Below are 143840 nucleotides of genomic sequence, written 5' to 3'. Positions count from 1 at the left end.
GAAGTGGGAAAAGGGCAGATCTGTTCCCCATCACGGACTAGAAAGAAAGACACCATTTTCTGTTCATTTGTGTTGAGGCAGATTCCCGCAATGCGGTTATCTGAAGGCTTGACCAGCGCATAGAAAATGCTTTAACTTTCACGTGTAATCGTTGCGTTGTGGCCACAAGGTGGCGCAGAAATATCACAAGTTCTTAACAGAAATGGGTTGAGCTTCTTGGGCCCATCTTTGCCGGCATTTTTGCAATCCTGTTTGTTGTTAAAATGCATATTAAATTAGTTCATTTTTACCAGTCGTGATAATGAAGGGGACAAATGAGGTAAACAGAGTCTTAGTGGGTCTTTGTGTATTTTTGTACTATTGATTTTAAGCTGAGAATAAAACTAATCCCTATGCAAACGTTCATGTTTGAACCCATCAGGCAGCTGTCAGTTGCACAAAGATATGTTCAGTTGTTCAGATAATTAAACTGGGATGATGGACTAGAGATTTCCTATTTCTGCTTAAGGAGATTTCAAAAACAGTGGAGATTTGAGATTTAAGTGGTCTTTGTAGAATCCTTTACATGAATTCCAAATTCTGATCCTAGTGTTAATTTATCACACTTTAGTTGACAAGATCCTAAGTTATTTTGACCAGATTTTAAGTTTCTTCAGGACTCAATAAACATTAACTTTTTTTATGCTGGTAGGTTATGTGCAAGGTCCCTGGGTGGCGCAAACAGTTTATGCTGGACTACTAACCTAAAAGTTGGTGGTTTGAACCTACCCAATGGTGCCATGGAGGAAAGGTCTGGTGGTCTGCTGCTGTAAAGATCAACCAAAAGCCAAACCAAGCTCATTGCAGTGGAGTGAATTCGGGCTAATCGCGACCCTGTAGGACAGGGCAGAACTGCCCCGTAGGGTTTCCAAGGATCGCCTGGTGTGGATTCCAACTGTGACGTTTTGGTTAGCAGCCGAACTCTTAACCACTACATCAGAGCCAAGAAAAAAACATGGAGCGGTTCTACTCTGCAACACATGGATTGTCATGAGTCAGAATCAACTAAACAGCAACATGTTTTTACAGGCTTAGGTTATATACCCTGTGGAGCACAGTTCTACTCTGGTATACATGGGGTTGCCATGAGTCGGAATCAATGACAGTCTTAAGGAGCAGTGTGGCTATAACCCAGGCTCCAAGGCAAAGCAATATTTTTTCACCAATTCCCTTTTAAAGTGCATTCAACCCAAACCAAAACCTACTGCCATTGAGTCCATTCTGACTCATAGCGACCCTATAGGACAGAGTAGAACTGCCGCATAGAGTTTCCAAGGAGCACCTGGTAGATTCGAACTGCCAACCTTTTGGTTAGCAGCCGTAGCTCTTAACCACTATGCCACCAGGGTTTCAATGCAACCCAAAGAGGCACATATTATTTTCATGAAAACTGTTACTCTGTTTCCAACATTCATACTGTTGTTGTTAGGTGCTGTCCAGTGGCTTTTCTACTGATGGCAGGTGACCACACGTAACAGTAGAACTGCCCCATAGGATTTTTGTAGCTGTAATCTTTACGGAAGTCTGTCTTCTGCAAGTGGGTTCCTACTGCCAACCTTTTGGTTAGCAGTTGAGCGCTTAACCAATGTATCACCAGGGCTCCTTCCAACATTCACAGTCAAGCTAAAGTTTGTGGTGGTAGACAACCAGTAATAGCTGCTGGTCTGATTTTCAAAACGTGGATTAATCTGCACTCACTATGCAGCAGAAAATTACAACAGTTCAAGGTGCTCATCAAAGTGTATAATCTTGAATTGCACGATTTTGGTTCCAGTGAAAAGTTCATCTGGAAAAAAAGATCTGTAGATGTTGGCTTAAGGAGCTCACTTCTCTGAGTTCTTTAAACTCTAAACTCAATTACAATGACTTCCTTTGGACTGCCATATGATACTTTGTTTTTCTTTAAAAAATAGCCCAGCCATTCAGATATCTGATGGCCCAGAATTTATGACATCAGTCAGTTTACTTTCTGCACACCTGAACTATCAGATGTAATAATGTTTTTACTCAAATAACGTGACGAGACGCACCAAGAGAGTTATTTTTCTTGGTTTTCTTGGCTAGATCTTGACATTTCATTTATGCAAAAGTAGGAAGGGGACACAGAAAAATGCACTTATAAAGAGTCTAGTATTTTGAAACAGAAAGAATGAATTATTTAAATGTTTGTTGTTGTTATTAGGTGCCATCGAGTTGGTTCCAACTCACAGTGACCCTACATACAACAGAACAAAATAGTGCCCAGTCCTGCACCATCCTCCCAATCATTGTTATGCTTGAGCCCATTGTTGCAGCCACTGTGTCAATGCATCTTGTTGAGGGTCTTCCTCTTTTTTGCTGACCATCTACCAAGTGTGACATCCTTCTCCAGGGACTGGTCCCTCCTGATAACATGTCCAAAGTATGTGAGATGAAGTCTTGCCGTCCTTACTTCTAAGGACCATTCTGGCTGTAGTTCTTCCAAGACAGATTTGTTCATTCTTCTGGCAGTCCATGGTGTATTCAATATTCTATGCCAACACCAAATTCAAAGGCTTCAATTCTTCTTCTGTCTTCCTTATTCGTTTTCCAGCTTTCACATGCACATGAAGCAAATGAAAACACCATGGTTTGGGTCAGGCACACCTTAGTCTTCAAGGTGACATCTTTGTTTTTCAACACTTTAAAGGAGTCTTTTGCAGCAGGTTTGGCCATTGCAATGTGTTATTTGATTTCTCGACTGCTGCTTCCATGGGCGTTGATTGTGGATCCAAGTAAAATGAAATACTTGACAACTTCAGTCTTTTCTCCATGTATCATGATGTTGCTTATTGGTCCAATTGTGAGGATTGTTTTTTCTTTTCCTTGAGGCGTAATCTATACTAAAGGCTGTAGTCTTTGATCTTCATCAGGAAGTATTTCAAGTCCTCTTCACTTTCAGCAAACAAGGTTGTGTGATCTGCATATTGCAGGTTGTTAACGAGTCTTCCTCCAATCCTGATGCTGCGTTCTTCTTCGTATAGTCCAGCTTCTCAGATTATTTGCTCAGCAAACAGATTGAATAAGTATGGTGAAAGGATACAACCCTGACACATCTTTCTTGACTTTAAACCGTGCAGTATTCCCTTTTTCTGTTCAAACGACTGCCTCTTGATCTGCCTCATGAGAGCAATTAAGTGTTCTGGGATTCCCAGTCTTCACAATGTTATCCATAATGTGTTATGTTAAAAAAAAAAAAAAAATTTTTTTTTTTTTAACACATGATCAAATGCTTTGGCATAGTTAATAAAACACAGGTAAACATCTTTCTGGTATTCTCTGCTTTCAGCCAAGATTCTTCTGACTTCAGCAATGATATCCCTTGTTCCATGTCATCTTCTGAATCTGGCTTGAATTTTTGGGAGTTCCCTGCCGATGTAATGCTGCAATCGCTTTTGAACGATCTTCAGCAAAATTTTACTTGGGTGTGATATTAATGATATTGTTCGATAATTTTTGCATTCTGTTGGATCCCCTTTCTTTGGAATGAATACAAATATGGATTCATTGATTGGCTAGGTAGCTGTCTTCCAAATTTCTTGGCTTAGATGAGTGAGCACCTCAGGTCTCGCATCCGTTTGTTGAAACATCTCAGTTGGTATTCTGTCAATTTCTGGAGCCTTGTTTTTCGCCAATGCTTCAGTGTAGCTGAGACTTCTCCCTTCAGTACTGTCTTAGTCATCTAGTGCTGCTGTAACAGAAATACCACAAGTGGATGGCTTTAACAAAGAGAAATTTATTCTCTCACATTCTAGTAGGCTACAAGTCCAAATTTAGGGCATCAGCTCCAGGGGAAGGCTTTCTCTCTCTGTCGGCTCTGGAGGAAGATCCTTGTCATCAATCTTCCCTTGGTCTGGGAGCATCTCAGCGCAGGAACCTCAGGTACAAAGGCTGCGCTCTGCTCCAGGTGTTGCTTTCTTGGGGTATGAGGCCTCAACTCTCTGCTTGCTTTTGTTTCCTTTCATCTCTCGGGAGATAAAAGGTGGCAGGCCAGACCCTAGGGAAGCTCCCTTTATATTGGATCAGGGATGTGACCTTAGTAAGGGTGTTACAATTCCACCCTAATCCTCTTTAACATAAAATTACAATCACAAAATGGAGGACAATCACCCAATATTGAGAATCATGGCACAGCCAAATTGATACACACATTTTTGGGGGGATATAATTCAATCCATGACAAGTACCATTTGTTCTTGATCATATGCTACCTCCGGAAATGGTTGGACATCTACCGGTTCTTTTTGGTATAGTGTCTCTATATGTGTTTTCATCTTCTTTTGATGCTTCCTATGTCATTTAATATTTTCGCAGTAGAATCCTTCAATATCGCAACTCAAGGCTTGAATTGTTTTCTTCAGCTTGAGAAATGCCAAGCATGTGCTTGCCTTTTGGTTTTCTAACTCCAAATATGTGCACATTTCATTATATTTTGTCTTTTTGAGCCACCCTTTGAAATCTTCTGTTCAGCTCTTTTATTTCATCATTTCTTCCATTCGCTTTAGCTACTCTACATTCAGGAGCAAGTTTCAGTGTCTCTTCTGACAATCTTTTTGGTCTTTTCTTTCTTGTCTTTTTAATGACTTTTTGCTTTCTTCGTGTATAATGTTCTTGATGTCATTCTACAACTCGTCTGGTCTTTGGTCATTAGTGTCCAATGTGTCAAATCCGTTCTTGAGATGGCCTCTAAACTCAGGTGGGATATACTCAAGGTCGTACTTTGGCTGTTGTGGACCCGTTATAATTTTCTTCAGCTTCAACATATGAGCAATTGATGGTCTGTTCCGCAGTCAGCCTCTGGCCTTGTTCTGACCAATGATATTGAGCTTTTCCATCATCTTTTTGCACAGATGTACTCGATTTGATTCATGTGTTTTCATCCAGTGAGGTCCAAGTGTATAGTCATCATTTACATTGCTGAAAAAAACTATTTGTGATAAATAAGTCATTGGTCTTGCAAAATTCTATCATTCGATCTCCAGCATCGTTACTGTCATTAAGGCCGTATTTTCCAACTACCAATCCTTCTTCTTTGTTTCCATCTTTCGAATTCCATTCACCAGTAGTTATCAATGAATCCTGATTGCATGTATGATCAATTTCAGACTGCAGAAGCTGATAAAAATCTTCAATTTCCTCATCTTTGGCATTAGTGGTTGGTGCATAAATTTGAATAATAGTCATATTAAGTGGTCTTCTTATAAACTTCTTATAGGTATATGGATATTATCTTATCACTGATAGTGCTGTACTTCAGATTAGATCTTGAAATGTTCTTTTTGACGATGAATACAATGACATTCCTCTTTAATTTGTCTTTCCCGGCATAGTAGACCATATAATTGTCTGATTCAAAATGGCGAATGCCAGTCCATTTCAGCTCACTAATGCCTAGGATATCGATGTTTATGTGTTCCATTTCATTTTTGACAATTTCCAATTTTCCTAGATTCATACTTCGTACATTCCAGGTTCCGATTATTAATGGATGTTTATTATTAATGGATGTTTGTAGCTGTTTCTTCTCATTTTGAGTTGTGCCACATCAGCAAATGAAGGTCTTGAAAGCTTGACTCCATCCATGTCATTATGATTGAGTCTACTTGGAGGAGACAGCTCTTCCCCAGCTGTATTTTGAGCGCCTTCTAACCTGAGGGGCTCATCTTCCAGGCATTATATCAGACAATGTTCTGCTGCTATTCATAAGGCTTTCACTGGCCAATTTTTTCACAAGTAGACCTCCAGCTCCTTTTTCCTAGTCTTAATGTGGAAGCTCTGCTGAAATTTGTCTACTAAGGGTGATCCTGCTGATATTTGAAATACTGGTGTCATAGCTTCCAGCATCACAGCATCACGCAAGCCACCAGAGTTAGATAAACTGGCAGACATGTGATAAATGTTTACAGCTCTGATAACACAGAATATTTTTACATAAGATGTTATCTGTTTTTCCTTTCATTTCTTTAAATAATCCACTGGTGGTTTATAAGAATAAGAAGACTAGTATTAAATCCTTCTCTGCCTGGTGTGACATTAAAATAGTACATTATTTTTTATTTTACTCAATAGATGCAAGTTCACATCTGAAAAAACATTACCCAATGTCAAACTGACATTACACATCTTCCTAGACACTGTATTATTTCTGGATGTGAAGTAACTGAAACTCCATTCAAATTTTCATGTTAAGGTTGAGAAAACTTAGGCCTTAGTTTTCTAGGATCTGATTCTTGGTAACTTTGTTTATCGCAGTGCTTCAAGTAGTCGCTAAGGTTTCTCAGAGGCAATACACTCCAATGTAAAAAGGTGAGTCTGCAAAAATAAATAACTCTCATGCCGCCAGTTTGCCTTTTTCCTTTATAAGGAATTAGGCCAGAAATTCCACACAGTACAAACTCACACTGATGCAAGCAGCACTCCCTTCACCCTAGTGATGGCATCAAGGCTCTATATCACTTCAGGAAGAGAACCTTCCCATTGAGGGGTTGTTGTGCTGTTGGGTGCCATCGAGTCAATTATGACTCATAGTGACCCCATATGACAGAGAAGAACTGCCCCATAAAGTTTTCTAGGATGTGATCTTAACGGAGCAGATCTCCAGGTCTTTCTCCCACAGAGCCAATGAGTGGGTTAGAACTGCTGACCTCTTCATTAGGAGTCAAGCACTTAGCCATTGTGCCACCAGGGCTCTTTATTCAGAGGTTAGGTTTCCCCTAACAGCTGAGGGGATTTTGTTTCTCATCCAAAAGCTTTCTCTCTTCACATACAACTCCTGGTTTCACATGTGCTAGGGTCCCTGGGTGGTGGGAAAGTTTAGCATACTGGGCTGTTAACCCTAAGATTAGAGGTTTGGTGTCTTGGAAGAAAGGCTGGGAGATCTACTTCCAAAAAAGCCAGCAGAAACTCTATGGAGCACAGTCCCACTGTGATACTCTTGGGATTGCCATGAGTAGGAACCAACTCAACAACAGCTGGTTAACTGGTAGGACCCCTCTCACCAGCTCTACCACTTGTCCAAATGAGAACAGCTCAGGCTCATACCCTGGAACTCCTGGATTTATAACTGGATGTTAATTTGTGGCAGTATATGTTTTCTCCCCACAGTATTATTTTTTAACATTTTCAAACATACAGAATAATTGAAGAAGTGTGCAATGAATACCCCTACACTTGAAACCATAGGACTTACTAAAGATAGTATTTTGTATTGCTCTCTTTACTTCTCATTTTTCTTGCTTTGAGTACATAGCTAGGTTTCATGGATTGAATTATGCCCACCCTCCCCCCCAATGTGTTTATCAATTGAGCTGGGCCCTGATTCCTGGTATTGTGTGATTTTCCTGTATGTTGTAAATCCTGCCTCTATGATGTTAATAAGGGAGGATGGGGGGCAGTTGTGTTAGTGAGGCAGGACTCAACCTATAGGATTAGGCTGTGTCTTGAGGCAATCTCTTGAGATATAAAAGATAGAAGGAAGCAGAGAGACAGGGGGACCTCATTCCACCAAGAAAGCAGTGCTGGGAGTAGAGCGTGTCCTTTGAACCTGGGGTCCCTGTGCCTGAGAAGCTGCTCAACCAGGGAAAGATTGAGGACAAGGACCCTTCTTCCAGAGCATACAGAGAGAGAAAGCTGTCCCCTCCAGCCGACAGACACCCTGAATTTGGACTTGTAACCTACCAGACTGTGAGAGAATAAAATTCTCTTTGTTGAAGCCATCCACTTGTGGTATTTCTGCTATAGCAGCACTGGATGACTAAGACACTAGGCTATTGTTATTTTTGTAGCTGGATAGAAACACAATACTTTAGAACTGCTTTATCTAACAAGGTAGACACTATCCTCATGAGGCTATTTAAATTTACACTTAAATTAATTAAAATTAAATGAAGTTAAAAATCAAATTCATCAGTTGTACTAGCCATATTTTGAATGTTCAGTAGCCATGTGTGGCCAGCGGCTACAGAATGGAACATCACAGATATAGATGTCCATCATCTCGGAAAATTTTATTAGATAGCATTTCCGAAACATTTAGGATCTTTTTTAAAAACCTGTTTATTAAGGAGCCCTGGTGGCACGATGGTTAAGAGCTTGGCTGCTAACCAAAAGGTCAGCAGTTCGAATCCACCAGCCACTCCTTGGAAACCCTATGGGACAGTTCTACTCTTCCTATATGGTCGCTATGAGTTGCAATTGACTAGGTGGCAGCGGGTTGGGTTTTTTGAAGTTTATTAAATAAATAAGTGTGGGTACCTTGTTGGGCAGGATGAGCCAGAGAAGTGCCTGTGAGGCAAAGAGAGGAAGTAGTAGTTTTCAGAAGCTGGGATAGGGACAAAAGCCAAAAGATTCCTCTAATTGTGAGAGATCTACCCCCTGACCTGTGGCTGTGCACCCAGAAGGAGCGGCAGCCTCAAAGATACGGCTTCATGGTGTGCCCGGGGGAACAGAGTGTAGGGTACAGACCTCAAGGATCCATTTTCGTATGGACGATAAGGACATCATTTGGTCAAAAAACTTCTCCCACTTTCTGATCACCGTAAAATCCTCCCAGTTTCTGCTTGAGTCCAGGGAGAGAAGAGTGCCATGATATTAAGAATTAATTTCCTACCAATCCAGTGGGACTAACACTCAGCTTTGGATTTATTTATTTTAAAAAACAAGAAATACAAAATTTCTTACACACCTGAATTTGGAAACTGAGTTTCATGTCCACTAAAAAAAAAGTGAAAATCATCTTTGGGAATCATTTTTAAATATAATGTACAAATATTGGAGCCCTGGTGGTGGTGACCAAAAGGTAGGCAGTTCAAATCCATCACCTTCTTGGAAACCTATGGGACAGTTCTACTCTCTCCTATAAGGTCGCTATGAGTCGGAATAGACTCTACCCCAATGGGTTTTGGTTTGGGTACATTTATTTTTTAAAAACTAGTGTACATGTTTTTGGCCACTGGGGGACATTATTGTCCTATGCATAAGACAAGGAATAGTTTTGAGTCTTGGTTTTCAAACCTAGTCATAAACCAGAATCACCTGGAGGGCTTGTTAAAACACAGATTTCTCACTCCACCTGTAGTCAGTCTAAGGTAGGGCCCCAGGATATAAATTTCTAACAAGTTCCCAAGTGGTGCTGATGATGCTAGTCTGGGGACCATAATTTGAGAACCACTGCTCTAGTAAAAAAATTTAAATGTAGTATTAAGGCTATTAATTGAATAAACTTGCTTCATCGTAAGTGTGTTACATGGCTACACAGATTAATCTGGATGCTGTACTAATGGCTTGCCTTTGTCTAACACAAGAAGCTTAGGTATAGTCATAGAACTACCCCCCTTTCTGGGTGTGTATCAAGAGAGTTAGTAGGAGCATTGTGAAAAGTCATAGTTTCTATGTGGTTGAACAGAAGGTGTACAATGGATGGGACACAGCTTAAGACCAAAATTTTAACACTTTCCTGCACTAATTGGCTTAGGTCTAGACAGGACTTAGTCCCCAAGCTCTATTGGTATAAGAAAAGCTCTCAAGATGTATACCTGAATTTGACTGGTCCTAAAATTCAATAATTCATTTTCCAATTTTTAATTCAGATTATATAAAGGAAACTAGATTTGTCAGAGGTAATTTAGAGTTGGATTAGTGCCTGAGAAGTGAGCCCCCAGGTGAAATCAAACCTCCCAGAACAGAAGAAAGGGAAGAAGCAAAGCAGAAAGAAAACCAGGTTCCTCAGTTACTAAGAACTGGGCAACCTTCTGTAACGTTGCTATCTTTTCTCTCCAGAGAGTTGCTATACCAGAATCAGTGTGTAGTTAGCAACCACCACTACCCAGAAGAAATCCTTTGTATATTGTCTCAAAGGTCTGTAAAGCTATTATAATGTTTACTTGATTTACCATTTTAATTATGGTAGCTTATGCCACAAGACATTGGGCTTATTCTCAGAAAAAAAAAAAAGGGTTTTGAAACTAGAACGAGCCTTGAAAACTCTTTCTGTATTTCTAGCCTTCTGGAAGAGTATGAAACAGTAGCTAGAAGTTTTGAACTATTGAGTGAATGTTTTTGATCAAGTTGTTTACCTGTACTAACAAACCTGAAAAAATATGAAACAACCTTAAACAGTGTTTCTTTGGGGGCCACAGGATTCAATTCTCATTTTCTACTTTTTAAATTTTGTATTCCTAATTTTGTTGCAACAATCATGTTTTAATATTGTAATGAAAAGTAGACCATTTCTATTCTAGAAATATCTGTCGTAATCCTTTAAAAAAAAAAAATCCTTTACAGTGGTTTAAAATAAAAACTGTATCACTGAATGAGATTCACCTATTTTAAGTATAATATTTGTAGGTAAAGAAAAAAAAAGATCCACCTATTTTAAGTATAATATTTATAGGTACTTAATTTAAATTAAGCTCCTTATTTATCAGCTCATAACATATGTGAATATTGAGTAGGACCAAATATGCTAGTATTTGCTGTAACTCTTCAGCTTAATGTATGTTTTCATTTTCATTCTTAAGCCAGTTAATTTTTAGAGTGATAATGCATTCGTGCTGCTTCCCCCCATCTGAAAGATGGCACTGTTTTTAGGTGTTGCTTTATGTTGGGTTCACTGATATAAAATGCGGTATTGACGTTATGTTTTTGGTTTACTAAATTCAGGATATTGTGAAGGATGCTTTCAGTGCAGTTTGCAATTTCTATTCAAGCTGCTAAGTTGTTTACTCATTTAACTTTTTAAAAAGGACAAGACTAGGCACTGTTCTACATCATGGGAATATAATGATATAAAGGTGGACGCAGTGCCTGCCCTCAGAGATCTTTTAGTTATAGAATTATTTAAGAAGAAATGTTGGAAGATAAGAAAGTAAAGAGTATTCTATGACCCCTGCTTTCAGGGAGAAACACCTAAGCCCACTCTTTAAATTGACTTGGACATTTTAGACGTTATGGTCCAGAGAGAATGCAGCGAAAGCATTTAGATTTCGGCATAGGAAAAAGGGAGTGTCATAAAATTGTAAGAAATACTTGGTTAGAGTCATGCTAAACTTCATGTAACTGCCTAAAAACTTATTTTAGCAAATCATGACATATCACAAACATGACAACCTTTGCTGATTTTGAATCAAATCATTCCTCACTGTCCTCTCCTCTGGGAGAAATATTTCTAGATACTTTAACCATTACTTATGAATTCTATTATTCATCTCTTCATAGATTTATAGATTCACAAACTTATAGTTACCATATTTTGCTGGAGCATTTCACCTGTTGCAGGGTACCAGTCAGTATAACTCAGTAGACATTGTCCCTAAGGTAGGGCAAATGGCTGCACCTACAGCTGAGGGTGATCAAAGCCTCCATCTGTTTGCCTTTAGAGGAAATTTGTGTTTTTTATGACTGCAAGAAATACTGCTGAACAAGACATTTCTTCACCATCTTTGTTGAAAGATGGACATTAATAATGCAGATAAGAATCAAGCTAAGTAATGTTGAAGAGAAAGCAAGGCTCAGAAGCCCTATAAAACGGCAAGTTCAATAGTTCCACCGTAGTAGAGAATAAAGTATTACATAACCCCTAAGATCTAAAGAGTTAAAAAGTCCATTTATGGACTCTTATACCTTAGAAATATTAATCTGTAGTATATCTATACCTACAGCTGCATTTATATCTATGTCTCTTGATAGGGAATAGAGGTAGTATATGTGCTCTTACTCATGTAAAATATGTCCATTTAAATACTTACTATGTATATTTAATATTGCTATAAAGGACCAAGGTGAATTTTCTTTGTAGGGTTTTATTACTTTATGTATCATGTATATTATGACTGCCTTCTTATATGGTAATTGTCTTAGTTATCTAGTGCTGCTATAACTAATATCACAAGTGGATGGCTTTAACAAAGAGAAATTTATTCTCCCACAGTCTATTAGGCTACAAGTCTGATTTCAGGGCACCAGCTCCAGGGGAAGCCTTTCTCTTTCTGTTGGCTCTGGAGGAAGGTCCTTGTCATCAATCTTCCCCTGGTCTAGGAACTTCACAGAGCAGGAACCCCGGGTCCAAAGGACGCACTCTGCTCCTGGCACTACTTTCTTGGTGTTATGAGGTCCCCGTGTTTCTCTGTTCACTTCTCTCTTTTATATCTCAAAAGAGATTGGTCTAGTAGATTGATTCCTGCCTCATTAACATAACTGCCGCTAATCCCACCTCAATAACATCTTAGAGATAGAATTTACAACACACAGGAAAACCACATTAGATGACAAAATGGTGGACAATCACACAACACTGGGAATTATGGATCAGCCAAGTTGACATACTTAATTTTAGGGGGACACAATTCAATCTACGCCAGTAATATAAGTAAAGGGAAAAGGTTTTATGAGGGAAAATAACTAAAAAGGTTTTTTTTTTTAAAAGCCTATTGAAAGCAATGCTAAAAAATAATCTCGTTTACTAAATACCTGTTGTTATTGTTAAGTACGGTTGACTCTAATTTGACTCACAGTGACCCGATGTGACAGAGTAAACCGCCCCATAGGGTTTTTTTTGGCTGTAATCTTTATGGGAACAGATCGCCAGGTCTTTCTCCCACGAAGTCACGGGGGAGTCAAACAGCTAACCTTTCGTTAGCAGCCAAGTGCTTAACCGTTGGCTCCACCAGGGCTCTTTACTAAATACCTGCCAAGTACAAATACTGTGTGTGTATAAAGCACTCTAAAAAAGAAACAAACAAAAGAAGTTTTTGTTTTGTTTTGACACACCGCATGTGAGTCAGAGTAAACCTGTGCCCGCATGGAGTTTTCAATGGCTGGTTTTTCAAAAGTAAATCACCACGGCTTTCTTCCAACATGCCCCTGGGTGGACTCAAACCTCCAACCTTTCAGCATGCAGCCAAGTGAGCACTCTAGAGAATACAAAAATATTTATGTCCCAGTCTCTCCCTATCAGGCACTATGTGGCGTGTGTGTTCTTGTGGCAGCAGAGAAGTTACCCTGTTATAACTTTTCCTGTATTTATCTTCTACAGTTAATCATCTATATACTCTATAATTTATATTTACTTCTTTGGCTGGCCTAGAAAGATGACCCTAACAATAACAGACATTGAGAGGTAGGTTGACTTCTAGTTAGTTTTGTTGGTAGCTGAGAGGGATAGAATCTGAAGAGATCAGTTTTACATATATCAAGTTGAAGATGATAGCTGAGAATACAAGTATAAAAGACTAGCTCTTGTTAGTTGCTGTCAAGTCAGCTCCAACTAGGCCATCCCATATACAACAGAACAGAATGTTGCCCAGTCCTTCCTGCTCCACCTTTACAATAGTTGGTATGCTCAAGTCCATTGTTGTGGCCACTGTGTATTTTGAGAGCCTTCCAACCTACAGGGCTCATCTTCCAGCACTATATCACACAATATTCTGTTGTGATTCATAGGGTATTTTTATATATAACTCATTTTATTATTTTTTGTTGTTGAGAATATACACAGCAAAACATACACCAATTCAATAGTTTCTGTACGTTCAATTCAATGACATTTTTAACATTCTTCGAATTGTGTAACCGTTCTCATCCTCTTTTTCTGAGTTGTTTCTTCCCCATTAACATAAACTCACTGCCCCCTAAGTTTCCTATGTAATCTTTCAAGTTGCTGTTGTCAGTTTGATCCCATATAGATATATCTTAAATGAGCATAATGCTCAAGGCAGACATTCTTTTCTAGTTAAACTAAATTATTGTTTGGTTTTAAGAAGACTTCAGGGTATATTTTTGGTTTATGCTTTAAAGGTTATCTCAGGGCAATAGTTTTGGGGATTAATCCAGCCTCTACAGCTCCAGAATGTCTGGATTCCATGTGAATTTTAAATTCTGTTCTGTATTTTCACCCTTTTGATCAGGATTCTTCTATAAAATCTTTGATCAAAATGTTCAGTAATGGTGACCAGACACTATCCAGTTCTGGTCCTGTGGCAAAGGAAGCAGCTGTTCCTGGATGCAATCAGCCACACATTCCATGTCCTCCTCCTATTCCTGACTCTCCTTTTTCCTCTGTTTCTCCAGGTGACTAGAGACCATTTATTGTGCCTTGAATGTCCGCTTGCAAGCTTTTAGGACCCCAGGTACTATGCACTGAGCTAGAAGGTAGAACAGAAGCACTAAACATGTTGTTAGGCCAATTAATAGCTGGGATGTCCCAAAAACTATGAACCTAAACCTCCAAGCCAAGGAACCAAATCCCATGAGATGTTTGGTTGTACATAAGCAGCCTCAGCAGCTATGCTTTTATTATTATTATTATTGTTCTAAATGTATCTATCACACAATTCTTGCCAATTCAACTTTTTACAGTTGTATAACTTACAATTAATAGTGTTTTCATTGGCTAATTTTTGGAAGTAGATGAGCAGACCTCTTTTCCTAGTCTGTCTTAGTCTAGAAGCTCCACTGAGTGTCCCTGCTGCTGGCATTTGAAATACTGGTAGCAGAGTATCCAGCATCATAGCAACACTCAAGTCACCACAGAATAAAAATCTGAGAGACTACAAGGCTAGCAGACAGTTAGCACTGTAGCTCTAGTTCAGCAAAAGGGCTGATGATGCAGTATAAATCTGAAAAGAGGAAAATTAATGAAAGAGAAAGACAAGGAATCAAAGATGTAGAAAAGACTCAGAGAAGCCTAGTTTTATAGAAGCCAAAGGAAAATGCAGTTTAAAGTAGATGTTGTTGTTGTTGTATGCCGTCAAGTCAATTCTGACTCATAGTCACCCTATAGGACAGAGAACTGCCCAACAGGGTTTTCAAGCAGTGCCTGGTGGATTCCAACTGCCAACCTTTTGAATAACAGCCTGAGCTCTTAACCACTGCACCACCAGGGCTCCAAAGTAGGAGATAGTGGAGATCAACACTGTCAAATTCTAAAAATCTAATAGGTATTACCAACACTGGAAAATACCATAAGATTTGGTTAACTACCGTCTGGCGGGAGTAAGAGCCAGATTTGACAGCATTAAAGAGAGAGGAAAAGTTCTTTTGGAAGAGTAAGATTCAGCATTGGTTTGGTATTTTAATTTGTTAGAGTCACAACTTATTTCAAATAGTCTAAAAGATAAAGATAAAAGCTATATCTTGATGCTTTCTAACAGAACACAACACACACACACACAAAGTGTTATTCATTGAATTTTCCCCTGAAAAGATATGCTGAAGTCTTAACCCCTGTACTTGTGCTTATAACTTTGTTTGGAAATAGGGTTTTTCTTTCATTATCAGTTAAGTCAAAGGAGGTCATATGGAGTAGGGTGGATCCTGATCCTAATCTTTCTGGCTGGTGTCTTATACGAGAGGAGAAAAGACACAGAAACACCCAGGGCTACTAGGAACTGAAAGTGACAAGGAAGGATTTTCCCCTAGAGCCAACAGAGAAAGAGAGAGCATCAAAAACCAAAACCATTGCCACTGAATTGAGCTGCCCCATAGGGTTTCCAAGGCTGTATTCTTTACAGAAGCAGACTGCCAAACTTATCTGCCACATCTTTCTCTCATGGAGCAGTTGTTGGGTTCAAACTGGCAACCTTTCAGTTAATAGCCAAGTGCTATAACCACAGTGCCACCAGAGCTCCTGAGAGAGAGCAGAGCCCTGCTGAATCCCTGAATTCGGACGTTTAGCCTCAAGAACTGTTAGAAAATAAATTTCTGTTCTTTAAAGCCAACAACTTTGTATATTTCGTTGTGGCAGCCCTAGCCAACTAAGACACACATGCACACTCACATGCGCACTCACACACACTCACACTCAACATGACAAGTTTAATTAACGCAAGTTGGCGAATTAATAGCTTAGTGAGCAAATTCAATTTTCTATAACGATATAATTTTTTATTGTGGTGAAAATATACACAACAAAATATTTCCAATTTCACAATTTCTGCACGTATAATTCATTGACATTGATTATATTCTTCATGTTGTACCGCCATTATCGCTATCTTTTTTCCAAATTATTTTAGCACCATTAACATAAACTTAATGCTCCTTGAGCAATAGCTTCACCTTTCCTCTTCCCTTCAAGCCAGGTAACCACTAATAAGCTCTCATTTCTAAAAAAAAAAAACATATATTGCTTATTTCATGTAAGTGAGATTCTACAGTATTTGTCCTTTTGGACCTTATTTCACTCAACATACTGTTTTCGAGGTTCATCCATGTTGTGACATACATCAGAACTTCATTTCTCTTTATGGTTGAGTAATATTCCATTGTATGCCTATCCATTCATCTGTTGATGAATATTTTGGTTGTTGCCACCTTTTGGCTATTGTGAAAAATGCTGCAATGAACTTTACTATAAAGGTTTCTGTTTGCATTCTTACTTGCACTTCCCTTGGGTACACACCTAGGATTGGGATTACTGGGTCATATGGTAGTTCCATGTTTAAATTGTTGAGGAACCACCAAACTGTTTTCAACAGTGACGGAAGCATTTCATATTTCCGTCAGCAGTGGAAGAGATGTTAGTTTCTCCACAACTTCGCCAACACCTGTTGTTTTCCTTTTTTTTTTTTTAGGTCATTGCCCTTCTAATGGAAGCGAGGGGGTATCACATTATGGTTTTCATTTGCATCTCCCTAATGACTAACGATGCTGAACATCTTTTCATATGCTTGACGGCAATTTGAACATCCTCTTTGGTGATATGTCATTTCAAGTCCTTTGCCTATATAAAAAAAAAATTTCTTTTTTGAAATTTTGGTGAAAGTATATACAGGCAAAGATACACCATTTCACCATTCTAACAATTTCTACATGTACAATTCAGTGCCACTGGTTATCTTCTTCAAGTTGTACCCCCTTTCTTGCTATCCTTTCCCACATTATTCCACCACCATTATCTTAAACTGACTGCCCCCTAAGCTTCTCATCCAACCTTTCAAGATGCCATTGTCAATTTGATTTCAGGCAGATAATTCTTTAAAAGAGCACAATGCTCAAAGCAGGCATACTTTACTAATTAAAATAAGCTATTTTTTGGTTCAAAAAAGACTTGGAATAGTTTTGGTTTAAGGTTTAAAGATTAAATATTATCTCAGGGCAATTTTTTTTTCTTTTTTTAATTTTTTTTGTGCTTTAAGTGAAAGTTTACAAATCAAGTCAGCCTCCATATAAAATTTATACACACCTTGCTATATACTCCTAATTGCTCTCCCTCTAATGAGAAAGCACACTCCTTCTCTCCACTCTCTATTTTTGTGTCCATTCAGCCAGCTTCTGACCCCCTCTGCCCTTGCATCTCCCCTCCAGATAGGAGATGCCAACATAGTCTCGTGTGTTTACTTGATCCAAGAAGCTCACTCTTCACCAGTATCATTTTCTATCCCATTGTCCATTCCAATCCCTGTCTGAAGAGTTGGCTTTGGGAATGGTTCCTGTTTTGGGGTAACAGAAGGTCTGGGGACCATGGCCTCCAAGGTCCTTCTACTCTCAGTCAGACCATTAAGTCTGGTCTTTTTACAAGAATTTGAGGTCTGCATCCCACTGCTCTCCTGCTCCATCAGGGATTCTCTGTTGTGTTCCTTCTCAGGGCAGTCATCAGTTGTAGCTGGGTACCAACTAGCTCTTCTGGTCTCAGGCTCATGTAGTCTCTGGTTTTTGTGGCCCTTTCTGTTTTTTGGGTTCATGATTACCTTGTGTCTTTGATGTTCTTCATTCTCCTTTGCTCCAGGTGGGTTGAGACCAATTGACGCATCTTAGATGGCTGTTTGCTAGCGTTTAAGACCCCAGACACCACGCTCCAAAGTAGGATGCAGAATGTTTTCTTAAAAGATTTTATTATTCCAATTGACCTAGATGTCACCTGAAACCATGGTCTCCAAACCCCTGGCGCTGCTGCACTGGCCTTCGAAGCATTCAGTTTATTCAGGAAACTGCTTTGCTTTTGGTTTAGTCCAGTTGTGCTGACCTCTCCTGTATTGTGTGTTGTCTTTCCCGTCTCCTAAAATAGTTCTTGTCTACTATTTAATTACTGAATACCCCTCTCCCTCCCTCCCTCCCCACTCTTGTAACCATCAAAGAATATTTTCTTCTCTGTTTAAACTATTTTTCGAGTTCTTATAATAGTGGTCTTACACAATATTTGTCCTTTTGCAACTGACTGATTTCACTCAGCATGATGCCTTCCAGATTCCTGCATGTTATGAAACGTTTCACAGATTCATCATTGTTCTTTATTGATGTGTAGTATTCCATCGTGTGAATATGCCATAATTTATTTATCCTTTCATCCGTTGATGGGCACCTTGGTTGCTTCCATCTTTTTACTATTGTAAATAGTGCTGCAGCGAACACGGGTGTGCATATATCTGTTTGTGTAAAGGCTCTTATTTCTCTAGGATATATTCCAAGGAGTGGGATTGCTGGATCGTATGGTAGTTCTATTTCTAGCTTTTTAAGGAAGTGCCAAATTGATTTCCAAAGCAGTTGTATCATTTTACATTCCCATCAGCAGTGTATAAGTGTTCCAGTCTCTCCACAACCTCTCCAACATTTATTAATTTGTGTTTTTGGGATTAACGCCAGCCTTGTTGGAGTGAGATAGAATCTCTTTGTAGTTTTGATTTGCATTTCTGTAATGGCTAATTGTCATGAGCATTTCCTCATGTATCTGTTAGCTACCTGAGTGCCTTCTTTAGTGAAGTGCCCATTACTATCCTTTGCCCATTTTTTAATTGGGTTATTTGTCTTTTTGTAGTTGAGTCAGGGCAATATTTTTAGAGGCTTATTCAACCTCAACAGCTCCAGAAAATCTGAATTCCATTGAGAATTTGAAATTCTATTCAGAAGTGGTAGCTGGGTACCATCCATTTCTTTTGGTCTCATGGCAGAGGAGGCAGTTGTTCATGGAGGCAACCAGAAATGTATTCTATTTCCCCCTCTGATTCCTGACTCTCCTTCCTCTCTGGCTTCAGGTGAATGGTTACTCCTTGAATGGCCGATTGTTGGCTTTTAAGGCCCCAGTCACTATGCAACGAACTAGGAGGTAGAACAGAAGTGCTGAGAAACAATATCTAAATCATGACTCTAAACCACTGAACCAAGAAAACAAATCCTGAGAGGGGTCTGGTAGTGCAAAATGGCCTCAACAGCTGTCCTTTTCTTTTTATAATCATGCATATAACACAATATTTGTTAATTCAACATTTTTCAGCTGTGCAGCTTAGTGATATCAATTACATTAATCGGTTGTGCAACCATTACCCTTAAATGATGCCGAATTTCCCATCACCATAAACAGAAACTCACTGCTTCCCAGTGACTCCCCAGCCCCCATAACTGCTAATAAGTTTTGGTCTCTATTTATCTATTCTTGTAATTTTATATAACTGGAATCATACAATATTTGTAATTGACTTATTTCACTCCGCATAATGTCTTCAAGGTCCGTCCATGTTGTAGCAGGTATCAGGACTTCTTTTTCCTTTCTGGCTGAGTAGAACAATATAATTTTAACCAATAAAATTTTCCACCGTTAATTTATTCTTAAAAATATAATTTAAGAACTTACTGGTCGCCATATTCTTCATACATAAAGGTTACATTCCTGAGAGAGTAATTAAAAAATGCTGCAATCAACAATTAAACGGCTCTGTGAACGTCCTGCTCATCTAAGAAAATATGGAATACAGGAGATGCAATTCACAGAAACAGAGCATGTACCACTTTGCTCCACATGAGTAATTTTTTCCCTAGCTCACCTATTGTAAGTATTTTCCAGCCCTTTCCCCATGTTTTTGAGAAAAATAATAGCTAACATAGCATTTGGAAAACTCAAAGTAGTTACATTAACAACAGTATTAACTGCCAAGTTTTCTCATAAATATCACTGGGACCTATGATTCATTTAATTCTAACCAAGAGTCTAGATGGTCAGTGTAGCACCCAGATTTCAGAAAGTAGTCTCCAAAAGGAATGAAATAAAGGGGCACTGGGCGCGATTGTTAATTTTATGCATCACCTTGGCTAGGTTCTGGTGCCCAGTTATTTGGCCAAACACTAGATGTTGCTAAGGAGGCATTTAGATGTTATTAGCATTTACAATTAATTGACATTAAGTAAAGAAGACTACTGTCCATAATTGTGCAAATTTGACTGAATACCCAAAGGTAGTGTTTTTTTTTTTTTCCAGTGTATCCTATCAGGAAGCATACAGTATCAGTTGGTCCCATAATTGGTGATGTTATCTTTAAAGGCAATGTCTGGTAGGTTTCTTCACTGTAACTTTTTAAAAATTTTTTATTGTGTTTTAGGTGAAAGTTTACAGTGTAAATTAGTTTCCCATTCAAAAATGTATGCAAAATGTTTTGTGACATTTGTTGCAATCCCTGAAATTTTTCAGCACTCTCCTCCTTTCCTTTTATATCCTGGGTTCCCTGTGTTCATTTCATCTAGGTTTCCTGTCCCTTTCTGTCTCCTCATCTTTGCTTTTGGGTGAGTGTTGCCCATTTGGTCTCTTATGCTTGATTGAACAAGGAAGCACATTCCTAACATGTGTTATTGTTTATTTCACAGATCTGTCTCATCTTTGGCTTTGAAAAGATTCCACCGCAGTGAGTTTGGTTTTCGTTTAATTTTTGGCTGAAGGTGGACTTTGGGAGTGACTTCAGTTAGCAGGTATCAGGGGGCCATAGTCTTGGGGTTTCCTCCAGTCTCTGTCAAACCAGTAAGTATAGTCTTTTTTCTGTGAATTTGAATTTTGTTCTTCATTTTTCTCCTGCTCTGTCCGGAACCCTCCATTGTGAGCTCTGTTAAAGGGGTCAGTGGCAGAAGCTGGGCACCATCTAGCTCTTTTGGGCTCAGGCTGCTAGAGGATGTGATTCACGTGGTCCGCTAGTTCTTTGGTCTCATATTTTCTTTGTATCTTTGGTTTTCTTCATTCTCCTGTGCTCCAAATATGATGGAACTGGTAGATGTATTTTAGATGGCCACTAGCAAGCTTTTAAGACCCCAGATGCTACTCACCAAAGTAGGATACAGAACATTTTCTTTACGAACTATGTTATGCCAATTGACCTAGATGTCCCCTGACACCATAGTTCCCAGCCCTCAGCCCCAGTAAGTTGGTCCTTCAAGGTCTTTGGATGTGTCTAGGAAGCTTCTATCTCTTTACCTTGATCAAGTTGTGCTAATTTCCCCTATATTGTGTGTTGATTTTCCTTTCTCCAGCGTTAGCACTTTTATATTATCTAGTTAGTGATTTCTCCTTCCAACCACTCTCCTCCCTCTTAACCATCAAAGATTTTTTTTTTCTGTGTGTAAACCTTTCCTTGGGTTTTTATAATAGTAGTCTCATACAATATTTGTCCTTTTGTGATTGACTTATTTCACTCAGTATAATACTCTCCAGGTTCATCCATATTGTGAGTTGTTTCATGGATTCATCGTTGTTTATTGTCATATAGTATTCCATAGTGTGCATGTACAATAATTTGTTTATCCATTCATCTGTTGATGGGCACTTAGGTTGTTCCCGTCTTTTTGCTACTGTGAATAATGTTGCAATGAACATGGGTGTGCATATGTCCATTCATGTGATGGCTTTTATTTCTCTAGAATATATTTCTAGGTGTGGGATTGCTGAATCGTATAATATTTGTATTTCTACCTTTTTAAGGAAGTGCCATATTGTTTTCCAAAGTGGCTGTACCATTTTCTATTCCCACCAGCAGTACATAAGAGCTCTAATCTCCCTGCAACCTCTCCAACATTTGTTATTTTCTGTTTTTTTGATTAGTGCCAGTAACTTCGCTTGAGATGGTATCTCATTGTAGTTTTGATTTGCATTTCTTTAATGGCCAATGACTGTATTTCTTCATGTGTCTGTTAGCTGCCTGAATGTCTTTGGTGAGGTGTCTGCTCATATCCTTTGCCCATTTTTTTGATTAGATTATTTGTATTTTTGTTATTGAGGTGTTGAAGCATTCTGTAGATTTTAGAGATTAGACCCTTGTTGGATATGTTATAGCCCAATTTTTTTCCCAATCTGCAGTTCTCTTTTGGTGAAGTCTTTTGATGAGTATAAGTGTTTAATTTTTGAAAGCTTTTAGTTATCTAGTTTCTCTTCTAGTGTTTGTTCATTGTTATGGTTTACATAGAATTTATGCCACATATTAGGGTCCCTAGCATTGCCCATATTTTTTCTTCCACGATCTTTATTGTTTTAGATCTTATATTTAGGTCTTTGGCCCATTTTGAGTTAGTTTTTGTGTATAGTGTGAGGCATGGGTCCTTCTTCATTTTTTTTTACAAATGGACATCTATTTTTGCCAGCACTAATTGTTGAAAAACCTGTCTTTTCCCTATTTAATGGACTTTGGTTCTTCATCAAAGATCAGTTGACCATAGGTGGATGTATTTACGTCTGGGTTCTCGATTCTGTTCCATTGGTCTCTCAATGTATCAAGCAGTTCTGACTACTCAGGCTATATGATAGACTCTGAAATCAGATAGTATGATGCCTCCTACTCTGTTCTTTTTCTTCAATAATACTTTGCTTATCCGGGGCCTCTTTCCTTTTCATACAAAGTTGGTGATTAGTTTTTCCATCTCATTAAAGAATGCTGTTGGTACTTGTGTTGGGATTGCATTATATCTGTAGATCGCTTTGGGTAGGATTGACATTTTCACAATGTTGAGTCTACCTATCCATGAGCATGGTGTATTTTTCCATTTATGTAGGTCTCTTTTGGTTTCTTGCAATAACGTTTTGTAGTTTTCTTTGTATAGGTCTTTTACATCCTGGCTGGATTTATTCCTAAGTATTTTATCTTTTTAGGGGTTATTATAAATCATATTATATTCCTGATTACCTTTTCAAGTTCTCATTTTGGTGTATGGGAATCCAACTGATTTTTTGTATGTTGATCTTGTATCCTACTACTCTACTGAATTACTCTATTAGTTCCAGTAATTTACTTGTGGAATCTTTTCTCCACTATGTATTTTCTTTTTCTACGTTTAGTTAATACGAAAGAGATACTTTGAGACAACGTAGATATTGTGTTCCTTATCAAATTGTCATCCATTAGCTTTAGCATTCATTGATGAGTTTTACATGAATCAGTTGTCACTATGATAATGGCCAAATGGTGATATTCTACCTTGATTATTTCTTATTTCTCTTTTAGTTGACATTCTACTGCAAAGAAGAGATTTTTCCTTTTCACTATTTATTTTTATCAGTATGTACTCATAGATTCTTGTTCTATTACCCTCATTACTTATTTTGATGCTCAAATTGTCCCAGATTTGGTCAATTGACTCCTGTGCCTTGTTGACAAGACCCCAACGTTCCTTAAGCATTCTTCACTTTTGTGCACAACAAATATTATGCAAAATGACATAAAATGTATATATAGTAATTTATCTGATTATATTTTACCAGTTTTTCTCTTAACGTTTGAATATGTACCTGTCAGTACTGTTGTGGATGTTGTTGTTGGTTACCATGGAGGCAACTCTGACTCATAGCAACCTAATGTATAATAGAATGAAACTTTGCCTGATCGTGTGCCATCTTCATGATCATTGGCATGTTTGAGTCAATTGTTGTCACTATTGTATCAATCCACCTAATTAAGGGTTACCCTCATTTTTACCAACCAAACATGATGTTCTTTTCTAGCAATTGGCCTTTCCTGATGATGTGCCCAAAATAAATGAGCTGAAGTTTTGCCATTCTCCCTTCATAGAAGCAGTTTGGTTGTATTTCTTCTAGGACAGATTTTTTCTTTCTCCTGGAAGTCAATGATATATTCATTATTCTTTGCCAATACCACAATCCAAATGCATCAGTTCTTTTTTGTCTTCTTTTTTCATTGTCCAGCTTTTGCATGCATATGAAGCAATTGAAAAGGCCACGGCTAGTATATAAAACCTGTAGGGTTTCTCTTCCTTGGCTGCAACAATGGACTCAAATATAACAATGATTCTCAGGATGGTGCAGGTCCAGGCAATGTTTTGTTCTGTTGTACATAAGGTTGCCATGAGTCAGAACAGATTCCATGGCAACTAACAAGGTTTTTTCCTATATTTACTCTGATATACTAATATACATTGGAAATAACCATTGTGTTGCTTTAGGGCCATGACGTTATGAAGAGATGAGGTCTGTAAGTTGAACAAGGGTGAAAGCAGCACTGCTCATGGCTGCTCCTTTCCTCTCTATACAGTCTGCCAAGCATTCAGTGTTCCTGACTGAAACTGTGCAACCCTGACTGCAAATGAGGGCTTCTCTTTCCTCAGAAATTTAGATAAATTTATTCAGACTGTCAATTTTACCATCTGGGTTACTCCAGTAACCTTTTCACAGTCTTTGTGAATTCTGCACTAGAACTCTTTGTGGCTCCCTCGGTTACTGCTTATTTATCTGCCAAAGCCAGTTAGATTAGGCCTCCAAGCTAACCCAAGGCAAATCTTTGCCTTTTGCCAACTTTCATAGACTATTTAATCACTTTGTATCAGCCAGACGGGAAACAAATGGCACAACGAAATGACGCAATAGGGAAGATTTTCTTGAAGGGGCCATTTACAAAGGTGTGAACAGGGTTAGAGGAAAACTAAAAGGAATAGGGAAATACCTCAAGCCCAGCAGCAGACCTAAAAAAACAAGAGGAGGAGCGATTACCGGACTCCTGAGAAAGTAGCTCTTGTTGTAGGAAGGGGCTGGCTAACTTGCAGTGTGACTTTCAGTTGAGGAAGGCAGCCATTGCCATCCCATGGCAGCCAAGAAAGGAAGGAACTGGGGAATAAATACCTTAATTTCACTCTTCTCTTACTGATGCTTTCCTACTGGTGCTTCCCACTGGCCACAACAAGGAGGAGCTAGAGAGCAAAGGAGGCCACTGATGCAAAGACGAAAGGTCACCCTATTGAGGCATAGAGCAGGATAGAGAACTATGAAGAGTGCTTCTGGGGGAGCAAACAAAATCTCTCACTCACATACCAAAAACCAAACCTGTTGCCATTCAGTTGATTCCAACTCATAGCAACTCTATAGGACCGAGTCGAACTGCCTCATAGTCTTTCCAAGGAGCGGCTGGTGGATCCGAACTGCCAACTTTTTGGGTTAGCAGCCGATCTCTTAACCACTGCACCAGTTTTAATATTTTTGAATGAAGATTTATGGGTTCAAGTGGCCAACCACCATTGCACTAGCTCCTATGCTTTTTTTCTGTTTGGAGCCACCGGTATATGTTCTGATACCCTCTAAAAGTTCTTCTCCTTACAGAGATTACATCTGCTTGCACCTCTGGCAGGTCCTTTCCCCCAGTCTCATTCCTACCCTAGGTTTCCTTGTTGTCAGCCTAGTTAGGCCCATGTATGTGTGCGTGTCTTTAGCTTCCTTTCTCCAACAATTTATAGAGTAAAAATATCTTCATCTTGTTGTAAAATATTGTCAAAAAAAGGTAACTGGACAAACAATAAAATAAAAAATGTGATCTTTATTAGTTTTGCACATTTTTAATGTTGGTTAGCATCGTTTAGGGTAATAGTAGCATTTTTCAGCATGCAGTTCACGAATACAATTTATCTAAATAATTTTCAGAAAAAGAGGAACCTACAGTTTGCTTCTGTAAGAAACACAAAATGTCATGATGTAGTTGATTATATAAGCTCGCTACTCTCTGTTCTTGTAGGAAAAAAAAATGTGAAACCCACTTATATTTAAAACAATCTAGATCAGCATGAGTCAAAAACAAAACAAAACATAAAGAGGTTAGAAAAAATAAGGGAAAAGAAAGAAAGAAAGGAAAATAAGCAGCACTACCTTAACTCAGTTAGTGCAGGCACTACCAGAAATGTAAATAATATGTTATACCCTTCCCCAATTGCAAAGCATAATTTGGATGTGAGTCGTGAACCTATTTTGCCCCTTAAAACTATGAAATAATCTAAAATCAGCAGATGTAATAAAACAGCAGAAATCTATAACTACCCAGTCTTGTTTTTCATTTCTTATTTAGCAAATTTCTTCCATGAAAAAGTGTTATGGACAGAAAGTAAGAAAAGTGATTGTGGTATCAACCTGAAGATAATTTTCCTTTTCTTATTTATGTACATAATGCTGAAAAATAAAACAAAATGACTTTGTACAGTATTTATATTTGATTATAAAATTCTAAACACATTTTTAACAGGTTAAGCAGTGTTGTTTTGTTTTTTTAAACATGTCTGTACAATCTGGCTGTACACCATACGTTATCTATTTAAAATTTAAAAATAACCAAAAAAGTTGTTAAAGTGCTGCAAACTATTGCTTAATGACTTAAAGGAATGAGATCTGTTGAGCAATTTCCTTGATGCTACCCACTGGCATATGGTTTCTCATGAATGAGATTCTGTGCAGTGGGAGAAACCAGACACAGCATGGTAATATAAACATGCACTGATAGCAACCAAACAAACTAGCTACAGTGGTACAGAATACGTTATATTACCTGTATAAAGCTTGCACTCTACATTTTGTGTGGTACATATTTGATACAATAAATACTGTGCTTGGGTCATTATTTGCTCAAACGTGCACCACCAGGTAAAATGACTATTTACATAATAAATAGCATTTCATTAACATATACAGTGTCAACCTTGCTGAGAGCTGAAGATGGCTGAACAAAGTGCAGGATTAAACAGAAATAGATCAAGGGTTCTTTTGGTTCAGTTCAGTCTTTCGGGGGTGGGTGATATTCGCTATTCAGTTTTTCTTAGAATAATAACAGAAATCGAACATTTATGACTCCAGACATTTGAAGGAAGTTTGTACCTGCTAAGATTTAATGACCTACCTAAACATGATCTACTTGTTCTAGGGGCTGAATTTGAGAAAAGAAGATCAGCAAAGCACCTCCAAAGATTACCCAATTCCTCCTCCCAGTAACACGGATGAAATTTAAGAACTGGTTGTTTTCCTAGTGACTTTTTCTCATGCATGATCTTTGAGTGCAGCATGCCCTCATGCAAACCATGTCTTTGTGTAGATGGGAGGGAGGGTTTTATGGTTGCCAAAACCTCTGGGGGGCGTACCTGTTAAAGAGGTCCTTTAGTCTAGTTCCCAACAGAAACCCCGTTTAGAAAAATAGTCACATATAATGGATTAAAAAAAAGATGACTCCACTAACAGATTTTGTAAAAATGTGACAAACGTGGCAGTCAAAATGCAAAGTGTGGATACAATTACTACACTACAGTGTTTCGTGTGAAACAACTCCCAGATTATAGGTTTGCACCCTTTTTTTTTTTTTTTTTTTTTGATGGTCCCTACAGTCTGAGTAGCCATTTTGTCTCTTGTCTTCAGCAGTGTCAGCTGGTAGTGAGAACAGTAACCTCCTGTCAAGGTTGTCTCCCCTTTACCCAGAGTCACAGTTTGCCAACAAGGGGTCACTGTCTTAGTGTAGGCACTGACCTTAAGTAGATTTGTGTAAAAACAGTCAGTTTGGCATTGACCTCCTAAAGAAGTCCTATTGACAAAAATACATCAACCTTCAGAGGCTGTAAACAATTTGTCACTCAATTATTTTTATTTCCCTTTGGCTTTTTCATCTTTGCCTTCTTGCTCATGTTTTTCTATGATTGGCTTTGTTACCCGGTCATAAGAGGGTGGACAAGCAGCTGTGGACATGGTCAGATCAGTTTTCTCTGTAATAGAGTTTTCATTTATTCTGTCAATTATCATGTCTTCTTTTACAAGAAGATTAGCCCCACCTTTGATTTTATTTTTATTGTAAGTAAATGAAGCTTGTTTTACAGTTCGCTTCAAAAGGTGGCGCCTGTAAGCACGCTGAATAATAACAGCAGATACCTCCTCTTGTTTTCGTTTTAAAGTGGTGGTAATTGGCTGATAGGAGACCTTGGAAGGATTAGAAGCCATGAATCGTTCTTCCATCTGTATTCGGAGAGCATCCATCTCTCCACTCTCCCCTAGAACCCGCTTTGTAAAAGCAAATAAGATGTCAAGACAGTGGATTCGATCACCACTGACCATGGGTAAGTCCATGGCAATGAGCTGGAGTTTGTTTGGCTGTGGCAAATTGAGAGGGGGGTCAAGAGCAGCTGCAAACTGAGACAGTTTTTCAAATTCCATGAACTGGGTCGCATCAGGATCAAACTTCTCCCAAACCTCATAGAACATCTCAAAGTCATCCTCACTCAGGGGCTCTGCACTTTCTTCGGTAGCAACACTGAAGTTCTCCAGGATGACAGCGATGTACATGTTCACCACAACCAGGAATGATATGATGATGTAGCTGACAAAGAAGAAAATCCCCACAGATGGGTTACCACAGTCTCCCCTAACTGAGCTTCCAGGATTAACTTTATTAGGGTCACAGTCAGGTGGTCCACTATTAAGAATAGGTGCCAACAATCCATCCCAGCCAGCAGAGGTGGTAATTTGGAACAGGCAGATCATGCTATTGCCGAATGTTTCAAAGTTGAACATGTCATCAATTCCAACTTCTTTCTTAACATAAGCAAAGTTGGACATTCCAAAGATGGCATAGATGAACATGACCAGGAAGAGCAGGAGGCCGATGTTAAACAACGCAGGGAGGGACATCATCAAAGCAAAGAGCAGAGTGCGGATCCCCTTTGCTCCTTTGATCAGACGCAGGATTCGGCCAATCCTGGCAAGACGGATCACTCGGAACAGGGTAGGGGACACAAAGTATTTTTCTATCAGCTCAGCCAGAAACATACCTATGGATAAACAATGAGAATGCCAACCATTAGAATAGCAACCAAGTTATCCATTAAAATAATTCTTTAATTTCTGTTACAGCTCCAAGGTAAGGTTTAGAGTGCTGAAATTGAGTTACATAATCTAAAAGGTTATACACATATAAATATGCACATATTATAAATAAATACTCACTATGACACTCCACACAAAAAATTCACCATCTGAAACAATCACAGTACTTTTTGTTTTTGAGGGTTGTTTGTAGGCTATTTTTAGCTTATATAAAATTCCAAATCAAAACCTAAAAAATAAGCTTAAAATGGACAAGTCTGGCTGAACAGCAGTGGCCAACAGTGTAAGTACAAATTATTATTTTGAAATTGCCAAATCTCATTTCCTCTTCTCAGTCCCCATCCATCTAAAAGCATCTGCAGTTTTTGATGCTATTTTCATTTCTCCCTGAACTTGATGCTTCCCTATAATAGTCTTACGTATCTATTTATATAAGCTCTGATGCATTTCTAAAAGGATCCAAGGCTGATGATCTTTGTTTGCTTCCTGTGCCTCTAACATTGGTCTCTCGATCCTCTTTGAAGCTTCTTTTTCGATTTGCCTCTTAAATAAAGACTATACTCAAGAGTGGCCCAAGAAACTTAAGTGCCAATGAGTTATACTGCCTCATTCTGCAATGAGTAACCCTAAGAAGGGGTCTGTGTGTGTGTGTGTGTGTGTGTGTGAGACAGAGAGAGATTGAGACAGAGAAAATACAACTTTGGTACCCTATTCAGGACTGAGGTGGGCCTGACCCAAGCCGTGGTATGTCCTATTGTCTCACGTGCATGCGAAAGCTGGACAATGAAAAAGGAAGACTGAAGAAGAACTGATGCATTTGAATTACAGTGTTGGTGAAAAATACTGAATATACCATGGACTGCTAGAAGAACAAGCAAATCTGCCTTGGAAGAAATACAGCCAGAATGTTCCTTAGAAGCATCATCTCATGTACTTTGGACATGTTATCAGGAGGAACCAGTCCCTGGAGAAAGACATGATGCTTGGTAAAGTAAGAGGTCAGTGAAAAAAAGGAAGATCCTCAACAAGATTGACTGATACAGTGCCTGCAACAATGGGCTCGAGCATAGCAACAAGTGTGAGGATGGTTCAGGACCAGGCAGCATTTTGTTCTGTTGTACATAGGGTCAGTGTATAGGAACCGACTTGATAGCACCTAACAACAACCAACACCCTATCCATAATTGATTATACTATAGATTAATGCAAGAATCAAACGAGTTGGGTATAAGACCAACTTCTTCAGAAAGGATATGGCGTGAAAATCTGCCTGATACACGTACCCGATATTGGATGGTAAAAAATTGACCCTATTAGGTCCTCTTGTTTAGGAAGGATGAATACTTCAGGCCCACAGAGACTGCTTCACTTCACTGGAGCTTGACCATGTCTTTAGCAGGATGAGCCAGTGCTCACCAGGTCTATTGTACATTCAAGGCTTTGAGTGCATGGCTGAGAAATGAGATCCCAGGTCACCTTACTTCCTGCACACATTGCTGTAAACCTATCTCGAAGGTAATCCAGAAAATCTCTGACAGCCTTAAAGAGCCTACCATGTGCATTTGCTAAGGTTCTGTCCTTATCTTTGTTTTCTTTTCAATATATGCTTTTCCTCATGTTGTTCAACTTCCACTAACGTCTACATGCTGATGACTCCATATCTGTATCTCTAATAGAACTGTCACTCATGAGTACCAGGCTAAATTTCCAGTTCTGTTCTCAACCAAGTCATCTAGATTTTTTAATAGATCTTCAATCTCAACATGTTCAAACAATCTTTAACTTAGCTGATAGCACATATCTAGTTCAAATGAATGAGGTTTCACTGTATTGGCAAATATTATATTTAATGTTTAAAATGGACAGAATAGGATGTAAAACTGTACATATAGCAGGAGCCTCATATTGTAAAAACAACAAAAAAACTCACCTAGGTGAAACACATTAAAATATTCATAGTGGTTATCTCTGAGAGGTGGGATGACCTGTAATCTCAATTTGATTTCTCCAAGCTTTATTTGTACTAGGTTAAACCTAAGAGACCTTAAATGTTTCTTACCTACAATGGAGAGAATTACAACCACAAAATCAAAAATATTCCAGCCTATGGTAAAGTAATAATGGCGGAGGGAGATGAGCTTCAGCACACACTCTCCAGTGAACAGGATGATGAATACCAGGTTGATGCGTGACAAAATATTAGTCATTTCTTCACTCTGGTCATCTGTTTCTACCATCATAGTGACCATGTTGAGACAGATTAGAATCATGATGCTTATGTCAAAAACTTGTCTGGTTACAAAGTCAAAGACCATTCCTTGAAATTTGTTCTACAAAGGAAGAAAAAATGGTTTTAACAACAGAAAGTTTTCTTGTGCATATTAGTATCTACATAACTACTCTATGCATTTATTGACTTTCTACTATTACATATAGTAGCCATTTTCCCTGATTTTGCAAAAGATAGTTCATAATGTATTAATTAAAATTTTTAAAAATCTACATTGATACTTCTCAATGTGTATCCCTCAGAAAAACAATCTCTGGTCCAAAGAGGATGCCCAATCAGAAACACTCCATACTATACACTTCTGTCAGGTACACAGCAAATATCAGCATATGAAGAGTATGAGAAGTGAAGAAACCTGTTTAATCAGAATGTTCCATAACCATTTGAATCATGAAGCTCTTTCAAAATATATCTATTAACATCCCATGTGTCTTCCTCTCCTGGGAACTATTAAAGGGAACTTTGGATTTGCAGGGCACACCTATAACATTATGTGTTTACAATCCCACATATGGCACTATGGATGTGCTTCTACCAAAGAGCCTTTTCTGATATTGTCAGACACAGAATGCTCAGTCTCACACAGGGATCATCAGACCAGAATAGCATTCCTCATGTTTTGATTTTAAGCTATTCATGTCCCTTGTCCCTAGTTTTGCTGTTGTCAGTCTCTATAAGTCATTGCCTGGCTTATTTATCTGGGCAACTGAGCAACTCTGAGGTTATCTTCTCTGTTACATTTTTCTACACATCTTGTACTTATGTAAAACAGTTAATTCATTTCTACTTCCAATGGGAAGGCAGTAGTCTTAACTGAGGAGATTATATATGCTTTTTATTTTCAAGAAAGCCAACTGCTGGCTAGCACAATTTGAATGATTTCTAAAAGTTCATTAGCATTTTTTCCTGATGCACTCCAGGGATTATTTTTATCTCACAGACCCTCATCATGAAAATCATTCCCTTTAGGGATAATGTCTTTCCACTTTCCCAGAAGTTTTTTTGTTCCTCTCTTCTAACTGACTAGTCCACTACTATTAGTCAGTGATCAGCTTCTTCTTGTGCACATCACATTGCGTATGTGTTCTTTTGTCATTTAATTTGGGCTCTAGTTGTGTAGTTATAAATCCCTTTAAGACAAGGATGCATTTTCTGCTTCTTTTACTTTTTGGTATTTTATTCTTTTTAACATTTTACCATTATCAAAAACGGTATGAGTTAATGATGCTCTAAAAGTGAGAAGAATCTTTGCTGCTGCAAATGTTAGCTGCTATCTCCTCTGTGAAAACACAAGTGTAAGTTTGTGTTTTTGTTTTTTTCCCCCAAATCCTTTAGTATTTCTTACTCCTGGTCGAGGTATCGGCTTTTGTGGCTTTTTTGATCCCAATTTTTTCATTGCATTATAGTATTTCTTCTGTTCTTCTGTCATAAAGATGTCTTGACCTCCAAAGTATAGAAGAAAAAAATAAAAACTGGTTAAAACTGTGCCCTTTTACACATTTTTTTTCCAATATTAAACTTCAAGTAGAAAACCACATAAAAAAACCCTTGCCATCGAGTTGATTCCGACTGATAGCAACCCTACAGGATGGAGTAGAACCACCCCATAGGATTTTCAAGGAGCGGCTGGTGGATTTGAACTGTCGATCTTTTGGTTAGCAGCCGAGCTCTTAACCACTGAACCACCAGGGCTCCTAAAATAGGAAATGGACATTTAAAAAAAGAAACACAAAATCCAATTAAATAGCATGATAGGGCTTGACATTTTGAATTTGAAAAATTAAAGAGAAAACTCAAAATTTAATTAAAATTAAAGAGTTAAAAAATTTTTAATTAAAAAGTTAATAGTACATATACTATAAAGTGGATGAAGGTTTGTAATAAAAAGCCACTTTTACTTTGCCAGGAATTGGAGTAAAAGAGATGGAAAGAAAATTGGACTAACTGATAGAAGAGTTTGGAGATTAATCAGAGGTTGTAAAAATGTGGCAGGTATACGGTAGGCCAGCAGGCAGAGAGGATTGGGACTCAGACTAATAAGTTAACCATTTAGAACTACACAATAATAAGTTACTGAACACAGAATAATATGAGTAATAAGAAAAGGGGAGAGGGCAGAAATGTTTTATAGCATTTCATACAACAAAAACATTCATTGTATTGACAAGAAAACGTAGTAGGCAAATGAGATGAAGGGCCAGTGCACAAAGGAAGAAACACAAATGATTAATAAGCACTTGAAAACATGTTCAAAGCTACTAGTAATAACATATATAAATATTAAATTAAATATAATTTTAATCAATTAAACATGAAATATTAAAAAACAAAGAGAATGTCTGATGCCAGTGAGAGGAGGGTGCCAGAGATACACTCATACACACTTACTGGAAGTAGGAACTGGCATATGACTTTGGGGAAGCAAATTATTTCACTTGGGAAATTTATTCTAAGGTCTCAATTTTTTTAATGCAAAGATTTTAGTTAAGGAGTTATTTAAATTAATACAGATGAGAAACAACCTAAATTAAATAAATTATAATTATATATGTGTGTGTATATATATATATACACACACACACATACTCTCTCTCTCTGTATATATATATATAAACCTGGGAAAACTGGAACCTGTGTAAGGCAGAAACCTATCAGAGAAGAAAAACTCAAATATTTTTGCTAAAATGAGCAACAGAAAAGTGGTAAGACTGTACCCTATCAAAGGTGGAACTTGTGAGGTCTGGCGAAACAAGGAGAGTTTCAGCTCTCACAGGTTTCACTGCATATATATATATAAAGACTTCTAACAAAATGGGAAAATATGATGCCAAAAGGAGAATTTGTAATTATATATAAAACAATTTCAGCAATAAGAATATGCATAGAAAAAATTTTGGACAGAAATAAATGCAACGTGAATAATGGCTACTCCCAAGTGATATTGCTTTCCATATTTTCTATAATGCACATATATATGTGGATAATAAACTTTATAAATTATAATAACTAATAAAATGAAGAGCTGTCAAATTCTAGAATGGAGAGGATAGCTTATAATTAAATATTAAGGAGGAAGAAATGAGAATATATATAAAAGAAACCAATGAAGTAAAAGTGTGAAAAGAAATACTAGAAGAAGTTTACATCGGGTGCCTTATTTTTTACCAAGATCATAAAGGTTTTAGGCGCAAGGCACATTTTAAGGGGGGGAGGAATTATAGAGATAAAAAACAAGCAAACATGCCTTTGAGAAGAGTATATTCCTGGTCTCTTTTCTAAGTAATTCTCTTCCAAAAGAGAATATGTCATCCTTGATTTAAAAAGAAAAGTGGGGGAACGATTTCGTGAGCTTGTGCACAGGAGTGCAGAAGCAAAAACACGTGTAATATATACCCCATTTGACTTCTAAGTTAAAGTGCTCATTTGTGGAGAAAAGACTTCCGATCATTTTTCTGTCTAAAAAAAAAAAAAAAATTTTTTTTTTTCCATCTTAGTGGGAGATAAAACATTAGAAATACTTATCTTCTTTTTTTGCTGGTTGAAATTATCTATGATGACACCAATAAACAGGTTCAAGGTGAAGAAGGATCCAAAGATGATGAAAATAACAAAGTAAAGGTACATGTACAGACTTTCCTCATACTTAGGCTGGAGTTCCACCTACCAAAGGAGAATATTTTGCAAAATATTACAATACATTATGATGTTGGAAACGTAATCGGTACATTTTCATATAAGAATAGAAAAGTATTTCTCGAACACTTCAGCAGTTGTTTTTTTCCTGGATTCAACTATCTCTAAAAAGTCTCTGAGATTAGCTTGAGCGATGTTTCATGTGAAAAATATGGTTATTATGACATTCTAACATCTATTTTTTTTAACTATACAAAAAAAAAAAACCAATCCCATTGCCATCGAGGTGATTTCAACTCATAGTGGCCCTATAGGACAGAGCAGAACTGCCACATGGGGTGTACAAGACTCTAATCCTCAGGGGAGCAGTTTGCCATATCTTTCTCCTGCAGAGGGGCTGGTAGGTTCGAATCACCAACTTTTCAGTGAGCAGCCAAGCACTTTAACCATTGCGCCGCCAGGGCTCCTTCTTTGTTACTATAAATACAATTAATATTTTGCTATTTGGACAGCAATGTACCAAACTTGGCAAATTTTCAAGGCACTGAATTTTTATAATTTAAAATTTATTAACGAAAAAAAATTTACCCCAGTAAATATGTATAAGCTATGTTTAGAAATAGCTGTTCATGTACATATGAATTTGCTTAACAAACAAGCACTGAGTTATTCATTTAGGCATCTGGCATCATAACCTTAATATTACAACATTAATTGGAATTTTCAGATTAAGTAGACGTAACTGTATACTCCATATTTTAAATCTTCAAATGAGAATTACTGTGCAATCCCTATATTGTATTTGTAATAGACGTTGACCTATTGAAAATGAATTAGGAAAACTATACATAGTTCCCTAATATAGTGATGTCGTTCTAAAGGCAGAGTTAAAACCAACCAAACACAAAACAAAACGAAACAAAAAACAGTAAGATGAAGTAAGAAAATTCTAGAAGTTATCAAGAAGGTACTAAACATAATACTAAAGCCACTTATTGTAGGAGTTGCATTTCAAGATAAAGCTGAGATCTATGGGGACAGTTTACAGGGAGAGAAGTCATTCTTTATGATGACAGATTAAACAGATAGGACTTCAGCATGGAAAAATGAAGGCTGATAGAAAACACTAAATTTTTCAGAGTTTTGAAGGGCAGAGTTGGAACGAGCATGGATTTTAGCTTTTTAAAACCTGAAAGTGACTGTTGTGGGAAGAATCAAATAAAGAACGTCATTACTTGGATGGTATAAACTTAAAGAAACTTGTCGGCTGTAGGAGTGATAACAACATTGGTAAAAGCCTTCAGTAAATTTATGGATGCTAAAAATCATATGAAAGTATAGATCTGAAAGAGAATATTACAGAACTTGAAGGCTGCCTGGACAGCATCCATGGCCTTCATGCCGTCTAGTATGCAGAGTAATGAAACATTTCAAGTAATGATGGTAATCATGTATTTCTTCGCATTTGCTCCTCCACCCCAAAATTACTGCTGATTATATACTTTGTAGATAAAAATAGAACAAAGTAGAAAAATATTTAACAGATAATTTCTTAGTTATTAAATATATAAATGTATTTCTTTAGTTTGAGTCTCACAATCATGATTTGACGGGTTTTACTAAGATCTTCGTGATAAATATCGCTTTACTTGAATATTAATTTGAGTCATATTTTTTAACCAGCGTAGAATCATTTCATTGGTCTGCTTGAGCTTTGGGTTAATTTAGCCCCCTAACTGAGGCTGTAAAAGGACTCAGAATATAAGAAATACTTACATCTCTGGAATCAACAGCTGCGTACATTATATCCATCCATCCCTTAAATGTGGCCTATTAGAAAGAACACGCGTGTTTTACTCTGAAGTAAAAATAATTCAGACCTGGTGTTTTGTAAATACTCTTACTAATACATATTTTTTAAAACAGACCCTTTTTAAAGAATTTCAAAACAAATCTTACATGGATTTTGGACCAAAACAATATTTAGTATTTCCAGAACACATAATGAGCAAAATATTCATTGATACATCCTCCTGCTTGATAACCAACTCACAAATACTTGTCAATTCTTCATCATTAATAGAATTATGTAGTTTAAAGGCTGCTAAAATTTGGTGGAATATTTTTAGAAAGCTTTATAAATGCCAACACATTTGGTAATATCTGCAGCAGCAGTATGATTGTTTCTTAGATCTGATGATCATGCCCTGAAATCTATCTGCAAAGTGAACAAAGTGACTGAAAATGTAAGATATCTCTTGATTGTAACAATCTAAGAATCATACAGATATACATAGTCAGAGCTGCAACTATCCTTTTAAGAATTTTGCAGTATATCGTCAGATATAATCCTGTATTCTACTTTTTTCATTATAATTCTTGATGACAGTGAGTTAACACAGGTAAGAAAAAGTGGAAAATTGTACCGTACCACTTGAAATTCACAGACTCCAGAAGGATCCCAAGTCTAATAACTGAGAGTAATTTGTTATTTGTCTAAGGACATGAATTTTGAGCCCTGTGGGCCCAAGAGGCTTGTTCCTTAGCTGATGAGTGAGCCTAGGAAAGCTTCTGTATCTGTATCACGACATGTCTTTGTTTTTACGACACTAATATCTGTATAGTGGTGGATATAATGAGAAGAAAACCTACTACGTGCGTGTGATGGCAGTGAAGAGAAAGTAATGATTCTTAACTAGGAAATAGAAGTTCTTTTGTACATCAAACAGGGAACTGATGAATGTGTCAGTGGCTTGAGGCAATGATGATAGAACGTGTCCATTTATACACTTGGTACAGGAACAGGAAAGGTGATTCAAAGAATCATTTAAATGAGTTGCTAATCAACAGAAAGGTGATTCTGAAAGGTGTATAAAGCCAAAGAATACAGTACTGAAGTTTATTCTAGTAAGAGCATTTCTTTAATGTCCTCACACAGGACTTCTGTCCTGTATTTTCAGAATCGTTTAAGATTTGAATGGACTGCTTAAAGTTTTTAGTTTTTTTCTTCTCGGTTTTACGGAGGAAGTAACATGCTTTAATGATATTTACAAATGTGATCATTAATGAAATATTAGGATAAATGCCCAAGGAAATATAATGTGTCTACAATAATATTTAAAGAGATCATGCTTGCCAGATTTTTTAAATCCCTATTTTAATTACAAAAACATTCTGAGTAAGTTAGAAACATCCAGAAGAGAAGTAAGAATTTCCAGTAAGAAGGTGGCAAGGACTTATAAAAGAATCATAGTCCAGACACCTCTGAAAGAGCAGCAAGACAGTTTGACCAGCTTAGTTTTGTTTGCTTGTTTAGTCTCCTGGGTAAATAATTGAAAATACAAGGCTGATGAACAGAAAGAGAGTTCTGCCCGAAAGAACCTGCAGAACAATAGGAAAGAAATTAAGCACCTTTTACTTATTAATTTATTTTTAAGCCGAGTTTCAGCGGCCAAAATAGGGCAGTATTTTTTACTACAATTTTCAAACAATCTGGATTCTGTTTTATCCACTGCTTTGCTGCACAGCAGCTGCACCTGAAAGCAGCATCAAATAAAAATGTTCAAAGGGCTTCTATCCGCCACAATTCTATAACTTGTAGACTCTTCTTCTGTGTAAATCAGTCTTGGATTCCGGGTAGTGAAAACATTAATATTTAGGATTAAGTAGACGTAAGTAGCAAGCCCTGGTGGCATAGTGGTTAAGTGCTGTGGCTGCTAACCAAAAGGCTGGCAGTTCGAATCCACCAGCCGCTCCTTGGAAACCCTATAGAGCAGTTCTACTCTGTCCTATAGGGTTGCTATGAGTCGGAATTGGCTCGAAAGCAATGGGTAGATATAAGCATAAGCAACATTGGCGAAATGCCATTTGAGATGAGACAACAGTTGTCTGTATTTCATTTCTGTGTTCAGGTGCTTCCAGGTATTATTTCCATTTCACTATCAGGATCTAATCATAAAATCAAAATGTTATTTCCCAATCTAAGTATCAAACCCCACCACACATCTGTCAACTTGTCATACTGTGGTGGCTTGCGTGATGCTGTGATGCTGGAAGCTACACCACTGGTATTTCAAATACCGGCAGGCTCACCTATGGTGGGCAAGTTTCAGTGGTGCTTCCAGACTAAGACAGACTTGGAAGAAGGACCTGGTGGTTTACCTCTGAAAAAATTGGCCAGTGAAAACCATTCGAATAGCAGCAGAACATTGTCTGATATAGTGCTGGAAGATGAACCCCTGAGGTTGGAAGGCACTCAAAATATAACTGAGGAAGAGCTGCTGCCTCAAAGTGGAATTGACCTTAATGAGGTGGATGGAGTAAAGCTTTTGGGACCTTCATTTGCTGACATGGCGCGACTCAAAATGAGAAGAAACGACTACAAACATCCATTAACAATAGGAACGTGGAATGTATGAAGTATGAATCTAGGAAAATTGGAAATCATCAAAAATGAAATGGAACACATAAAGATCAATATCCTAGGCATCAGTGAGCTGAAATGGACTGGTATTGGCCATTTTGAATTGGACGATCATATGGTCTACTATGCTGGGGATGACAAATAGAAGAGAAATGGTGTTGCATTCATCAACCAAAAGAATATTTCAAGATCCATCCTGAAGTACAATGCCGTCAGTGATAGGATAATATTCATACACCTACAAGGAAGACCAGGTAATACGACTACTATTCAAATTTACACACCAAGCATTAAGGCCAAAGATGAGAAAACAGAAGACTTTTACCAACTTCTGCAGCCTGAGATTGATCAAACCTGCAATCAAGATGCACTGATAATTACTGGTCATTGGAATGTGAAAGCTGGAAACAAAGAAGAAGGATCTGTAGCTGGAAAATATGGCTTTGGTGAGAGAAATGATGCTGGAGATCGAATGATAGAATTTTGCTAGGCCAGTGACTTCTTTATTGCAAATAGCTTTTTTCAACAACATAAACGGTGACTATACACGTGGACCTCACTGGACGGAAAACACAAGAATCAAATAGACTAAATTTGTGGAAAGAGACAATGGAAAAGCTCAATATCATCAGTCGGAAAAAGGACAGAGACTGACTGTGGAACAGATCATCAATTGCTCATATGCAAGTTTAAGTCGAAGCTGAAGAAAATTAAAACAAGTTCACAAGAACCAAAATACAGCCTTGAGTATATTCCACCTGAATTTGAAGACCATCTCAGGAACAATCGGACACACTGAACACTGATAACCAAAAATCAGACAAGTTGTGGAATGACATCAAGGACATCGTACATGAGAAAGCAAAAGGCCATTAAAAAGACAGGAAAGAAAGAAAAGACCAAAATGGATGTCGGAATAGACTCTGAAACTTGCTCTTGGACGTAGAGCAGCTAAAGTAAAATGAAGAAATGATGAAGTAAAAGAAAGGAACAGAAGATTTCAAAGGGCGACTAGAGAAGACAAAGTATTACAAAGAAATGGGCAAAGACCTGGAGATAGAAAACCAAAAGGGAAGAATACACTCGGCATTTCTCTAGCTGAATGAACTGAAGAAAAAATTCAGACCTCAAGTAGCAATTTTGAAGGTTTCTATGGGCAAAATATTGAACACGAGAAGCACTGAAAGAAGATGGAAGGAATACGCACAGTCACTGCACTAAAAAGAATTTGGTCTATGTTCAATCATTTCAGGAGGTAGCATATGATCAAGAACCGATGGTATTGAAGGAAGAAGTCCAAGCTGCACTGAAGGCATTGGCAAAAAACAAGGCTCCAGGAATTGAGAGAATACCGATTGAGATGTTTCAACAAAGAAATGCAGTGCTGGAGGTGCTCGCTCGTCTCTGCCAAGAAATTTGGAAGACAGCTACCTAGCCAACCGAATGTAAGAGATCTATATTTGTGCCCATTCCAAAGAAAGGGGATCCGATAGAATGCAGAAATTATCGGACAATATCATTAATAATAAATTTCTCAGCAGCAGTTAATTCCTACCAATTATTACAATCAAATGAGGCATGTTAAGTGTGTGTATTTTAGAGGTGGACCCCAATAAAACAAGGTTTCAAATTTCAATATAAAGAATAACAGGGAAGTTGTTGATTTATTAATCAATGTGTTCATATGCAAAGAGAAAGTAAGATGGGAAGAAAGAGAAAAAGATCTTTGAATAAAACTGAAATACCTGGCCAATATTGACTGTCTGCACTGCTTAAATGTAATGAGGTTTCCATTGATCTATGCTTATAAATTTGTGCTAATTAATCAAAGTTAGCAAAAAAATCTTAAAAAGACTTATAAACTTTCTTCTTAGGCACTAAATGATAGATGTATGATTATTACTTTTTTACTATTCCAAACAATTAAAAAAAAAATTCAGAGAAAAAACTGTTCACTTACAACTTGGAGCAAAGAGAGATACCCAAATCCTACATTATCAAAGTTTACTTTCACGTTTTTCCATCGGGCAGTTTCATTTCTCTCTATGAGTTTTAGGCAATCAGAATGATTATTCACTTCGGAGATGTCAAACATTTCACCAGTTGTGGTGTTAACACAGTTGTAGAATTTGCCAGCAAACAAATTTACGCCCATGATGCTGAAAATTAGCCAGAATATGAGACAAACCAGAAGCACATTCATGATGGATGGAATTGCTCCTAAAAGGGCATTCACAACCACCTAACACACAAACGGAAAAAAACAAAAGTCAGAATTCTCACTGGTTAAAAAAAAAGAAAAAAAGACATTCCCCTAGTAATTCTTAGTCTTTCTAAATCTTTTTTTTTTTTTTCTATCAAGACTATTTATTTTAGGATATTAAAAGCAAAGTAAAGAAAATCTTAAAATGACCTTTTACTTAAGCAGTGCATTTAGGGAAACAATTATAGGCAATATAACAAAGAAAGAACAACAAAAAAGGGAGGTGAGAGTACTGAAAGGTTAAAGGAAAAGCAAAAGCAGAAAAACTTGCTGCCCAATAAAGTCAGAATGTGTGTTGTTTATTAGAAAAAAGTAGGAAATCCTAATGCAGATGATTAACTCATTAAAAAAAAAAAGGCAACATATTAAAAAACAAAAGCTGGAACATGTGGACATCAGTTGATCTGACCAATATACTTCTAAAATAAATAAAATATTCAGGTGTATAAATAGAAAGATCTTAATAAATACCTAATATAATTTCGCCCTTAATTATTCATGCATTGCTATGACTAATAATTTTTGCATAAGAAGCAAGACAATTTAGCATTATGTATTTCATTAGATCATCACATCGTTTATTTCAAGCTCCAGTCATGTCGGTTGTTTCACTTTCTGAGTTTAATTCAATAAAGTTATTTTAAATGAAACATAATAGAAGTCAGTTTCTCAGAAAAAGGAGGGATGCCATACATAATTCCCAAATCTGATATGATTACATCAATTTCTGTGCTAAATTATTATTATTGTCCTACAGAAGCATATTCCTCCTATTATTATTTTCTGGGCCCCAAATTTAAAATTTGAGTTTTCATATTTGTCGTATTTGTAGGGATGGCTGTCCTTGCTTCCTCCCCCCACAGTTCTCATTGGAGCTCTATATCGAGTAGCTAAGAGTGAAGATAAAGGAACAGACCCTAGAATGTTTATAAGGGGTAGCTGATGCCTCAGACTTGACATTAGTAGCTAAGTTTTACCCTCACTGATACACTTCTATTCTTTCATAAGATCTGAACAGCAGGCATCAAAAGATCTATATTATGCCTGCCATTTGATGTCTGTGTATTTCAGACTAAAGTTTTTTTGATGGCTTATCTGAAACAACATATATACAAAAGTCAAGTCCTTATGTTTCTGAGCCCTGTTTAAAAATCTGTAAAGAACTCTAGGATTTCTGAAGTTACAAAACAGTGTGAGAAATAGGCCAAGGGAAATAATAAAACCACTAATGACAAAAATGGGGAAATGAGCATGAAAAAAGGAAACTAGGTTGAATTACCCAGGCAGAACCAGATGATGTGGTCTATATAGTCTACCAAGGTGGCACATGGCGCCTTATCATATCTCATTTGGCTGTCTGCATTAATAAAATTGACCCAATAAGCTCTTTTTTGATAGTTCATTTTTAATGTAGGCATACAATTATATTTCTTTTGGATTCAAGATGTGAAAACTGAAGTTATTATTTATTTCAATTCTTTTCAGAACATTTTGGCTACCATTCAGGTTAAAAAGCTATGTCTACTATTTATAAACGCACATCCATGTTAAAATGCATGCTTTACTACAAAACTCAATTTAGAGTGTGAGCAGAACATTGGTAACCTAAACCTGCTTCTTGAATTTCCTTTCACAACCATCTTTAGGCCTCACACTTCTTTCTTCAAAATGTTTTTCACCTCTATCCCTTCTTTTCCATTCCCGCCATCACTATCCTTGTTACTTTATGCCTGCGCCATGGTCAGAGGCTCTCATTTTCTCCCTTCAATCCATTTAAAATGAATTAATATTCCACAAATACCACTTGGAGACTATCATATTCCTGCTTTACAATTATTTAGTGGATCCCCACTGATTATAAAATATTTTTCTTAACTTTATATCCAAATCACTCCACAATCAAGATTTCTACTTTTAATTTCCTTGGCAACCTATCCATCATGCCAGTCCACCTAATATAATTGTGAAGTGCTAAACATTCTGTTCGATAGAACTGAACAGCCATTACCTTTGAAATTCCTTGCCCAATATCTCCCCTTCTGAAATACTCTCTCTTATGAAATGTTCTAGTTCAAACAGCACTTCTTACATGGAGCCTACCTCACCCCTCAATTTAGTCTCTGAGATAAAGATGAGCCTTTCCTCCTTGGAATTCAAGAATCAGAATTCTAGGGCTGGACAAGACCATGCGATTAGTATTGTGTTCTCATTTGGCAAATGAGAAAAGTTAGTCTAAAACAGGTTAAGTTGAGAAAGTAAGCTAGAAGTAGCATCTAGTGCTCTTAACCATTCTACCTCTTTGCTTCTCCCTAGAGTTGCTCCCAGGTGTATGGATGGTATCTATATTGGTCTATATTTGAGTTAACTGTATTCCTGTAATCCCGATATAATCTTTTTTAAAAAATTTAAGATAAAAAATATATTTCTGAATTTTCCAAGGCCTTGCATGCTCTGAATATAGGAATATAACAGAGTGCTTTGAATACCCAACCCAGTGATGTAAAAATGACTAGATGAATGAATGAATGAGATTAATGTAACTAGCTTATTAGTATTTATTAGTCAAAACATTTAAAGGGTGTTATATCTGGATATGGAGCCCTGGAGATGCAGTGGTTAAGAGCTTGGCTGCTAACCAGAAGTAACCAGAAGGTTGGCAGTTCAAATCTACCAGCCGATCCTTGGAAATTCTATGGGACAGTTCTATTCTGTCCTATAGGGTCTCTGTGAGTTGGAATCAACTTGATGGCAATGGGTTTGGGATTTTTTTTTTTTTTTCTAATTTCTGGATATAGGAAGAAAATAATCAAAAGAGCTGAATATAAGGAAAAGTTTGGGATTAAGTAAATCTGAGATGTTTACTTTGGAATTGGGGGTTGTTTTGCCTTAAAATCAGCTCTGACTATGAAATTCATGATTCAAGCAAGCCCTTTGCATCAGTGCATTTTTTGATAGGATTTGCAACATTGGCACTCATTTGGTCCAGAGAGAAGTTTTATTTTTACTAAGATAAAGGAACTTTATCTTGGAAAACATCTAGTATATTATTGGAGAATTTACTATACAAAAGTACATTCATATTTAAGATTTCATTACAGCAGACAACAAAAAATCATAGAAAGAATTGTCTTTTCCCAAGAGCTCCAAGCCATTCATTCCTTCAGCAGAGAGGGAGGTTTATTAACTCTTTTCAGTCCCTAGGGAACTGAAGTAATTTGTTCCCATGGGGCGAGGTCACTAGGCAGAATTGGCCTGAATAAACTGAAAAGAATAGATTAAGGTTTCAGGCTGCATAAAAGGAGAAGTCCAAGAAAGGAACTATCTTAGTGACTTAATACCAGACACTGCTTCTTCTCACAAACTTTTTTCAAAATGCCATCCAATAGAATTTCCCAAATTTAGCACTTATTCAGATCTCACAGTTCTTGTAGAAACTCTCTGTCTGGTTCATGGTCTTTTTAGAAAAAATCTATTCAATGCTTAAATGAGGGACTGATAATTAAATATTCAAATTAAGGTTAGGAATGTTAATATAAGCATACATGTCTTCTGTCTGAATAAACTATTTTTGAAATATTTTGAAATTAATACTACTCCTGGATTCTAATGCTTTTCTAGCAGAAATACAGAAAAAATGTGTGAATAAAAATCAAAAGAAAGCAAACTAGGGACCTTTTTGAGCAGGGAGTAGAGTAATAATACCTTTTTCATATTTCAAGATTACATTTGTATTGAAGGGTTTAATTAAGGTAATTATTTTGGAAAGATATATCAATTATCCAAATAAAAATTTGAATATCTTCTCCCCCTCAAAAATAAAAACTCTCCTTCTTGAACAACAGTTCTATTTTTTTCTATGTTTTCACTACGATATCTTTTTAAGATCTTAAGAAGTTAGTTGTGTGTGCCATCAAGTTGATCCTGATTCATAGCGACCCTATATGACACAGAAGAACTGTCCCATAGGATTTCCTAGGCTGTAATCTTTATGGGTTGAATCTTTATGAGAGCGGATCACCAGTCTTTTCTCCCACGGAGCCAAGTGGGTGATTCTGAACCACTGAACTTCCATTAGCAAGTGAGCGAGCACTTTAACCATTGTGCCACCAGGGCTCCTTTAAGAAGTTAGTTAGGCATCACTTATTCTAAGAAGTGAGTTTATGCATTAGGTCCTATCTCACTACTCATAATAAGATACTCATGATAAGATGTTTTTATTTCTACAGGGGTGTTCTATTCTGTATAATTCAAAGAAGTGGGTACTTTTATATTATTTTTTCCCATTTTAAAAAACAAATTGCTTGTGCTCATTCAACTCTTCTTAATATATATGTTTTTGCGTTATTACATTTCCAAAATAACCACTATAAACTTACACTTAATAAAAAATTAGAATGGTCACACAATCAATACCAGTCTTACAAAGCCTGGAGTATTGCCCCTTAGCATCTGTTCACACACATCGACAAGGCAAGGAATCAACTGCTGGTACCAGGAGGGCAATTTTCAGGACCCAGACCAACGTGCTAAAAAGGTAAATGTCATATGCCCCAAACGGTATCATCAGATTGACAAGTTAGAATTTTTACAGTCATTCTAAACAAGGGGGTTTCCCACCCTCGCCAATAACATCAAACAATCTCCCATAAATGGATAACTCAATCTATACATAACTGAATCAATTCCAGTAAAACTTAATAAGGAAATGAACCATAGGAACTAAAGTCCACAGAGAGTAAATTCACAAAGGTATGTTTTCAAAGAAAATTTAAGACCTTTAAAAAATGGGATTAGAATGTCAACACTGTATTATCCCTACTATGGTATAATAATCTCTCTCCCACTCCCTCCCTCACCCCACTACACATAAGTCACAGTGAAAGGATTAAAGGTAGCAAAAGGGGTAATACAGTACCCATAATAAAGGGCTGAGGGGAGGAAACAGCGCTCCACCCCATCCAAGTTGGAGCAAGATTATCCTATATGAAATAGAAATATATAGTTTGTTATTAGTTAGAAATCTGGTATGACAACATTTGGTGTTACTTTTTGTATATGATGCTCTCTGTCTATTTCCCTATCAATGAAGACTTGAGTTCTTTTGAAATAGACGATATTTAAGATTTCCTAGATTAGGAAATTAAAAATACACATTTAAATACATAGTGTATTTTATTCTACGTAGTCACGACATCAGTTCACTCAGTTCAGGTTTTACAAGTTGAAAAATTTGGACTGGAAATTTGAAATACAATAAATGTTTCAAAGCTGTCAGCCAAAAATGTGCATAAAACATGCAAAAACACAAAGTGCAACTTAACGGTAATCTATTTATTACTTTCTAACTTCCTATCAAGCACTGTACAACATGCTTTTTTTGGTTAAGGTGCATAAAAGCACATGCTTTGAAAAAGTGACATAATAACAAAAATAAAATGAGTGCCTGATTTTTGCTTTAACACAGCTATTGCAATTTAATGCTGCTAGGGAAAAGAAATGAGAGTTTCTGAATATGTTCAAATCGCAATTGCCAATTATAGTCAACATTATCATATCCATCCTCACCATCATAAAACTACAATAATATCTTTACAAAGTTAAAAAATCCAAACCTAGGGAAAAAAAAATAGAACCAATCATAAGGTTATTTTGTCTCTACCATGCCAAACAGATTTAGAAGTGACCAGTGCTCTGTCTATGCTGCCATTATGAGGCAAGGAGGCATATTCATAAATGTGATGCTTAAAATAATTAGTTTCAGCATCAACCAGCATCTGTAAGGAGTTTATGTTTTTAAAACTCCAGGTTTCAAAAACTCACCTCTCCTCGTAATATAAAAAGCATCATTGATTAATAATTAGGGATAAGGTTATTTCTGTAAAAATTACAATTAGACCCACAAGGTCAACTTTTTTATGGAAACGAACTGTTATATAGGGGGATATCGGGCTATTTAACTCATGATTTAATAAACTTCCAAAAGGCCAAATTTATATTGTTTGTAAGAGCTTCAAGCAGTCCTGGGGGGGAAGTGGTTAAGCACTAAGCTGCTAACCTAAAGACTGGTGGTTTGAATCCCCCTGACGCTCCCTGGCTTCAAATATTTAGCCTTGTTCAGATTTCAGAAGCCTTTTAAAATGCACTGTCTTCATTCAGGCAACATGATTTCAAATAGAATATATGAAAATAATATCTATCTTCAGAACTGAAACTGCCAGTCTCAAAAAACAAACGAACAACAAAAAAAACCCCAAAGGTAACGTTTTAATTGGAAACGTAAGTTTCCAATTAACTTAAGTTTCAGATACCTCTGGAAAGAATTTCCAATAAAATTATAGTGAAAATGTGAGGATTTCTTTGAGAAATAAAATCAGACTGTTTATATTTCTTGTCTTAAATTGTTTCTCATAAGGGAAATATTTTCATATATGTTAAGGAAACTGAAGACAAGTCTTATGTTCTTCAATAGTGGCATTTATGATGAATTTTATTTTAGAAGAAAATATCAGATTAATGTTATGAGTGACCTAGAAATTGCAAAGGAAAATCTACAATATAGCTTAATTTCCATAAACATAACTACACCTTAATTAGCAAAAGACCAATGTTGTCTACTGGAATCATACTTCACTGAGCAACTTTGTTTAGGTGAAAGTTTGATTTTCTTAAAACAGAATGAATTTTTTATACTGTATATCTTATATAAGTTATTGTTTCATACTTTTAAAAAAGTTTTAGAAAATAACAAGGAAATAATGGAAATATTTATAGTCTGTTATGAATCACAGGCAATGATTTAATGTGTCCTTAAAAGGAAGAATATAAAATTCTGATTTGTATATAATCTCGTTAGTGTTATTACTGTATATATGTTAAGGAGACTAATGCAGTCACAAATTGAGGCTATATAAAATAAAACTTTTTAAAAAGTTTAAAATTCAGTCAACATTTTATATCTCCTTTGAATATATTCAAATAACACAAACTTCAGCATTATAAAGAATCCTTGAATATATTCAAATAAATCAAAATTTGGCATTGTACAGACAAAAATTTTGACAACTCCTTTTATTTTTTTTTTTTCTTTTACACTTAGGCAGACATGTAATTCATATTATTTTCAATAAAACTCATTAAGTACAGTTAGGTCATCACATATAAGTACATAACTTAGAATTCACTTTCACTGATTATTATTTTATCATTACACACAGTACTTTACTAGTGCACCTGCTTTTTGTATACAGATTTGTAAGGAAACTCCCAAGAAGGATTAGGAAATCAAGTCATTTTAATAAGCACAGCAGGGATAAATGATATAATATCATTTCAAGGGAGGAGGGGGCCTATGTTCTCTTGCATATCTCCTAGAAGTAAATATGCAACAGATAAAAGAATAAAGTAGCAATTTTGCAAGGATCTGCCATTCCTTTTGCATGCATGGATTTTATATTTTAAAAATTTAATTTAATTTTGGCTATATGCAATATTACAAGTTCTTTCATTTTTTCTTACCCTCATCCCTTCAAACCGTGATAAGGCTCTTAGAGGCCTCAGAGCTCTTAGTGTCCTGAGAGATTTGATGGCACCAAGTTCTGAGTAGCCCAAGGCATTTGCTGTTAAACTGACCAATGAAACCTGCACAAAACAATAAAGAGGAATTTTTGTCATTCAATTTGTAGTCATTATGTAATATACCGTGGAGTCCTTGGGTGGAGAAAACTGTTAAACACTGGGCTACTAACTAAAAGGTTGGCCACTGGAACCCACCCAGAGGTGCCTCAGAATAAAGATTTGGCGATCTGCTTCCGAAAGGTCACAGCCATGAAAACGCTATGGAGGGCAGCTCTACTCCGAAATACACGGGATCACCATCAGCTGGAACTGACTCAATGGCAGCTGGTATGTAATATAACAAATAAAATCTTTGCTTGTGATAACTCAGAAGATGAATGGTTAGACATTTTCAGGAAACCATTTATAAATCTAAGAAAACATTTTCAGTTTGAAATAAACCAAGTAGTTTTTAAGACATTAATTAAAAGGTAGATGGATAAAAAATTTGAAATATCATGTAATATACCACTTATCCACTAATACATTAGTGGGAAACCCTGGTGGCACAGTGGTTAAGAGCTTCAACGGCTAACCAAAAGGTCAGCAGTTCAAAACCACCAGGTGCTCCTTGGAAACCCCATGGTGCAGTTTTACTTTGTCCTACAGGGTTGTCGTGAGTTGGAATAGACTCGACGCCAAGGGGTTTGGACTTTTTCTTTTTTAAAAATATACTAGTGGAGCAATTAGTTAGAAAGATGAAACCAAAAAATTAATAACAGGAAGGAAGAAATCCAGGTGGAAGAAAACGCCATTGGTTATCTTTTTTTTTACTTTATATTAAGTTGCTGTTGAATTTAAGGCTTTGCCATATGGCTAGTTTATGAAATGCAAAAAACTTCCAGTAAACCTGAAAAAGCAAAAAATCTTTATCCTGAATCTGTATATTCAGCATTATAAATGATAGTCTCAGAAATTGATGTGCTGAATTAATTTGAAAGCTAATATATTATCTTTCAAGTTGTTTAAAGTTTATTTCTATATAAATAACTTAAAATGTAATTCTATCATAAAACTTCCTCAAATTTTTGTATACTAATTTATAGCTTCTGCCCCAGAATCCAGCCCAAAATGGCATGTCAACAAATATTTACCAAATAAATTAATGACCGGATTTTTTTAATTTGTATGAAATACATATGACTGAGGAAAAAATATATTAGGTATCTCATTCTCTAAATGCAGAATTTGTCAAAACTCTATATCCAAGCAGGGTTACAATTTCTTTGGTTTGAAAGTGACTAGTATTGGGTAGGAAATCCTGGTGGCAGTGGTTGAGAGCTTGGCTGCTAAGCAAAAGGTCGGCAGTTCAAATCCACCAGTCGCTCCTTGGAAACCCTGTGGGAAAGTTCTGCTGTGTCCTGTAAGGTCATTATGAGTTGGAATTGACTTGATAGCAATGATTTTTTTTTTTTTTTGTAGTATCGGACATTTTCACATACACTATACATCTTGTAATCTTGTAAAATTTTCTATTTTGAAGTGCATTTAAGTTACTTTAAATTTTACATATTTTTTACATTATTTGTGGTGTGTTATAATTGCTTTTTTCTCTTTTAGACCACTGTATTAACCCTCATAAAATAATTAAAACAAAACATTGAAAAATAAAAGTATTATTGGAAAACTATAAAATTATCTACAGAATTATTTTCATTAAAAGTTTTAGAAATGGCTATTAAAAAACCGCATTTGAAAATAAATTCCTTTTTCCAATAAAAAGCTCAGATGTGTAATAAGCATAACTGCTGTTGTTAGTTACTGTTGAATTGATTCCAACTCATGGTGACTCCATGTGTGTAGAGTAGAACTGTTTCACAGGGTTTTCAAGGCTCTAATCTTTTGCACTGGGTTTTCTGGGTTTAACCTTTGGGAGGCAGATCACCAGGCCTATCTTCTGAGTTGCCTCTGGGTGAGTTCGAATTGCTAATCTTTCAGTTAAAGTTGAGCGCTAACTCTGCACCACTCAGGGACGTCAATATGCGCAAAGCTCAAAAGTTTTAAAAGGGTTAAGTTATATTTAGATTTAAAATCTACTGTAAAAAATCACGAGGAATTGAAATATTATATAAGTTCCGATACATGAAACCTCATACTTTTTTATGATAATGATGAAGAAATTATTCTTTCAAAGTTTTCTCATCCATTCATTTCATGGTAACAATATTAAGCCTCTCAAATAGCTTCAGCTTTGCCTTTGTTCAGAATCACAGAGTTATAAAATATGTGTCACTGTTAGCGCTAGGAATATTTTCCATAAGAAACTGCATAGTCCTGCTGTATTATTAAACTTTTAGAATAGAACTGTTATCTATACATTTCTGATATTCTGGACATATTTTTTCCAAAGTTGAAGGCATGCCAGATTGATAACATGAAACACGATGTTTAACTTTAATAAGCCTTAAGGACCCACTTTAGGGCAAATGAAGTGTTAGCCACTGGGTTACAAATTCTATGGATGGCTATTTGGTATGCAGGCCGTCCCTGGGTTAGGAATGAGAAATCCATTCCTGAGTATGTCTTTACGTCGGAACAGGTGCATATGGTTCTTATTTTGCCTTACTATAGTACAAGAGGAAACCCTGGTGGCATAGTGGTTAAGTGCTACCGCTGCTAACCAAAGGGTCGGCAGGTTGAATCTGCCAGGCGCTCCTTGGAAACTCTATGGGGCAGTTCTACTCTGGCCTATAGGGTTGCTATGAGTCAGAATTGGCTCGAAGGCACTGGGTTTCATTTTTTTTTTGGTTAGTGCAAGAAGGAGCCCTGGTGGCGCAGTGGTTAAGAGCTCAGGCTGCTAACTAAAAGGTCAGCAGTTTGAAACTACCAACTGCTCCTTGGAAATCCTATGGGCAGTTCTACTCTGTCCTATAGGGTCGCTATGAGTCAATCGACTGGACAGCAACAGGTTTGGTTGGGTTCGTGTTTATTCCAAGAAAAACTCGAAGCTTTTTCAATGATTAGAAAATTGCACGTGCAGCAGCTAAAGGTGATTGTGATGAAGAACTTGTTGAAAGTAGGGGCTGGTTGAATCATTTCAAGGTGAGGGAAAATGTTTTTAAAGGGCAAGTTCGAGTTGTCTGTAAGCTGGAAATCGTAACTCAGGGTCTTACTGTATTATGGGCTTGCTATATCGATGGCACTAATTTTTATTTTTTTTTTTTATAATCCTAGTCTATAGTCTAGGTAAACCCCACACTACTGCAAGACATAGAGATGTCTTTCTTTTTACTCTGATACACCTTGCTTCCTATAATGGAGTTAAAACCAGTCCTAGTTGCTGAATAGTCAATTTTGACTCACGGCAACCCTATGTATGTTAGAGTAGAACTGTGCTCCATAGAGTTTTCAATGGCTGATTTTTGAAAAGTAGATCACCAGGGCTTTCTTTCAAGTTGTCTCTGGGTGGACTCGAACCTCCAACTTTTGATTAGCTGCCAAACCCATTAACTGTTTTCACTATCCGGGGATTCCATAATGGAGTTATTTATCCTTTAAAATGTTTTAGTAGATCAAATAGAATTTTTTTAAATGACAATAGACCACCCCCCTTCCCTAGTATCACTGCTTATTGAGAGCCTTCAGTAGTGTATTATTATCACCATTTTCACAGGGTGAGGGCCAAATAACTTACTCAGTGGCATACAACCAATAAATGGTAGGGTTGGGATTCAAATATGGATCTGATTGCCAAACCCAGCTGTTATACTGGTTATCTAATTTAAGCAACATACCCTTCAAGTTCCCTGTTTTATCATTTCTCTTAGAAGTTGCGGCTGTTTGTTTTTAAACTTTTTATTCTAGATAACCTGCCATAAATCCCTTCCCCCCAACCTTATTTTAAATCAGTACTAATGTAGCCCATTTCTTCCAAAACCTACACTATGACTCAGTGAGTGAATTTAGTGTCTATCAAGTGGTATGCCCGTGAAAACAACCTAGTGGTTAGAGATTCACTATTTTAGAATTGGCATAGAAACAAGACGAACTACATTGAATGGAATACAAAGATATGGAGGATACCTACATCAACAATTAAGAAGTCGAGCCAACACCAAGCATTGGTGAAATACGTTTGATAGCCATATGCTACCCATTTTAGAAGCATTTCCAGAATGAAAATATAAGTGAAAACCTTGTCAGCATATTCCAACATAGTCTTAATTGTCTTTCGCTGATCAATATATATGTCTTCAAATGCCTATAAAGAAAAAATTACACGTTTCAGTTTTCAAATGCTATTACAGTCTACAAGCTATATTTTCTTACGTATCCATCTACAGTGAAACCTATGAGAGCAGGAACTTGGCAATGCTGCCTTGTTTTTCTGCGTCTCACAAGTTTTCCTCTTTGATAGGGTGTCTTCCACTTTTCCTATCTCTCTCTGTTAAGACTCTTACTTCATAAATACCCAGTGTGTTTTCCTTCTCTAACAGGTTTCCTCTTTTCACAGGTTCTGGCTTTTGCAGGTTTTACTGCAGCTACCTATCTAATTTCATTGGAATTAGATCCTCTTAAAGATCTTTTAATTATTAATGACTAAACTGCAAGAAGAAAGGAGCATAATTCCAATGAATTAATTTTGACTCGCTCAAGAAATAGTTCTTGATGTCAAATCTTATGTTGCCACCCTAATTTGAAGTTATTTGTTCCTTTGTTTCATTTCTTTTGCTTTCTTCTGTTGGTTTTTTTGGCTACAGAAGAGAGCATAAAGAAATAAAAAGTGAATGCCCGTATTTCATAAAGCAAAAACTGCAACTGATCATCGCATTGCCCAATTTTGCTAAATATTTAGGTTCATCTGCCTCTTTCTTGTTTCTTTACTTGGTTCATAGCTTACATTTCTCCTTCTTTACTTGGTTCATAGCTTACATTTCTCCACAGAGATATGGCGTGATAGCAATGGTTAAATAAAATTACTTCTCATCTAGTCCATAATATGCATTCTTCTAATATTAAGCTCTCTCTGATATTTTACATCTAAGTATACATTCCTTTCAATAGTGAAAATGCATTTCTTGTCTCAAGTGACTTGTAGAGAAAATTTATTTCATCAGAGAAATACCTAGGAAGACATCAGCCTGTGTTAGAATTATAAACTTAAGTGAAAGAAACTTGTGGGTAATTGTGTTTCAAAGTAAGCAAATTCTTCCTCCTTCCCTTCCTTCCATCCTTCTGTCTGTCTGTCTATCTACCTATCTACCTACCTATCATCCATCTATCTATCTAATCATCTATCTATGTACCTATCTATCATCTATCTAATTGCTAAAGTATTCTATTTCTTAGTATTTTTAGAAATGCTGTCTATGTCTTATACTTTATATTTTTATAAATGATTTTTCCTATAAATATAAATTGATTCTGCTGAAATGAACACCTTCTTATAAAGAGAAACCAGTCCTTAAATGAATCACGTAGGCATTGTTGCCCAATATTTATAGTTACCAACATTCATTGTTTCCTGAGCCAGCAAGAGAATAATGAACACAATAAGAAAGAGACAGAAAAATGATCCCCCAGGACTAAGTGACTGTCTCAATGAGATAATAATTCAGAAACAAAATTTAGCAAAACTCAGAACATACATATTCCCAATCACAGAACTTCCATTAACTACCATGTGGTTGCCATGCTTATTTTCTTATTACATATGAGTAACTGAACATTCATATTCTTTGGGTTATAATGAATAAGGTGAAAGGCCAAATTTTACAGGCTACTTAATAATAAAAAAAGAAACCAAACCTATTGCTGTCAAGTCGATTCCAACTGATAGTGACCCTATAGGACAGAGTAGAACTGCCCCATTGAGTTTCCAAGGAGTGCCTGGTAGATTTGAACTGCCGACCCTTTGGTTAGCAGATGCAGCTCTTAACCACTACGCCACCAGGGTTTCCACTAATAAGCAAGCATTAATGAACAGCTTTTTAGAAATATACATATGTATAATAAAAGTAAATCCAGAAATGTATACTTACACATTTTATATATTAAGTCTATAGTATGGAAGATATGAGGTAGAATAATTAAAAACTCATTGGATACTAGGACAGTGCAGTAGAAATGATTAATAGGTCACCAGTATTATAAGATTTTAAAAATCGATATTGTAGCATTTTTGCTTAATATTCACTCACCAGAGCTCCACTACTAAGGAGAATCATGAAAACAATGAAGGTCTCAAACCAGTTATGTTCAACAATTCGGAAACATGTTCTTCTCAGGTTCCACCATTGTTTTCCTCTCCCTTCTTCCACACTGATTTGACAACATTTGAATCTTTGCACACAGCCTGCAAGAATGATATTTTTATAGGAGTAGATAAAATTACTTCTACTGCTTCAGTAATATCCTTTGGCATGTCCCTGATTTGTCTTTTTATTACTACGGGTGTCTCTACCTTGCTAGGATAGGGGATATAAGCCTGGAATAGTAAGGACACAATTCATTAACTGTATGAAGTTTTGAAAATTATTCAACTTCTTTAAATGGTTCCCTGATACTAATACCTACTTTTTCTACTTCACAGTGTTGTTGTCCAAGAAAGAACTTTGTAAAGAGTAAAGCACAAATAAATGTAAAGTATTTTTGTCCTGTATTATATCATCCTATTGCACTCAGCTGAATTCACTCCTGTTAAGGTCTTTGAAATCCGAATTAATACTAATAAACAGAAAACTTTCTTTTAAAAGAGGATATAGAATCTCCCACCCATGTTGGATTTGTTACTGTTCAGGTTTTCTTGGGGTGTTCCTAAAAGAGACTAAGTCATTTCCAAAATTAATTCAGCGCACTAAAATGGGATTTTCCTGGCCCTGTTCTTGTTTGTCATTGACTTCCTCATACTGCTTTCATGCACTCTGACATCATAATTACACCAACAAGTATTTGTGAGTACCATTGTAAGCACCATAGAGGATAAAAAGTATTAATAATGATAATGTAGAGAACATGTACATTACAACTAGGGACTTTACATTCTGGTTTTCAAAATATATATATAAGAACAGGAAAGTGGGTCCTCCACACCCTCAACCTATCCTCAAAAGGGAAAAAAAAAAAAAAAAAAGCAGGCATGCTGGAAGAAAAGAGGAGGAAGAAAAAGGGAAGGAAGGGAAAGAGGGAAGAAGAAAGGCAAGGAAGGAGGAAAAGGAAGAGGAAACAAGGAAGACAGTAAATATACATATAACAATTCAAAGGTGAAAGAGTTTTCATAAATTTGCCATGCCATCGGCAACTAACGACAACAATGTATGACTAATTATTAAATGAATTATATGAATGTATTTGTTACAGGTGTTCAGAGGAATAAGCTCTTTTACGCTATCGTCAGTTGAAGGTAGTTTTGAGAAGGACTTTGAATGTGTATGATTTAAGCCTATGAGGAAAAGACCACAAAACAGATAATTTGCAAATACATTCGTATCTACAAAACTCAAATCCCCAAGAAAATCAAATCATGAGAAATTCCAGTCATGGGAAAACCTATCTCTTCCATCTGTTGCCCATGTTGCGTCAGTCTTGACTAGACACTGTTAAGGCATCAGGCGTCAAGGTCAGTGCTTATTTCCTGTTCCATCCAACAAGTACTGGAAAAAGATATTTTTACTTTAAAAAAAAGGGTTTAGCATTTGTAATTCATTTAGTTTTAGTAGTTATTTTTAAGGCAAATTCTGTGCATGAGAGACTATTCTGAGTAGCTTATCATATGCCAACTTATTGTGAAATCACTAATTTTTCAAAATTCTAAGTTTATATATTAAAAATTATTTTTAAAAATTATGTCAGTTTTGATTACCTTAAAACAATTTTCTCCTCATTGTTCATGATCCCTTCCATGTGACAGGCAAAGATAATGAAAAAATAACCTAGATTTGAAATTCTTTTTGTCTGTTAACATCTTAGGGGTAATGGAAATAGATCTACTACAAAGTTCTGCTCTGTTCTGGGGTGATCCATGCTGAGTGATCAGTGGTTTAAAAATATGCACAAATGGAAAATTAACCTAAGGTCATTTTCTTTACCTTCAGTGAAACAGGCTTCAGGCTCAAGGGTTTCTTCAGGTTCCACTACAGGCTGTTCTTCTGCAGGCGCACCGATGTCTACGGTGCTGCCTTCCGACGAGCTACTGCTTTCATTAAGTTTCTGTACAGGAGATGGACATAAAAAGGAAATCACTGCTATTTCGGTAGCTAAGAAGTGGCCTAATAAGAAAGAATTCGTACCATGAACTTATTTTGAATTCTTCTTGAAGTAAAGAGATTTTTAAGTGTGAAACAAAAGAAGAATTGAAGAGGAAATGAGGAAATCATTGTCTATGTTAACTTCTTCACCATAATTGACCAAAAAATCAGATGGTTGTGTTATGAAGTTAAAAATGTCTATCAGCAACATATACTAAGCGAACCATTGTCCTGTGAATTACGGAAGCATGAGAGAGAGGGAGAGAGCAAGGCAGAGAAAAAGAAAGAGGGGATCCCTAGAATCCTACCTTAGAAGAAAATAATGTCCTTAGTTTATTCTGCATTTTAATGTTTGGTTTTATATATTTATTTAACAATCTCTTACTTCTAAGCAAACACTACTTGTTATTTTCACTCACATGACTGATTTTCATGGTTAGGGTGTTCAGAAGTATTTATTATAAATGTGTTGGTGTACGTATATCCCTTGCGTACCTTGGGGAGAAATTGTTACAAAAACGCAATAGGTGAAAATACATCAATAAACAAAGGACCTCAGATACATTAAATTAACTCTTTCAATTTCCGGCTAATACTTTAGATCCTAAAGTATTATTAAAAAAAAAAAAAAAAAAGTATTATAAGCTGAGATAAATAATGTGTAGGAAAATTCAGTTTCCCTGACAAACAGTGGTTATATTAATGTGCTATATGAAGAACGAAAGAAGAAATCTAGTTAAAATGATACTTTCTTTTGTATTTTTACAGTATTATTGAGACACATATTTCTTTTCCTAGAGTTTAAAACATATGTGGCAGACGTAATAGAATTATTGATATGCCCACTGAATGTTCTCCCTGAAAATCAGCATACCCAGTGCCATCGAGTCGATTCTGACTCATAACGACCCTATAGGACAGAGTAGAACTGCCCCGTAGAGTTTCCAAGGAGCGCCTGGCAGATTCGAACTACTGACCCTTTGGAAATCAGCATAGGTTTTTAAATTTTTGGCAATTCATTCATTCATTAATTTTAAAGTAATATTTATTGAATACCACCTATGTACTAAATTTTGAGTATTGGTGAATAAAACATCTGTGGTCCTTGCCTTCATGGGGCTTTCAAATCTAGTACAGTGTTTCTCAAACTTTAGGCTTATGTAGATCATCCAACAGGTATTTAAAAACACACACTAACCAAAAATTAAGCCTGTTATTACAATATTTTAAATAATAAAAAAAAACATTAAAATTACTAATGAGAATTTCATATTTATAAGAAAGCTGATTTGGGAGGGAAAATTTTACCAAATTATTTGTTCAAAGAAGGATAGCTCATAGGTCTGGGTGCATATTCAGTTGCTTTCTTCTTTTATTTTTCATTTCTTGTAAAATAGAAATATTTTAACTCACAGTTTCAAGTCATCGGGACCTTTAACGATACAGCAGCTCTGTCATATTTCTGAATACATTAGAGATGATTACAGAAATTACATAAGTGATTTCTCACTGAAGACTAATTTCAACAGTCCAACGAATATTTCACTGGCCTGCATAACACACTTTTACAGAGTGGCTGCACCAATGAGCTCAAACACAGCACCAACTGTGAGGATAGTGCAGGACCAGGCAGTGTTTCCTCCAGTTCTACACAGGGTCGCTATGAGTCAGAACCAACTCAACGGTACCTAACGACAGCAACAACCACACTCAAAAGCTGGAAGGTTCAATGTTCAACATGGGATAGAGGAGCAAATAGAATTTTAATCTACTTTTTGGTTGCATTCAGCTCTGAAAATCTTTATGTTCTACTCCAGCATTTGTACTGAATTAAAAACATGTCCAGTAAGAAGTCACTGGCTTCTTCCTCCGACAAATAAAGACAACCACCAAATGTTGAGCTTGAGTCACATCTCAACCACACCATTCATAAAACAATCTGTTCTTCTGAAGAAATTCTGATATCTTACCTCAATATTAAAAATAGAGATTTAGCATTTGGCCCTACCGTGATAGATTTAAAGTAAGACGTATCACTTCAACAAAGAACTTAAAATTATAGAAATGACCTTTATTGGCATTGTAAGTGTCATGAAAACAATTCATCCACTATTTTATAAAAGCCATGTTTGCCGTATTTTGTCGTCAGTCACCCAGTGTTCTTCAGAAGAAAAGCAATCTCGTACATCACAATCAGTGAATGGAACTGGAGAAGTTTAACCATTCTCACCACTAAACAAGAACTGGAAGGCATGCTGTTTTCTTTGAATAAACGTATGTGTGGAGTGGCATTCAGATGAAACAAGTTAATTTCAACGGCAAATCTTTGCTATACACATAGCTGTTATCTGTTAGATCTGATCCCCACATATGCTTTCTAGTCTACATTAACAACAACAACAACAACAACAAGCCATTGCCGTCGAGTCAAATCCAACTCATATCGACCCTATAGGTCAGAGTAGAACTGCCCCATAGGGTTTCCAAGGAGCAGCTGGTAGATTTGAACTCCTAACCTTTTGGTTAGGGGCCAAGCTCTTAACCACTGTGGCACAGTGGTTAAGACTCACAAAATAACAGTTTTTTGGAAACAAAAGAAACAGTGGGATTACAAACTTGTAACTCCTTTACCAACTTAAAAGTTTCCATGGAGCAAATATGATGGACCTAACAAAGTACAGCATCTACAATTCACCCTTGAAGTGAGAAAACAACAAATCACACATTGATACGATAAACTGGTAATCAAGTTTTTTTTTTTTTTTTAATAATAACTTTTATTAAGCTTCAAGTGAACGTTTACAAATCCAATCAGTCTGTCACATATAAGTTTACATACATCTCACTCCCTACTCCCACTTACTCTCCCCGTCTTGAGTCAGCCCTTTCAGTCTCTCCTTTCTTGACAATTTTGCCGGCTTCCCTCTCTCTCTATCTTCCCATCCCCCCTCCAGGCAAGAGTTGCCAACACAATCTCAAGTGTCCACCTGATATAATTAGCTCACTCTTCATCAGCATCTCTCTCCCACCCGCTGACCAGTCCCTTTCATTTCTGATGAGTTGTCTTCGGGGATGGTTCCTGTCCTGTGTCAACAGAGGGTCTGGGGAGCATGGCCGCCGGGATTCCTCCAGTCTCAGTCAGACAATTAAGTTTGGTCTTCTTATGAGAATTTGGGGTCTGCATCCCACTGATCTCCTGCTCCCTCAGGGGTCCTCTGCTGAGCTCCCTGTCAGGGCAGTCATCGATTGTGGCCGGGCACCAACTAGTTCTTCTGGTCTCAGGATGATGTAGGTCTCTGGTTCATGTGGCCCTTTCTGTCTCTTGGGCTCTTAGTTGTCATGTGGGCTTGGTGTTCTTCATTTTCCTTTGCTCCAGGTGGGTTGAGACCAATTGCTGCATCTTAGATGGCCGCTTGTTAGCATTTAAGACCCCAGACGCCACATTTCAAAGTGGGATGCAGAATGATTTCATAATAGAATTATTTTGCCAATTGACTTAGAAGTCCCCGCAAACCATGTTCCCCAGACCCCCGCGCTTGCTCCGCTGACCTTTGAAGCATTCATTTTATCCCGGAAACTTCTTTGCTTTTGGTCCAGTCCAATTGAGCTGACCTTCCATGTATTGAGTGTTGTCTTTCCCTTCACCTAAAGCAGTTCTTATCTACTGATTAATCAATAAAAAACCCTCTCCCACCCTCCCTCCCTCCCCCCCTCGTAACCACAAAAGTATGTGTTCTTCTCAGGTTTACTATTTCTCAAGATCTTATAATAGTGGTCTTATACAATATTTGTCCTTTTGCCTCTGACTAATTTCGCTCAGCATAATGCCTTCCAGGTTCCTCCATGTTATGAAATGTTTCAGAGATTCGTCACTGTTCTTTATCGATGCGTAGTATTCCATTGTGTGAATATACCACAATTTATTTACCCATTCATCCGTTGATGGACACCTTGGTTGCTTCCAACTTTTTGCTATTGTAAACAGAGCTGCAATAAACATGGGTGTGCATATATCTGTTTGTATGAAGGCTCTTGTATCTCTAGGGTATATTCCTAGGAGTGGGATTTCTGGGTTGTATGGTAGTTCTATTTCTAACTGTTTAAGATAACGCCAGATAGATTTCCAAAGTGGTTGTACCATTTTACATTCCCACCAGCAGTGTATGAGAGTTCCAATCTCTCCGCAGCCTCTCCAACATTTATTATTTTGTGTTTTTTGGATTAATGCCAGCCTTGCTGGTGTGAGATGGAATCTCATCGTAGTTTTAATTTGCATTTCTCTAATGGCTAATGATCGAGAGCATTTTCTCATGTATCTGTTGGCTGCCTGAATATCTTCTTTAGAGAAATGTGTGTTCATATCCTTTGCCCACTTCTTGATTGGGTTGTTTGTCTTTTTGTGGTTGAGTTTTGACAGAATCATGTAGATTTTAGAGATCAGGCGCTGGTCGGAGATGTCATAGCTGAAAATTCTTTCCCAATCTGTAGGTGGTCTTTTTACTCTTTTGGTGAAGTCTTTAGATGAGCATAGGTGTTTGATTTTTAGGAGCTCCCAGTTATCGGGTTTCTCTTCATCATTTTTGGTAATGTTTTGTATTCTGTTTATACCTTGTATTAGGGCTCCTAGGGTTGTCCCAATTTTTTCTTCCATGATCTTTATCGTTTTAGTCTTTATGTTTAGGTCTTTGATCCACTTGGAGTTAGTTTTTGTGCATGGTGTGAGGTATGGGTCCTGTTTCATTTTTTTGCAAATGGATATCCAGTTATGCCAGCACCATTTGTTAAAAAGGCTATCTTTTCCCCAGTTAATTGACACTGGGCCTTTGTCAAATATCAGCTGCTCATAAACGGATGGATCTATGTCTGGGTTCTCAATTCTGTTCCATTGGTCTATGTGTCTGTTGTTGTACCAATACCAGGCTGTTTTGACTACTGTGGCTGTATAATAGGTTCTGAAGTCAGGTAAGGTGAGGCCTCCCACTTTCTTCTTCTTTTTCAGTAGTGCTTTGCTTATCCGGGGCTTCTTTCCGTTCCATATGAAATTGGTGATTTGTTTCTCTATCCCCTTAAAATATGACATTGGAATTTGGATCGGAAGTGCGTTAAATGTATAGATGGCTTTTGGTAGAATAGACATTTTTACTATGTTAAGTCTTCCTATCCATGAGCAAGGTATGTTTTTCCACTTAAGTATGTCCTTTTGAATTCCTTGTAGTAGAGCTTTGTAGTTTTCTTTGTATAGGTCTTTTACATCCTTGGTAAGATTTATTCCTAAGTATCTTATCTTCTTGGGGGCTATTGTGAATGGTATTGATTTGGTAATTTCCTCTTCGGTGTTCTTTTTGTTGATGTAGAGGAATCCAAGTGATTTTTGTATGTTTATTTTATAACCTGAGACTCTGCCAAACTCTTCTATTAGTTTCAGTAGTTTTCTGGAGGATTCCTTAGGGTTTTCTGTGTATATAATCATGTCATCTGCAAATAGTGATAACTTTACTTCTTCCTTGCCAATCCGGATACCTTTTATTTCTTTGTCTAGCCTGATTGCCCTGGCTAAGACTTCCAACACGATGTTGAATAAGAGCGGTGATAAAGGGCATCCTTGTCTGGTTCCCGTTCTCAAGGGAAATGCTTTCAGGTTCTCTCCATTTAGAGTGATATTGGCTGTTGGCTTTGCATAGATGCCCTTTATTATGTTGAGGAATTTTCCTTCAATTCCTATTTTCGTGAGAGTTTTTATCATGAATGGGTGTTGGACTTTGTCAAATGCCTTTTCTGCATCAATTGATAAGATCATGTGGTTTTTGTCTTTTGATTTATTTATGTGATGGATTACATTAATGGTTTTTCTGATATTAAACCAGCCTTGCATACCTGGTATAAATCCCACTTGATCAGGGTGAATTATTTTTTTGATGTGTCGTTGGATTCTATTGGCTAGAATTTTGTTGAGGATTTTTGCATCAATGTTCATGAGGGATATAGGTCTATAATTTTCTTTTTTTGTAATGTCTTTACCTGGTTTTGGTATCAGGGAGATGGTGGCTTCATAGAATGAGTTGGGTAGTATTCCGTCATTTTCTATGCTTTGGAATACCTTTAGTAGTAGTGGTGTTAACTCTTCTCTGAAAATTTGGTAGAACTCTGCAGTGAAGCCGTCCGGGCCAGGACTTTTTTTTGTTGGGAGTTTTTTGATTACCGTTTCAATCTCTTTTTTTGTTATGGGTCTATTTAGTTGTTCTACTTCTGAATGTGTTAGTTTAGGTAGGTAGTGTTTTTCCAGGAATTCATCCATTTCTTCTAGGTTTTCAAATTTGTTAGAGTACAATTTTTCATAATAATCTGAAATGATTCTTTTAATTTCATTTGGTTCTGTTGTGATGTGGTCCTTCTCATTTCTTATTCGGGTTATTTGTTTCCTTTCCTGTATTTCTTTAGTCAGTCTAGCCAATGGTTTATCAATTTTGTTAATTTTTTCAAAGAACCAGCTTTTGGCTTTGTTAATTCTTTCGATTGTTTTTCTGTTCTCTAATTCATTTAGTTCAGCTCTAATTTTTATTATTTGTTTTCTTCTGGTGCCTGATGGATTCTTTTGTTGCTCACTTTCTATTTGTTCAAGTTGTAGGGACAGTTCTCTGATTTTGGCTCTTTCTTCTTTTTGTATGTGTGCATTTATTGATATAAATTGGCCTCTGAGCACTGCTTTTGCTGTGTCCCAGAGGTTTTGATAGGAAGTATTTTCATTCTCGTTGCTTTCTATGAATTTCCTTATTCCCTCCTTGATGTCTTCTATAACCCAGTCTTTTTTCAGGAGGGTATTGTTCATTTTCCAAGTATTTGATTTCTTTTCCCTCGTTTTTCTGTTATTGATCTCTAGTTTTATTGCCTTGTGGTCTGAGAAGATGCTTTGTAATATTTCGATGTTTTGGACTCTGCAAAGGTTTGTTTTATGACCTAATATGTGGTCTATTCTAGAGAATGTTCCATGTGCGCTGGAAAAAAAAGTATATTTTGCCGCAGTTGGGTGGAGAGTTCTGTATAAGTCAATGAGGTCAAGTTGGTTGATTGTTGTAATTAGATCTTCCGTGTCTCTGTTGAGCTTCTTACTGGATGTCCTGTCCTTCTCCGAAAGTGGTGTGTTGAAGTCTCCTACTATAATTGTGGAGGTATCTATCTCGCTTTTCAGTTCTGTTAAAATTTGATTTATGTATCTTGCAGCCCTGTCATTGGGTGCGTAAATATTTAATATGGTTATGTCTTCCTGATCAATTGTCCCTTTTATCATTATATAGTGTCCTTCTTTATCCTTTGTGGTGGATTTAAGTCTAAAGTCTATTTTGTCAGAAATTAATATTGCTACTCCTCTTCTTTTTTGCTTATTGTTTGCTTGATATACTTTTTTCCATCCTTTGAGTTTTAGTTTGTTTGTGTCTCTAAGTCTAAGGTGTGTCTCTTGTAGGCAGCATATAGATGGATCGTGTTTCTTTATCCAGTCTGTGACTCTCTGTCTCTTTATTGGTGCATTTAGTCCATTTACATTCAGGGTAATTATAGATAAATAAGTTTTTAGTGCTGTCATTTTGATGCCTTTTTATGTGTGTTGTTGACAATTTCATTTTTCCACATACTTTTTTGTGCTGAGGCGTTTTTCTTAGTAAATTGTGAGATCCTCATTTTCGTAGTGTTTGACTTTATGTTAGTTGAGTCGTTACGTTTTTCTTGGCTTTTATCTTGAGTTATAGAGTTGTTATACCTTTTTGTGGTTACCTCATTATATACCCCTATTTTACTAAGTAAAAACCTGACTTGTATTGTCCTATATCGCCTTGTATCACTCTCCATATGGCAGTTCAATGCCTCCTGTATTTAGTCCCTCTTTTTGATTATTGTGATCTTTTACCTATTGACTTCCATGATTCCCTGTTATGTGTATTTTTTTTTTTTAATTAATCTTAATTTGTTTGTTTTTGTGATTTCCCTATTTGAGTTGATATCAGGACGTTCTGTTTTGTGACCTTGTGTTGTGCTGATATCTGATATTATTGGTTCTGTGACCAAACAATATCCTTTAGTATTTCTTGTAGCTTTGGTTTGGTTTTTGCAAATTCTCTAAACTTGTGTTTGTCTGTAAATATCTTAATTTCGCCTTCATATTTCAGAGAGAGTTTTGCTGGATATATGATCCTTGGTTGGCAGTTTTTCTCCTTCAGTGTTCTGTATATGTCGTCCCATTCCCTTCTTGCCTGCATGGTTTCTGCTGAGTAGTCAGAACATATTCTTATTGATTCTCCCTTGAAGGAAACCTTTCTTTTCTCCCTGGCTGCTTTTAAAATTTTCTGTTTATCTTTGGTTTTGGTGAGTTTGATGATAATATGTCTTGGTGTTTTTCTTTTTGTATCAATCTTAAATGGGGTTCGATGAGCATCTTGGATAGATATCCTTTCGTCTTTCATGATGTCAGGGAAGTTTTCTGTCAGAAGTTCTTCAACTATTTTCTCTGTGTTTTCTGTCCCCCCTCCCTGTTCTGGGACTCCAATCATCCGCAGGTTATCCTTCTTGATAGAGTCCCACATAATTCTTAGGGTTTCTTCATTTTTTTTAATTCTTTTATCTGATTTTTTTTCAGCTATGTTGGTGTTGATTCCCTGGTCCTCCAGATGTCCCAGTCTGCATTCTAATTGCTCGAGTCTGCTCCTCTGACTTCCTAGTGTGTTGTCTAATTCTGTTATTTTATTGTTAATCTTTTGGATTTCTACATGTTGTCTCTCTATGGATTCTTGCAACTTATTAATTTTTCCAGTATGTTCTTGAATAATCTTTTTGAGTTCTTCAACAGTTTTATCAGTGTGTTCCTTGGCTTTTTCTGCAGATATCCTAATTTCATTTGTGATATCATTAAGCATTCTGTAAATTAGTTTTTTATATTCTGTATCTGATAATTCCAAAATTGTATCTTCATTTGGGAAAGATTTTGATTCTTTTGTTTGGGGGGTTGGAGAAGCTGTCACGGTCTGCTTCTTTAAGTGGTTTGATATGGATTGTTGTCTCCGAGCCATCACTGGGAAACTAGTTTTCCCAGAAAATCCGCTAAAAAAAAACTGCAGTCAGATCCCTATCAGAGTTCTCCCTCTGGCTCAGGCTATTCAGATGTTAATGAAGCCGCCTGCGTGCAGTCCAAATCCCTGCGGGACGGTTCTCCGGCTCGGATGCTGCTCTTTCTGCTCCAAGATCAGTCACTGCCTCCCGGGGACTTCTCCTACCGGCTGCGTCCCACGCCGCCCGTGGAACCGGCTGGTCCCCCTCCCGGGGTTAGTTCAGGGGGGTGGAGCAGGTCTCTGTGCTTGTGCCGTACCTGACTGGTACTCTGGCTCCAGGCTCTGGAAACTATCGCTGCTTCCCCGTATTAGTTCGTTCTCCGTCTCTAAATCTGTGTTTGTTGTTCAGGGTTCGTAGATTGTTATGTATGTGATCGATTCACTTGTTTTTCCGTGTCTTTGTTGTAAGAGGGATCCGAGGTAACGTCTGCCTAGTCCGCCATCTTGGCTCCGCCCCCCGGTAATCAAGTTTTATATGATAGAAATTGTATCCTCACAGAAATTATTTCCTCAGCTACAACGAGCTCAGTTTTTGTTAGCTGTAGATATACATTCTATTTAAGTTTTGTTTACAGTAATTCTGCCAACCTAATTATATGCTTGTTATAAAGTAAATGTCATAATAGTAACTTAAGGGCAAGCAACAATAAAACCCTTTGGTATGGTAGTACTTTAACTCACAGGGAAATTTTTAAAAATACTAATTGCAAAGCCTTTAACATTTTTGCACAAATGCAGTTTTTGCTCAGCATAGTTCTTCACACTGTGCATTTTGCCTCAATACAAATAGGCATCATATCAAACTTTGTTTCCATCACGAAATATAATTATTAATCACCTAGATTCCAGTTTTCTAATCATCAACTTTGAGCCCCAAGGTAAAAAGATGTGAACTGAAGATAACATAAAATTAATTTTATTTCATGCCAACCCATTGCCTCACTAAATATCCTCCCCTGATGCATCTGTCCTTGATGATTGTAAAATAAATTACTACATTTTTTTAATGTGCAAAGTTACTCCAGGTCTTATTGGGTCTGACTTTCACTAGGTGAGAGTGCTATTGCCAATACATCCAACTTTGCCCTTAATAACATTCTTTAAAATTATTTGTTCTGGTTTTAAAACCTAACTTTATGTTACCAGTTACTGACTATAGTTCTCAGTATGGTTGTTGTTAGTTGCTGTTGAATTGAGCATACCTTCCCTTCAATATATACAGTTGCGAGTCAATCTACATTTTAGAAGTCTGAGTCCCTGGGTGGTGCAAATGGTTAACATGGCAGTTCCAGCCCTGGAAGAAAGGCCTGGTGATCTACTTCCGAAAAATCTGCCATTGAAAACCCTGTGGGGCACAGGTCTCTGACACCCATGGGACCTCCAGGAGTCGGAGCTGACTCGAAGGCAAGTGGTTTTTTAAAGATGATTTAAAAGATGACTAAAACCAAAATACAAGCCCATTGCCATCAAGTCAATTCCAACTCATATTTAAAAAAAACCTCATATTACATCCCCATTATTGGTATTTCAGTGGAATATCTGCTCTTGGAAAGTTTCTAGGTAGACAAGTGATTCTCTAGATGTTTACAAATTTTCAAACATGTATGACAAAATTTAAGTCTGTATGAACTACTGTAAGAAAGTAGAAGTGTACCTGATGGCGCTCAAACTCAACATGCTCTCAAAGCAATGACTTTTTTCCTGTCCTAAACCTACTCCTTTAACCAAGTTCCTGATTCTGCTTATTTGCAGTAGCATTCTTTCAGCACCCAGCCTCTAAATCTCCTTTTTCACTCTTGTTTATTTCAAATATTGACAGTAATTCAAATTTACTTAATTCTACCTGAAATAGCTCTTCTTTCAAACTCATCCTCCAAATTCCTATGACTTTTAGTTCACTCTTGTCACCTCTCCTCTGGAGAGCTATAAATAATAACAGTCACTCTTAGGCTCACCTAACTCTAGACCACAGTGTGCACATGGGCATGGCCTATGCTAGATGCCCAATAAATGTCTGGTGAATGAATGAATGAATGGATACCTGTTTAAGACATTACTGTCAGATAAAGCTTTTGTTTCCCATCTTAGTTTTCCAGCCAGATTTCCCCAATTTAGATTTTATGGAAGCAACACTTTTGTGAAGGCGAATTTCTTAATGTTATTTGCTTTTGCTCATAGTGGAAGAAAAATAATTGCTGTCTCATCTAAACCTGTTTGCTTTTTATTGTAATCTAACTCCATCCTAACTGACTTACCAAATTAACCATATTTTGCATTATCTCTGTAAAAAACACTGATGATGCCCTTGATGGGTGGAAGTTGCTCAGGTGGTTGGCTACTCTCTATTGTATGTGTGCATTTCTACTTCCATTAGGTGGGCTGTGTGCTTATCAAGAATAAGTTACACCCACCAGTTTTTAAGAAAATAAAAAATAAGTTGTGTTGATTTTTAATCTGTTTATGCCAGCTTTTTTTAATTGTATTATGTAATTTAACGTAATCTTGCATAATTTGATAAAATGAGCATGAAAATAAAGATGCCTGTTGCATCCATAAAAACTAAGTTGAAATCACTCAATAAACTTAATAAAAGCAACTTTCTCACCCTTCACAGACCTACACATAAAAAAAAAAAATTGTAAAATTCAGTATGGATGAGATAGTTACAAAAAATAAGGAGTGGTGATCTAAATTTCTAGAAAGATGTTGAATTCAGTTAGCTTTACAAATTTCAAGTTCTTTGTCCCCTTTGAAGAAACTAAACTGGAATCATGGGTGATGGATTACAGATGTGGTTCACACTAGAGCAATGATACAGAACTTAAGGAAAGTGTTTTTATTCCTTCTATTAAATTTTTTTTATTAAAATGAGAACTCAAATAATTAAATTTTCTAGAAGAAATTGCCATATTCGCTTTCTTAATCCTGTTTTGAATCCCAGAGATATTTGAATATCTCTGAGCTAGTCTTAGTTTTCTTATTTTCCAATCCACTGAACAGTTTTAGGAAAATGCTCAATTTTTCCTTTCTTTTCTCAAGGGAAAAAAAAGGAATCTGTAGTTCTAACTTCTTTATGCCAAGTGGCGATAACTGTGTTTACGTGAGCAGCAAAAAAGTAAAGGCTGCACTATGTGAAGAACTTACACGTGCAATCAAATACATTTTAAAAATTATTCTTACTTCTTTTTGCTAGAACTTAGAAAGCATTAGAATTGAAAGTGACCTTAAAACAAACAAACTAAAGCAAACTCGTTGCCCTTGAGTCGACTGCGATTCATGGCGACCCTGTAGGACAGAGTAGAACTGTCCCATAGAGTTTCTGAGGCCCTAAGTCTTTATGGAAGCAGGCTGCCATGTCCTTCTCTGCGAAGCAGCTGGTGGGTTCAAACCTGGAACCAATAGCTTTTCAGTTAGCAGCCGAGCTTTTAACCACTGTGCCACAGGGCTCCTTAAAAGTGACCTTACAGGGCCTCATATTTCAGATTAGAAAACTAGACCCGGAGAGTATAACTGATCTGGCAAAAAAAACATACAGTTAATAATAACCTAGGGTTCTAACTTTAAAGCTCTTTTAATATAGCAAGTTGCCTCTATGTATATTTCATTATCACACATCATTGGAATGATTATGCATATCATTTATTTCATTTGCATATATAAAGAAAATATGCATAATTGTTATCACGCCATAAGGTAACTCATATATAGATCAAACTAAAAAAAAAGCCAAACCTGTTGCCACTGAGTTGACTCCAACTCACAGTGACTCTACAGGGCAGAGTAGATCTGAACTGTCGACATTTTCGTCAGCAGCCTGAGCTCTTAACCACTGCACCACCAGGGCTCCACAGACCAAACAGATGATGTAAGTTAGTTTACGTAACAAAGCCACATCTGTCACTCTCTTAGTATTTCTCAACTGATTCTTCCAAGAACTTTTTATGACAGTGGCGCCTTTCTTCAAGCCATCTGCCACCAGAAGCTGCTGTGATCTTCTAAAACAAAGCACCTTCCTACTAATATCTGCAAAGGCTCCCCATCATCTCTGTGGTACCTATGTACCTATCTACTTTTTTAGGCTTGTCACCTGCAGGTCACCAAAAACCTCATCTTCGCGCCTTCTCCTTCCCCAGAGCCTACTGATTCTGCTTCTCACATTCTCTGCAGCGTTGCCCAAATAATTCTTTCTCTGGGTCAGAGTTTTCTTATATGTAAAATGAAAGGATGATCTCTAAAGTCCCAGTTCTAAGGTTCTACAACTCCACAGTCTTTTGGGATTGAAAATGAAACATTTGGCATCTTAAGAGAGATGTGATACTAATAAGGACTTCTGCAGAGAACAGACCTGGATTCAGGAAGAGAAAAGGCAATGAAAAAGCTCGAGGTGGATCTGGATGCTAAGTCTGCAAAAGATGAGTAACATGTACTGGTTCTTTGGCTAGAAAATTCTGTGATTCTCTCTGGCCAAGTAGAAGAGAAGCAAAAGAAATAGCAACCTCCAGCTTAGAAACAAAGCATCCGTACGTAAGTGGGCTTTCAATTTAATTTAGTAGTTCTATGTGCAATACTTAGTTTTTTTTTTATGTGCAATACTTACTTGACCACCCATTTTGTATTTACTGGGAGATGCTATATCCCAAGATTTGTGCTAAGTATCTGCCTCATGGATCCCCTTCATCAGCATGAAGCATTATTATGTGCATTTTTTCCCATTTTTTCTTTTTTCATTATTTATTGACCAATTTAGAAAATAAAAAGTACGTTATGATTATTTTAATATTAATTTACTTGCTACAATGAGGGTTAATACTTTCTAGGGTTTATGATCCAATTACATATTTTTTCTCTATAAATTTTCCCTTCCACCTATTTTTCTACTGGAGTGTTAGTATTCTTAATAGATTTTAACTGCTCTCCATGTTGTTGTTGTTAGGTGCTGTCAAGTCGGTTCCGACTCATAGCAACCCTATGCACAACAGAACAAAACTCTGCCCCATCCTGCGCCATCCTTACAATCATTGTTATGCTTGAGCTCATTGTTGCTGCCACTGTGTCAATCCACCTTATTGAGGGTCTTCCTCTTTTCCGCTGACCCTGTACTCTGCGAAGCATGATGTCCTTCTCCAGGGACTGATCCCTCCTGACAACATGTCCAAAGTATGCAAGACACAGTCTCGCCATCCTTGCCTCTAAGGAGCATTCCGGCCGCACTTCTTCCAAGACAGACTTGTTTGTTCTTTTGGCAGTCCATGGTATATTCAATATTCTTCGCCAACACCACAATTCAAAGGCGTCAACTCTTCTTCTGTCTTCCTTATTCATTGTCCAGCTTTCACATGCATATGATGTGATTGAAAATACCATGGCTTGGGTCAGGCACACCTTAGTCTTCAGGGTGACATCTTTGCTCTTCAACACTTTGAAGAGGTCCTTTGCAGCAGATTTGCCCAGTGAAATGTGTCTTTTGATTTCTTGACTGCTCCTTCCATGGCTGTTGATTGTGGATCCAAGTAAAATGAAATCCTTGACAACTTCAATCTTTTCTCCATTTATCATGATGTTGCTCATTGGTCCAGTTGTGAGGATTTTTGTTTTATGTTGAGGTGTAATCCATACTGAAGGCTGTGGTCTTTGATCTTCAATAGCAAGTGCTTCAAGTCCTCTTCACTTTCAGCAAGCACGTTTGTGTCATCTGCATAACGCTGGCTGTTAATGAGTCTTCTTCCAATCCCGATGCCCCGCTCTTCTTCATATAGTCCAGCTTCTTGGATTATTTGTTCAGCATACAGATTAAATAGGTATGGTGAAAGAATACAACCCTGACACGTACCTTTCCTGACTTTAAACCAATCAGTATCCCCTTGTTCTGTCCGAACAACTGCCTCTTGATCTATGCAAAGGTTCCTCATGAGCACAATTAAGTGTTTTGGAACTCCCATTCTTCGCAGTGTTATCCATAATTTGTTATGATCCACACAGTTGAATGCCTTTGCATAGTCAATAAAACACAGGTAAACATCCTTCTGGCATCCTCTGCTTTCAGCCAGGATCCATCTGACATCAGCAATGATATCCCTGGTTCCACGTCCTCTTCTGAAACCAGCCTGAATTTCTGGCCGTTCCCTGTCGGTATACTGCTGCAGCCGTTTTTGAATGATCTTCAGCAAAATTTTGCTTGCGTGTGATATTAATGATATTGTTCTATAATTTTCACATTAGGTTGGATCACATCTCTTGGGAATAGGCATAAATATGGATCTCTTCCAGTCACTTGGCCAGAAAGCTGTCTTCCATATTTCTTGGCATAGACGGAACATTCCAGGTTCCAATTATTAATGGATGTCTGCAGCTGTTTCTTCTCATTTTGAGTCATGCCACATGAGCAAATGAAGGTCCCGAAAGCTTTACTCCATCCACGTCATTAAGGTTGACTCTACTTTGAGGAGACAGCTCTTCCCCAGTCATCTTTTGAGTGCCTTCCAACCTGGGGGGCTCGTCTTCCAGCACTATATCAGACGACGTTCCGCTGCTATTCATAAGGTTTTCACCGGCCAATGCTTTTCAGAAGTAGACTGCCGGTTCCTTTTTCCTAGTCTGTCTTAGTCTGGAAGCTCAGCTGAAAACTGTCCTCCATGGGTGACCCTGCTGGTATCTGAATACCGGTGGCATAGCTTCTAGCATCACAGCAACACACAAGCCCCCACAGTATGACAAACTGACAGACACATGGGGGAACTGCTCTCTATACATATGATAATATCATCTGAATTTTTTAAATAAATTATTATTTACCAAATGTATCAGTTTTCTATTTCTATGTAACAAATTACTACAAGCTTTGCAGCTTAAAATGACATAAATTTATTATCTCAGTTTCTGTGGGTAAGAAATTTAGGGATGGCATGGCCAGTTTGTCAGTTTCTCATACTGTGGAGGCTTGCACGTTGCTGCGATGCTGAAAGCTATGCCACCAGTATTAAAAACACCAGTTGGGTCACCCATGGTGGACAGGTTTCGGTGGAGTTTCCAGGTTAAGACAGGTTAGGAAGAAGGACCTGGTGATCTACTTCTAAAAAAATGGGCCACTGAAAACCTTTTGAATAGCAGTGGAACTGTGTCTGATAGAGGGCCAGAAGACGAGGCCCTCAGGTTGGAAGGCGCTTAAAATATGACTAGGGAACAGCTGCCTCCTCAAAGTAAAAGGACCAAAAAGCAATATCATGACAAATGGAGAAAAGTCTGAAGTTGTCAAGGATTTCATTTTACTTGGATCCACAATCACTACCAATGGAAGCAGCAGCCAAGAAATCAAATGCTATATTGCACTGGGCAAATCTGCTGCAAGTGTTAAAAAGCAAAGATGCCACATTCAGAGCTAAAGTGCTCCTGACCGTGGTACTTTCGATCACCTCATATGCATGCAAAAGCTGGACAATGAATAAGGAAGACTGAAGAAAAATTTATGTCTTTGAATTGTGGTGCTGGTGAAGAATATTGAATATACTACGAACTGCCAAAAGAATGAACAAATCTGTTTTGGAAGTACAGCCAGAATGCTCCTTAGAAGTGAGGATGGTGAGACTTCATCTTACCTACTTTGGATATGTTATCAGGAGGGATCATTCCCTGGAAAAGGACATCGTGCTTAAGTAGATGGTCAGTGAAAAAGAGGAGGACTGACAGAGGCTGCAACAATGGGCTCAAACACAGAAATGATTGTGAAGGTGCCGTACAACCAGGCAGGGTTTCATTCTGTTGTACAAAGAGTCCCTATGGGTTGGAACTGACTCGATGGCACCTAACAACAACAACAGGGCTGGATTCTTTGCTTAGGGTCTCACTGAGATGAAATCAAGCTGTGTCTGCAGGGGCCGCAGTTCTTATTGTGGGCCTCCAACAAGCTGACTGGTTGTTGGCAGAGCTCATGCCTTTACGGTTCTAAGACTGGGGTCTCCATTTTCCTACTAGCTTTTAGCTGTGGGCCGTTCTTAGCAAACAGAGGTCATTCACAGTTTCCAGCCTCGTGGCCCCCATAAGCAGTTTATGATAGAGCTGTCTGCTCTCTTCTATTACAGCTAAGGAGTATCTATCTGACTTCGTCTTATGTGACCAGCCAGAGAAACCACGTTAGGTCAGGTCCACTCATGATAATCTCCTTTTGGCATGAGACAGAACATAATCATAAGAGCGATATTCTATTATAGTTATATGTTCCATCTACTCTCAAAGAAGCGAGGATTATACAAGAATGAAGGTCATTAGGGGGCATCTTAAAATTCTGCCTACCACATCAAAGTTTGTGTGTTTTATCAGTTTTTTTTTCAAAGAACCACCTGCTATACTAATAGCTAATTTAATAATTCAATCGTGTCTGCTTTTCTAATTTCGCAAATGAAGTACTTTGCCGTGTTCTTTTGTCCTTTCTTGATCACCCTTGGTAAATATTAAGCCATTCACCACTGCTTGGTCCCATTACATAAATTTTGACATAAAATGTTCTTATTTTTGAAATAGTTATTTACATATTTGATTTGCTCCTTAACTGAATATTTGTGTGGAAGAAACTTACTTAATTTTCAAGAGGTTGGATGATTTTTATTATTTTATTATCATTTTCTAGTTTTACTTCATTGCAATCAGGAAACAACCTTATACAATGTCTGCTATTTTGAATTTATTGAGGTTTTCTTTGTGATCCCGTATATGGTTAGTTTATATAGACATCACATTGACACCTGAAAGTAATTATATAATTTTTGAAATGATATTCATTCATAGTGTATTTACTTTTGTTAATTACATTATTTGGACTTTCACTGTCCTTAATATTTTTTATGTTAGATCACAGGCTGAAAGAGTTCTGTCGAAACCCTCAAAATTAGTATATTTTTGTCAATATATTCTTATATTTCCATTGTTGACACCAAAGATGAAGTGGCTCTAAGTTCTTTATTTAATTGAGATAATAACACTATTACTCAAAACAGGATGGAAAAGATTTTTAGATATATGGAAATCATGCATCTATACTTAGCATGAGATATGGATTCAGATAAAATACTACAGAAATTGGAAAATAGGAAAGAAAAGCATTCTCAAATAAGTGCTTTTATTGAGTTAAAAACCAGTAAGGCCAATGAATTTTTTTCTTTTTAGCACTTAAATTGAAATTTAATTTTATTTTCAAATTCACTATTCGCCTAATAAAGCACTTAGTTCTCACTATTTTTGAGATCAATAGAATATTTTTAAAATCCATTTTAAAGTTTATTAAGCTATTAATCAACCTTTATTTTACCAACTTCCAGATGGTAGTCCATTTGAAAATATGTATATTTTCACACATGCTGTCAATTGCTAAATTGTACACTGAAAGCCATTGTGCATGTATTTTTGGCAGGTTGACTTAACATGTGAGCTGATAGACTACAAAGACCACATTGTATCTAAGGCAATCACTTTGCCTTGTACACCAGGGCATTCAATAACCACTTAAAAACTATAACCCTGTTGGTAAGAGCATTTTTCCTCCTCAGATTTATGCAATATTTCTTGCTTTTAAAAAATGTTACCTACTATAGCAATGGATTTTGACCTTGAAGGTGAAGATAACAAAGTAAAGCAAATATTCTACAATATTTCATTAAGAGTAAATAATTGAACAGTTTTTTTCTTGCTCTATGTCCTGATCTTAGGATGCTTAAGCTTTTATTTTAGACTCTGTCTGTTTGTTACACACAGCTTATTAATAGGCTATAACAGGAGTTCAATATATAATAAATAATATAAACATATACAAAAATAAATCTGTGTAATTTAAGGGTCAAAATGATAAAGGCTATGTGTGCATGTGTTTTCTTTTTTTAGTGTAATAAATAACGAAGACTATTATCCCAATTATTTATTTTAAGAGCTAGGCATATATTCTTTTAACGTTGTGTATTTTACCATCGTAAAAATTTTCATATATATAATCTTAAATCATACATAAATGAGATGCTCTACAACCTCAAAAATACTAGTATTAATATTTCATTGTGTACATTTTGCACTAGTAAATATTTCTGGTGTACACTGTGCATATTAAAAATTAAAATGACCTCTATTAAAGAATCTCAGCAAAGCAGCGATATAGTATCAAAGGAAAGGATGGGAGTACTGAGAGTTAGGATTTCCACAGTGCTTCTAGAAAACTCAAGTATTACCTCGTTACTCTGCACATCATTCCTAGACTCCAGGTGATTTTTTATGACCTATATGTTGGAAGGGCAGTCTTTATATTTACCAAATATGAAATTGTTCCTATTAATTTCAATATCAAATGTTAGTGAAACACTTGCCCAGGTTAGGAGTGGAGTCTGAAAAAATATAGCCTTAATATACTCTAAATTCTCCTTAAAGTATGTCAAGCATGAGCTTTTGTACCAGCGATTTGATGTAAAAAAAATATATATATAATATTTCACCATATATTGGGCCAATAGAAGATTACTGTAATGCAGGTAAGTTAGAATGGAAAGAAAAACATTCTGCAAAATTGCAAATACAGACCCAAGCCAGAAACCAAAACTGTTAATCAAAAGAGTAATTTCCACTGCTAAATTCATTTTTTTGAATTGAGCACAGTCTCTCTGATATTCTCCTGACATTAATTTTTAATATTAAATGATAACTTTTATTCATATATTTAACAAATCAATAAGTGTCTATTAGGTAAGGAAAATGTGTAACAAAAGGATCAAGAGTATTCGTTTGAGAATCAGACAAACTTGCATTTGAAACACAATTACTCTTTTTTGTGGGCTTTAAGCAAGTAACTTAATCTCCTCAAACTTCGGATTTCTCTGTTGTAAAATGGGGTGACCAATGGTCCTACTTGGCATGATTGTTATAAGAATTGAAGGAAATAACATGGAAAAATGCTTGGCATGGCGCTTACTTGGTAAATGGTAACCATTTTAATAACAGTAGTCTACAGTTTGAAATGCAGCCCTGGTGGAGCAGTAGTTAAGAGCTCAGCTGCTAACTATAAGGTCAGCAGCTCAAACTCACCAACTGCTCCTTGGAAACCCTATGGGGCAGTTCTACTCTGTCCTATAGGGTCGCTATGAGTTGGAATCAACTGGACAGCAATGTTTTGTTTTAATAGTCTGAAATACATGTATTTGCAGATGTGTGACATTTTCACCTACAAAAATATATTAGTGCATGCCAAACCTCTTAACTAGTACCTGAAAATAAAATAGTGAATATAACAGACAACATACTTGCCCTCAGAAATTCACGATCAGATGGAACATACAGATAAATAAACAATTGCACTTTTATGATAGAGTTAAGGGCCCTGGTGGCAAAACAAATGGTTAAATGGTTGGCTGCTGACCGAAAGGTTGGCAGTTCAAATCCACCCAGTAATTCCACAGGAGAAAGACCTGACTATGTGCTTCTGTAAAGATTACAGCCTAGAAAAACTTATGGGGCAGTTCTACTCTGACACATGGGGTTGCTATGAGTCAAAATCAATTTAATGGCACCTAATACATTTTTTTTTTTTTAACACAACATAATAGGGTTAGTATAGGGTGTCTTGAGAGCACAGAGGGACACCACCTAACTCAGTATGAAGGACAAAGTAGAGGAAAGTGACATTTGGGACTAGAAGGATGAATTCTGTGGCTATGAGCCAGGTGAAGCAGAGTGGAGGAAAACAGGATTCCAACTGGAGCGGGGAATAGGGGCCACTTTTTGTATGGCCTTGTAGGCTGCATTAAATAGTATAGACTTCATCCTCAGAGCACTGAGGAGCTCCTGAAAGATCAGAAAGAGGAACAAGCTATGACCAGGTTGGCCTTTTGGAAAGAGCACTTATCATTGTGAGCAAATTGTATTAATGGGGGCAATAATAATGTTGGACCCCCCAACTAGAAGGTGTAGCAGTAAAAGTGAGAGCAGATGTGGGTCTGACATTGGATTGAGTCAGAGGGGATACAGAGAAGTGGACAAGGATAGGCAGACATAGCAGTACCTGATAATAGATTGATGCCAGGGAGAGGTAGCTGAGGTTTGCACTGGTTAGACGGTACCACTCTTCACAGAAACAGGAAACAGAAAGTGAGAAATGTATTTCATTATGCTCATTATTATGGATTCACTAGCTGCCATCTTGTAGCTCAAGACAAGGAAATAGGCAGGGGTTGATCAAGACAAACCCAGTCGAGGCCCAGATGGGACTCTACAAAGCATTCCCTGAACAGTTGTCAGGCAGCAATACGAAAATTCCGTGTTTTCTTTTCTCCTCCTTCATCCCCCTCCTCCCATCCCCAGAAGCAAAGCTGTATTCAAGACATTGGTGAAATATTGGATGATAGGTGGAGGTGGAGATTGGAGATGGATTTAGGAGGTAGAATCTACAGGACTTGGCAGTGAATTAGATGAGAGGGCTTCCAATAAAAAGAGAGAAGTTGAGAATGAGTTTCAGGCTCCTCGTAGTTATTATCTGAAGGGAGACCAGATGGCTATGAGGAGAGCAGGATGAAGTTTTGGAAGCCAGAGATGACAGAGTTTTGAGACTTAGCAAATATTTCAGATGATCAACTGGGAAAGGGTCACTAAACTTGGTAATAAGAGAACACTGGTGATTTTTGAGAGAGATGAAAACCAGGTAAGAGAAATGTCAAGGCATCTGAGTAGTGGAAAATGGGAGACAGTGAGTACAGACTATCTATTAAAGAGGATTGGCAATTAATTCAAGGAAACAATTAGGAAAGAAATGGGGAAGAGCTGAGGTCAAAGGAACAATATTTTCTATTTTTATTATTTTATTTCATTTAGGATTAGAAAATCTCGATCATCTATGAGAGCTTCTGACAGATGCTTAGAAAGAAGGACCGACAACAATTAATGGATCATTGACCCTGAGGCTGAGAAAGAGGAAGTACTAAAAGAAAAGCTGGAGGCATATACACCCATGTCTCAGACCCAATTTCCCCAGGCATGTTATCTAATGTTTTACTATGGGGAAAATTGTATATTATTGTGGTGTTCATGAATTTGGATATTTGCAGAAGTCTTGGTATTTATCTATTTTGATTCAAGATTAATCAGAGCCTTCTTATTCTTACATTTTTATTTAACATATATTTACTGGGCACTGTGCTGAATTCTGGGTATGCTGTGTGTCTTAGTTATCTAGTGCTGCTATAACAGAAATACCACAAGTGAAGGGCTTTAACAAACAAAACTATTTTCTCACAGTTTAGGAGACTAGAAGTCCAAATTTAGGGTACCAACTATAGGGGAAAGCTTTCTCTCTCTGTCGGCTCTGGTCCTTGTCATCAATCTTCCCCTGGTCTGGGAGCTTTTCAGCACATGGACCCTGGGTCCAAAGGCCGTGCTCTGCTCCCAGCTCTTACTTCTTGGTGGTAGGAGGCCCCTTTCCTCTCTGCTCGTTTCTCTTTTATATCTCAAAAGAGATTGACTCAAGATACAACCTAATCCTGTAGATTGAGTCTGGCCTCATTAACACAACTGCCTCTAATCCTGCCTCATTAACATCATAGAGGTTAGGATTTACATCACATAGGATAATCACCTGGAGACAGTGGTGGTGCAGTGCAGTGATTACGCATTTGGCTGCTAACTAAAAGGTCTGCAGTTCGAATCCACCAGACCTGCTTGGAAACCCTATGGGGTAGGTTCTACTCCGTCCTAAAGGATCATTATGGGTTGGAATCAACTTGACAGCAACGACTTTGGTTTTGGTTCTGATAATCACATCAGATCACGAATTGGTGGACAACCACACAATACTGGGAATCATGGCCTAGCCAAGTTGATATACATTTGGGGGGAACACAATACAATTCATAACACTGTGGTAAGTGAAACTGACATAATTCCTGCCCTCAAGTACATTTTTAAATTGGCACTGCCTGTGTAAGGGTTCACTCTAGAGCCTTCTGTGGTAGCATAAATTTAGTCTGCTAATATTCAGCATTATGTGCCTAGGTTGAAAAATGTCACATGCTGCTTAACTCATACTGAATAAGGATAAAAGTATCAAATGGCAAAACATCAGCAAGGCAGCAAGTAAATTAAAAAAAAAAAAAACCATGTACACACACAGGTAATATGATTGGGAAAATAAATGGGAACCTAGAAATAATTATTCATTGCTCATTTATTCATTCATTCCATAAATATTTTGTTACATGCTGCAGACTTAAGGCAAGACATGGTTACTGTTATCCCTGGCCTCAAAGACCTCCCAAATTATGATGCAACCTTAGGAGTGCTTCTAAGTAATGGGAAGACTCTTCCAGGTAGCTCTAAACTCAGAAAACGATGTTCCTTAAATACAACTTTGAGTAACCAGAGTCTGGGAGAATAAGTGCTCTGTTAGAATATTGATTGTCGTGTTAGGAAATGACCTGCCTCCCCAGGCCGGTGTGGGGTGCAGAAGCATCAGACTTAAGTGTAGCCCAGTGCAGGAGGAAGTGTACTTCTAGGACTGAGACAGAGAACTCCAAGACACCTCTGGCTTTAAGAGAAGGGATTGGTAGATAATGTTAGCTCTATGGTTTATATCTATAATTAATTAGCAAATAACAGTATCATTTATTTCAAAGATGTGCCAAGAAACTACACTTCCAGATATCATTAAGGAGATTTAGTGTGGTGGTTAAGAGTTTAGACCCTATCTGACTGACTGGATTGGACTGTAATCCACAATCAACCACCTGGTATTTGTGTGGCTTTGGCAAGTTATTAAACTCTTCATGTGCAATTTCCTCATCTGTAAGACGAGAATAATAATACCTATGTCGAGTGTGAAGACTGCAAAGTTGAAACAGTGTTTTGATTATGGTGAGCACTGAGCAAATGATAGCTGTTACTAACATAACCGAAAGTACATGGACCCACATGACAATTTTACTCTGTATTCTGGGGCCCGCTGATAGCAAAAACGAGTATTTTTTCCCTAAGAACTTTGGTAATGTATTGTTGTTATTCCAAAAGAGATATTCACCCACTCCTCACTTATCGACTGACTCATTATCTGGCATTTTGCATTTAAGACAATAGTTAAAAATTTACTATTCGACTATTTTGTGCATTATTGACATCTGGCAGTAATGAATGCCAAGGTATGTACCAAATACATATAAGTAGGCCACAACATAAAAGGAGAGACACGTTCTTGTTGTTAGGTGCCATTGAATCAGTTTCGACTCATAGCTACCCTATATACAATAGAACAAAACACTGCCACACTGCTGGGTCCTGCATCATCCTCACAATTGTTGTTATGTTTGAACTCATTGTTGCAGCCACTGTGTCAATCCATCTTGCTGAGGGTCTTCTTCAAAGAGATTTTATGATATAAGTAAACCAAAACAAACCCATTTCTGCTGAGTCGAGTCCAACTCATAGCCAACCTATAGGACAGAGTAGAACTGCCCCATAGAGTTTCCAAGGAGTGGCTGGTGGATTCAAACTGCCGACCTTTTGGTTAGCTGACTAGCTCTTAACTACTGAGCCACCAGTAGCTATTATAAAATATAGTAGGGTACTTTGTAAGATGTATGAGCCCAGGGTAAGCAATCTGTTCTGCCTGTGGTGGGGAAGGCTTCGTGACCGCTACCTTCCAAGAAATGAAACAGTTTCTTAAACTTAAGAATTCCTGACTACAGGAATTGTACCCATGTACCTAGTGAGTGTGGTCTAATTAGATAAATAATGCATTAAATTTCAGCACAGCAAAAAAAGCTTCATGAACCAACATTTATCCCTATGCATAATCTGACATAATCAAACAGAATATATTTGATTAAAATTAAAAATATATATTTGTCCAATAAAGTGGTTTCTCGACTCCTACTGTGTCACAATTCACAACTGGAGAAACATTGCATTAAATTATCTCTAAAGTTTCTACTGACCTAACATTTAAAATTTCAATTAATGCAATGTTCCAAGATATGAAACCTCACAGAGCATGAAGTAGGTCAATGTAATTTTAACTGGAGAAGCTACACAGACTATTTCCTGTTAGATGAGCTACAGTGGGTACTATCTGAACCCAGAACATCTTACATCTTTTTGTTGTTGTTGCTGCCGTTAAATTCTCTTTCATGTAAGAGAGCCAGTATAACGGAAGACACGCAGAACTTGTAGACAAAGGCTCTAAATTCAAGTCTTAGCTCCACCTCTTAGTAGTCCTGTGACCTTAAGTCACCTAAGTTAGTTTTCTTATCTGAAAAATTAGGATAATGCATTCCTTTCTAGGTTATTATAAGGATTAAATCAGATGATTTTTTTACTCACTCGTTAATTCATATATCATTTATTAAAATGCATTTCTAAGGATGAGAAAACTCACATATACACCATATTATTCTTCAATTTATCAATTATCTCCTTGGGTTTAAATGTTTGGTTCCTCAGTGAAATAAAATTCTATGTGATGGCAAGAAAACTCTATACTGAAAATATAAAATCAAAAGTATAGGTAATACTATGCATACATACGTACACATAGGTATATAAATTTATATCTACCCACATCTATAGAATCCTACCTCTTTGCTTTCTTCCAGGTCTGACTCACTACTGAAGTCCTCCGTGTTTAAGTTTTCAAAGTCAGACTCTCCAACAGCAATTGGTACAGTCACAGTAAGACTGGGATTGTTTATGAATGACATGTAATCACTTTCATCGATAATGTATTTTTCCACACTGCTGCCAGTTCCTATGCCGCTTGTAGTTCCATTTACATCTTTAAGATAGTCGAGGTCTTTCCCAATTTCTGCTGTATGATTGGACATACAGCTCTCTTTCTTGTTGTTTAAATCATCAAGTGGCTTAATCTCATCTAAAATCTTTTGTTTCCTAACAAAGGACTGCTGAATAAATTCATATATTTTTCTTTTCACATAAGCTACTCCTTTGTGCATCCTATCCACAGCAATTTGGAGATTGTTCATTTCGTTATCATCGTCCGTGGCGGCAAGGTTGTCTGCACTGAATGAGCTCAGAAGCAAGGCCAAAAAGAGGTTCAGGACCTTTAAAAACAATACAGACACGATTATAATTTCACCCGAATATACAGAACAGATTGAGATCACTTATTCCTCTAAATGAGGAGGAAACTATAAAGAGGGAAACATCATAACACAGTGATTAGGAGCTGGGCAATCTGAATTTGTGATCTTGCTCAATGGGAACATACTTGGGCAAAGACATGATTTCTGTTGGTCTCAAGTTCTTCCATTTGTAAAATGAAGAAGCTGAATGAGTTTGTCTAAGGTTTCACTAAGTTTAAAACTGTATAATTATAAGAAAACAGATCTATACATGTACTGTAGAAAGTTCTAAAGTTAAAAAAGTGTTAATGTTTGTAATTATGCATTTAAATACCTTCTATAGTTTCTTTTTTGTTAAACGGAGATATTAAATTGGATATTTATTAAAAATAATCAGTATGAGGATTGATGGTTTAACATAGACATTGCCACTTGTTTTCTTAATCTGTTGGATTTCTCATACCCCACTGCTAAGTAATCAGAACTATTTTTAAAGATCCGTAATATTTCCATGAGACTAGTACAATAATGTACACACTCTTCAGAATATATTATATATTTTTACACTATAAACAGTAACGTTTCAGGTTCAAGAGAGAGAGGATTGATCAGTTACTCCATTAAGGTAATTGCAGGCTTCATTAGCCATCTGTTGTTTTGATTGAGAGCCACTAGAGAATTGGTGAACCCAGGCTGGCTAATGTATCTGCCATGTGACATGGAGCGACTGAACGCAATACGCCTAGAAGTGGCAAGGAAATGGCAAAATCATTATGAACACTTAAAGACACCACTTCTTAGTCTTATATCATAAGTTTAGACTTACCCTAAATTTTTATTTTCAGAATTTTCCCTCTCTTATTTCTGAATTCATAAAATTCCTAGCATAGCCTACTACCAATACTGTACTGGAGATACTCTATTGGAATATCAGTGATACTTTATTGTAGATCACTTAATAAATGTCATGCAATGACTGACACAATACAATTGAGTATAAAAATTGTGGGGTCACTGCTATAGTGCAGTGCTGTCTAAATGAGACTACAGGCATTCCCAAAGTAAGAGACTTTTTAAATGAATAATCCTGATTTATTTTTGACAAAATTGTCACCATTCTATTACGCTTTTAATCTATTCCTGAAATACATAAGTGGGTACATACCACCAGGTTTCCAATGACCATGACCATCATGAAGACAGTAAGGCACATGGCTTGGCCAGCGACCTCCATACAGTCCCACATGGTCTCTATCCACTCCCCACACAGCACACGGAACACAATCAGGAAGGAGTGGAAGAAGTCATTCATGTGCCAGCGTGGGAGTTCACAGTCGCTGGAGATCTTGCAGACACAATCTTTGTAGCTCTTACCAAAGAGCTGCATGCCAACCACGGCAAAAATGAAGACGATGATGGCCAACACCAGGGTTAGATTTCCCAAAGCCCCCACTGAATTACCAATGATCTTTATTAGCATATTTAATGTTGGCCAAGATTTTGCCAATTTGAATACTCGGAGCTGGAAAATAAAGAATATGAATTATTATGATTTTTCAAAGCCTTACCTATATTGAGGTTTACCAAGAAATGATGGTTAAAATTAAATTCTAACACTGTCTACCTTGCCCTTGCACCCTCTTGGGCTCATAGCTAATTCTCTGTATCACCTAGAAAGACTCTGTTCGTGCACATTTTACCCATGTAGACCTTTTTCCCTGGGAGTGAATTTTTGATGTTCCTCTGGTGAACATCCATTCTTGTTTTTTGAAGGTGGTTCTAAGGCATATCAGGCCTGACACTATAATATTAACATCTGAATCACAACAACCTCTGCTGAAAGAGATCCATTTACCAGTAAGAGGCCAAATAAGATCATATTGAGTCTGATATAATGGGAGAAAAATCCTTACTATTCATTAATGCTTTTGGGGGGCAATGATATAGGTAGATGCTTCCTGCATTGACAAACCTGGACTACTTCCCATGACTCTAACTCTTTCCCGACTTGCAAGGGCATATATATGAATTTCTGGGCATGCTTGTAATCCTGAAGAATTGCTCTTTTGACCTTGGGAAGGTGCATTTTCTTCCAGAGGTAGAATTAGGAAAAATTTCTGAATGGACATCTCGTATTAAATTGGCATTCACCACTATAAAGGGCAGTGGATATTTTTAAGTAACTATTAAAAGATTATGCATTTTCACTAAAAATATTTACTTACATCTGGAAATATTAACTGCAATAGTCTCTAGAAATAATAATTAGTCAAAATAGCAACCAAGTAATATATTAATCTACTTGATTATACTCTTTTCAATAAAGGTTTTTCTAGTTAAGTAGGAATAATTTCTTCGCTTAGGTAGTTTTTGATAATGCCAACTTTACACAAAAAGTTAAAAAGTTAATGGTTATATGGTAAAATCTATGACAGTACTATGCAAGAACTCTGATTGTTGGAAAGGTTTTTGTTTTGTTTTGTGTTTTACCAATCTGAATGAACGGAGAACTGATAATCCTTCCACATCGGCAAGGCCAAGTTCTACCAAGCTTAGTGTCACAATGAAACCATCAAAGATATTCCAACCTTCTTGGAAATAATAGTAAGGATCCATGGCAATAATTTTCAGAAACATTTCTGCTGTAAAGATTCCAGTGAAGACCTAAAATCGAAACAAAATTACTCAATTAGCTAATGATAAAGTGGAACAACATTTGTTTTTAGAACAAAATGTCTATGTCACTTTCCCTCATGGCAAGTCTATTACTAACTTCTATTTGCATAGTAATATATAGTTGAAGAAAGGCTCTCATGTACATTATCTCATTTTATCTTCACAGAAGCTCTATTCCGTGGACAATTCAAGTACTACAACAATTACCTTAGAGATAAGAAAGGAAGGTTTTCAGATGGGTAAAATAACTTGCCCAAAATCATACAACTAGAAAATTGCCAAGACTAGGATTTGAACGCAAATTTTCTATTTTTCTCTAGTGTTCCTTCATTACATTAAACTCTCCACACTGCCCAGTTACAAAATTTTGCCCATGAACAGTTTTATTTATCTATAGTCATATTCCCATTTCCCTCAAATCAAGTACTTATCATTATAAATGACTATCTATTCTTATAATACGTGCATAATTAGTTATTGAAAACCCTGGTGGCATAGTGGTTAAGTGCTACAGCTGCTAACCAAAAGGTTAGCAGTTCAAATCCTCTAGGCACTCCTTGGAAACTCTATGGGGCAGTTCTACTCTGTCCTATAGGGTTGCTATGAGTCACAATCTACTCGACAGCAACGGGTTTGGTTTGGTTTAATTAGTCATTATTTGCCATGCACGTGAAAAAAAAATTACTCGCATAGTTTAAGTAGAAGAGGTTTAAAATCACTGAGAAATGATATACTTGTTTTTGCCTTTTACTCTAAAAACAACGTAAACTTCAGCACAAATTCTATGGAAAATGCATACATTACTGCATGCATTTCAGCAAATAAAAACAAATATTCCTAAACTGAGTCGACTGACAAACCCTGGTGGTGTAGTGGTGGTGTAGTGGCTGATAACCAAAAGGTCAGCAGTTTGAATCTACCAGGTGCTCCTTCAAAACTCTATGGGGCAGTTCTACTCTGCCCTATAGGGTTGCTATGAATCAGAATTGACTCGAAGGCAATAGATTGATTGATTGAATCATATAATACACAAAATGCACTGAAGATTTTCAATATTTCATCGTTTTGATACAGATGGGTGGATAAAACAATACATGTTCTACCTAGCTCCTGAAAACATTTTTTGAGCTGTTAAATTATTGCCTACAATGATGATGACTAAATAAGATAAAATAATCCACAACTTAATGTTAACCTTCTACTGCTGAAGAAACTGTGATAAGATTATTAAAAACACTATGTACTTAAACTATGAACTATTTCTGCATCTTGTAAAAGTTGTGAATATCACTGTGGACTTTTCAGGTAGTACAGTAAGCCTATGCCTATTGTTCTCTTTCTCAGTTTTTGCGTTGGCTTTAAGGGTTGTTATTTTGCCAAAAGGTAGGGTCAAATCAGCTAGATAACATTCCCATCTTATGTGGGGCAGGAGATAGGAAGGGTGGTTAAAAGACCACTATAAGCTACTAAATATAAACAGTTTCTCAAACAGAAAATTTGAAGACTGAACACATTTACCTTCCAATATGCTTACCAAATTTCCTACTGTAAGTACATGATTGAAATGTTTTGTCATCGGATAGTGTTCCATGGCCATGAAAAGAGTATTTAAGACAATACAGATGGTAATGGCCAGGTCAACAAATGGGTCCATCACAACCAGGTTGACAATATGTTTCACTTTTAACCAATATGGCGAACAGTCCCAGATTAAGAATATGTTGGAAAATTTATACCAACAGGGAGGGCATTTCTGCCTGGATTCTTCAAGTTCTAGATTAAAAAAAGAACAGCCACTCAAAGATACATTTTCTATAAACCCATATTTATTTATTTCAAATCCACTAGATTTCTTTTCAGAAATCAACACATTTTCATTTGCTACAAAGACTCAATCTTCTTTTGTACTTGATTAAAAAAAAAAAAAACTATAGAGTTTACTCTTCATATTCTCAAAGTTATTTAAATACAAATAAAGTAGAGGTAACAATTGTTTTTTTCTCTCATGCACTGACATTGTGGCTCGGTACTCGACCTCGTTAAATGAGTGGTCATTTAAATCAAGTGCCAATAGGAACATGGCTTGGGGTAATGTAGATGCTTGTGTGGCCTTATGTTAATGTCTGGCTATGATGTCATACTTAGTTATAAGTGATGGGAGTAAGGATCTCTAAGAACCAAGAATTATCTTTCTACCTCACTTTTATTTTGTGAAGATGACCTATTCTCCACACCTCTTTAAATCTTCAGAGTATTCTTTCACTTAAAAAAATTTTTTATTGTGGCAAAACATATATAACAAAAAAAATTTCCATTTTAACAATTTTTAAGTATACAGTTCAATGACTTTAAATTCACCATGTTGGGTAACCGTCGCCACTACCAATTTGCAAAAGATTTTTATCACCCAAAACTCAGTACCCTTTAACCAATAACTCTCCATTCCCTCCACCGCCAGCCCCTGGTAACCACTAACAAACTTTTGTCTCTACGTGTTTTCTTATTCTAGATATTACATGAATAATACTAAATGGCAATAGGTAAGTAACTGAGATCATACAATATTTATCTTTTTATGTTTGACTTATTTCACTTAGCATAATATTTTCAAGGTTTATACATGTTACGGCATGTATGAGTACTTAATTTCTCTTTATGGCTGAATAATATTACAGTGTATGGATAGTATTTTTTTATGAGGAGAGAAGGGCCAGCATTGCTGCTGGAGATCTAAGCTGAGTGGGACAGAACAGAGAGGGTTACCATGACCAATGGAATTAGAAGCCCCTAACAGGAATGCTTTATTCTGAATTTTTAAAAAAGAGTTACCACACACACATTAGAAAAAACAGTCTCAATATCATTGAGTTTAAATAAATATTTTGAATTTTCCAGATTATGTGAGTAGATATAATAAGCAGTATCTCTTAAATAAGACCTATTGTCTTCTCATTAGAATGTACTGTTTTCCACTCATGAATATTTATTTCAAATGAGACAAGAGAAGTTTAGTGAAAATAACAGAAACAGCAGTGCAATTTGTTACACACCTTCTACTGTGTTTGTTAAAATGCTGGCTATACTCATTGCCCTCTGCCTTTGGGAAGGATCTTCTAGAAAGTCCATTGAAACATGGAAAGAACTTGACCTTCTCTTTCTCATTTCAGTTTCAGTGGTTGTTCCCTGTTTAAAAAAAAAAAAAAAAAAGCTAATCTTTTAAATGATTATCTTGAGCAAGATGATAAGCTAACAATGAAAGGTAACACAGTAAATTTCATGAAACACATGCATCATGCACTTCCATATTTAGTTGGTGATGGCAGATAGTGCTGACTTATTGTATCATTAACCTGGAATTCAAACTGTTAACCATTTAGTCATATAGCAAGAAGAGTTTTCTTAACCCTTTGATTTCACATATTTTTGAGCCATGATAGAGTTCTGATATAGTTGATAAATCTCTGGAGAGTCATATTTATAGTTACCCTTATTTCTGCACTGGTGGTAAAAAACTAGTAACATGAAAAGTCACATCAATGATCAAGGTACTTGGTATTTAGAAGGTAGCCAGTTATTTTTAAACAAATACAAATCATTACAACACACATAGCTACAATCTCATTTTCTGGATGCAAGACATGGAAGGTCATTGACAACACAAACCGTATGTTAAAAAAAAAAAACACATGCTGTATGGATAACAGTTTCATCCAGGGTACCGAAGCAATATGTCATCTAATTCTGACCTAGTCATGCCTCAGCATGCTGATATATTCCCAAGTAACTGAACAGTCTAAAAAAGAGGCAACATCTATTAGAAATTCCTGCTCTGTGGTACATTCACAAAAACATACACAGCCTTTGTACACAGACAATTATTTTAACTGCCTGAATGAATAATTTGTGTCTCTTCGTTTAGATTAGATCTGAGAAGACTTATATCAGCATTTTTTTTGGAAAACAAATATGAAAACTAGAAATTTCAAGGTAACAATGAAGCTGTTTATGCAGTCTTCTCAAAAATTTTCTAAACTAGAGTTATAAGGAAGAATTGGTTGGAAAGGTTTATTATACACTCTTCACACTAAGTATAGGAATCACTGATTTATTTTTGTACAGGGCCTTAGAGGACATTCTGCTATCTAAATTCAGCATGGGTATATAGCAAATCCTCCAACTGGAGGCTATGGCTTATTACTGTGTCTAATTTATCCTTAGCAGGTTTATAAGTAAATGCATTCAGGTTTAATGCAGGAGTGAGTTGAGGTTTTAAGTTTTAGTTGGTTAGCCTATTAAAGGTATTACAAGATGCAGGTGCATTCACAGCTTGACCAACCAGGAATCATTCTCAAAGGGTTCCATTCTGTAGAAACACTGGCCGGTGCAGCAATACTGAGCCAGCCATGCCTAAACTATTTAAAACTTCCTTACATTGTCATCAGTAGCTGGCTTATCTATTATCACCTCTGGCAGAAGCTGTCCAACAGGCGATGTAGGAACTGAAGGTCCACCAACCAAAGAAACCACACCGTTGCAATCCACAGTGCTGTGCATCTTCCCATTCACTGGAAACATTGCCAGCATCCGAGACGACCTACTAGTCTGACTTAGATTACTGTTGCGTCGCTCTCCATGTCTCCGGGGCACAAACAGAGAATCTCTCCGGCTCTCATTATCCTCAAATGTGCTGTGCTCATCATCAGCAAAGTCATTCTCAGATCCCACATCTTTTGCTCGCCCTCTAAAGCTGAAAAGGCTTGTTCTGCTATTTCGCCTTGGAGAAAATATAGAGCCACGGATGCTCAACAAAGACTAAAAGTTTGAACAACAACAAAAAAAGGAGAATCATATTAAAATGACCCTTTGGAATGTGCTTTCATTCTGCAAAAGTAAGTGAAGGGGATTTCCGTATTCATAACAAAATGTGACTCATTCCTTTTAATTAACATTCTCATTTTATATCCATTCAGATTAAAATAAATTAGTTTTACAGGAGGGGGCTTTTAGTCCTTAGGATTAAAGAATGGGGACATATAGCGCAACCAAAAGATATTTCAAAAACAAACATGACCCACCATTTCTCACGTTCAAAAGAAAACATTCTTAGTACATTGCAATGCACATTGTAAACATTCAGTCAACATTGGCAGCATGACCTTAACAAGGTCACATTTGTTGCTTTTTCAGGGAATTTCAACACTTTCTAAATTGTTTTATTCCATCTTCGTAAAATTCCTTTAAATTAACTATTATTCTTGTTTCTCCTATAAGGCACAGTGTCGTTGGAATTAGAAGTTCAATTCTGAAATTCAAAGCGATATGCTTCTCAATGAACTGTACCATAAGTAATATTTTCAGGATATATGATGGTTTATAAAGAGGTTAAGTGAATAAAAAACATAAAATAGTAAGATAACCAAAGGGACATTTCTTATAAGTTAGTCCAAAATCCACATTTTTTTTTTTTTCTTCAAGAAGGCTGGAAACCAGAAAGATGAAAAAGTAGTTAGTTACAGACGGTAAGAGCAGACAGTACCAGGATCAGAATTTAGGTTTCCTGACTTTCAACTCAGTGTTGTTGCAACTGTACCAAGCTGTAGACTTAAATACACGTGGAATACAACTTTCTCATAACTATGTGAAGAGAGGACAGATTTAAATTCAAGTAAAGTAACAGTCACTCAGCTGATGAAAATTTAAAAGTCCATTTTAACTTTCCCCTCCCTTCAGCGGTCTAGTTTTCATTCATGCATGAATTAACTCAAGAGGGCCATACCTGATGTGGGGAGGAGTACCTCTTTTCATACGTCAGTCGGTTCCCTTCGATGGAGAAGCGAAACCCTTTCCTCCTGATGCTGTCTTCAGATTCGGATTTCTGAAATTCATCCTCATCTTTCTCTTCCCCGCCAGACTGCTCTTTCTGTTTTCTTTTCTTCCTCCGATTTCTTCTTTCCTTAGCACTCTTGGAACTCAATTTTGAGGCTTCGGATGAGCTGTCAGAGAGGCCGCCTGCTGCACTGGGTTCTCTGGAATGCTCCGAGGCAGTTACAGCTGCTGCCTGCTACATTGTGGAGAAATGGTTTCAACATGGCACTAGAGAAAACTTTATAATTTTATAAAACGGCTCAAGGAGTCCCTGGATGGTGCAAACAGCACTCAGCTGCTAACTAAAAGGTGGTGAGCTCAAATCCACCCAGAGGCCCCTTGGAAGAAAGGTTTGGCTATCTACTTCTGAAAAATCAGCCACTGAAAACCCTATGGAGCACATTTCTACTCTGACACATATGCAGGTCTCCATGAGTCGGAGTCAACTCAAAGACAATTGGTTAAAAATAGCTCAAGTATTTGCATGGTATTTAAAAAATACATTTGTCTGACTGAAGCTGATTTCATGTAGAAGCAGCTCTGAAAGTGAAGGGTGATGTTTTTATTTCCACTTAATGAAGGCTTTCAGAGATAATTTGGTTTCCTGTGTGTTAACATTTATAACTGTCTGTATTATGCTTCACAGGTCACATATCAAAAGAGATCAATCAGGCATCAACAAGGACATAAATTCATATTACTTTTTGAGAAACAGTTTACTCTAAAAATTGGTATTTAGTTATCATTGTTTTCTTTGCTCTGAAAAAGAAACTGGACCATGGAAGAAAATCAGATGAGTTGCATGAAGTCATATATACAAAGGCACGAGGAATACGATAAAGATCAGAGATGCCCTCTCCAGTTATTGAAACTGGGTTGTTCAATACCTTTGAAATGTTATCAATTGAATTTATGAAAGATGATAAAATCCCTTTCTCACTCCTCTATGATACTCTGTCCAGAAGAATACAACACAAAGGGTCAAAAGTTTCCTGCTAAGCAAGATAAGACTTTCATCAATTCTCCAAAAACCGTCTCCATTTGTCTTCAACTCACCACTGTTTCTTGCTGGCCACAAGGGCATGGAATAAAGATAACACTTTTCATCACAGCTTGTACTGGTACAATTTGACACTTTTTGTGTCATTTTTCCTGTAGTACTCTCAATACAAGTAGCCCTGGTGGCACAATGGTTAAGTGTTTGGCTGCTAACTGAAAGGTTGTTAGTTCAAACTTACAAGAGGCTGGCTCCATGGGAGAAAAGACCTGGTGATCTGCTCCCATAAAGATTAAGCCTAGGAAACCCTATGGGGCAGTTCTACTCTGCCCTACAGGGTTGCTATGAGTCAGAATCTACTCCGTGGCACACAACAACAACAACTCCCAACACAGGGACTCTTGCAAATAAATTAATATTCCCAAAGCAACTTTCTTCTTTAGTAAAGACAGTAAGTTTGTTCATATGCTAAATAGAAAGAGCAAAGAAGAAGGGAGTGATAGGAGAGGCATTTTACAATTTATTGTACTGTGAGTACTGACACCTCACTTTAAGAACAAGTAATCCTTCTCATATTATCTGATTTCTGCAAGATTGGTGACTTTCACATGCCTACTGGACACTGCCGTTACCAGAGGACATTATACTATTTGATAGCCTCCTTGTTTATGTCAGAAAGGCAATTAGACAACTACATTAAAAGTCAGCATATTTTTATTTGAAGAAAGGAAGAGACTATCTTCTGAGAACTGGGTGGACATCTTTTTATGTAATAGCCAGTAAGATTTTTTTAAGAAAAGGTGATTTGTTAAGATTTTCTCCAACTGCCAATATATTCATTCATTAAAAAGTTTCCCACTTGGGGGAGTATGGAGTAAGGTGTATATAAGCTTATATGTGACAGACTGACTTGATTTGTAAACTTTCACTTAAAAAAAAAAAAAGCACAATAAAAATTATTAAAAAAAAAAAAGATAAGAAAGGGCAAAAAAAAAAAAAAAGTTTCCCACTTGAGAAGACCCAAATATCACATTTCTCCTTTCATTCTGAGACTCTTAAGATAACGAAAATGGTACAAGACAGTTCTATTATAGTCAATATTATACATGTCTTGAATAATTAAACTAAAAGGGCTTGCTATTGTTGTGTGATGTCGAGTCAGTTCCAACTCATAGCGACCCCATGTGATGGAGTAGAACTGCCCCATAGGCTATAATCCTTTACAGAAGCAGGTCACTAGATCTTTCTCCCATGGAGCCACTGGATGGACTTGAACTGTTGACCTCCTGGTTAGTAGCCGGGTACTTAATTAAAATGTAGAAATCCTGATTCTACCAATTTCTGTTAAAAAAAAAAAAAAATCTCTTCTGGTAGGTACTTTAAAACAAATACCTGTCTCTTACTTTTTAGAATTTTTGTAATAAGCAAAAAGAAAGAAGTAAAGGGATCATGCAGTGAGGGGAGCACATTTGCTTTGGTAAATTTACCTGAGCTGCATCCTGTTGCTTTTTAAGTTGTTCGAGCATCTGCTGAAATTCGGCCTCTTTCTGCTCTGCCTCTTCCAAGGTGGCCTGATTCTGTTCCTCATAGGCCATGGCTACCACAGCCAGGATCAAATTTATTAGGTAGAATGAGCCCAAGAAAATGACCAGCACAAAAAATATCATGTATGTTTTCCCAGCAGCACGTAATGTCTGGAAACAAGAATATCAGAATTATATTTTTCAATATTATTTCACTAACTGGTGGCTTCAACTTTCAAATTACTTATGTGTCTTACAGGACTCCAATAAGATAATAATTATGTTGGCCACAGCCCTCCTACCCTTGAACTGTCTTAACCTCATCCTTTGACTTCTCCCCTAACTCATGCGTTCACATTCTCATCTCTAGAATGGCATTCTTTGATTCACCAGGAATAAAGTGGAGTCATTAAAACACAACGGAGACCCCCATTAAAGAGCTGAGCCTTCATTTTTCATCATCTCCCACTCGAGTGATAGGACTTGAAACCAGGGATAAGACTGAGGGGAGGACATGTCTATGAAGGGTGGGAAAGGTGAAACGGGAGAGAAGTTCTATCCCTGGCATCACCATGCTAAACATGTGTTCCAATTAATAAAATAGAGGAACTCAAATCTCCTGATTTCAAGCCCTGGAGGCACAGCGGTTAAGCACTGGGCTGCTAACTGAAAGATCAGTGGGTCAAACCCACCAGCCACTCTGTGGGAGAAAGATATACAGCAGTCTGCTTTCAAAAAAATTTATCACCTTGGGAACCCTACAGAGCAATTCTACTCTGTCCTATAGAGTCTCTTTGAGCCGGAATTGACTCAATGGCAACAGGCTTGGTTTTGGGGTTTTGTTTTGTTTTGTTTTTCTTCTTTCCACTGTATTATGCTGTGGTTTGGATTTCATAACTAAATTGATTTTCTTGCACACTTCTACTTAAATGCAGTATGTGTCTATTCAGGTTCTCACCAGTTGATAAAGATTTTCCCAGAAGTCCTGAGTCATCAGTCGAAACAGGGCCAAAAAAGCCCAACTGAAAGTATCGAAGCTTGTATAGCCATAATTGGGGTTTCTACCAGCTTTCACACACATGTATCCTTCTGGACATTGGCTGTAAACAGGGCAAAAGGAAGTATTACAAGGTACTCTGATGTCTTTTTATTCTGGTGGCATGCTATACTTTTAACATCTTGCCAAGATTTGCTATTTCAAAGAATAATAATACATTTCTCAACTTTGGACTTAATATAATTTTACTAACCACTAGCCAATTTTACCATTCATATTGTAAGGTGCAATCCTTTAATAATACTTTACAAAACTATTTTCCATTGATAATTAGCATTTTCATATATCTCTCCATTTCATTTTCCTTACTGTGGAGTTTCCAGAGCTGATTCGGAGTCCTGGTGGTGCAATGGTTAACAGCTCGGCTGTTACCCACCAGTTAGCAGTTCAAATCCACCAGCGGCTCCTTGGAAGCCCTATGGGGCAGTACTACTCTGTCCTATAGGGTCGCTATGAGTTGGAATGGACTCAACAGCAACAGGTTTTTGGTTATATTTTATCTAAAGGAAATAGGCATTATAGATAAAAGTACTGCTTTTTTATAAAAAAGAAAAACTTGCCTAATATTTAATTAATCTCTCACTTGAAAAGTAATCTTAATTATAGAAAATTAGCGTGAATAAAATTGATTGGCTATTTTTGTCAGTTGCTAAAAAAAGAGGAAAAAACACACATATTTATGTATACACACACGCACACACACACACAGATTATTGGCTTACCCTGCATCAGAGCTGTTTCCACACAGCAGTGCATCTAAAAAACCCTCCAAGAAATAATGATACCCTGTATGAAAAAAAATAAAGTGATACAAGGAATATTGCATTACTGAAAATACTAAAAGGACAACAGGAAGATTAGGTCCTAATTGTAGAATTCATTGAGTAATTTTAAAACTTATTAAATAATTCATTCAAAGACATAAGAATTTTCCCTGTCTCCTTCCAAATACTAGATATTATATTAAGGGGATTAGACACTTAATAGTACAAAGTAATTCTTCACTATGAATGTAAAATTAATGATAATCGCAGGTACTAACATAATATTTTAGAAAGGTGTCAGTGTTTTTCCACCACCCTCAGAAATATAAAATTTCATTCTGTAAAAAGAGATAAAAATGAGAGGGATTTCTTGCCTTTCTCAAAACAATGACATATTTCAAAACAAAAGGGTTATATCTTTTCTGGTCTTCTATTGTTTTTTAACACTATATACATTTAAAAAAAATTACTTATACATTCTACCAACTCCCCGGATATATTACAGGCAGCTTACAATAAAAGGTGCCTTTTTTTTTTTTTATATAGTATTAGCTACTAAAATATTTTCTATTATTCTCTTCTAAAGCTTAATTAATTATAATTCCCTTTTTTGATATAGTACTACTTTTCAACTATAAGAATAATGTTTATCTTCAGGTCTCGTTTGGCTTCTCTAAAATGACAGTAACAATAATCCACTAAACTCAAAGTATCATGAAGCCATGGGCTGTCATCATTATCTCCCCCAGCATCTTGTACGATTTTGGTACATAAAAGGCATTCTGTAATTATCATTTAATGGATTATATTTGTACAGCACTTTAGAATTTCCAAAGCTCTTTCACATATTTTATCTCATTTGATTGTCTCAATCATCATGAGAAGAATTTTCAGCAACGTTCCTAAGAATATTTCTTTCTAGCTAAATTCTTCAGCCTCCTACATGATGATACAACAGAAAGTTGCATTTAAGAATCAAAACTAGAATAGCTATCAATAAAAGAATTAAATGTATGTGTAAACCATCAATAAAGTGATTATCAGAGCTCTAAAATTAGTTGCAGAAATATAAATGTTCTATTATTCAAAATCTAGGGGAAAGAAAGGTGAAATAAAAATGTAATTTTAAATACTTTAAAATAGACTAATTAGGTAATTTTTTTTTAATAGACCACAACCTATTATGGGATCATTTTTTTTTTTTTACATTTCCGTTAAATAATTTAGTTTGCACTTGACTGCTAATCTAAAGGTTGGTGGTTTGAACCCACCCAGCAGTACTACAGAAGAAAAGTCCTGGTGATCTGCTCCCATTAAGATTACCGTCAAGAAAACACTATGGAGTGAGTAGTTCTATTCTGATGACAACTAACAACGACAACAATGCTTACGTGAATCTTGAATATACGATTTCCAGTCAAACTCAACAACAGTTTCATTTACAAGTGTGCCGTTGTAATCCACAGTTACATTCCTCTCTATACTATGTTCCTCCAGGGAAGCATTGGTGGGAGGCCATTGTACACATTTATTCCTCAGGTTGCCCATGAATAGCTGCAGCCCAATTAGAGCAAACACACTCAGACAGAACACAGTCAGGATCATGACATCTGAGAGCTTCTTCACGGACTGGATCAGGGCCCCCACAATGGTCTTCAGGCCTGAAAGAAAGGAGATCACAATGAAATTTTAACATATCTGAAATAATAAAAGCATCACACAATTTTCTTGAAAGCATAGAATCCATGCCTACGTCCAAATATCATTGCAACGCTAGTGGAAGAGCAATAGTTCATGGAAGGCTGAAGAGCTGATGGAGATGAACAAAGATGTAACAATCCCTCAAACAATGAAATGGTTCATGATCTCCAGGGAGCCTATATTAAGATAAGGATCTTGTGTTTCTCCTTTTTGCTAATGAAATTTGTCCCACACTTCCATTAGGGTCAGTTGTCAGTATTATAACAAATTGAATATATATTTAAAAGTTTCTATTTAAAGTAGAAAAGATTTTGCTCTAAAACTGGAGACAGTCTGATGTATAGCTGCACTTTAAGGTAACAGATCCTCCATTCAGTTTCATGCCGCTCTTTATTATCTTTTGTTAGCAAAATTAGGATTTACATAGCTGTCAATGCCTATAATAAATAAGAAGTTATATATTGGTATATTCAACAGGGAACAAATTCTTGGTTCAAGTGACGTGAAGAAAAAGAAAAAAAAACCAACAACACAGCATCTTTATGTGCAGATAACAGACCGTGTATTAGTGTCTCATGCAAGAAACTATTAAACTCCAAGCCTGATGAAAAAATGTGAAAGAACAAAAACCTAGGTCCAGACAGTAAGGATCAGTTTCTCATAACACTTTATGTAATGATTCCCTAATTTCTGTAATACTGAAAGTCAAGCAAAGATGTTGGTGGTGAAAAGACATAGGGTCGGCCTCAGTGTTTAACTTCGCTCTCACCTGGAATGACTGAAATGGTTTTCAACGCTCGGAGAACTCTGAACGTTCTCAAGGCTGAGACATTGCCCAGGTCCACAAACTCTGTCACGTATCTGTAATAGGGAGTTCACACACAAACACAATAACAGGTTACAAAGAAAGAGCTGTAGGTTCAAGGAACCTTATGCTTTAATCACTTCTTACCTGGGATTACAAAGATAGTTTTCAAAGCTCTCAAGACTCTGAAAGTGCGAAGAGCCGTTATCTAGATGTAAACTTCATAGAGTATGCATTCCTGTTGCCACTTTAGAAAGCAATATAATCAACATCAGCATTTACTTAGGAGAATTAAGTAAAAACAGAAAAAATAAAAATCTTGGCTGTGGTTTCAGTTAGAAGAAAAATACATGAAATCACCTAACAGAAATTTAGGCAGGAAAAAGGCAGATTGCTTAATAGCCTTTCTGTACATATTAAGTTTTTCATAGTATAACTTTTGAGTGAAAGTTAGTCATATTAAGAGCAATGTTTTAGGGGGGTCCAATGCTGCTCTGGACACCCTGGTGGCATAGTGGTTAAGTACTACGGCTGCCAACCAAAGGGTCAGCAGTTCGAATCCGCCAGCTGCTCCTTGGAAACTCTATGGGGCAGTTCTACTCCGTCCCATAGGGTCGCTCTGAGTCGGAATCGACTTGACAGCACTGGGTTTGGATTTGGGTAATGCTGCTCTAGGAGCCCTGGTGGTACAGTGGTTAAGCGCTAGGCTGCAAACCGAAAGGTCGGCGGTTCGAACCCACCAGCCACTCCCTGGGAGAAAGATGTGGCAGTCTGCTTCAGTAAGGATTGACAGCCTTGGAAACACTATGGAGCAGTTCTACCCTGTCCTATCGGGTCGCTATGAATCAGAATCAAGTGGACAGCAGTGGGTTTGGTCTTTGGAATGCTGCTCTGCCATTGCTGCTAGTATATTCTCAAGGAACAGAGGCCCCAATATGCCTTCTTTTGAGTTGTGGCCAGAGGGAGTGGTGAAAAATTGGCTCATCTTGACCAGATACGGAATTTAGAGCCTGGCAACACTTGTAACTCTGAATGTATCAGGGCATCCACTTTTCCTCCTGTCTGCCACCTGCAGGAAGCCAAGAAAGTCATCTCTTCTGTAGGAAGGACAAAGCTTGTGGCGCTGGTCCACCTTCTTCCACATTCTACTTTCACCTACTTCCAACTGGTCTCCCATTCGTTTTCTGACTCTCTTCTTCATTGAGGAAATTTTCTGGTCTGCAGAAATTGTGCTAAGTGTATCTAGACAGGCAGGAGTCTCTGAGAGACACAAACAGTTAAGCACTTGACTACTCACTGAAAGTTTGGAAGTTTGAACCCACCTAGAAGCGCCTTAAAGAAAGGCCTGGCGATCTGCTTCCAAAAGGTCACAGCTTTGAAAACCTTGTGGAGTGCAGTTCTACTGTGTATACAAGGGATCACTATGAGTCAGAATCGACTCCGTGGCAACTGGTTTGGTTTTGGTTTTTTGGATCTGGACCAGAGATAAGGATAAGAAGGTTTATTTATATGGAGCTTTAAGAAAGAGATGAAAAAATTGGTAAAGAGAAAGAAGAAAGGAAGTAAGAAAAGGGATAGGGGGACAAATAGAGCAGAAAGAGTGTGTTTTTATGTCTTAAAAAATCCTTTTGTTGATGAAATAAGCATTGAATACATTCTGTTCTACCTTCTTTTCGTTTCTTTGTAAGCATAGTCTGATGCTAGTAGATGCTTCTGTTCTTTTTTTTTTTTTTTTACCAAAGTAACAAAAGAAGCTGGGGAGGGTGAGTAATACAAGTAAGGTCAATGCAAATTTGTGGGGCCAGCAGAATAGTTTTGGCTATAGTTTTTAAAAGCCATTTTCACAGACATACTATGAACATACCCATTCTTTCACATTAGGGTGTATGTGTGTTGGAAACATATGTACGAAATTTTCTGAAAAAATGTAGTTAGCACAAATCATTTCAACTACTGCTATAACTCCATGCCAAAGTGAAAAGCCACTTTGACCTCTGCCGTGCTAAATTAAAATCCAGAGCTTAAATTTCATACCAAAGTATTCTTTAAAAGCATAAGCACTTACAAAAAACAAACATTATGTTTCAGAAAAGGCACTTACGCAAATGTAATGACAGTGAAATCGAGCCAGTTCCATGGGTCCCGAAGGAAAGTAAAATCTTCTAAACAGAAGCCCCTTGCAATAATTTTTATGAGTGATTCAAATGTATATATTCCTGTGAAGGTGTACCTGGAGATAAGTATCCAAAGGAATTGATAAAGTAATATTTTTCTTTCATACCATATCAATTTTTTATCACTCTACCTGTGGAATAGATGAATACTAAAAAGTAATTTAAGCCATTTGAGTTTATTTTCATAGAAATAAGACATGGTCCTAAACTTAAATTCAACCCCTTAACAAATGAAGAGTTGTTTAAGGTGTCCCAACAGCAGTATAAGAAATACATGCTGAATATAGTCTATCTAGCTACTACTGGAAATATCTTGGTATATAACATATAAATGAACAGAGCCTCCTGAGAATCATCCAGTCCATTCACATGATGAGGCAGCCAACCAACAATACTGCGGAAGCATAAAATGGTCTTCTTTTAGAAGAAAAAAAATCCAATTCAGTCTCAATTATGTTTTAAGAATGATAGAACATTGACAAATCAGCAAGTTTTCTAACACCATAGGTTAACTTGCCTGGAAAAAAGGACTTCATTAAAATCAAGGTGGCTCATTTTAGGGTCATAAAAAGCGGAAATTTAATTTAGGGGGAAAACGTGCTCATTCAGAAACTTGGATGTTTCCACGGTTTAAATGTTCTACTCAGAACTGGAGGAAGCCCTGGTTGCATAGTGGTTAAGAGCTATGGCTGCCAGCCAAAGGGTCGGCAGTTCGCATCTGCCAGGTGCTCCTTGGAAACTCTGTGGGGCAGTTCTACTCTGTCTTATAAAAAAAGAAAATTTATAGGGTCACTATAAGTTGGAATCTACTCATCGGCACTGGGTTAGGTTTTTGGCTTACTCAGAACTGCAGTGGGGAGTGCACTGCATAAAATCACAGAAGGGGGAATGAACACCTAGAGGGCCTCACATGTTAACGCCAATACTTAGGAATTCTTTGTATGTTAATTTTATTATTTCCTTGGGCATCTTTGTTTCTGACTGGCTCCAGCCAGAAGTGTCTGGAAGCGCTCTGGAGGAATCCCACTGTGGTGGTTTTAAGGGTCTGCAACCTTAGAGTAACAGGGATTACATCATAGGCAATGTGAGCAGAGAGGGGATCCCCCAAACAGAAGCAACCACAATTAGAGCAGCTGCAGCAGTGATCAGCACGAAGCCGGCCTCTGCTCTCAAAGGTACACCCAGAGTTGAGAGTATTTGGTAATGCCTCTAATTTCTGCAAGTGCTACCTTAACTTTCACGTCAGTGAGTTTTATACTCTGTCTACTGAAATTATGAGTTCTAAAATCCCTAATTTTGAAATTTTTCCCCCACCAATTCCTTGGTGACGTCACTTGACGCTGGTATCAGCCTGAAATGAAGTGGATGTGCCTGATGGAAATGAAAATTTTGTGTGACTCAGTATCGACTTCTCATGGAATTTGTGGTCTGGCCTTTTTAATTCTTAACTCACTGGATTCAGAAACCAAGGTCCACCATATTGGCTCTTTTATAGTGTTTGCTTTGGCCACTACGGGTCCTAAAGGAAAGATGATGAGTGTCCAAGAATGACAGACTCTTCCCCCCACCAGGTACAGGGGAAGGAGAGGTATCAGCAGACCTGAGGGGCAATGACTACTGTCTTCCCACCGTGTAATTGTGTCTAGAAAACGGCTGTAGTAAAAATGCTCTTCAGTTTTATTTAGTGGCTGCATTCAGACACAGTTTCAAGATCCCAAACAAGTACATCTATGTATGTCTATATATGTATATTAGGCAATTTAAAGTAACATAAACTTACTCTACATTCTTTGTCCAGTCGGGAGGATTACTCATTGTCATAAACACGCAGTTCGTCAAAATAGTGCACATAATTAGCATGCTGAATAATGTAGGTTATTGTTAAGGAATGCACAAAAGAAAATCCAGACCCAAGTATTATATTAGAGAAAACTAACATTGAAAAGCGCGAACTGCAGGTCAGCCAGATTCTGTGACATAAACACTGTGGGCAAGGCATTATCTAATCTCTTTAAACTTTAGCTTCTGCAGCTTTAAAATGTAACTAGTTGTATAGAAGAGATAATGTATGTGAAAATGTATGTATGAGATAACCTATGGGAAAGTGTTACATCAGTAAACGTTGATGCTCTTTCTACTCTTACTAAATCGATATATTTACCTCCCTGACAACTTCAGTGTAAAAAATTGTGTGCAACTTGGACTTGAAGAGTTTTGGGACAGAAAGCATTGTCGTGAACAAATTCAGGTGATTAAAATAGTAAATTGTTGAGGAAGGGCATATACCTCCAATACTGTAATTTCTTAAATAGATATTATACAATTTGGTTCAGTGAATGAAAATAATTTGCAGTTAAAGTACAGCATGATGCTAAGTACTGGGTTGCCGTACTTTGACTGGGCTTAGGCACTCATGCCACAGCACTAGGTAAGATTAAAGATGAATATTCTTGAAGGCCAGGATTTAAGCAGACATAAAAAATTCAACATAGCGAAGTAATCTTGGGCAAGTCGCTCAGCCTCTCTGTCACTTAAACAGTGTGTGTCTCAATTTACTTCTATACAATGGCACTAATAAAGACCTCTGCCATTTGAGGTAAAGATTAAATGAGTTAATACATGTGAAGTGCCTGGAGGAGTGCCTGTGAATTACTAAATGTTATCTAAGCATTAGCTAAAACAAATGAATAAAACAAAATTGTAGAGCTGAAAGGAACCTAGTTTAATTAGTAAGTTTTAGAGATTAGGTAAATAAGGACGAAGCTCTAGAGAATTTAGGTAGCTTGACCAAGGACCAAAACAGAGGTTTCCTGCCTTCAGATCCAATATTCTTTCCACTACAGTTTACTGCCAAAACAAAAATTTTCCGTAAGTGAAAAAGAAATTTTTTTTATCAGATGACCACATGATGGCACTAGGAACACAAAACAGGAGAAGGAAACTTCCATACAAATGCAAAAACCCCGAACATATCATTTTTACGTTTCAAATCTTTTACCATTAGTTTATTTATACCCCTAAGGAATTTCTTGTTTTCAGATTAAAAATTAAATGGCCTTCCCATTTATAGAATTCTTCCTTTTTAAAAATTAAGTAGTATGAGCTGTGATAATTTCAATAATATTTTTATGTTTATTTTTGTCAAAGCCACCAAATAAGATACAGTCAGAAATGAAGAAGCTGTTTTTCACTAACGAACATAACATAACATAGATGCATTTAGTTGTAGAGTTCTCTTTTTAACACCAACGGAAATCACAAAAGTAAACCCTACAGACAATTTTGAAATAAATCTCAGCTTCTTTCATTTACTTCCAGGGTCTTTATGAAGCAGTAAGTTTTGCATGACACAGTCATAACTCAATGACTTAAGTTTGAAATTCGGCCAATATTTCAGTATAGATTTCATTAGAAAAGTTCAAGAAATAGCTAAGTATAGGCTAAAATCTGACATCCTCCAATAAAAAAATATGCTTAAATGTTTACTCAAAGGTGCATTAAAGTGTTTTTTATATTTATATCATAGATATGTCTAAATTTAGCTCCGGAAGTAAACTTATTTGTTACTATATCATAATTCACTGTAAAATTCTACACAGTCACAAACTTTGTACTAACATGGTAAAAATAAAAATAACTAACTTGCATTAGCTTTGTAGAATTCAATACATGCAAATGTTTTTAGGAGATATCAAGTATACAGACATATATACGTATATACATACACAGGCATGTATATATATCGTTAACAACTTCATAAGTTTCTGTGACATTTTTGTGATTAATCAACTTTAAGGTTTATGTGACAAAAAAAGATTTTAAAAAAGTGATAAAAGCCATAAAATATGGACACTTCCGAACCTAATTTTACATTTAGCATCAGAGCACTTACAGATTATCAACAAATAGCTAGTATTAACCACTTGAAAAAGGATATGAATGTACCAAAATCTTAATAGCTATTTTCCTAAGAGGGTTGAAGGGAGTTAAAATGTACAGGGCAGAGGTGGCACTGAACCGGAAGATGGCCTTCCCTTTATTCAATACTATAAAAGTCTGTAAGATAGGAACACAACATAGAAGTATAAAAGTATACACCATTTAAATTCTATTGTCTACTTTCTGTATTTGCCATAATGAATTATTTCAATGTTGCATGAGAAACCAGCACAATCAGAACTTCTGATGTGCACCCTAAAGATAAACTGTAATTAGATTTCTTCTTAACTAGAAGGGGAATTCAGTAATATCACTTACCTTTTATCTGCTACTTACCTGTGATTTTATTGTACATAAGACATTTTGATCAAGAGAATTTATTTATTTTCTTAATATTTTAAAGAAAAAGTCTTATATGGGTGTATATTTCATTTTATTCTGGAAATCTTAAGCTACTACAGTCCTTTCCCTGATTTCAGCTTTCCTAATTCAAATGTCTGTAAAATTAATCCCATGAAATGCAAAATCATCCAATAAAACTAATACCATTTTTGAAATAAATATTCTTTCATCATCTATGCTTATAAAATATACATTATAACTCTGTAATAGAAAATAAAAACAGTTACCATCAAACCCACTCCTGGTTTAGATGGATGTGATCCAAGAATTGATTTCTGGAGGCCAAGTTCCCCAGAGAGTATCCGTTGACCAGGAGTGCTAAACTCTGTATTGGGATTTCTGAGTTAGCTGACACATTGAATCGTAATCCCAACTGACTGCCTATCTCATGTAATCCTTTCTTAGCATAGAAAAAAAGCTCAAAGCCCCTGAAGAACCCAGAATCTGTGACTAGGAATGGAATTTCATTCCAAAAATTAGACTTACTTGAGAGCAATTGGCAGTGTACAAACAAAAAAAGAAAGCAGCAGCACGTAACAGTGTATCAAGGACTCTCTGACTCCGTGTTTGTTAATATTCAAACAGAGCCGTGGTGAAGAAAGCAAGTTTCTCTGGGGAGAACATATTTGGGGAAGGGAATTTTAAAGCTTTTTTAAATTTATATTTACCCATTCTTCAAAAGCTCTGCGTTTTAGGCAGTAGGATGCATATCTGCCTAGATCACATTATGACACAGAAAGTATTAACTTTATGCTTATTTTCTATGAAGAATCCTTGAGAAGCATTTATTCTCTACATTTAGGCTGCAGATCATTTTAAAGAGGTTTCCTCCTACCTTTAGGATTTTCTAAATTCACGTAATGACCCAAAAACATTGACTGCGTTGCCATTTGAAAATAGCGCTTCCGATCTTTTGGTATGTGCAGGAGTGTCCTAAATCGGTGCTGCAGAACTGTGGCCCTCCAACCAGTGCTGGTCTGCAAGCTGTTCTTGGTCTGTGACGTGACAGGCACAGGTACTGATGGGAAAAGCTGAGAAACTTGTATGGCAATCTGACAAACTGATTGTATGTCTGTTGGATCTAATAATAATAAAAAGATGGCGGATTGTATTTTGTGTGTCTTTGTCATTACAATCCTCTAGAAATTAATTTTAATTGCATTTTATGGAAGAATAGGGGCCTCACCTTCTCTACAGAGAGTTTTAGAGACACTGCTCTAAAACTCTACATTTACTTTTTCATCTTTTGAAGGCAGGGAAATCTAGAATACGAAGAAAACTTTTAACTACCAAGTCCATTTGTAGGAAGGGGGACTTTCACAGGGGCTTCTGAGAGAAGCAATCACCTACGTCTAGGGCACTCAGCCCCCTTTTTCTCTGATTCATTCAGTGTTTCTGTCCCTGAATGACATTGTGAGATCATCACAAAACGTGAAGAGACTTGTGCAACGCCAACACCTTTGCCCTAGGGTATATGAGCACATAAGGGCACAAAGGTGAAAGTGAGCTTACACAGGACTGAATATGGCCCACCTTTCAAACCTACTGCATACTGCTTCCTTTCCTCAAAAATATGCTAAGTAAAATCTGCTAGGATTACTGAGTCGAAATCAGCTTGATGCTAACAGCAAGGGGTGGGACAGCCAGTAAAAATCTAACATAGCATTTCAAATAAGATTACAAGCTAATTTTGAGACGGATAAGAGAAAAAAGAAGTTCCAATCCATAGGTGACCTAATCATGGCTCAGGGGCAAGTGGGGTGGGGGCTGGTCAATACGGTACTGACTGTAGCACAGTGAACAATGAAAATAGGCTCATCCTTAGGAGATTGGGCCACACTCAGAAAAGACAACCTGTGGTTCTGGCCCCTTGGGTCCCCCTCCAGCCCAAACCAGAAACAGAGGTAATAAAAGAAGAAGACAATAGAAAAGATCAAGGAAGGGGTGGTAAAGCAAATAGCAAGGCATTGGAGGCCAAAAGAAGGGATGGGAGAAAGAAGGAAAATTCTGCTCTGAGGACTAAAATGAACAAGACGCAAGATTCAGAAACTGAACAGATAGGGGCCCAAAGAAAGAGTGCAAAGAGCTGGAACTCAGCAAGGTGACTTTGATGAAAAACCACTGCATCCTCTGATAATCCTAAGTAATTCTAGCCTAAAAGTCCCTTTCACATAGAGGAATAAATACTTTGAGACAAAAATTATGGCAAATGGACATACTTCTTAACTGTTCAAGCCTTAGATTGTACCCTTCACTCAATTATAGTTTTTTTTTCCCTTTATTCATTTGAAAAATTCTAAAAATTCGTTGAAGATCAATATTTTGAACTTCATATTTATGGGATTCATGTGTCTGATGTGGAAATGCTTGCAATTTCAATTTAGAAATGGAATTAAAGAGGTTTTATTGTGAAACCATGTTTGCTCTGCTTTAATTTTTCGTAAGACATACAGAAGGGCAAAGTATCCTTGCTTAGAGAGCTAGCCTAGGGGCCAGCTGTAAGGCCAACATCAGGTGGCCATTTCCACAGAACTTCTTCTGTGAAGGCTCTGCTTTTGTCCAGTTGAAGAATACATGTTTATCTACAAACTTCATACATGTCACTTTAAAGAGTTTGTGAGTTTACTCTAAACAGCCTTACAATAAAGCAGAAGTATCCAGTTTTATATAGTAACCCAATATGTAGAATCTTAAATATGTTCCCGTTTTTATGTCAGTGAATGAGTCCCATTTGGAACTTCAAATTTATATTTTGCAATTGATCTAGTGCCTATTTCCTCATCTATCTGTACCCATCCTCCTTATATTTGCTTACATAGCCAAGAAGCCAAATATTCAATTTATTTGTTAAGAATTGATAAAAGGATACCTGTTCCAAGGAAACTCAGATACATGTTTCGCCAAATAATAGTATTGATAGTATTGACGAGTCAGAATGGAACACTGTTTACTTACAACAAATAGTGAAGTGACTCCAGAATTTTCAAACATAAACATTTGTCTTTCCCATTTTAAAGCAAAGAAAGGGCTTTAAAAGGGAAGACTAGCCAAGATGTTAATACATCTTCAACTGCATAAACAAATATGATGTACCCGTTACCGGGGAGAATTGATTCCCACACATAGTGGCCCTATAGGACAGAGTAGAACTGTCCCAGAAAAAAAAAAAATTTTTTTCTTTAAATCTGAAGAGGCGTGCATTAGGGTTGAATTCTTTCACCATACTTATTCAACCCACGCGCTGAGCAAATAGCCCGAGGAGCTGGACAATATGAGGAATGCAACAACAGGGTTGGAGGAAGACTCATAGCAACCTGTGATATGAAGATGACACAATCTGGCTTGCTGAAAGTGAAGAGGGCTTGAAGCACTTACTGATGAAGATCAAAGGCTACAGCCCTCAATGTGGATTATACCTTAACATAAAGAAAGCAAAAATCCTTGCAGCTGGACCAATAAGTAACATCATGGTACCTGGAGAAAATATCAAAGTTGTCAAGGATTTCATTTTACCTGGATCCACAATCAACACCCATGGAAGCAGCAGACAAGAAATCAAACGATGTATTGCACTTGGAAAATCTGCTTAAAAAGACCTCTTTACAGTGTTAAAATAAAAAGCAAAGATGTCACCTTGAGGATGAAGGCATGCCAGATCCAAGCCACCGTTTTTTCAATTGCCTCATACACATGTGAAAGCTGGACAATGAATAAGGAAGACCTAAGAAGAACTGATGCCTTTGAATTATGGTGTTGGTGAAGAATACTGAATATACCATGGACTGCCAGAAGAAAGAACAAATCTGTCCTGGAGGAGGTCCAGCCAGGATGCTCCTTAGAAGAGAAGATGGTGAGACTTCGTCTCACCTTGAACATGTTATCAGGAGGGAACAATCCGTGGAGAAGTACATTATACTTGGTAAAGTAAAGGGTCGCTGAAAATAAGGAAGACTGTCAACAAGATGAGTAGCCCTGGTGGCACAGTGGTTAAGAGCTTGGGTGCTAACCAAACGGTCGGCAGTTCAAATCCACCAGGCGCTCCTTGGAAACCGTATGGGGAAGTTCCACTCTGTTCTATCGGGTCGCTGGGAGTCGGAATCGACTCAATGGCAATGGATCTCAACAAGATGGACTGACACAGTGGCTGCCACAATGGGCTCAAACATAGCGACAATTGTGAGGATGATGCAAAAGCAAGTGACGTTTCCTTCTGTCATACATAAGTCTCTATGAGTTGGAACTGACTGATGGCACCTAACAAAAACAACAATCTTTATGAAAAAAGAGCCTTGGTGGAGCAGTGGTTAAGTGCTTAGCTGCTAACTAAAAGGTCTATAGTTTGAACCCACCAGCTGCTCTACAGGAAAGATTACAGCTTTGGAAACCCTGTGGGGGCGTTCTACTCTGTCCTATAGGGTTGTGATGTGTCTGACTTGAAGGCGATGGACTTTGGTTTTTGGAATCTTTATGGAAATAGATTGCCACATCTTTCTTCCATAGAGCAGCTGGTAGGTTGGAACTGCAGACTTTTCAGTTAGCAGACAAGTGCTCCTTAAATATGATGTAGCTTTAAGCAAATAACATTTTATAAACTGTTCAACTGAGAATCAGTTTTGACTTAAAAAAAAAACTTTTAGATTGCTTATTATAGTATCTTAAAAACAAAAAAACAAACCCAGTGCTGTTGAGTCGATTCCGACTCATAGCAACCCCATAGGACAGAGTAGAACTGTGCCATAGAGTTTCCAAAGAGTGCCTGGCGGATTCCAACTGCCGACCCTTTGGTTTTCAGCCATAGCACTTAACCACTACGCCACCAGGGTTTATAGTAAAAAAAAAAAAAAAAGAAAGAAAATCTAATTAGTTCAACAAAAATTTGATTAACCCTACTCCTGGGGATAATTTTTATTGTATTAAGTCACTTCAATACAAAACAAAAACTTGAAAATTGATGGTAGAGCAGATACAGCTGATAAAGTAGCATCCAGTTTGAAATAGGCTACTCTTGACAGCCCAGTGTTGATCTGGACATGCATAGGGTATGACTGGCTCCAACTGCCAGTGCCAAGAATTTGTGTTTTGGTAGAATTCAGCCGCATCTATGATTATTCTTAAAATCTGTCCATAAGTTAATTTGTTACAGAGCCAAATAATAAATGCCTTAAGTGCAAATGTGCAAAAGAATGTAAGAAATTCATGAAATAATTCTAACATGGGAAGAAATTTTTGCCTCAGAACAAATTTCCAACATGGCATTGTGACTGAATCAGAGACTAGATTCTATATAGGAAATACCACTTTACAGATATCTTTACCAAAGAAAGTAAATCCTCATATATTAGGTGTTGGCCCACCTTGTCACTTACCTTTTCATAGATAGTTACCAGTATTAAGTAATATTCATTGAGTGCCTTTATGATACTTTTTAAATATATGTGTGCATTGCAGGCACATGGAAAGCAGGGTAGACCTAGTTCTAGGTCCGATTGTTATTTTCAATTTGAAAGGCATATATCAAATATTTGGTACAGTATTTACATAGCTCTGTGCTACAGTCTGTAGAGAAATCAAAGATGTATGTCATGACCCCCAAGAAACTTAGAAACAAGTAACTGTTCAGTCAACTACCTATACCAGTAGAAGAAAATTTAGAAGGGTTAGTGCAGGTTTACCTGGACCAGCAATCTCCATCAGATACATGATGTGAGCTACAGATCTTAGCCACACATACGATTTTAAATTTTCTAATAGCCATATTTTAAAAAAGTAAAAAGCAGGTGAAGTTAGTTTTAGTTATTTTTCCTTTAACCCAATATATCCAAAATATTATCATTTCAGGATGAAATCAACATGAACGATTATTATGATATTTACGTCCTTTTTATTATACTAAGTCTAAATTCTTGAAATCTGGAATTGTCATATTTCATGAATACCATAGCCACATAAGTTTATGTCTACTGTATTGGATAACCCAGACCTAGATTTAAATCATTCTTTATTCAGCTAGGTCATTCTCTCTCTCTCTCGACAGCCCTTACTAAGTAAAAGTATTTCCTGGTTAAAGACAAACCAAGAAGATAGTTACATAGAAACAACAGCTTAATGATATGGAAAGCAGCATTAGGAAAATATAAGTAGGATTTGTTTTATCTTGTGGAGTTGTTAAGAGTGCATATTGTGGAGTTGGATTCCTGGGTTCAAAAATTGGCTCTGCTGCCTTTTAGCTATGCGATCCTGGCCAAGACATTTAACTTTTTTTTGACTCAATTGCCTCATTTGAAAAAAGAGAGTAAATACACTTAGAATACACTTAGCTCATAGAGGTATTACGATTCCAACTCTGTAAGTCAGATTCTGAAGCCTAGAAATCTGTACTGTTAATAAATATCTCAGAAGATTCTGCAATAGCAGGGCTGTGAATCTTGTTTTTTATTAGTGATTTTAAACGCTAACCAAACTATCAATGATCATGCTGTACACAAGGATTAAAATCCTTTCTGTAGAGTCAATAAGGAAATAATTTTATTATCAATACTTTGGTAGAAATTACTACTTAAAAATCTATATAGAAAGTGATTTGTTTATAATTTTTTCCCAAAATGAACACTGAATATAAAAAGCCACAGCTTTCCAGATTCTTTTTCTAAACGTAGCCATTTCCTTTGAGTTTATTTCAACCTGTGTACCATGTGCCTTGAAATACATAATTTAAACATAAACCTTATCTTTGTGTTTCATCTAAACATCAAAAAATTGTCAAATAACAGGCCAAATTCTGAGTTTACTGCACTTGCCTGCTCTTAAAGTAAATCTACTGTCAAAGGTAAGAAGTAATACACAAAGGTTAGCAATGAACATGAACATAAAAAGTGTAGTGTATAGTATTGGTTGATAAAATTTATGCCTTTGTCTTAAAGTTTAAAACAAAGGTAATTTCCAACTCATACACGAGATGTGTTTCAAAAATGTATGTGGAAGTTAACTGTTGGAACATGGAACACATTTTCACACAGAAAGAGTTGTATCTATCTCTGTATCACTATATTGTTATATCTCTTTATCTGCATCTAGCCAGATCCAAAATAAACCTATGTAACTTAATGAAATACACTTTTGTATTAATAGTGCTGTGGAACTTTATCACCACATATAAGAAAGTGTCACTATGAAAATGGTAACAGAGTTCTAAGTTGGGCTGTCAGATCCACAACTCCCCTTTTGGTGTAGGCCAGAGAGTAGGACTAGGAAAATTTCCTGCCCCTATATCCTATAGGGTCGCTTTGAGTCGGAATCGACTCGACGGCACTGGGTTTTGTTATATCTTATTTAGGAGCCCTGGTGGCACAGTGGTTAAGAGCTCAGCTGCTAATGAAAAGGTTGGCAGTTCGAATTCACCAGGTGCTATTTGGAAATCCTATGGGACAATTCTACTCTGTCCTATGAGGTCACTATGTGCCGGAATCAACTCATTGGTAACAAGTTTGGTTTATGTCCTATTCAGAAGTAGGATCAACCTTTTCCAGCTCCAAGCTACTGGGAAGGGCGAGGAAGGATAGAATGAAAGCCATGAGACAACAGGAGAGAAGCTTCAAAGGTGTGAGTGTGAAAAACTGCATAGAAGGTCAAGAGATTCCTATTATTGCACACTTCTAGGGACATATTTAACAGCCTTGGGATGCAGTGGTTAAAGTGCTGGGCTGCAAAACAAAAGGTCACCGGGATAAAGATGTGGCAGTCTGCTTCCATAAAGATGTACAGGCTTGGAAACCCTATGGGTAGTTCTACCCTGTCCTTTAGGGTCATAATGAGTTGGAATCAACTTGACAGCAGTGGGTTTTAAGGACATTTCTTATTCTGGGTCAGTCCTATGGCAGATATTCCATTTTTTTCTCAGGTCTCTCTGGATGGCCTCACCTACTTCTCCATTTGCTATAACCTGTGGATTCTGTCCATTTCCCTCCATTTCTGGCTCACTGAGTGATGAAAAGCCTTTCTGCAGGTTCTCTGACTCTGAAGTAAGCACACAACATAAAAAAATGTTTCTTCTCCAAATCTTACTCTACTTTCCCTTAGACTAGGTATAAGCAGCCTAAAGAACAACCTGGCACACTTATCTGCCTGTGGCCCAGCCTTCACCTCCTTACACGTGTGGCCGTTAAGTCAGAGATAACAGACTAAAATGCCCACCAAAGTCAGGCCTGTCGCTTGGTACCTGGCAATTTTTGGGATATGAGTCAGTGATGCCAGATCTGATCATTCAAGAGAAGTCATAAGTCTGCACTGATGTGGGCTGTGTGTGTGTGTGATCTCCTGATTTGTAAGTGTCAGAAGCTAAATCAAAAATTTAAACATTGCATACATCAAACAAACTATGTGTGGGCTCAATGCCTCGCAGTTTTTTATCTCTGCTTTAAGCTCAAAGAAGAATTAAAAAACGAACTTTGAAAGCCAGTACTTTGTATCTATAGGAGAGTCTTCACAAAATTAGATGTCCCTAGGCTTTAGCAGGGTGAAAGGCGGCGGGGGGGGGGGGATGGTGGGAGTAGAGACAGTGGAGGAGATATTCCCAAAGGAGGAACCCAGCTGGGCTCTCATCAGCCAAGGCTATACCTCAGATAAAGAAAGTATTATAATAAAATGGGCAAAGACCTGCAATTAGAAAACCAAAAGGGAAGAACACGCTTGGTATTTCTCAAGCTGACAGAACTGAATTAGAAATCCCAGCCTCGTGTTACAGTTTTGAATGATTCTATGGGCAAAATGGAGCCCTGGTGGTGCAGTGGTTAAGAGCTTGGCTGCTAACCAAAAGGTCGGCAGTTGGAATCCACCAGCCACTCCTTGGAAAGCCTCTATGGCAGTTCTACTCTGTCCTTTAGGGTCACTATGAGTCAGAATCGACTCGATGGCAATGTGTTAATAGGCAAAATACTGAACGACGCAGGAAACATCAAAAGAAGATGGAAAGAGTATACAGAGTCGCTGTACCAAAAAGACTTGGTCAAAGTTCAGCCATTTCAGGACGTAGCACATGATCAAGAACCGATGATATTGAAGGAAGAAGCCCAAGCTTCACTGAAGGCACTGGAGAAAAATAAGGCTCCAAGAATTGATGGGACATCAGTTGAGATGTTTGAACAAATCATGCGGCACTAGAGGTGTTCACATCTATGCCAAGAAATTGTGAAGACAGCTACTACCTGACCAACTGACAGGAATAGATCCACATTTGTGTCAATTCCAAAGAAGGGGGATCCAACAGAATGCAGAAATTATTAAACAATATCATTAATATCACATACAAGTGAAATTTTGCTGAAAATCATTCAAAAATGGTTGCAGCAGTACATTGACTGGGAACTGCCAGACTTCAAGCTGGATTCAGAAGAGGACATGGAACAAGGGACATCACTGCTGATGTCACATGGATCTTGGCTGAAAACAGAGAATACCAGAAAGATGTCTAGTATGTTTTATTGACTATGCAAAGGCATTTGACTGTGGGGATCATAACAAATTATGGATAACATTGGGAAGAATGAGAATTCCAGAACACTTAATTGTGCTCATGTGGAACCTGTACATAGACCAAGAGGCAAGAGGATACTGCATGGCTTAAAATCAGGAAAAGTATGCATCCGGGTTACATCCTTTCACCTTACTTATTCAATCCGAGAAGCTGAACTATATGAAGAAGAACATGGCATCAGGATTGGAAGAGGATTCATTAACAACTTTCGATATGCAGATGACACATCATTGCTTGCTGAAAGGGAAGAGGACTTGAAGCACTGATGCAGATTAAATATTACAGCCTTCAGTATGCATTATACCTCAACATAAAGGAAACAAAAATTCTTGCAACTGGACCAATAAGCAACATCATGATTCATGGAGAAAATACTGAAGTGGTCAAGGATTTCACTTTACTTGAGCCCACAATCAACACCCATGGAAGCAACAGTCAAGAAATCAAATGACACGTTGAATTGGGCAAATTTCCTGCAAAAGACCTCTTTAAAGTGTTAAAAAGCACTTTGAGAACTAAGGTGTGCCTGACTCAAGCCGTGGTATTTTCAACAGCCTCATATGTATGTGAAGGGGGACTATGAATAAGGAAGACTGAAGAATTCATGCCTTTGAACTATGGCAAAGAATATTGAATATACCATGAACTGCCAGAACGAGGAACAAATCTGTCTTGGAAGAAGTACAGCAAGAATGCTCATTAGAAGCAAGGATGGCAAGACTTCGTCTCACATATTTAGGGCATGTTATCAAGAGGGACCAGTTCCTGGAGAAGGACTTCATGTTTAGTAGAGTAGAGGGTCAGCAAAAGAGAGGAAGACCATCAATGAGATGGACTGACCAGTGGCTGCAAAAATGGGCTCAAGCATAGCAAAGATTGGAAGGATGGTACAAGACCGAGCAGTGTTTTGTTCTGTTGTACATAGGGTCGCTATGAGTTGGAACCAATTCGATAGCATCTAACAATAACAAATACACCCACACACGCACACACACATATTCGGAGCCCTGGTGGCACAGTGGTTAAGTGGTACAGCTGCTACCCAAAAGGTTGGTAGTTCAAATCCACTAGCCTCTCCTTGAAAATTCTATGGGGCAGTTCTATTATGTCCTCTAGGGTCACTATGGGTTAGAATTGACTAGTGGGCAATGGCTTATACACACACATATATGTTTATAATTTATTTTATTTCTGTTGTTGCTGTTTACTTTTGAAGAAGCAGCAAGCCCTTTCTCTTGAGGTTACTAGGTTGCAGAATGCTTGCTTAGTGCTATTGGGAGCTATCTCTGCCTGAGAATGAAGAATGAGAATGAAGCCAGCAAAGGAGAAAGTTAAGCCAAAAATGAGAAAGGACTGGATCTTGACAACATTATTGGATCCATCAATATTGAAACCAAATTTGCCCCACAATTTTTTTTTTTTTTTTGCTAAAACTAGTTTCAGTTGGGGTTTCATCACTTCCTATTGAATTATCTCAAACCAATAGAGCAGCTACTCGATAAATTCTAACAATTATTTTACCACCAACATCATCTTTTTGGGATCATTTCTGAGACAGAGAATGGTAGTGAAGAGGGAGAAAAGGGCATAAGGAAGAAATATCAAGTAATAATAGAACTCGTATGGCATGGAGAAAGATTCTGAAGGCAAACTCTGGTGCTTCAGATGGAATCAGCCTGGGTAACTGGTAGTTCTAGAAGAGCTAATGACATGAAAGAAAAATCTTTGTAAACTGGGGACTGTCCATATGACAATCCATGGAGTCATAAGCTTTTAACTATCATCTACTTTTCCCATTTTTTATTAAATTACTTTTGTAAGAAAAATTCCCTAATCTCAATCAAAAGCAAAACAAACAACTCTCTCTACCCAATATAAGAACTATAAAAATTTCTGTAGCTATTGCATTCCAGGAATGAATTGGAAATCACAAGTTCATGTATTATTCTCATGGATTCCAATTAAAGAGAGGATAACCATCTCTTTAGAGCAGCTGATGCAAAGGTATAAGTCATTTTTAAATGGTCCATGAGACAATCAAGTAATGAATATTTTTTACATTTCATAGCTAATAGACTTACCTATTTCTACTACAGACCTAAAATACCTCACCCTGTTTCCAGTAAAATGCAACATTGTCAAAAGGATATTTCCTTCCATGGAAACTAATGAGACATCTGTAATTTTGAGAAGAACGAGAAGGGGGACGTGTTCTGTAACAAAGAGTGGGTGAAGAATCTGAATGTATAGTCAAATGGTGCAAAATCAAACCAAGCTATGAAAGGAAACGGTGAAAAAAAAAATCCCAAACGGAAAAAAAACGTGTGTTCACAAGCTAAAATGTGCCTTGGTACACAGCTAGAATAAACAAACAAAAGGAACCAACCTGCAATCACGTTCTCATGCTTTCATGTGCCAGGAATGTTCATGAGGTGGTTGCTAATATTTCTTCAAGCCCCGGTGGAACAGTGGTTAAGAGCTTGGCTGCTAACCAAAAGGTCGGCAGTTCAAATCCACCAGCTGCTCCTTGGAAACCCTATGGCAGCAGTTCTAGTCTGTCCTATAGGGTCATTATGGGTCAGAATTGACTTGACGGCAATGGATTTTGGTTTGGTACTACTACAATATCATTGATCATAGCTTAAACTACTTTAACAATTTTACTAGATAGAATATTTGAACATTCTATAATTTGCACATTTTAAACTGGGTCAAAAAGGATAAAAATAGGTGGGCACATGCCATGATCAGCAGTGATGTACATTTTCATAAGCTCACTGACATTGTCTCTGTAAAAGATCAAGGAGAGCTTCAGTGTGGTTTTGTGTTGTTTCTATTCATGCTAATTTCTTGTATGTATATCACTACACTTTATTGTAAAGCGCAATATAAAGGATCGATTCTGCAACTATTTTTATAGTCTGCCTACTTTTTTAATTCTATGTATTATTAAGAAACTACAGACTTTGTATATTGATTAAAATGACAAATTAATTATCATACTTGAGTTAAACTTTAGGAAAGACCTTGGTTTAACTAATGTCTACATATTCTAACTCACTCCGCCAAACAAATTCACCCCCCTCCCCCATATCAGCATAGTGGGATGTCTCATCCCAAGAAACATTTCCACAAGTGACAGTTCCACTATTCTAGACCCTTTAGCTACACCGGGAGTATTGTGTGTGTCTACAGCATTGTTTTAATTATGATCACCCTGCCAATCTCAGACAGTGAAGTCACTAAAATAAAATTACTCATCAAAAAAAATTGGAAGAAATATTCACTATTTTTAAAAGACTGAGAATTTGCTAAATGTCCCAACTTCAGTCAGAACAAATTAATTCACAATTTAAGGGTATTACTCAATACCAAAATAATCCAACTCTGAATGAAAACTAAGATTGAAAAAAATCCACATGGAACTTGAAGAAAGTTTTAACATAAAAATACAAAAGAAGGGAACTGCAAGCACGTAGTAGTGTTCTAAGCATGCCATATTCGTTTTTAAGTATTTCGGTCCTATAAAAAGTTTCATTTGAATTGCTGTTGAGTGACTTACACTTGAAGACTTGTCTGACGTTAGCTCAATGTCAAAGAGAAGGATGTGCCTTACCTTGGGAAAAAACTTCCTAATAACAAAATATTTCTCTTATCAGGTTGTTCTACTTGCACATTGTGACTTCTTCCAAAACATTTCTCCTGCATCACACAATGTGCATTTGAAGATAAGGACAGAAGATGCTAAAGGTAAGTTTGGATATGAACCTAGCAAAATATATAAGGTTTACTTCAGCACAAGAATTTGGCTGGTTAGTCATTCCAGCAGAGTTGGTCTTTCAATCTCAGTTTTAAGGTCTTCCTTTTAACATTTTGAAAGGGTATATATAATTTATTTTTCACTGCTTTTGTATCGTCTTTGTTACGTGGCGCTCATTATAAACCAACCGTGGATTGTTTTAGTTGGGGACAATCTCTCAAGACAATAACTTTCATCAGTCTGAAAGGTCTTTAATTTAAAAGAAAACATTGATTGAATGCTGGTTTCCATGTGAAGAATCAGTGTCCTTGTCTACATGCATTGATTTGGTCCTTCTCAAAACATTCATTTATTGTTCTACAAACAAGGACACAGCACAAGAGCTGGGATGCTAAATTGCATCCCTGTTTGTTGAAAGGGTAGACTCTGGGGTGGCTTTAATCATTTCTAGATGGTGGTTACTGCATGAGCGAGGTGGGGGCTAATATCTGGTGGTAGTGAAGTGTCGCTGAGGATGGAGCCCACTAGCCCAGCCCTCAGACAAGTCAATAAACCTCTTCATATCCCAGTTTCCTCCTCTGAAATCAGGAATGATAATAGGGTCTGTCTAATAGCCTAATGTGTAACAGGATCTATCTAACAGCCTAATGAAAGGATTAAATGAGTTAATATGCGTTAAGCACTTAGAAAAATGCCTGCATGATATTGCTAAATATTATATATATATAAATGTAAATATTAAATATGTTGTTAAATATAAAAAAGTGTATAGAGGGAGCAGACTGAATTGTCTGGATGTGTCCAATGGCTTTAAATAAAGTTAACACCCTCAGTGGTGGGAATGAGTTACTGTGTGGAACACATCAATAACAAAGTAATTTTAAATAAGCTAAAATGCTTGAAGAATTGGAATTTATGCACTTTTTCTTTCTTTACACAAATAAAACTCTTGTAGTCTACTTCAACAGATTTGGGCTTTGGCTTTTCAGATACCACATTAATTTCCAAAGGACTGATTTAATGCAAAAGTGCATTAAATAACTTCTCATAACCTAAATGGCAGTTATGAAATGGCTATTCTTTTTCCTACTAGGATTTGACAACAGGGTGCTAAAAAGAAAAGTTAAATTAAAGAAAATGAAATTTATGGAAAACTGGTCTTATCTCTTTACTGTAAAACGAACAAGCCAGTTTTTAAAACGAGAAAGTAGATTATACTTAAACTGGCTATACCCTGAAAAGTTAAAAGAAAATTTTTTGAACACAGTCCTGCTCATCCTTTTGTGAGACTGGCAGCAGCCAATGAGAATATGATTTACAAAATGGTCTCAAATGCTTTCTGTTAAAACTACCAAAATTATATATTTGATGAGGACTAACTTTCTACAAAAATAGTCCCTAAAAGTTTCTGAGGTTATTTAAGGCCCATGTCCAACTAAAAAATTTCAATTGCTTAAGGTCAATTTTGGAAACCCTGGTGGCATAGTCGTTAATACTGTGGCTGCTAACCAAAAAATTGGCAGTTCGAATCCATCAGATGCTCCTTGGAAACTCTATGGGCAGTTCTACTCTATCCTATAGGGTCTCTATGAGTCGGAATCAACTGGACGGCAATGGGTATATGCATATATAATAAAAATTTTGTGCCTTACACTTCTACCCAGAGCTAAAAAGCGTGTTCTGTGTCAGGTGAAACAATAAAATGTTGAAATTAAATCAAATTTTACCTGGAATCAGTATAATAATCATTTTATCTTTTTCTATGCTTTTCTTTCTGATTTAGTGAAATCACAGTTATTATAATGAAAGATTAAGTGTTTATACAAGGCATTAAATTTTAAGCATGGATAGAGAAAAATGCATGGACTCAAATGTCATTTATGGGCTCTTTAAATGACATTTTTTATTAAAATTCTTATCAATATCAATACATTTCTACCAAAAGGCGAATTTTTTCTAAAAATGGTATTTCATATAGGAATGTTCTTTTTCAAGTGAAAAAAGGTGCTTCAGGATAATAACTGATTTATTATTTGCAACGTGACTTGAAATTGAAAACCCTATAGGACTGTATTTTATTCTCTGAGAAATACCAAAATTTCACGAAGTCTTTAAAACTGATTTCAGAATTTCCAAGTGCAGAAAGTCCATAATTTTGGGGGAGGACTTTTTAATTTGTTAAATTAGCTGCCTACAATTTACGTTTATCTTTTAGGTATCTATCAGGTAGATGGAAACCTGGTGGTGCAGTAGTTGAAGAGCTCAGCTGCTCTTCAAATGGTCAGCAGTTCAAATCCACCAGCTGCTCCTTGGAAATTCTATGGGGCAATTCTACTCTGTCCTATATGGTCACTATGAGTCGGCAATGGGTTTGGTTTTGGTATCAGGTACGTTCAGGGCAGTTCAATCTCTTATGCTTAATCAATTTATTTCTCATATATATGCATGAAATATATGCAAATATGTGTCACTTCTTAAACAGATGAGTACTTAAGACTACTGATTCACCATGTGTTAGTGATGTAACAGTCCAAGGTATGCAGTAGGCAATAAACAGCAAAATATGCCTGACAGAAAACACTCACTTTTTTATTGATATAGTATGGGTCCAGGTCCTCCAAGGGCTCTGACACCATCCCTGGAGGAATGTCTCCATAAATAAATGGAAGGTTCTTTCCAGCTTCCAAGTCACTATTTGGCTTTGGACCATTTTCATCATCATCTTTCTTGTCTGGTTTGGGATTCTTAGCCTTTTCTTCTGCGATGCGTCTTTCAATAGCCGCAAGAGATTCTCTGGTGAAGAAGGTGAAGCTGTCAGGTCCTGGTGGTACAAGTACTGTTTGCTCCATCTTGTCATCCTGCACATTTTAATTACCATTTACTCTGCATATAAAAGTGCTAAAAAAGAAAAAAAAAAGCAAATTAAAAGATATTTAGGAGATTAAGAAATTTTAATATGTATAAATTCTTTTTATGAAATATGAAGTAGAGGATTTAGATTTTTGTTTTTACCTTAAATTTAAATCTAATTACTAAATATAAAATTTTAACAAACGTGTTTTTGTTTTATTGTGCTTTAGATGAAGTTTTACACAACAAATTAATTTCTCATTGAACAATTCATACACATATTGTTCTGTGACATCAGATGCCATCCCTGTGATGTGTCAATACTGTCCCCTTCTCGACCTTTGGTTCCCCAATTCCATTTGTCCAGTTTCCTCCTCCTGCCTTCTTGTCCCTCCCCTGGGCTGGTGTGCCCATTTAGTCTCATATACATAGTTGAGCTATGGGTATTATTGTGTATTTTATGGGCCTGTCTAATCTTTGGCTGAAGGGTGAACCTCAGAGGTGACTTCAGTACAGAGGTGAAAGGGCTTCTAAGGACCACACTCTTGGGATTCCTCCTGTCTCTGTCAAACCTGTAAGTCTTTTTTCTTTTTTTATGAGTTTTGAATTTTATTCCATATTTTTCTCCAGCTCTGCCCTGGACCCTCTATTGTGATCCCTGTCAAAGCAATTAATGGTGGTAGCTGGGCACCATCAAGTTGTGCTGGACTCAGTCTGGTGGAGGCTGCAGTACTTGTGATCCATTAGTCCTTTGGACTAATCTTTCCGTTGTGTTTCTGGTTTTCTTCACTCTCCCTTGGTCCAGACGGGGAGGGACCAGTAGACATATCTTAGATGGCCACTCCCAACCTTTTAAGACCCCAGACACTACTCACGAAAGTAGGATGTTGAACAACTTCTTTACAAACTATATGATGCCAATTGAGCTAGATGTCCCCCTGAAACCATGGCCCCCAGCCCTCAGCCCAGTAACCCAGTTTTTATGGGAGTTTGGATGTGTATATAACGCTTCCATGACTTTATTTTGGTCAAGCTGTGCTGACTTCCCCATTATTGTGTACTGTCTTACCCTTCACCAAAGTTACCACTTATCTATTGTCAAGTTACTGTTTTTCTCTCCCCGCCCGCCGCCCCCCCTCCGCCGTGTGTAAACCTTTTCATGAGTTTTTATAATAGTGGTGTTATATAGTACTTGTACTTTTGCGATTGACTTCTTTCATTTGGCATAATACCCTCCAGGTTCATCCATGTTGTGAGATGTTTAGCAGATTCATCATTGTTCTTTATTGTTGTATACTATTCCATTGTGTATATGTACCCAAGTTTGTTTATCCATACATCTGTTGAAGGGCACTTAGCTTCTTTACATCTTTCAACGAACATATTTTATCTCTTAGGTTTTATTAAGTTTCCCATGTTTATCAGTTCTTGTGCTTTGCAAAGAGAAACTATGCAGTGAGTTAAGAAGAGAGGCTGAAGTATAGTCTTAATTAAAGTACATCAGGCTGATTAACATCATGCCACTAATGGACTGCTTATACTGTGACCTAGCAGAAGATGACTGCATATCCATAGAGGCAGAGATTACCGCAGTCAACAAGGATGAAGTGGAAAAGGAGTTATCTCTGAGAGGATATAAAATTCAAGCCTCTAGGCCTAACAAACTGAATAGGTATGGTGAAAGAATACAACCCTGGCTCACACCTTTCCTGACTTTAATCAGTATCCCCCTGTTCTATCCGAACAACTGTCTCTTGATCTATGTAAAGTTTCCTCATGAGCAAAATTCAGTGTTCTGGAATTCCCATTCTTCACAATGTTATCCATAAAGTCAAATGCCTTTGCATAATCAATAAAACACAGGTAAACATCCTTCTGATATTCTCTGCTTTTCAGCCAGGATCCATCTGACATCAGCAATGATATCCCTGGTTCCACGTCCTCTTCTGAAACCGGCCTGAATTTCTGGCAGTTCCTGTCGATATTATGCTGCAGCTGTTTTTGAATGATCTTCAGCAAAATTTTGCTTTCATGTGATATTAATGATATTGTTCTATAATTTCCACATTCGGCTGGATCACCTTTCTTGGGAATAGGCATAAATATGGATCTCTTCCAGTCAGTTGGCCAGGAAGCTGTCTTCCATATTCCTTGGCATAGACGAATGAGCACCTCCAGCGCTGCATCTGTTTGTTGAAACATCTCAATTGATATTCCATCAATTTCTGGAGCCTTGTTTTTCGCCAATGCCTTCAGAGAAGCTTGGACTTCTTCCTTCAGTACCATCAGTTCCTGATCATATGCCACCTCTTGAAATGGTTGAACATCGACTAATTCTTTTTGGTATAATGACTCTGTGTATTTCTTCCATCTTCTTTTGATGCTTCCTGTGTTGTTTAGTATTTTCCCCATGGAATCCTTCACTATTGCAACTCGAGGCTTGAATTTTTTCTTCAGCTCTTTCAGCTTGAGAAATGCCGAGCGTGTTCTCCTCTCTTGGTTTTCCATCTCCAGCTCTTTGCACATGTCATTATAATACTTTACTTTGTCTTCTTGAGAGGCCCTTTGAACTCTTCTGTTCAGTTCTTTTACTTCAGCAATTCTTCCTTTTGCTTTAGATGCTCCACATTTGAGAGCAAGTTTTAGAGTCTTCTCTGACACCCTTCTTGGTCTTTTCTTTCTTTCCTGTCTTTTCAATGGCTTCTTGCTTTCTTCATGTATGATGTCCTTTAACTCATTCCACAACTTGTCTAGTCTTCGGTCACTAGTGCTCAATGTGTCAAATCTATTCTTCAGATGGTCTCTAAATTCAGGTGGGATATGCTCAAGGTCATATTTTGGCTCTCGTGGACTTGCTCTGATTTTCTTCAGTTTCAGCTTGAACTTGCATATGAGCAATTGATGGTCTGCTCCACAGTCAGCCCTCGGCCTTGTTCTGACTGATGATATTGAGCTTTTCCATTGTCTCTTTCCACAGATGTAGTCAATTTGATTTCTGTGTGTTCTCTCTGGAGAGGTCCATGTGTATAGTCACCGTTTATGTTGGTGAAAAAGGTTTTGCAATGAAGAAGTCATTGGTCTGGCAAAATTCTATCTTTCAATCTCCAGCATTGTTTCTATCACCAAGGCCATATTTTCCAACTACTGATCCTTCTCCTTTGTTTCCAACTTTCACATTCCAATCACCAATAATTATCAATGCATGTTGATTGCATATTTGATCAATTTCAGACTGCAGCAGCTGATAAAAATCCTCTATTTCTTCATCTTTGGCCTTTAGTGGTTGGTGAGTAAATTTGAATAATAGTCATATTAACTGGTCTTCCTTGTAGGCACATGGATATTATTGTATCACTGACAGCATTGTACTTCAGCAGCGATCTTTCACCATACATATTCAGTCTGTACGCCGAGAAAGTAATCCGAGAAGCTGGACTATATGAAGAGGAACAGGGCATCAGGATTGGAGGAAGACTTATTAACAACCTGCATTATACAGATGACACAACCTTCTTGCTGGAAGTGAAGAGGACCTGAAGCACTTGCTAATGAAGATCAAAGACCACAGCCTTCAGTTTGGATTGCACCTCAACATAAAGAAAACAAAAATCCTCACAACTGGACCAATGAGCAACATCATGATAAACAGAGATAAGATTGAAGTTGTCAAGGGTTTCATTTTACTTGGATCCACAATCAACAGCCACGGAAGCAGTAGTCAAGAAATCAAAAGACACATTGCATTTGATAAATCTGCTGCAAAGGACCTCTTTAAAGTGTTGAAGAGCAAAGACGTCACCCTGAAGACTAAGGTGCGCCTGGACCAAGCCATGGTATTTTCAATTGCATCATATGCATGTGAAAGCTGGACAATGAATAAGGAAGACCAAAGAAGAATTGACGTCTTTGAATTGTGGTGTTGGCGAAGAATATTGATTATACCACTGACTGCCAGAAGAATGAACAAATCTGTCTTAGAAGTACAGCCAGAATGCTCCTTAGAAGCAAGGATGGCGAGGCTGTGTCTTGCACGCTTTGGACATGTTGTCAGGAGGTATCAGTCCCTGGAGAAGGACATCACGCTTGGCAAAGAACAGGGTCAGCGGAAAAGAGGAAGACCCTCAGCGAGGTGGACTGACACAGTGGCTGCAACAATGAGCTCATGCATAACAACGACTGTAAGGATGGCACAGGACTGGGCAATGTTTCGTTCTGTTGTGCACAGGGTAACTATGAGTTGGAACCGACTCGACGACGCCTAACAACAACTAGTCCTAACAAGTGGCTCCTGGACAAGCTAGTCAAAAGAATTTGCTGTAGCCAACCTTAATGATCAATCAAATACTCACGGCTGTACTGACTGGGTTTTATCTATTCTGAGATTTGAGATGACTGTAACTGTGACTTGCTCACTAGAATAGCCATGCAAGGGTATGCTTACTTGAGCACATAAAGAAGACGGTCGAAGGTTGAGCAAATGCCACTTATGCGACTAAGAAGGAGATAAAGGTTAGGTTGGAAACGATCTGTACATTCCGGGATAACGAGATGAAAGCTGTAGGTTCGTGAGAACTAGGATTCTCATATTTCAAGAAAAATCATCAGAAAGAACACAGGAAGCTCAATGGGAACAAGGTGTGTTTTTTTCTTCACAAAATAATGATATTCTTGCTGATTTTATTGTCCTATAGCACCAAACATATTATGAGGACCTGGGGCAAAACTGTCAACTCCAGCAGAGTCAACCAGATCTGATGCTGGGGGCCAAATCCCAAATGTGCTATTTCAAAGCATATTTAATATGTGCTTCAATTTCACAGATATTACTGAGCCAAACTTTCACAGGCCTAAGCTACCTATTATACCATTAAGTATTATAATGAAATGTGAAAAGATCTGGAGTTAGAAAACCAAAAGGGAGGAACACACTTGGCATTTCTCAAGCTGCAAGAACCGAAGAAAAAATTCAAGCCTTAAGTTGCAATTTTGAAGGATTCTATGGGCAATATATTGAACGATACAGTAAGCATGAAAAAAAGAGGGAAGGAATACATAGAGCCACTGTACCAAAAAGAACTGGTCAAGATTCAACTACTTCCAGAGGTAGCATATGATGAAGAACCAGTGGTACTGAAGGAAGAAGTCCAAGCTGCACTGAAGGCACTGGAGAAAAACAAGGCTCCAGGAATTGATGGAATATCAGTTGAAACGTTTTAACAAATAGATGCACTGCTGGAAGGGGTCATTCATCTGTGCCAAGAAATTTGGAAGACAGCTACCTGGCCAACCAACTGGATGAGATCCCTATTTGTGCCCATTCCAAAGAGAGGGGATCCAATAGAATGCAGAAATTATCTAACAATATCATTAGGATCACATGCAAGCAAAATTTTGCTGAAGATCATTCACAAGCAGCTGCAGCAGTATATCGACACGGAACTGCCAGAAATTCAGGCCGGATTCAGAAGAGGATGTGGAACCAGGGATATTATTGCTGATGTCAGATGGATCCTGGCTGAAAGCAGAGAATACCAGAAAGATGTTTACCTGTATTTTATTGATTACGCTAAGGCATTTGATGTTGTGGATCAAAACAAATTCCAGAACACTTAGTTGTGCTTATGAGGAACTTCTACAGAGACCAAGAAGCAAAAGTTCGAACAGAACAAGGGATACTGCATGGTTTAAAATCAGGAAAGGTATGCGTCAGGGTTGTATCCTTTCACCATACTTAATTCAATCTGTATGCTGAGCAAATAATTTGAGAAGCTGGACTACATGAAGAAGAACATGACATCAGAATAGGAGGGAGAGTCATTAACAACCTGTGATACACAGATGACATAAACTTGCTTGCTGAAAACGAAGAGAACTTGAAGCACTTACTGATGAAGATCAAAGACTGCAGCCTTCAGTATGGACCGCACCTCAACATAAAGAAAACAAAAATCCTCACAACTGGATCAATAAGCAACATGATGATAAACGGAGAAAAGACTGAAGTTGTCAAAGGTTTCATTTTACTGGACCTGCAATCAGCTCCCATGGAAGCAGCAGTCAAAAAATCAAACAACACATTGCATTGGGCAAATTTGCTACAAAAGACCTATTTAAAGTGTTTAAGAAGCAGACATCACTGTGAGGACTAAAGTATTTTCAGTCGCCTCACATGCATGCAAAAGCTGGACAATGAATAAGGAAGACCGAAGAAGAATTCATGCCTTTGAATTACGGTGCTGGTGAAGAATACTGAATATACCATGCACTGCCAGAAGACAAAGCAAGCCTGTCTTGGAAGAAGTACAACCAGAATGCTCCTTAGTGGCAAGAATGGCAAGACTTCGTCTCAGGTACTTTGAAATGTTATCAGGAAGAATCAGTTCCTGGAGAAGAACATCATGCTGGGTAAAATAGAGGGTCAGTGAAAGAGAGAAAGACCCTCAAGGAGATGGGTTGACACAGTGGTTGCGATGATGGGCTCAAGCATAGCATTTGAGAATGATGCAGGATTGGGAAATGTTTCATTCTGTTGCACACAGTGTCATTGAGTTGGAACTGACTTGATGACATCTAACAACAACAATATTCTGTTTAAAGTAATCCACTGCCACTGAGTTGATTCTGACTCATTGAGACCCAATAGGATTGAGCAGAACTGCCCTATAGGATTTCCAAAGAGCAGCTGGTAGATTTGAACTGCCGATCTTTTGATTAGCAGTAGTATCTCTTAACCACTGCACCACCAGGGCTCCCCCACCAAAAGATTAAGGCCTTGGAAAAATTATGGGGCAGTTATACTCTGTCCTGCACAGTTGATATGAGTTAGAATTGATTCAACGGCAATGGTTTTTTTTTTTTTTAATTTTTCTCGTGTATTTAAAATAGGTATATGTTGTCTGTTTTAAATGCACACACACAAACAGTATCTTTCTTACTATAAAATTGTTCTGCTCCTTGCTTTTTCCACTTAAAAATATAAAGTTCATTCCATCTCAGTGTTTAGAGATTCAACTTTTTTAATAGATTCAAGTGATTCTTTTTATGGCAACATGGTTTTCTATTGTTTCTATGTACCATAATTTATTGAGCCAATTTCCCGGTATGGTATTCAGGTTGTTTTTAATATTTTGCTATTGTAAATGAAGCTGCAATTAATATAGTTTTACACACATAATTTCCCATATACACAGCTATGTCTACAGGATTAATTTCTAAAGGTGGACTTGACTGTATCAAAGGATAAGTAAATCTTTAATTTTGATAGATATTGAAATATTACCCTCTGTGGATTTGGTACCTATTTATTCTCCTGACAGCAATATATGACAGTGCCTCTTTATCCAAACCCTCACCAACACAGTGTATTATTATATTTCAATCTTTCCAACCGGATGGACAAAAATTAGGTCATATTATAGTTTCAGTTTGTATTTGAATTACCATATAAAAAGTTGGGCATTTTTTCCATATATTTAAGAGCTATTTTTTATTTCCTTTTCTGTGACTGCCCATTTAAAGAACTACTCGTTTTTCATTTTGCTTTTCTTTTTAATTGATGTGCCTGTGTTGTTAGGTGCTGTCGAGTCGATTCTGACTCATAGTGACCTTATGTACGACAGAAAGACACACTGCCCCGTCCTGTGCCACCCACACAACGGTGGCTATGCTGGAGCCCATTGTTGCAGCCACTATTGATCCAAACCCAAACTCATTGCTGTCAAGTCAATTCTGACTCATAGCGACCCTATAGGACAGGGTAGAACTGTCGTCCCATAGAGTTTCCGAGGAGCTTCTGAAATTCGAACTGCTAACCTTTTGGTTAGCAGCCATAGCTCTTAACCTCTAGGCCACGAGGGTTCCCCCCGCCCCACTACTGATAGCATCTATTTATATATGACGGGCCCTGTTGGTGAAATGGTTAAAGCACTTGGCTGCCGTTGGAACCCAGCAGGTGCTCCAAAGGATTAAAGACCTGGCAACCTGCTCCTATAAAGATTACAGTCTAGTAAACCCCACGGGGGGGGGTAGTTTTACTCTGTCCTACTGGGTCGCTATGAGTCGGAATCCACTCGACGCACACAACAACAACGTTTATGTATCATGGTAACCATTTCATTCTGCTGTGTTTCCTTTTTTAAAAAAATCCTTTTTTTTTTTTTTGCTTCAGATTTTAAAACATTTTTAGTAAAATTAAAAAAAAAAAAAGTGTTTATCTGACTTTTTTGGCTTCTAAGTTTTATACCGTGCTTAGGAAATCTGTAAGGAGGTGAGGAATATATTTTCTTCTAGCAATTTTATGGCTTAACTATATACATTTAAATATTTGATCTACCTGAAATTTGTTTTCTATAAGGAGTAAAGATACAATTTTTTTTTTTTTTGGTGGCTACTTCGTTGTTTCAGCACCAATCACTGAATAAGTTAACTTTCCCAACTAATACACAGTGCCAGTTTTGTAGTATATTAAATATTATGATTACATATATATATAAAAATTCATATGAACCCAAAAGCCAGAAACATACTTAAAGTTATCCTATATATATTTTCATTAAAGTGAAGAAAAAAACTCAACACAATTATTTAACATTTTTCTGGATTTACAAACCAATCTAATTAGATATGAAAGATAATTAATTATGCCATATAAAAATATCAATGAAGTAAGACTAAGTTTATTTGCGTATTATATGATTGTATACCTAGAAACTTCAATAGGAACTTCTGAAAAATTCCCACAAGCAGTAAGAAAATTAGGTGTCTAGGTTCAAAATTAACATATATAAGCAATATATTTCCTTTATATGAACAACTAGTTAAAGAATATAATGGAAGATAATTTCCTAAATACTAAGCAAGAACTAAAAAAAAGCTTTGACTAAACCTGAAAAGAAAAATAAACAAATGGAAAGGCATAGCCTTTTCTTGGATAGAAATGCAATATCATAAATATATCAGCTCTCCCTCAATCAATTAATAAATTAGCTCCTAGAAAAATAAAAATAAGTATTTAGAACTAGACAAACTTGTAGCTTCATATACAAAGTTTAAGCAAACAAAAATAATCAGAAAAATCCTTAAAGAAAACTTTAATTTTCTCTTTGATATAAAAGCTATTTAAGAGACAGTGCCTAAAATTTCCCATGATAGAGGTTTTCTTCCCCTAATATAGATATTTATGTTTAGTTTAATAGAATTATGGTCCAGTAATATAGTCTGTATTATTGTGTTTCTTGGAATTTATTATTTCCTTTTTATCCTAATAAAGTTTGTTTTTTAATGACTTTCCCAAGAATGCTGCAAAGTAGCTCATTTTTTCATTTTAAAATTATAGAATAAATAATTTTTCTTATTTAGGTCTTCCATATCTGTACATATTTTTGTTCTACTTGATCTGCTGTAAGTTGAGAGAGGTAAATTAAAGTCTATCATCAATTCATTTTGTCTATTCTTGCAATTGCTATGACTTTTGTACTATGAATTCTGATGCTGTGTTATTTGGTATCTAGATATTGTTTATGAGGAGATCTTTGGAGGGGACTGAAACCTTTACTACCTTAAACAGCCCTTTTTTGTTTCACTTTAATTTCTTTTCCTCTGTAGACAATTTTGTCTGACATCATGTAACTCCTACTTTGTTCTTGCTTGTACTTATCTGATATGTTTCTGTCCATCCATATGGTATCAACCTTTCCATTTCACTGTTTAAGTACTTCCTTTAATATGTATACATTTAGATTTAATTTTAGGTATATTTAAAATGTATAGGACATTGCAACCGATCACTGCCTTTCAAAGACTGTGTCTCATTGGGGCTCATTATCCATGAAGCTGCTTGGGTGGACCAGGAACAGTTACTAGAAGCTTTCCCACAGTCCCAGGAATAGTCCCTTTGAGAAAAAGCCTACAGGAAAATCTCCCTAGTCATTGGCTGTCAGTGCCAAATGGAGAAGTAAACAACCAGGAAGGTAGAAGACAATCATTTTATACCAAGGCATATGATCACTTCAAAGGTATTACAAGCCCAGTTATTATACAAACTAGTTCAGATGCTGGAATTACTGTTACGTGTGAACAATATAATCCATATTATAATGACATCATAGTGAGGCTACGCAAAGTGTTTTTTCAACTCTAAGTAGATCTCATATTTAAATACCACCTAAAAATATACCTTGTGTTACATTAATTATAAGAATAAAAAACATTTTATTAATTACAACATCTCCCATCGGGTTACTTTAAAGAATATAAAAAAAAAGCTTGTCAAACATAACTAAAGATCAATATTTTGATAATAAAAATATAAAACCCAAAAACCCACTGCCGTCGAGTTGATTCAGACTCATAGCGACCCTATAGGACAGAGTAGAACTACCCGATAGAGTGTCCAAGGAGCACCTGGCGGATTCGAACTACCAACCTCTTGGTTAGTAGCCGTAGCACTTAACCACTATGCCACCAGGGTTTCCAATAAAAATATAGAAATTCTATATTATAGTATTGTAATCTTCATATACTCTAACAAATAGAGAAAAAATTCACGAGTTTTTCATTTAAACTGGGAAGGGAATTTCACTTCTTTATCCTAAACACTTAAAACTGAAGACTCTAGCTGGCCCTAATTTATGAACTATACCTTATTAGATGATATGGTGGGGTAGGAACCTCATATAATCTTACAGCTTTTCTCTTTACAGGAGAACTAGCATTTAAATATGTCTTTGAATTGTCAGAGATGCCCTTGCTCCTTGCAAAAAAGGTAAGACAACATAACTTCCTCAGGCAGAAAAGACTTCAAAAAGACAACTTTTCTTGGTGAATTTGAATATACATTTAGACTTAATTAAAAAGAGATCTAAGTAACAGTAGCTATGAAGAAAAAGTAACTGAAAATGTATGTTAACACCAAATCTGAATGAATAAAAACAATGTTGGAAATAGTGATGCAGGCAGTAGAAAAATGGAAAAAGAATGATTCTTTAGGAAAAGAAGCAAAACAAATTAAAAATAGAAGTCAATTAGATAAGAAAATCTAAAAGAGATTTTTAAAAAATCCAAAAGAAAATGAAGTGGAAGAGACAGACAGTGAAAAATAGGCTGTAAGATAACAAAATAGAATCTGTGAGTAGAAAGAAACAGTAAAGTAGTAACAACAGCATAACCACTACTAGTTAATGTGTACTAATGAAGAATACATGGGGAAATTATTAAAATGTAAAAATAATAAACAAAAAGAAATGATACATCCTAGATGATATCCAACTGACAGGAAAAGAAGTGAAATAAATTCACAGCATTAAAATTACATTTTAGTAATAAACATTCTTTAGGTGGGGAGCTTTGTAAAATCAGAAGGAAAATAATGATAATATTCTTCTTCTTATAATAAATGTTCCACTATTGAATGAAGTTTTTGCTTCTGGACATTTTATATCTTCTCTTTCCCACAGAAGATTATGCTTGTATTGGACTTGACAGTAAGCATTGATCCCTGCCAAAAGGTTTGTGCAGTGAGCTGGCTAGGACCAGTAAACCGTATGGTTGTGGCTACCTTTGTAGTTTGGATGGAGGAACCGCATTTAAAGTAACCTTAACTCATAAAGTCTCGAAGTTCGGACTTCTTTGGCCATCTGAATTTCTCCATCCAAATAGAAATATCTATAATAGCTCAGAATGAAGCATTTCACTTTCAATGTGGCATTTCACACAAAAGTCTTAAACAAGAAGGCAATCTTGGAAATATTTTGTATTTGAAGAAATTTGGTCTTTTATAAGTTAATCACTGTTCAAATAAAAATATAAATAGGTTATTTTAATTCAGGGAACATTACTTCTTTTTCTATTAAAGGCCACTGACAAAAAAAAAAGACAATAAAGAACCTAAAACAACAGCTTAATTTTTTTAAACATATAAGAAATAAAAGTATTTCTGTTTTAAAAATGAAGAACAAAGAATATAAAATTCCTCTGAAATAATATGTTGTAATTTTTTTTTTTTTTTTTTACTTGGTAGAGAAAAACTTTAGTTTCAAAATAAAGAGGTTCTTCTAAAAGTAAGGGATATTATAATAACCAGAGATCTCAAAATTAAAGGCCAATGCCTTCACTAGACAAATAAAGAAGCAAAATGGATACCCAATTTGTCCAAATTTGCACCTGAATTAGTGCTGGAGCAAGGGAACAGAACCCAGATAGGTTAATTTACAGCCTATAGTCTGTCCACTGTGCTGCAGATATCAACGGCATACAAAAACCAGTGTGGCGTTACAAAAAAATTTAACATGTCAATTCAAGGGAAAAAGAATGATATGGAAGTTAAATGGATACTAATAAAATCTTCGATGAACATTTATTACATGCAGACACTGTTCTAAGTGCTTTAACATATTAACCCATTTAATGAATATCAGAGGAAAGAGATAGGCCTCTGTTCCAAACACTGTAACATGTTTTCTTTGTCACTATGAACAACAGAAAGTTTTGCACAACTCTTGGAAAGAAGCCCTCCGCTAGTTTGGAGAAAAGATTGGCTCAATTAGCTACGCAAACTCACACAATCTTGTTTTCTACCATGGACAAAGACAATTTGGAAATGGGTTCAAGGTACAGATCTGATTATTTTCTTGCCATAATTCTGTGCAAGAAGTTGCAACCTGGCTGTAATAATAACAATAATAATAAAAAAGCTAAACGAAACTACTTCGTGAGCAAAACTAACTCACAACCCCAGTGTTTTCAGTATCAAAATCAGACAAGTTGGCTATGATAGCCTTTAGGACCAATTTTTCAATCTTTGTCAACATTACATCCAGTGTTAAGTGATATAACTAAATATGCCTGAAACCTGAAATATATTTACTCATCTTCCCGCCAGAATTATTCGTTATTTGGAAGAATATTCTTTTCCTCACTTCTGATCTTTCCTTCCAGGTAGAAGGATCTCCATTCTATAGCATTTCTGACTTCTCTCCACTTATTTACTCATCTTTCCTGGAACGATGGAATAGTTAGTGATAAATTTGGGAAGAAAAACTAGGCAGGTCCAATGCAGCTCTGCCCTTCTTCCTTTGGGGAGCACCTCTGTCCATGACTATTCAGGCGACCTGCCTAACTTTGGAATTTGGTTAGCAGGCTCTTGGGCTTTCATTCAAACCTACACCCTCCTAAGGAATCTCTGCTTAGTGCAAAGGTGATACGTTGTTACTCTTCTGTCTTAATCCTCTGATTCATTTTTCTATGGGTTCCAGACCAGTGTAAGAAAGAAAGATGCTATTTTAATGGTAACCCCTCTCCCCACACGCAAACACACAAAGACCCCTAACATCCACAGCTTTGCATTCTGATGCCATCGTGGATTGAGGAGAAGAACAGTATAATAGAGATAAGTTCTCATGAGATTTTTTTTAGTTCAACTATGTCCTAAAATTCCATGTTGTTTTTTAAAGCCTAAAAGTAATTACCCTACTAATTCCCTTGTCCCTCTCCCAGCTTGTTTAGATAATTCCCTCATCTTCTCCAAGCTTCCATTGCTACTACTCGTGATCTATTAGAATAATTACTATTATTTTATGCCTTGTCTGACCCTGGAAGAGATTTACAGGGAAAAAATTAATTGATCAATTGCTATGGGAACTAAATATACAGTTTTATGTTTTTTCAAGTTGCAGCTTTATGTTTTTCTTTACAGAAAAGAGTATATAAATAGTCTTTAATGTAGTAGTATTTTGATGCTGGTGTAGAAGAGATCAATAGAGTCTACAAGACAGATTTTCAGGCAAAGATTTAGTTTGCCTCAACCTCTGAACTTCTGCAAGATTAAGTTATTTTAAGAGAATCAGATGTAAGTTAAGTCATAAAATCAAGAAACGGGAAAAGTTGAAAAAAAAGCTAAAAAGCATGTAATCCACCCCTCTCATTTAACTGAAAGCAAACTGAATGAAAGAAATGTTGACCTTTGTTTAGAATTTATGTGCTTCCTACTTCCAAAATAAGTATCTGTTCTGTCCAGGGCAGGGGCAAATTATCCAATAAGCAAGGTAAGCATGAGCTTAGTAAGTAAGTACAAGTAAGCTCATGCTTACCTTGCTTATTGGATAATTTCCCACTGCCCTGGACAGACCACATATTTACTGCTTATTGGAAATCCACCCTGGTCCAGGGTCACACAGATTGCTAATGGTAGAACTGCAATAAGAACTTATCTTGTAACTACCAAACTAATGCATGGCAGTTCCTAACAGGTATAAAACAATTTTAAAGTACTCTTATGAGTTTGTTGTTGTTGTTAGGTGTCATTGAGTCAGTTCTGACTCATAGTGATCCTGTGTGTTAACAGAATGAAACACTGCCCGATCCTGAGTCATCCTTGGAAGTTGCTATGTTTGAGTCAATTGTTGCAAGCACTGTGTCAATCCCTCTTGTCAAAGGTCTTCTTCTTCTTTGCTGACCTTCTACCTTACCAAGCACGATGTCCTTCTATAGGGACTGATCCTTCCTGATAGCATGTCTAAGTACTTGAAATGAAGCCTTGCCATCCTGGCTTCCAAGGAGCACTCTGGCTGTACTTCTTGCAAGACAGATGGGTTCGTTCTTCTGGAAGTCCATGGTATATTCAATATTCTTCCCAATGCCATAATTAAAAGCATCAATACTTCTTCAGTCTTCCTTATCCACAATGCATTTTCTGCATACATATGTTGTTGTCTGTTGTTAGGTGCCATCCAGTACTCAGAACAACCCCATGTACAACAGAACAAAACACTGGCTGGTCCTGCGCCATCCTTACTATTGTTATGCGTAAGCCAACTATTGCAGCCACTGTGTCAACCCATCTCATTGAGGGTCTTCCTTTTTTTCGATGACCCTCTACTTTACCAAGCATGGGACTGATCCCTCCTGGCAACCTGTCCAAAGTATGTGAGATGTAGTATCGCCATCCTTGCTTCTAAGGAGCATTCTGGTTGTACTTCTTCCAAGACAGATTTTGTTCGTTGTTTTGGCGGTCCATGGTATATTTAATATTCTTCACCAACACATGATTCAAAGGCGTCAATTCTTCTTAAATCTTCTTTATCCATCGTCCAGCTTTCACAGGCATATGAGATGAATGACAAGCCTACGGGCTTGGGTCCGGCACATCTTGGTCTTCAAAGTGACATTTTTGCTTTTCAATACTTTAAAGAAGTCTTTTGCAGCAGATTTGCCCAATGCAATCTTTCTTTTGATTTCTTTACTGCTGCTTCCATGGGTGTTGATTGTGGATCCTATAAAATGAAATCTTTGACAACTTCAGTCTTTTCCCCATTTATCATGATGTTGCTTATTGGTCCAGTTATGAGGATTTTTGTTTTCTTTGTGTTGAGGTGTAATCCATACTGAAGGCTGTGGTCTTTGATCTTCATCAGTAACTGCTTCAAGTCCTCTTCACTTTCAGCAAGCTAGGTTGTGTCATCTGCATAACGCAGGCTGTTAATAAGTCTTCCTCCAATCCCCATGCCCCGTTCTTCATATAGTTCAGTTTCTTGGCTTATTTGCTCAGCACACAGATTGAATAGGTATGGTGAAAAGATAACAACCCTGACGCACATCTTTCCTGACTTTATACCATGCAGTATCCCCTTGTTTTGTTCGAATGACTGCCTCTTGATCTATGTACAGGTTCCTCATGAGCACAATTAAGTGTTCTGGAATTCTCATTTTTTGCAGTGTTATCCATGATTTGTTATGATCCACGCAGTTGAATGCCTTTGCATAGTCAATAAAACACAGGTAAACATCTTTTCTGTGCTTCTCAGCTTTCACCCAGGATCCATGTGACATCAGGAATTATATCGCTGGTTCCACCTCCTCTTCTGAATCAGGCTTGAATTTCTGGCAGTTCCCTGTCGATATACTGCTGCAACCACTTTTGAAAGATCTTCTGCAAAATTTTACTTGCATGTTATATTAATGATATTGTTTGATAATTTCCACATTTGGCGGGATCACCTTTCTTGGGAATAGTCATAAATATAGATCTGTTCTAGTGTGTTGGCCAGGTAGCTGCTGTCTTCCAAATTTCTTGGCGTAGACAAGCAAGTACTACCAGCACTGCATTGGTTTGTTAAACATTTCAATTCGTATGCCATCAATTCCGGGAGCCGTGTTTTTCCCCAGTGCCTTCAGTGCAGCTTGGACTCCTTCCTTCAGTACCACTGGTTCCTGCTCATATGGTACCTCCTGGAATGGTTGAATGTCAATTGATTCTTTTTGGTAGAGTGACTCTGGGTATTCCTTCCATCTTCTTTTGATGCCTCCTGAGTCGTTTAATATTTCCCCCATACCAAAAGCCAAAAACCAAACCCCCTGCCATCAAGTCGATTCCGACTCATAGCAACCCTAAAGGACAGAGTAGAACTGCCCCTAGAGTTTCCAAGGAGCGCCCGGTGGATTCGAACTACCAACCTTTTGTTTAGCAGCTGTAGCTCTTAACTACTACGCCACCAGGGTTTTCATTTCCTCCATAGAATCCTTCAATATTACAACATGAGGCTTGAATTTTTTCTTCAGTTCTTTCAGCCTCAGAAATGCAGAGTGTGTTCTTTCCTTTTGCTTTCCATCTCTAGGTCTTTGCACATGTCATTATAATACTTTGTCTTCTCGAGCCACCCTTTGAAATCTTGTGTTCAACTCTTTTACTTCATCCTTTCTTCCTTTTCTTTAGGTACTCAACATTGAAGAGCAAGTTTCAAAGTATCTTCTAACATCCATTTTGGTCTTTTCTTTCTTTCCTGTCTTTTTAACGATCTCCTGCTTTCTTCGTGTATGATGTCCTCAATGTCATTCCACACCTCGTCTGGTCTTCGGTCATTAGTGTTCAATGCACCAAATCTATTCTTGAGATGGTCTCTAAATTCAGGTGGGATATACTCAAGATCGTACTTTGGTTCTCGTCAACTTGTTCTAATTTTCTTCAGTTTCAACTTGAACTTACATGTAAGCAATTGATGATCTCTTCCACAGTCGGCCCCTGACCTTGTTCTGACTGATGATCTTTTCCATTGTCTCTTCCCACAGGTGTAGTCAATTTGATGCTTCCTGTGTATTCCATCTGGCAAGGTCCATGTGTATAGTCGCTGTTTATGTTGGTGATAAAAGATATTTGCAATGAAGAAATTGTTGGTCTTGCAAAATTCTATCATGCAATCTCGGGCATCATTTCTATCACCAAGACCGTATTTTTCAACTACCAATCCTTCTTCTTTGTATCCAACTTTTAAATTTCAATCTCCAGTTATTATTAATGCATCTTGATTGCATGTTTGATCAATTTCAGACTGCAGAAATTGGTAAAAATCATCACTTTCTTCATCTTTGGCCTTAGTGGTTGGTGTGTAAATTTGAACAACAGTCGTCGTATTAACTGGTTTTCCTTATAGGCATATGGATATTATCCTATCACTGACAGCACTGTACTTCAGGATAGATCCTGACATGTTCTCTTTGACAATGAATGCAATGCCATTCCTCTTCACGTTGTCATTCCTGACATAGTAGACCATTTGACTGTCTGATTCAAAATGGCCAATACTAGTCCGTTTCAGCTCATTAATGCCTAGGATATCAATGTTTATGCATTTCATTTCATTTTTGACAACTTCCAGTTTTCCTAGATTTATACTTGTACATACCACATTCCAATTATTTTAATTGATATTTGCAGCTGTTTCTTCTCATATTGAGTCGTGTCACAGCAACAAATGAAGGTTCCAAAAGCTTGACTCCATCATTAAAGTTGACTCTACCTTGAGGAGGCAGCTCTTCTCCAGTCGTATTTTGAGTGCCTTCCAATCTGATTTTTTATGATTTTAAACTTAATTAAAAGGTATGCAAGTACAATACAAGTAGCCAAGTTAAATTATTATTCATTCAATGAAATTATATTCCTTAGAGAAACCCAAAATAAATCTAGTAATTAAAGCATTTTGGTAGAAATGAAGACTATCTTCAAAAATTTGAAAAATGGAAGACACCAAAACAGGTGATGCTGTTGTTAGTTCTCTGGAATCAATTTCGACTCATGGTGACCTCATGTATTACAGACTAGAACTGCACCATAAGATTTTCTTGGCTATAATTTTAATGGGTTTTGAGGTTTTTTTTTGGGTAATCTTAATGGAAGTACATCATCAGGCCTATCATCCCCGGTACCATTGGATAGGTTTGAATCATCAACCTTTAAGTTAGCAGAGGAGTGCAAACCATTTGGGCCACCTAGGGACCATTTTAAAAATCATATTATACAGGTTTCAAACCTAATGGATGGATCCCTAGTGGCATAATGGTTAAAGTGCTCAGCTGCTAACTGAAAGGTGGGTGGTTCAAATCCTGCAGCTCTGTGGGAGAAAAGACCTGGCGATCTGCTCCTGTAAGGATTTCAGCTTAGGAAACTTTATAGGGCAGTTCTACTCTGTCCTATAGGGTCACTATGAGTCAGAATTGACTCGATGGTACACCAAGAACAACAAAATCTGATGAAGTCTATCCATAGTCGGTTTATATTTTAGTTCTATAATTTTGCTTTGCTAAACCTAGTTATTTCTAGTTATCAACTAAGCAGATCACTTTATGTAATCTTTCTAAACAGTAATGTATAATTCTTCTGCCTCCCTGTAATCTCCACAAAGGTTCCCTACCACCAAAGTTATAAAATACTTATACAATATTTATGTATCTTGTCTGCCTTATACTATATGATTTGATGTGGGGAAAACCATGTCTGCAATTCTGTCCCTTAAGTGGTTTGATGTTAACGCTAAGAAAAAGCCAAATAGATTCCTGCCAAAATGACTGCCAGATCCTTATAGACCATCTGGGCACAGCAATTCGTGAGGAAATATTTCAGTTCATTTTATGGTGTTCCTGCCACCCACTTTACAAAACAACGTTACTGCCAATAATAATAAAAATAACTAGGTAAAATGTTATTCTTACAGTTGTGATCTCACATAACTTTTTTGACACCCAAGAAATTGCTTTTTACATAGAATTTCTCAAGCTTAGGAAATTTTGTTTTGTAAATTTCTTTTGCAGAAATAACTTGTTTTGGTATATTTAAAGCAAAAGTCTTCATTTCATTTAGTTTTTAATAAAACCTGTTTTTGATATTACGACTGGGATTAACTAAAACAACGTATTTCATCCATGAGCTTGAAACATCTACATTTTCTAAAAACTTTATTATCCACTCCTGTATTTGCACACCATATGCATTACATTCAGAATCAGGTCACATATCTAACGTGTCTACATACCCAATTTCAAGGATGTTTTTCAGGACATCATCAGAATAATAAACTAAGAAGTATAAAATTCAATCAATTTACTAGTGATTTTATAGATTCAATACCAGAAAACTACTTTGTTCAAATTCACCATATCATTTACTGTTCTTTCAGGTAGATGGTCTGTATTTACTCTGGATGCTAATGCAGCTAATACAAGCAGTGCAATTAAAATTGCTGTATGTTGAATTAAATGAAACACTACATCTTAGGCATGTTTGGAATAAAGAAATACATCATACTTCTATTTTTATTAATAAAATTGTGCAATTATCGGTCATCTTTTGCCTCACTTTGTATAATTATGAAATACAATGCTTAGAAAATAAAAACAGGATCTAATATTCCAATTTCACCAGTTGCCATTAACATTAAATGTAATGCCAGTTTGGCAATATGTTTGGGGTGGTATATGAAGAATACGATTTTTTTTTTTTTTTTATATAGACTCATTCAGTCAGTTCCCATACCACGGAGAACTTTCCTACCAAAACATAGCTTTAATAGATATTCACCTATCTTATTCATATTTTTCGTTGCCCCACGGTAAATTTTATTTACCAGAATAACTTGTTGGGTCCAGTTTTAGGAGCAATTACTATTCCAGACTATGTGTTTAACTACACCATCAACTGTTTTTCTGGATTTCAGAAACCACTCAACCACAAACCAATGCAAGGCACATCTTGCACTTACGCATTCCTGAACACGCAGAGAGTTACTTTGACAATACTAAGTGCTGAAGTGTATAAGTCCTGGACATGGACTGAGAGCCTTAGTCACTGTAATATTCATTTGTGGTGGGATAGTTTATTGAAATATAAATTTGCCTGTATTCTGCTTACCTAGTTTCCTTCGTCTGTTACTTCAAGCAAACTATGAGGTCTTTAGTATCTCAAGAGTTTTACAGAGCTAAAAACAGAAGCTTCTGGAAGTCAGTGTTCTTTTTTATCGCTTTGTAAAATCTGAAATGCATTATAGGTATGACATGAGAAGCCCCAGGACAGAGAAGAGGCCGGCAGAGAGTTATACAGGTGGGCAGGGAGAGTCTCTAGAAAGGTAAGAGGATGGCAGTATCCTGGGCAGGTGGCAAAATCTCAGAGGGGACACTGGGAGGCTAGATCTCGACACGGCAGATCCTAGTCTTTCCAAAGAGTCCTGTACACTCGAGCAACACAGGAGCAACGGATCACATGGACTTAAGGGGTGAAATGGGCCCCTCAGTGATATTCCACTGTGATAGATTCCCAACCCTTTGCTCTTTCTAGGTAAGGGATTATCATCTCCAACAATTGCTACGTGACTTACAGGGCCTCCCAGTAGGTGGCGTTCCTGTTCCCAGAATGTTCTTCCTTGCCCCATTTTCAATTTCACAATGTGACTTGCTTTGGCCAAAGGAATAGAAGCCGGTAAAGAAAATCTTCAATCAAGCCAAGTTTTAAATGCGATGTTGTGGTTCCATTTGTCCTCGTGTTCTTTTCCCTCTGCCCTGAGAATGGCATGCCTCACATAGGGGCTGCTCTCTCAGTCTGGGTCCTGGAATAAGAAGAAACTTGAAACAGAGCCACCACAACCGGCTACTACACGTTTGTAAATCACTGAGATTACAGGGTTGTTTAACACAGCAAAGTTAACTAGTAAGTCAGTGTAAGTTACTCACCAATGGCCAAAGATACTGCTAAATTGATTAAACAAAAAATAAAGAAGAATAGGAGACCTGGTGGTGCAATGGTTAAGTCTAGGCTGCTGGTAAAAAGGTGGGGGGCTGGAACCAGTGGCTGCAAGAGAAGAGACTGAGAAATCTGCTCCTGTAAAGAATATAGCCTAGGAAACTCTATGTGGCAGTCCTACTCTGTAACATTGAGTCACTATAAGTTGGAATTGACTCAGTGGTACATAACAAGAAGTATCTCTTGCACACAGTTTTTAGACTGAGGTTCAAACTTGCTATATTAAATGAGCCCTGGTGGTGCAGCAGTTAAGCGCTTGCCGCTAACCAAAAGATTGGTGGTTCAAACCCACCAGCCGCTCCAAGGGAGAAAGATGTTGCAATCTACTTCTGTAAAGATTTACAGGCTTAGAAACCCTGTGGGGCAGTCCTACTCTGTCCTATAGGGTCGGTATGTGTAGGAGCTGACTAGACTGCAATGGTTTTTTTTTTTTTTGTACTAACTTCTGCCTGTAATTCTGTCATGAAAAACATAATTATCATCAGATGACCTTTTCCTTACAGAGAAAACAGACATAAAAAGTAAGGCTGTGGATAGGCCAGGTTGTCCAACTTGTGAAATTCAAAATCTCTTCTTCACAATCATACTGAAGTTCTTTTTAACAGCTGTGATTAGTTTGCATTAAGATTATAGTAATGACCCTAATTATAAACAAATTACTTAAATGAAGTTCTTTTAGTAAACATGTTAGAAAACAAATAATCTTATTTTGGTGGATAAATAGGCTGGTCACAGAGATTTGGGAGGATATACAGAGTAGACTGCGTGTAGGGTTGCAGATTTTGAGATGCCAAGTGGAGTGACAGGCACTAAAAGCCCAGTGTGGATCATCCGGGGCCTGTTTAACTGGGAATGAGGTTGTGTGTGGCAGGTTTTGAGCAAGGTGGAAGCCATAGCCAACTTTACCTGGAAAGGAGAAGTGCAGCGGCCAGCCTTGTTTATCTGCCCACCCTTCTTTTCTCATTTCTCTTCTTTGCTCTTCTAACTCTCCCTCGTTCTCCATTTCCTTCCTTGTCCTCAGCCCCCATCTCACTCCAGGTCCCCTGGGTGACGCAAATGGTTTGTGCTCAACTCCTAACCTAAAGGTTGACAGTTCGAACCCACCCAGCAGCACCTGGCCATCTGCTTCCATAAAGATTACAGTCAAGAAAACCCTATGGAGTGGCTGTACCATGTAACACGAGGTCACCATGAGTCAGAATAAACTCAATGACAATGTGTTTTGGCATCTCATTCTGACTGCTCATCCCTACCCCTCTCTCCCTCTCCTTTGTCAAAATGTCAGGAGTCCATT

At 37.1% G+C, this 143840-nt stretch overlaps 1 protein-coding gene across 1 annotated transcript; it reads right to left on the bottom strand.

Moving 5' to 3' along the window:
• Positions 1 to 27375: 27375 nt before the first annotated feature.
• On the bottom strand, positions 27376 to 122020 carry SCN1A (sodium voltage-gated channel alpha subunit 1). Its single transcript, XM_064287043.1, has 26 exons — positions 121227 to 122020; positions 104949 to 105067; positions 102792 to 102881; positions 100939 to 101067; positions 98802 to 98893; positions 97723 to 97992; positions 96290 to 96353; positions 95469 to 95610; positions 94475 to 94681; positions 91902 to 92186; positions 90557 to 90937; positions 89176 to 89308; positions 87660 to 87898; positions 85940 to 86113; positions 84615 to 84971; positions 82946 to 83428; positions 57112 to 57232; positions 55225 to 55379; positions 53112 to 53285; positions 48986 to 49108; positions 41168 to 41449; positions 36561 to 36614; positions 34670 to 34811; positions 32497 to 32594; positions 30921 to 31191; positions 27376 to 28806 (listed from the first exon to the last, which is right to left on the bottom strand). The coding sequence occupies exons 1-26, from the start codon at positions 121488 to 121490 to the stop codon at positions 27629 to 27631; spliced, it is 6027 nt and encodes a 2008-aa protein (XP_064143113.1). The 5' UTR covers positions 121491 to 122020; the 3' UTR covers positions 27376 to 27628.
• Positions 122021 to 143840: the final 21820 nt, after the last annotated feature.

Source organism: Loxodonta africana, chromosome 6 (assembly GCF_030014295.1).
Source record: "Loxodonta africana isolate mLoxAfr1 chromosome 6, mLoxAfr1.hap2, whole genome shotgun sequence".
Classification (NCBI taxonomy): Eukaryota; Metazoa; Chordata; class Mammalia; order Proboscidea; family Elephantidae; genus Loxodonta; species Loxodonta africana.
The sequence above is the reverse complement of the archived record's forward strand: the minus strand, read 5'-3'. Positions and strand labels throughout refer to the sequence as shown.

Coding starts and splice junctions, on each gene's coding strand:
- SCN1A (XM_064287043.1), bottom strand. CDS start 121,490: ATGGAGCAAACAGTACTTGTACCACCAGGACCTGACAGCTTCACCTTC. Junction 101,068..102,791: donor GACTGGACAAAGAATGTAGA/GTAAGTTTATGT, acceptor ACTTATCTCCAG/GTACACCTTCACAGGAATAT. Junction 36,615..41,167: donor ATCTCTCTTTGCTCCAAGTT/GTAAGTGAACAG, acceptor TCTTTCTAATAG/GCCACATTTAAGGGATGGAT.